This window comes from Bufo gargarizans, chromosome 9, assembly GCF_014858855.1.
Source record: "Bufo gargarizans isolate SCDJY-AF-19 chromosome 9, ASM1485885v1, whole genome shotgun sequence".
NCBI lineage: Eukaryota > Metazoa > Chordata > Amphibia > Anura > Bufonidae > Bufo > Bufo gargarizans.
In genome coordinates, this window is record NC_058088.1 from 60,815,818 (window position 1) to 60,959,996 (window position 144,179).

A 144,179-nucleotide genomic window follows, 5' to 3' on the forward strand; every position below is an offset into this window, starting at 1 on the left:
GTCCGCGCTACGGCCGTCCTGGTGCCGGAGGCTACGCATCGCTGCACGCTCATCATCAGTAGCGTGCAGCATCTATCTTCTGTCTAATTAATAAGATTTTTAACTTGTCACCAGGACTGATGTAAGGTATTGTACATTTCCCCAGTCAAATTTCTGATTATTCGGACATTAGGGTAGTGACTGAAGTTCTTTGCACGGGGCCAAGTACCAGGGGGCCTAAATAACTAAATAACCTAAATAAATGTGGACTTCATATGAGTACCAAGAGGTCCACGTAGTATTTCCCTACCCCCTGAAATAAAGGAAGCCTTATTTAACAGAACAGATACGGCATACAGGCTGCTGTTGTAGATGGCTATGAGGAGTTAAAGATATTATCATTTCTTTTATGTTCTTTCTTGGTTATGGTTTGTGAAACAAAGGGTAAAATAATATTTGCTTTGCATCATAAGGAAAGGTCTATCAGGTGCTATCATAGAAAAAAATCATGGCCAAGTACTGGAGAGGACCTTGCACTCTTCACATTACATGAGTCATACAGGAGGCTGTTGTTGGATCCTGCCCACGTGAACAATGATGGCGTAGGAAAGTTCAGTGACTATGACACAGTTCACCTGATGTTTGCTTTCTAAGTGTGCTTGACTAAGATCAGAACAACCATTGTATTCTTCCCTCAGGACGTAGAAGAGAAATAATAGACAGACCTTGCATATTCTTGTAGATAGCTGCTCCGTGTGGAGGCCTAACTTAAAGTCCCTGAGCCCCGGTGGAAGATATGTAATGGACAATGCTTGTCCATGCATAGAAAAAAAGGGAGTCAGTCAGCACATCCCAATGCGCAGGTGCACGTTGCTATGGCTGAAAACGCAAAGAAAAAATACAATGCAACAGCACTCTGCAAAGCAAATAAAGTACAAAAAAGTATTCTAATGCTAATGCTATGCTTATTAAGTAAATTTGAGATTCTTGGCAAATACATGTTGTACAAAATTATTTGAGCCCGTCTGCCACACGTCAAGGCGATCTCTGTAAGACGGGAACCTAACACTAAATTCTACCTGGTATGGATTATGACCATACCATAAAATTCAGGGAGTGTAGGTTCCACATGCATGCTGGGCCCACCTTAATTTTTGCTGCCAAAATGGCCTCCATTAAATCCAGGGAATGCAGGTACCAACATGCATGCCGAGCCCACTCCACACCTCTCCTGGTGCCAGATGGCCCCAACGAATGCAATGAGAGTCCACCCTATTCCTCTCCTGGTGCCAAAAGGCTTCCAGTGAGTGAGGGAGAGCAGGCTAAGCTCAAGGCTAGGTCTACACGACGACATGTGTCGCGCGACAGATAGGGCACAACTACACTGCAACATTTGTCACGCAACATTTTGTCGCACCAATGTTGCGCGACAATTTTTATAATGGTAGTCTATGGTGTCGCAAAGTGACATGTAACATGCTGCGACTGCGACGTGACAGTCGCAGAAAAATCCATCTCAAATGGATTTTTTGCAACAGTGCGACATCATTGACTATCATTAGAAAAATTGTCATGCGACTTTGGTGCGACAAAATGTACTATACTCACACTAATTAAAATTGGCCTATGGGACAGACAGGCTGGTCAGGAGTACATGACTAAAGAGTCAGCCACACCTCCGCTACAAACTGCAAAGAAAAAAAGGGGGTCAGTCAGCACATCCCAATGCGCAGGTGCATGTTGCTATGGCTGATAACACAAAGAAAAAAATACACTGCAACAGCACTCTGCAAACCAAATAAAGTACAAAAAAAAGTATTTTAATGCTAATGCTAAGCTTATTAACAAAATTTTAGATTCTTGGCAAATACATTTTGTACAAAATTATTTGGGCCCGTCTGCCACACGTCAAGGCGATCTCTGTAAGACGGGAACCTAACATTAAATTCTACCTGTTATGTGCCATGACGGCTACCATAAAATTCAGGGAGTGTAGGGTCCACAAGCATGCTGGACCCACCTTAATTTTTGTCATTTTTGCAGTTTGTACCGGAAGTGTGGCTGACTTCAGTCGTGCACTCCTGACCAGCCTGTCTGCCCCATAGGCTGAATTTAATTAGTGTAAGTATAAAGCTTAGCCTGCTCTCCCTCACTCACTGAAAGCCTTTTGGCACCAGGAGGGGTATAGGGTGGACTCTCATTGCATTTGTTAGGGCCATCTGGCACCAGGAGTGGTGTGGAGTGGGCCCGGCATTTTGGCACCAAAAATGAAAAAAATTAAGGTGGGCCCCAGCATGCATGTGGAACCTACACTCCCTGAATTTTATGGTAGCCGTCATGGCACACAACAGGTAGAATTTAGTGTTAGGTTCCCATCTTACAGAGATCGCCTTGACGTCTAGCAGACGGGCTTAAATCATTTTGTACAAAATGTATTTGCCAAGAATCTCAAATTTACTTAATAAGCATAGCATTAGCATTAAAATACTTTTTTTTGTACTTTATTTGGTTTGCAGAGTGCTGTTGCAGTGTATTTTTTTCTTTGTGTTATCAGCCATAGCAACATGCACCTGCGCATTGGGATGTGCTGACTGACCCCCTTTTTTTCTTTGCAGTTTGTAGCGGAGGTGTGGCTGACTCTTCAGTCATGTACTCCTGACCAGCCTGTCTGTCCTATAGGCTAATTTTAATTAGTGTGAGTATAGGCTAGGTCTACACGACGATATTTGTTGCGTGACATTTTGTCGCACGACAATTTTTATAATTATAGTCAATGGTGTCGCACAGCATTAAAATACTTTTTTTGTACTTTATTTGGTTTGCAGAGTGCTGTTGCATTGTATTTTTTTCTTTGTCCATGCATAGTCAAGCTCGGAAAGAGTAAGGCTTGGCCAATATGTTATCAGTCCAACTAAGTCACATGCTTCTGATAACGTTGTACAGAGGTGCCCCTTGGGGCTACTGTTGGATTTAGGTGGCCCCATTCCTCATGGGTGGTGTGAACTTGCACAGGGCTCTCCAAAAACAGATCAGTAATATCAGACATGGAAGGTAGAACGGACCCGTAGGAGGGGGTCTTCAGATAGGTTTTTGCTCTAATGCCCCTATCCAATGTGTATATCTACTTTTCACGTATGCAGTTGATAAGCCTAGGTTGTTCTCCATAGTATAGCAATCCAGAATAGGGCTGTGCAGTTTGTGTACTCTCCCAGGACCCTATGCCAGAAAGCTGCCTGACATGCTTCAGGTAAAAATTCAAGGACAAGATCTCTGAAGGCAATATATTTAACAGTAGTATGCTTTTTATGTTCGCACTTGTTGCATTGCTTAAATTCTTTATGCAATCAGTAAAATATACATAGTTACTGAATACTTATATATAGGGCGAGACAGCTTTCTGTACACAGCACCCAGCCCTGTGCTATAGGTTGTGTGTGCTGGACTGTAACATACCAGGACCAAGAGCAGAGCTGTCAATCATGATACAACTCCACCCACATTGAGCTGCACACATTATAAACGATGGGCACAGCACAGCAGTGGGCAGCACAGAATACGTTTTGGTGCAGCATTTCTCGCTCAGAAATGTTATTAAAGGTATTGTCTTTTTGTTTTTGTTTTTTGCAGTCCACAGGTTGTGTGTGATATTGCAGCTTCCACCCTTTCAGCCCAATGTCGCCGATTTGAAAGACCATACACAACCCATGGGTGAGGTGTGGCGCTGTTTCTGGAAGAAAGGAGCCATGTTTTTATATTCCTGGACGACCCCTTTAACCCATGTAATGAGACACAGGGGGAGCCACATGACAATCTTGACTTCAACACATGTCGCACGACCAAAGATCACTGTGTAGCAATGCAGCCATTGAACTGAATGGGAACACAGCCTGATTCACAAGTTGCCACGACCCCAGAAAAGCAAAAAAATAAGAAAAAAAAATAAAAAATCAAACATTTGAGTTGTGACCACATTCAGTTCAATTGCTGTATTGCTATGTAGCCATCTTTGGATGTGTAATGCTTTTTGTGGCCAAGATCACCATGTAGCCCCTTCCGAAATGATAATATGTTGGCCATGTAGGGGACAAAATGGTGTATCAACAGGATCAGACCGTAGTGGCCACGTTTAGAATTGCATGAAAAGATGGGACGCAGTTTAGACTAGCCCTAACCCTCTTTATGGGTTGTCTGACCCTTCAGATGGAATCCCTTTTTTCCCAATCACAATCAAGGGGGGTGACAGCTGTGTGTAATGGTGTCCATCTCTTCAACAAGATACGGGAGGAGGAGGAGGAGGAGTAGAAAGCTTCTGTCTTAGGATGGTGGGGTTTGATGGCATCAATCTGTACCAACAGGGGGTCCCAATGTTGTCTTTGCTATGGGGCATGGGTCACCTTGTGGCTGGAAGCACCTATTATGTTGATCTGTATGGCGCAGGCACATGGCCCTCCACATATGCTGTTCATGCTTGGGTCTGAGACCCTCAGGAGAGAAGACCTATATGCTATGTATAGCACGGCTTCTCAATTATATTATTATATGCCTGACACCACTTCCTAAACCCCCCGAGGCGCATGGTCTTCTGGAGAGGGTCCTCAGAGCTCTGTTTGCTCACTTCCCAGTGTCTGCAGGATGTTATTGTGATGGGGGCATGACCAAGGAAACTAGCAGAGACCCTGATGGTCCCCTGAAGGGGTCATCTTACAGACCCTCCTTTGATTAGCACTGATGTTTGTTGCCCTTCTGCTTCGGTCAGTGGGTTGTTCACGTGAACTCCTCCTGATGACCAGATCACACGCAGGTTCTCCTAACAATAGACATATCATGAGTTCTCTGGAACTTCCTGCATTGGTTAATGGAAAGAGCAGCGGGTCATTAAATGTGTGATCTCATCTCATTGCCACATACAGAGTTATTTTCATAAGCCTGTTCACCCTGCGCATGATGGGAGTTCTACGACTTCCAGTGTACTGTGTCGCCAGTCAGGCTAATGCTTACTTAAGCCAGTTCCTATTAGGTTAATGTATCACCAATGCAAAGAGCATGTCGTCATGTGTTGTCTGAAGCAGATTTCTGGAGAATTCAGCCTGGCCGGCCAATAGTGACGAGAAACATTAGTGTGTATGCCGAAAATAGGCAAAATATACTAAAAAAAACTACCCTAGGTTGTTCGCCCGACAACTCTCTGTCTCCTGAAACCTCCATACACATAGACATTCAGTTTGGCCGAGCGTGTATGTGTTTCCAGCGGGAGATAAATGCAACCCACGTGATCCTCCTCTCCCCTGACATCTTCCCAGTACACTAACATGTAGGGGTGTTGAGCCTCATTCAAGAATTCATACACCTTAGTTGGGTGACTCTAATTCTCCCCGACGCCCCTTTACACATGCACGCTTGCCGAGCATACATCTGGAGTAAAGGTGCTCATATACTTGAGCATTCGGCCGATAGCTATCTCTCCTGACTCCCCTATACAAATGCATACACAATTTGGCTGAGCGTGTATGTTTTTTTAAAGGTGAGAGAGGAGAAAGCTGCTGCCAGACACCTCTGGTGGCAGCCAAACTCCCGGGAGAACAAAAGGACCCCCTATCGTTCTCTCCCCGACATACATCTTATTAACCCAGGCTATGCATCCTGTGTCCTGGCTATAGTGCTTAGTAAAGGGCCCATTCCCTTTAACTCATATAGTTCCAAATCTCTCCCAGTCCAGAGACCAGTATAAGGGAATTGACTTTCTTTTTTTTTTGGCTCAGTCAAGTCACATCCCCCTCCACAGTAAGAGGACATAGGAAGAGGAACTTAGACCCTGAGATCAAGGGAGGTTATAGATGGAGTGGGTCAATGACATAGAGATGAACCCCGTTAAAATAAATGGTCTTTCTGTTCCAACAGGAAAAGCTTGCCTTTGAAAACACATGGAGAGTAGGTATGGAGCCAAGCTTCCTCCTTTACTTGGAGAATGGACGTGTTATGGGAAGGACTCATAAACGTGGGATCCGAAAAACCTCAGCTCAGGGTTCAAGTCTGGGAGAAACGAGGATCCAACAGGATGGGTTTTTCTGGCTGAAACTGATAGCTATTGGAAGAATGATAATTCATTGTACAATGTATATGGCCAACCAGAGGTTTCTGCTGATCACCCATCATTACCATCTCCACCGTAGAATCAAAACACACAAAGCAAACATCTGCTTGCAGTCTTGCAAGGAAAACATATGTCCATATCCTCCTAATGCCCACAGCTTGGCTCCATACCTGCTCTCCAGGCAAGCATTTTAGGAGTGACTAGTTACATCTGGCGGTGCATAGGCATGGTCACGTGCTCTGCTGAAGCCAATAACTGGCTTCAGCAGTGGTGGCCACAAGCAGCATGTCACTGCTGAAGCCAGTTATTGGCTGCAGCTGAGCATGTGACCATGCCCACACGCCACCAGATGTAAACACTCCGGGGACTGGAACATGGACGCAGCGGGGAGCCGGTAAGTATGAATCTTCTGTTTCAGGAGGCAGGCTGCGGGCATCAGATAAAATTTAATTATTAATGGAAAACACCTTTTGATGCAAAAAGATCAGTGGGAGAAGGTTCCTTCTGCAGCAAGCTGCCTCCAAGCCAGAGATTGATCTGATCTGTAAGGTGATCCTATGCTGATCCTATTTAATGTGTTGTCCACAGAATAGAGAACAGGTATCTGATTATGGGGTCCGACCATGTGGATCACGACCAATCACGTGAACAAGTTCTCAGAATGAATGGAATAACGCTTGCCTATCTCTGATGTTTCCATACAGAATACATGGTCAGTTCCCCAACGATCAGACACTTTACTGAAATCCTATAGATGGGGGGGGGGGACTGGGACTATTTTGAGATAATAAATGAAGGATCCCACATCTAACAGCAGCTACAGAATATTTCTCACCCCGAAGGACCCCTTCTAACCCCTATCTATAGGATTGCAGTTAAGTGTCTGATCGTTGGAGAACCAACCATGCATCTCTTACCCCCCAAAGGATGTCAGTGCTTTCTATGGGAGCTGCTCGATGCTTTACTTCCCCCACTGCACCGATATTGAACACTTGTTTTCAGGTTCCTCCACAGATTACATTGCCTTATAATTTTATGAAGGTCCTAGCAGCAGCTTATTGTATAGGGACCTTTAAAACAAGAAGGCACTGTCTGAAGCAGAGAACCTCTTTAAATCTAAGATCATTATGGGTAGAGCTCTCATTTACTTTTTGAGAATGCTTCACCCCATCCATGGTATACTAAGCATGAGCCATATAATACATGACCCCAGATCACTGTACCTGACTGTCATGTAGGACACATTTTTCGTGAAGTCAGCTGTGCTTATAGCATTCCATTTGTCCGTTTGGATGATTGATGATAATCCCTATATTGGGTTTTAGTGGCTGGACTGTGTTCAGACTTGTCATACCGCTAACTGTATAAATGCCATTTTTATACAGTGTACGGTTGTCTCTCACCGTCACTTGACTTGGCCTCAAACTTGCCTTACCGTTACTGCTATGCATATCGTTCAGGTCCTATACACACAGATGACAGTGAGTGAGACATCTAGTTGAAGTCAGTATTATAGGGTCTAAACGTCCCCATTGGCACGGCTCACAGATTTCTGTTATAGGGAATCTAACACAGCCTTCTTAGCACAGTACCATTGATCTTAAAGGGGTTCTCCAGGAATTAAGAAAATGAAAATACGTAAATATTACTTTATTATAAATATATTCCCAAATACCTTTTATTAGTTATAATGTCTCGTTTTGTCTAGGGAGCAATGATTAGGAGAAACAAAATGGCCGCCGTCCTATTAGCACACATAAAACCTGTCCTAATCACACAGCAGGACAAGTTACTTCACAACAGTGAGAGAAAGAGCTGTCTCCTCGTCCTCTCTGCTCTGACTGTCAGGGATTATGACCCTGACTACAGTTTAATATGATATTTAGCTGAATCTTTGTGGGAGTGGAGCTCATCAGGAGACATGAAGGACAGACTGTGGTAATGGAGACTGCATGCAAGTGCTGCTGCTTATTAGCCACGTCTGCTCATGAACTCCGTTCCTACAGAGATTCAGCTAAAGATCTTATCATCTGTATTCAGAATAATAACCCCTGAGAGGATGAGGCAGCTCTTTAGCTCAGTGTTGTGAAGTAACTCGTCCTGCTGTGTGATTAGGACAGGTTTTGTGTGTACTGATAGGACGGGGCCATTTTATTTCTTCTAATGACTGCTCCCTAGACAAAACGAGCCATTATAACAAATGTAAGGTATTTGGAAATATATTAATAATGAAGTAATATTTAAGTATTTTCATTTTTTTAATTCCCGGAGAACCCCTTTAATGGTCTTTTTCTTGCCATTTTTTAGTAAGAGAAAACGATGAGCGGTGACAGAGTTGTACGCACTTCCATTATGGAGATCAACCTTGGTTCCAGAGTTCCAGACTTCACAAATGCGGTTTTCTTCTTAAAAGGGTATTCTGCTTATGTGAAGTCATCCCCTATCCATGTAATAGATGATTACCATTAAATCAGCGTAGATTCACCCAATGTTACCCTTATCGATCATAAGAACTGGCTGAAGCTTGTATTCTCTTCCTTGTTCTCTGGCTGGTTATATGGGGTGGTATATTAGTCAGTTGCCTATGGACCTGTTTTTTATGAAGCTCTTAAAGGGGTTATTCCATGACTAATGTAAAAAATGAAAATCAGACCTCATATAGGACATGACAATCTCTTTCTAACAAAGCTAGAACCAGCCCTGTACCTCACATGGATCCAGAGATCTCCCCATTCATTGCTCTGCTAGATTTATATCAAGCTGGCAGCTCAGGGGAGTGTCCTCTCTCCTACAGCTCAGGGGGCGTGTCCATGCTCTCCCTATCACAGCTCAGGAGGCGTGTCTCAGCTCTCTCTATCACAGCTCAAGAGGCAGCTGAAGGATGAAACTGAGCATGTGCGACCTTCTCAGTGAACAGGTCAAAGAAATAAGAAAAAGACCAAAGAGTAGGTAACGACGCTATACAGATACATTTTATTGCATAACTCAGTGGCTATGCAAATTTTTTTATTATATGCAATTACAAAAGAATTCAGTTCCAGGAGCTGGTTTGAAAACAGCAGAATATTTTTTGGATGGGAACCTTTGGAGCAAACTATAACAGTCAGTATTATGTACTGTTAGCACTGCATCATGGTATTATTTTGGAATTGAGTAGTATGATTTGACACTATGTGGCAGTATTATGGCTTTTCCTTAAAGGAGTATTATTTAAGCACTGCATGTCATTTAAGCACTAATAGGGGGTATTATGTGGGTGGTATATGGCAGTATTTTATCTGTTATCACTTTATGGTCTATGAGGATTAGTTCTGTTATCAGGTGGCTTAGGCTGATGGCCTTTATTGCGATTTGTTGAAAGTCTGTTGTGTGTAATAAAATGCCGCCTTTATCTGATCTCTCCTTATTTCTCCTGATTATCTCCTGAGGCCTTCACCTTTCAGTATGTGATTGTCATGGCACTCTATTTACTGCAGTTACCTACGAAAAGCTGTAAGATTCATGAAATTGTTGTTATTTTCTATAAAGGAAGGTGTCGTTAACAATAGACTTTCATTTCCTAGGAAAAGTTTCTATTACTCATTAAACTGAAATTTGGGGTGCTTTTTGTTGGAACTGCTAGACCTAACAAACAGTTAGACATTCGTCGGATCTGGGTGCAGAATGTGACCTACAGCAATTCAAGCACCTGAGATGTTTCATATCTCTTCTCTATATGCCAACTTTTATTTTTCCGTTTAATTTCCCTTTAAGTGTTAAACTCGGCGCAGGGTAATGGAATAATAATAATTCAACTTGTTGTCACTTCTGTTTAGCAAAAAAAAGAGCGAGATGATTCCAGTAAATGTTCTCGCAGCTCACTTGGCAGGATGTATCCTCTGGCAGATAAGCGGCTGTTTTGCAGTGACCTCATGTAGTCCTGCAGTGGTCAGTGACTGGTGGAGAGAGCCGGGGACACATCTCCATTGTCTCTACTGACACGTTCTCCCAACCCCCTCAGGCAGAGATGTGCTGGCACACGACCGCTCCGGAGATTTAGGGATGGGTTGAGGATATGCGTCATAATATTTTATTTTCCAAGCACAGTATGTCACCCTGTTACCAGTCCTTGCATATCTTCCATAGGATCCCGTGATGAGACATGAGTATGGTATACAAATTCTGGAAAGAGTTGCTGATCTCATGGGTGAATACTTGCACTTATTTTTTTTACAAGATCAAGAAGACCAATGTGATGGTCATGATCTCATAGCTCTTTTTGACCATAGATGGGTACAAACCTCACCTACACAGATGGTGGGGAACCATGCACCCATCCTCAGATCTCGGCCTATTTGTCACCTAGTCAATGAAGAATTGCTCAGGTCATCCTCAGCGTTAGTTTCTTGGGCCCACCAGAGGAGATTATTCTGAGGGTACACCATCTGTCTGTACAGAATATGTCCATCATTGTAGACACAAAACATATCATCAAAAAGTTATTGTGTCAAAATGACAAGTGATTGGTTTCGAAATCTTCAGGTGGGATTGTCTTCTGCTGAAACTATGTTAGCCAATTGTATTTGGGGTCCATTGTAACACTTCAACATTGAAATTGCGAAAGTTGTGAAATTATGGAAGGATCAGAGGATCACTATTGATTGATTGATTTCCACAATGCTACACCACAAGGATCATTTTGAGGAACTTGAGTGTTTTGGTCAATCATTTTGGCCAGCTCTTTAACCTTCACCAATCATATCTCCTAATGTCTCCATGTTATTTCAGAAAATAAAGGAGGAGATTATGGTCACTACTGATGTTCTAAGGAGGTCACATTTTCTGGCGCATTACCTTGGTGCCATAAGGGTCTGACAGACGTCCTTTTACGTGATTTCTCTGTCGGGACGCCTTATGATGTTGGTACACAGTATGTATTGACAATAACCATAACGTTCTCTATAATACTGAATATCTAGATCTAGCGAACCTGGAACACTTTGTGTATCAATAAAGTACTTCAAGCCATGACATGAAGATCCAAACATCTGGACCTTTTCCCATTTGCTATGAAATTGACTGACGTCATATCAGCCTTGGAACATAATTCCAGTTTTACAAGATTGCATTCCATGCCGTTCAAGGTACAGAGGTCCAAATATCTGAAACTTAGCCAAAAGTCATAGCTAGGCCTTCTTTCACCCTGTGCAGATATTCAATTTACTTTCCTGGCCCTGTATTCAAGTATCCTGGCCAAGGAGATGTGGTATGCTGGTGTGACCCCCACCAGCACCCATCACCTCAGGCACATGTAACCCCAACAATGGCATAGCTACAGGGGGTGCCTTATTCACCCCTAAGGCCTCAAAAGCCCCTCTGCAAAATAAGAAGACACCAGTATTAGTATGTGGGCACCATGTTACAAATGTTGCATTAGGACCCAAAAACTTCAGGTTATAACTCTGCCTACTCCCCAGTTATACCCATGCATTGGCCTTCTAATGCAGCAAGCATTCAAATTTAGTGTCTATACTATATAGAATGAACCACGGCATTCACGAATTGATGAATTAGTGTATCTTTGCTTTAATAGTTATTCAAGCAGTATGCATAAGGTAAACACTAGTGTTTTGGTCCATCTCCGACCCTGGTCACGGCCAATAGGAACATATGTGTCATGGAGGGACCACTGGCACCAGGGATAGTCGAAAACACTAGTGTCGATTCGTAAAATTCATGGTTCAGTCTAAATGTGGATTCATTCCTAACACTAAGCACCTACTTACCAAAGTGCCAACCAGAACTTAGAATTAGTGTCTATATGCTATCTGTGAGGGCTGTGTGCAGAATCTCCAGTGTATCCTTTGAGATCCAGCTTCACACTGCTGTCCCCTGCCTCCTGCTTGTAAGACAGGGAAAATCCTATCATGAGCATGAGGTAGGGAAGACAGGCTGAAGCGGATGACAAAGACTCTGCAGTCTCAGTTAGGGAGAAGATCTATGTCACTCATCCATCACTTGCTGCCCTCAGAGCAGAGCAAGTGCAATGTGATGAGTGAGACTCCACCACTCTGCAAAGCCAGAGGCATCATGTGAAATTAAGGGAACCATATGAGAGGGGAAGAAGGAACCAAGATGGCAGAGAACCCATAAATCAACTGAAGCAGGCATACACAAGACATATACAACATCCTATATATTATTATTAATAAAAGTCTATATCGCAGGCAAAAAAAATGATGAATTGCATGGAGTTTGTATGTTCTCCCAGTGTTAGCGCTGGTTTTCTCTGAGTACTCTGATTTCCTCCAACCACATAACTATCCCTGCGCTTTGAGTCCCTGTGGAAAAAAACGCATTTCAAATGTATGTCATTGAGTGCTTAAAGGGGTTGTCTAACATCAGCAAATGGCATATAGACAAAGTTAATACAAGGCACTTACTAATGTATTGTGATTATCCATGTTGCTTTTTTCACTGGCTGGATTCATTTTTCAATCACATTATACACGGCTCGTTTCCATGGTTGCAACCACCCTGCAATCCAGCAGCGGTGGCTGTGCTTGCACACTATCGGAAAACATTCTGTCCTATGCGCACTCCCATGGTCCTACCTACAAGAGAGACTGACACTTTTCCCTATAGTGTGTAACCATGACAACAAGCAGCGTATAATGTGATGCAAAAATGAATCCAGCCAGCAAAGGAGGCAACCACAATACATTAGTAAGTATTAACTTTTTCTACATGATAAATGCTATTTACTGAAGTGAGACAATCCCTTTAAAGGGCTATCCAAATTCTAAAAGATCCCCCCTAATGCCCAGGACCCTGGTATGAATTATACTTACCTGCTCCCCAGCAACCGCGTTGCTCCGGATCCCTGCACGGACGCCACTGCATCTCCCAGTCGATGGGGGAGCACCCAGTAGCAGGCCACAATGTTGTGATCCGAGCGACTGGGAGATGCAGCGGTGGCTGCGCAGGGATCCGGTGCCGGGAAGCAGGTAAGTATAATCCACGGGCATTAGGGGGGATATTTTAGAATTCGGATAACCCCTTCAAGGCTAGTTTCAACCTTGCGTTTATTGGATCCGGCCTAGCTGGATACTGCTGTTCACCACCAGACCCTATTGGCTATAATGGCATCCATCCGTCAGCTGGACAAAAACCGCCAGATTCTAGTAAATGGTGTTCACCGGTGAACACTGGGTCGGATCCGCTAGTGAATGGCAGAATCCGGTGAACTCCGGCAGGTTGTTCTCTGCCAGAACAGCCTGCCTGATCCGATAAACACAGGTTTGAAACTAGCCTTAATAATGGAGCATGCCGTGTCCAGTTATCGCTTTATTAACCCAGTTCCGTATGAAATTACACTGAATATTCTTATACCGTCAATGCGTAAGGAGTTGTTAAAATTACTGGAAACAGCTGAGTGACCTTTGCCCAGAGATTTCTCGGGAAGTCCCTGGCTTTCTCCTTATCGCAGGCGGTTCTTTTTATTTTCAAAGTCGGCAATGAGTGGGGGAGGGGGAATATCAAGTTTCTCTTGTCAAACTTTATCAACTACGTCATCCTCTTATCTTATGCGATTCATAAAATAGTCTTGGCAGCAGACAGCAGTTTTTTTATTCCTGGGATTAGATAATACCCTGGTACTGACCAAACATTGATGCAATGCAGATGGACATCCCCTTTAAATGCCCCCCCTCAAGGGTGCACTTCCTTCTGCGCTGTAATTAAGAGATTTCTCAAGATCTAAGTTACTTGTCTAACGACAGCCTATGTTTCCTCCCATAGATGATGGCTTCCTGAGCTCCCCACTTTTTGTCTTCCTATAAATAGATCTACTAATTAAGAATTAGAGGAATACATTAACCCGCTGGCCTTTTATTAATGATGTCATGGTCCGTCTCCATGGTGCGGTGCCTAATCCTGGCAAGAAATACGTCCGAGCGGAGAGACGGCAATGCTATATATAGTCTTCTAAACAGTCAATTAACATTGCTTCATCAGGACAGGTAGAAGACAGACAATACTGTGCTAAGATACACTGCCAACACTGCTACATCATGGGTGGTCTAGTGCACATACAGCACTACTATGGCATTTATGTATGTACACACAGCACCTCACAGGCATTATACATATACAGCTCTACTATATCATTCATGTATACACGCCTCTAACCCTGCTACTCTATGAGATTTGGATTAATCCCCACATTAATCCCAACATTTGGTGTTGGATGCGGGAAAACGCAGTGAGGCTGGCCTGAAGGCCGAAAAGTTTTTGTTTTTCCCCGGGCGTATGACTTTTATCAAGCCGGCAAGGTTACGACCCGTATCCCCTGACAAAATGGAGGCGGTCGTGAAAGCCCTTGTGGAGGCTAACTTGCAGCAGCGGGAGGCAAACAAGCAGCAGCAGCAGGAAACTGACCAGCTGCTATTACAGCATGTGATAGCATTACAAGTGGCAGGAGCGTCCCAGAACGTCCACGATGCCCGGAAAGCTGTTTGTGCGGCGATCCCTAAGATGACCCAATCAGACGACGTTGAGAGGTGTTCGAAAAGGTGGCCGTGCGGGAGAAGTTACCCCGAGACCAATGGGTTGAGGTCATCGCTCCGTTCCTGGCATCTGGACCCCAGCAGGTGTTTTTCGACCTACCAGCTGACTGTAAAAGGTGAGATTCTGGCAAGACTGGGGGTGAATGTATTGGTACGGGCCCAGCGAGTGCGTCAATGGGAATTTAACCAGGCTGAACCTGCCAGACCGCAGTATTATGATCTGCTGCACCTGCTGCAGCCTGACGTACTGAGTCCCACTTCTATGCTGGACCGCCTGTTGGTGGATGTGTTCTGGAGAGCTTTGCCGTACCCTCTCCAGCACTGGATCGGCCAGGTGTCTCCTGGTAATGCCCTAGAGATGATTGACCTGGTGGAGCGCTATGAGGCCACCATAAATCTGCAGGGGCGTTATTTAGGGAGGGGGCCAGTCAAACCCCGGAAATCTCCACCCCAGGCCCAACGGCTGGTGCCAGCCAAGCCCGCCCGGGACGTACCCCCTGCAGACCCAGCCCCGGTTTTCTGCTGGCGGTGTCACGAGCCTGGACACATAAGGGCCGACTGTCCCCATCGGGGTGAACCCATGGACACTAACTTTGGCTACCGCCCCTCAATGTATGCCAGGAGGCTGTGTGCATCCAGTAACCCCGAGACAATAGTCACCTGTGCCAGGTGCAAGTGGGAGATAACCTGGCAGTGGCGCTGCTGAACTCAGGGAGCCTGGTGTCCCTGGTAAGAGCTGCCCTGGTGCGGCCTGTTGAGTATACTGGCTGAAAAGTAGGCGTAGTGTGCATCCATGGAGACTTAAAGGACTATCCTACCGCCCTGGTGTCACTATCCACGGTGGCCGGCATGTGGACTCATGAGGTGGCCGTCGCCACAAAGTTGCACTATGAACTAATAATTGGGAGAGACAGATGTGACCCTATCAGAGTGGCCCGGCTCAGGGGGGAGAGCAGAACCCTGGGAACCTGAGTCCGAAGGGCCAGCAGTAGGGGTGACGGCCGCTTCGTTGTAAGAGGGGAAGACAACCCCACTAAGTGTGATGGTGGGAGACGTGGAGGACTTGCCGCCGGGTCTGGAGTTGGCAGACCTCAACATCTCCGGAGATAACTTTGGCACAGCACCAGGACCCGACTCTATCTCGAGCCTGGGAAAATGTGGTAGTAGTTGAGGGTGAGCCGCAACAACCGGGGGCCGAGTCTATGTTCCCCTATTTTGTGGTTCAACAGGAGATGCCGTATCCGGTAAATCAACTTTGGGGTGAGCATATTGAACAGCTGGTAGTGCCCAAGGCGTATCGCAAGCTCGTGTTGGAGTTAGCCCACAAACATGTTCTTGGGGGACACCCGGGCCAGCAGAAAACACAGGACCGGATTCTACAGCGGTTCTACTGGCCCAGTGTGTTCAGAGAGGTGAAAGAGTATTGCAAGTCTTGCCCAACCTGCTAGATAACCAGCCCCCAGCCACATTTCCATAGTCCCCTGGTCCCTCTCCCGATTATTGAGGTTCCATTCGAGCGGATCGCTATGGATCTCATAGGCCCAGTACCAAAGTCCGCTAGAGGGCACCAACACATCTTAGTCGTCCTCGACTACGCCACTTGGTACCCGGAAGCGGTGCCGCTGCGTCATACATCAGCCAAACTCATAGCTAAGGAGTTAATTGAGATGTTTTCTCGAGTGGGTCTGCCTAAGGAGGTTCTGACTGACCAAGGGACCCCATTTATGTCCAAGATCATGAAGGGAACTCTGTAAATTGCTCCACATAAAACAGCTACGGACGTCTGTGTATCATCTGCATTGGATGGACTGGTAGAGAGGTTTAATCAAACACAAAAAAATATGTTAAAAAGAGTGGTGTCTAAGGATGGGAGGGACTGGGACCTTCTTCTGCCCTATCTCATGTTCGCAGTGCGAGAAGTGCCCCAGGCCATTACTGGGTTCTCGCCCTTCGAACTGCTATACGGCAGACACCCTCGCGGTCTGTTGGACGTCGCCAAAGAGGCGTGGGAACAACAACCCACACCACACAAAAGTGTTGTTGAGTATGTTACCCAGATGCAGGGACGGATGGAAACAGTGTTGCCTCTGGTTAGGGAGCATATGGAGGCCGCACAGTGAGCCCAGAGTATGGTCTATAATAGGCAGGCTCGGGTCCGGAACTTTAACCCAGATGATCGGGTGTTGGTTCTGGTATAGACCGTAGACAGTAAGTTAGGTGGCAGGGGCCCTACAAGGTTCTTGAAAAATTGGGGAAACCTGTACGGAAGACAGCCCACGTCCAGGGTTACTAGGGGAAGCGATTTCGGCCCCTCTGTCTGAAGCAAGGGAAGTGGCTCCCACAGTGAAAATTGCTGAAAGCCCCACCTCTAAACAGAGTTAGGAAGCCAGGGAGTTCATTAGTCGGAACACGCACGTCCATAATCCGGCATGACATTGTCACTGAGCCTCAGGCAAAAGTCCGGTTAAAACCATGCCGGGTACCCGAAGCTCGACGACAAGCCATCGCACTGGAAGTGCAGCTAATGCTCCAGCTAGATGTCATCGAGGAATCAAAAAGTGAATGGGCCAGTCCGATAGTCTTAATACCCAAGCCGGACGGGACATTGCAGTTCTGTAACGATTTCCGCAAACTGAATGAATTGTCGAAGTTTGATGCGTATCCCATGCCCCGAGTAGATGAGCTTATTGAGAAGTTAGGCCAAGCCCAGTATTTTTCTGTGTTGGACCTCACCAAAGGGTACTGGCAGGTACCCTTCACGGAGGCTGCAAAGGAAAAAACGGCTTTCATCACACTAGTGAGGCTGTATCAGTACAAGGTATTACCCTAATGAAGGTCAGCAGAACATGACTGTATGACTTATATCTCCCTGCCTGCTGCCGATCGCACTAAATAAAGACACTTATAATATGCAAATGAGTCTCTAGGTGCTAGTGGGGCGTTGCTGCTGCACCTAGAGGCTCCGTCCTCTCACCGTTTGGCACGCCCTTGTAAAGGTGATTGACATCCTCGGTCTCCTCTGTGCCCCACAAATCCCGCGCCTGCGCTGTTCATTTTAGTATTAGGCGCAGTGAGTGAAGGACGCTCGCCTGGTTCCATGCTTCACTCACCTAATACTAAAATGGACTGCGCGGGATTTATGGGGCACGGAGGAGACCGAGGATGTCAATCACTTTACATGGGCGTGCCAAATGGTGAGAGGACGGAGCCTCTAGGTGCTGCAGCGACGCCCCACTAGTACCTAGAGGCTCATTTGCATATTATAAAAGTCATTATTTAGAGCGATCGGCGGCAGGCAGAGAGATATAAGTCATACAGTCATGTTCTGCTGACATTAGCACATCGCTCATGTCAGCCAGCTACATAACGATTTTTATGATGACAGAAACCCTTTAAGGATGGGTGTGATAGGAAGACTCCAGTGGTTAGTAATACGACACAGTAGTAAGGTTATGGATGAGGTGGGTTTGGGTTAGGCTACTTTCACATTAGCGTTCGGGGCTCCGCTTGTGAGTTCCGTTTGAAGGCTCTCACAAGCGGCCCCGAACGCATCCGTCCTGCCCTAATGCATTCTGAGTGGACGCGGATCCGCTCAGAATGCATCAGTCTGGCACCGTTTTACCTCCGCTCAGCAGGCGGACACCCGAACGCTGCTTGCAGCGTTCGGGTGTCCGCCTGGCCGTGCGGAGGCAAACGGATCCGTCCAGACTTACAATGTAAGTCAATGGGGACGGATTCGTTTGAAGTTGACACACTATGGCTTAATTTTCAAACGTCTGAGCAACTTTCACACTTAGAATTTTTTCTATACTATAATGCAGACGGATCCATTCTGAACGGATCCCATCGTCTGCATTATAGGAGCGGATCCGTCTGTGCAGACACCAGACGGATCCGCTCCGAACGCAAGTGTGAAAAGTAGCCTTAAGCGCACAGGTGGTGAGGTGAGATCAATGGTGGTCAAGAGGTCGGTTTGGGGGAGAAGCAGTGGGCAGATGTGAGCAGGGGTTACAGGGACTATAGGTTCAGGTTTTTCTCTAATGTTTTTGATGTTGTTTTAGAAATACAGGTGAAACTCGAAACATTAGAATATCGTGCAACGTTCATTTATTTCAGTAATGCAACTTAAAGGTGAAACTAACATATGAGACTCATTACATGCAAAGTGAGATATTCCAAGCCTTTATTTGTTATAATTTGGATGATTATGGCTTACAGCTTATGAAACCCCAAAGTCACAATTTTGAGGCCCCTTTGCTCAGGGGGTATGGAGTAATTAGCTGACTAGAGTGTGACACTTTGAGCCTAGAATATTGAACCTTTTTCCGCAAAATTCTAATTTTAAGTTGCATTACTGAAATAAATGAACTTTTGCACGATATTAGAATTTTTTTGAGTTTCGCCTGTATGGGTGTCAAGGTCCTCAGCTGAGATGAGAGATATGGTTGGCATGTACATACAAACACTGGGAAGACAGAACACATACAACTACTCCATAATATACAGTATACACAAAGTCCTGACCTCGTACATACTGCACTGAGGAGACACACAACGCACAGCTACACCAAAAGGCTTTGTTCATATCATGTTTGATCTATACGTTGGGAATATTCCTCGACATATCCAGCATATGTTGGCCACACTGTGAAAAAAATGTCTACCACCTTTTATTTGTTAAGCCGTGGTCTACTGTCAGCTGCACTCTCCTATACGGTAAATAAGAAAAGGTATGCAGGAGCGCCGCACCGACAGAAGTCAAAGGAACCCTCTTTTGGTCTCTGTCAAATGAATGGGGGCCTGCGGTTACATTTGGTACATGTGCAGGAACTATCCCAGCTCATATGCCAAATGTGTAGGCCAGAACGTAGTATGCACATGGCCTAACACGTATAAACTTGACGTTCTTCCATGTGCAACCCACAGCATTCATAGCATACTAGGTTTGAACCAACGCTGTTATATGCAATCACGGCCTAGGACATGGGTGCTCTTGCACTTTTACCCCTCAGCGCACATGTTGTTCTATACGTTAAACTAAACAGAGTATTCTGCAGTTGTACTGCCGAGTCCCCATATGACTTTAAAGGGGTTTTACGAGATTTTTATACTGATGACCTGTCCACAGGATAGCTCCTCAGTATCTGATCGATGGGGTCCAACACCCGAGACCTCCGTCGATCAGCTGTTTGAGAAGGCACCGGGGCTTGCAGTATTGCTGTGGCCTTCTCTCAGCTCGCCGAACACAGCGCCGTACATTATATACTGGCTGTGCTTGGTATCGCAGCTCAGGCCCATTCATTTCTATTGAGCTAAGCTTCTCCTAGGCCACGTGACCGAAGAATGGGACGTCACATGGCCTAGGCAAAGTTGGGAGAAGGCCAAAACGATACTGCAAGCGCTGTGGCCTTCTCCAACAGCATCTCGGCGGGGATCCTGAGTGTTGGATCTCCACCGATCAGTATAAAAATCTCAGAAAACCCCTATAATATGTGACGGCCGTGCCCGTATTGCGGTCTGCAATATATACGAGCACCAGCCATGTGCACACCGTATCAGGGAGGCAGACCCATTCGCTTGAATGGGTCCGCAATCTGGAAGATATGGAGCGGAAGGCCACGGAAGCATTACGGAGCACTTTTGTGGCATTTCGGCCCTTGCCTCTGCACCCCAAAAAAATAAAACATGCTCTATTTTTTTGTGGTGCAGACGGATCTCGGACCCATTAAAGTCGAATGGGTCTGCATCCATCAGCGTCGGCCACACACAGATGCATTCCCCAATGCACGGCACCGGTGGCACACGTTCGTGTTCATGAGCCCATGTGTAGATTAGAATAGCCACTAGGGGTGCCGTTTAGTTTGAGTTGAGTCTTTAATTCCCCTCTTATAAAATGGTGGCATATTTCTACCATCTGATTGGTCTGGAGCCCTGCAGGGAAAGCTTAGAAGGTGGCACTGTGCTACATTTTTTATATCATTCAGGGTCCCAGAGGGACCTGCAATGATCATGAAGTGTTGGCCTATGCTAGCGATGGGGAGTACCCCTTTAACTTGGTAAATGTTGCAGTATTGAATATGAAAGGTTCTGCTGATTGGGTTATAAAATATCACATCTTTTAGGTCTTGGTTTAGTGCAATAAAGGAACATTAAACCTAAATTCGGTTCTGTCTCCATTTGTTGAAAGCAATCTGTTCTCTGTTATCAGCCACTTCAGGTTGACTGTGGAAATACCCCCCCGGGCACTGACCAGACCTTCCCGCATCCTCGATGGGATGGTGGACCTAGATCGTCTATGGTAATGAGTGAAGACCAGACAATGTACATAATAAAAAGTGATTTTATTTGCAAACAGAATCGCATGAAAAGAGATTCGACGTCCCAAACAAATGCTTGTAAAGCGTCATCACTGAGACCGATGCCAGACGAGTTATGGCTATGAGTGAGAGGCGTTTACTACAGGCTTGAGTAACTAGTGGCACCCAGATGTCCCGGAACTACAAGTCTCAGCATGGGGCCATGCAGTTAAGAGAACAGCTGGGAGCGTCGAGTTACACAAGGCCCCCGTTTGATGCCAGATGACATATTCCAGCGACTGTTAAATCTGCTGTTTGAAGAAGCAGTCCAGGTCATGGCTCACTCGCAGACACGGATGTCCATGCTAATACATAGTATTACAATGTCCATATGTTACACGCTTCTTAGAACAGAAGCTATATTCGGGTTTCAGCCACCACTGCGAGGCAGCAAATCAAAGCAATCATTATATTAAATTCGTTATAGGCACCATCCCGGTCACCGGTATTCATTCTGACACATTCCAGCCTGGAACCCTATCCAGTGTAAACATAGGTGCAAATTGGATGTATCCCTTTGAGAAGAGGTGTCAGAAAGTCGTTATGTAGGTTAATCTGCTGCCAAGGTACAATGTCTCCGAGGGGGGCCTTCTGATTCAACCCATACCAGGCCCCATTACAAGTCTTTGAACTCTGCGTGCACCTGGAATTTGGGCATGAGAGTCCGAAACCATAAACTTTCACAGTCACCTTTCACAGCAAGACGTCAAGCTCTTGCTCCGAGTGCAAGCTCTTTGGATAAGGCACTTGGCTTTACTTTTTGGTCCCACGTTACGAGGAAGAGTCTTAAACACACACATATTTTTTCCACCAAGCCTTAGAAAGAGTTTTCATCTTGCTAGCTGTGGCAGCCATTTTCCTCTCCCTCTGGTTTCGAAGGTCGGAGTATCGGAGGCCGGATAGGATGGCTGTGTCGAAGACTTCTTTCAGGTTCTTTTGAGTAAGGGCCGAGCATTCGACGTAGGCAACCGCCCCAATTTTTTCAGCGAGGGCCCTGGCGGAAGAAGGGGGCACAGGTTTCTCCCGATACCTTGCCAACTGGATTAAGACTTTGACATCCTCTCGAATGTCGCACTGTGTGCCCACCAGGACAAGAGGCACATTGGGGCAGTGAGTTTGTATCTCTGAGATCCATTTCTCCGATATGTTCTGAAAAGATGAGGGGCTCACAACGCTGAAGCACAGGATGACCACGTCGGTTTTGGGGTAGCAGAAGTGACGCAGCTTGTCAAATTCATCCTGGAGAGAGAAGGAAGATTGGCTTTTATTTGTATATCCAGAAGAAGTCAACATACAGAATGGTGGTGGTGGAGCTATGGGGCTTAGGGTCATGACTAAGATAGAGAAATATAAAAAACCATGCAAGATGAGAATGCTGTAGAATAACCCTAGTGGACACAAAGTCTGGTCCCAGGGTGTCTGACCCTACCAGTGCAAGGTGCTACAGGCAGAAAGTAGGTAACAGAGGGCATGGAATCTTCTGGGTGACCCAGACATAAGATATGGCGTCTCCACTTCCAGGGATATACTGTATATTTAGGACACAGAGGTGGAAGTCATGCAACATAAAGCCTGACATACAATCCAGCTGGGAACTTACCTGCCCTGCGGTGTCACAGAGCTGCAGCTTGACAGGCGTGTTTTCTACTTGCACCAAAGCTACAAAAAAAAAATATATATATACAGAATTAACCATTTGGACACCATCCAGTTATTTGCCCCAATTCTATATTTCTATGGGGTATATAGTGTGCAAGGTGGCAAGGACAGGACATGACCCTATTATCGTGAACCTTTGCAAGGAGACGTTGTAAAATGCAGAGTGACACAGAGCAAATACCAACAGTAAAATGTGACGTTATTCCGAGTTATATAAGATCTAGTGCAAACCAGTTACTGGGGAAAAAAAAAACTACCCTTGCAGACTTGTACATTCCTATATCAACTAACAAGAATCCCCCCCAGGGGTGTCTTATAATACCCTAATATTGGATCCCTTTCACGAATGCCCTGGAAACCCTGTGCAATCAGCTTTAACTTGACATGCAAGGAATACAAGAGGATCTGAACATAGGGAGACGTGAGGGAAAGAACCTTCTCGGTTGTCCTTTGAAATATACCGGTTAAAGATCATATATAAGAAAGGTCACCTACAACTGGATTTATTCTTGACTTATTCCTTATGCATCATTTTTAAAATGATAAAATTTGGATAAGTAAATCCTACCTGAGAAGTCATCGAAGGCGGTGGGAATATATCGCGTTGGGTAACCATTGGTGGTGTAGCTGACCAGAAGGCTGGTCTTCCCTACTGCCCCATCTCCTAGTAGGACGCATTTTAGGTTCCTTTCTTGACCTCCGGCAGATGGTAGAGGTTTAGGCTTGTGCGGTGGCACAGGGGGTGCAAAGTGTGACGTGTATTCCATGGACATTTCTTGAGGGGGCATTATCTTCTGGTCTCTCCCGGATGTCCACCTTGCCAGGTTTCTACAGGTATACTGATTCAGGAAAGGAGAATTGACTTTTTAAAATAGGTTTCCCCTCCCTCTTTGTGCGAGACATCCCCTTCACTCTTGGGAACTCTGCAGGCTGAGGGCTGGAACCAGGAGAGGGAGGAGTTGCAGACAGCCTGGGATAATCAATGTGGAGAGATGGGGAGGACTGAGGGATAGATGTGGTGGGGGAGGTGGAAAGATTGGGAGGAGGGAAAGCAGGGGGGGGAGATCTAAAGCTTCTTTGCAGAAGAGTTTTGCATAGAATTGAGAAGAGGAATTCTGCCCAGAAAAGTTCCCTCACCTTCAAGTAGCTTCTGCTCCCTCAAATCCAAGAAATCTGGGAAAAGGAAGAGTTAACATTTCTCCTTCATGAAATCTCCACCCTGAAGAGTTACAGTCCAGAACCTGGACTTTTCTGAGAAGTCCTTGTCTTAACCCTCTCTGCTTCCCAGACCTTGGAAGAGTAGAAAGCAATGAGTGTGGGATATCCTGCTCCTATCCTGAGCTTACCCTGTAATATACCTACGTAATACCATAATCCTACTTTGCAGAGCTTACATTCTTATACAGGGAGACTTAAGACGTATAATGTCTTCAAAGCGGCGCTGGAATCCTGTAGGTTCTCGAGCCACCATCGTGTTTTGGATCATTGTTATTGGGATAGAGATGAAACCATAAACTGAATTATTAGTGATGTTACTGAACACACAGCACACCCGCAGGGCTGTATGGGGAGAAGCCCACACTTGTCCAGCTGATCTACTTAAGTCACTGCAAGAGTTGTGTAGCCTCAGGGCGCGCTCTGCAGATGATGTCATGGCGTGCTCTATTACCAGCATCACCACTTTCAAATAAGCCAACATCAGAGGCGTAACTTGAAGATCTTGTTGGAAAGGCTTTACCTGGGCCTTTACCTAGCACCTAACTGGCATTGACATTAGAGATGAGCGAGTTTTACAATGCTCGTCTGAATGAGCTCCTAGATGTTATGCAGATAAACGTTTTGCTAATGTTGGGGAAAAAATAGACTGGAGATGTTGAATTTTAATGCCCGATCCATTTTCCTCAAGGGAGGGATAAGCTGCCAAAGGGTGACTGCCAGTGGCTTATTTCTCTCCCCTATTGAGAACACATGCACGCTTGACCCAACCGAGTGTGCATGTATACAGGGAGGTCAGGGGTGTTCAGCTGACGAAAATTGAAGAACCTGTCCCAATGTATTCCCCTATAATGACATCACTTTGGGCCATTTTGGTCAAGAAAACCCCATACCGATGCAACTTCTGCACCCTCTATGGCCATGCTACTGTTCATACAAATAAGGGTCCATTCACACGTCCGTTGTTTCTTTCCTGATCTGTTCCGTTTTTTGCGGAACAGATCTGGACCAGATCTGGACCCATTCATTTTCAATGGGTCCTGAAAAAAATTGGACAGCACAATGTCAGATTTTTTTTCAGGACCCATTGAAAATGAATGGGTACAGATCTGGTCCAGATCTGTTCCGCAAAAAACGGAACAGATCAGGAAAGAAACAACGGACGTGTGAATGGACCCTAAGGCTGTGTTCACATTATGTTTCTGTCCCATGTTTAAAATATATGGAGGCAGGATGCAAAAGCAGTGGTTTTTCACAGACCCAAAGACTTTAATGGGCGTGTTTGGATCACATTGTTTTTCCACTGACCCATTGATGTGTGAACAAACACATTAAAATCAATGGGTCCGTGAACTGTCCGCAGGGAACACGATAAGCACACTGTGTGAACAAGGCCTCAGACTCCTGTGGTTGCCTTGGGTTCCAGGATGGCAATCTGTGTCAATCAAATGTCACTGTCTATAAAGTTGGTAGAGATTTGCCCCTAGCAACTAATCAGATTCCACCTTTCATTTTTCAGAAGTCCTTTGGAAAATGAAAGGTGGAATCTGATTGGTTGCTGTGGTTTTCCTTTACACCAGTTTTGATAAATATCCCCAAACAGACTACAACTCCCAGAATACTCCATTTACTTCTATGGGAGTTACAAAAACAGCCCAGCTTGTATGCATGCTGGGAGTTGTAGTCTCAGAGAAGCTGGAGTGCTGACCCCTGCTCTAAAAGAGAACTGTCTTTGTTGCCCATAGCAACCAATCACAGCCCAGCTTTCATTTTTCAAAGGCAGCATATGAAATGAAATCTGGGCTCTGATTGGTTGCGGGTGGTTTTGATCAACGAGGCCTGAGGTTTCATAATGAATGGACTACGACCCTGTGATCGCCTTCTGCCTGTTCACAGCAATGGCCGACATGCGAAAGAGACATCAGGCCCCACTCTCTTTTATCTCTCAATGCAAATTGACACCATAGGTGTGAATAGTGGCGCTCTATCAGGGAGGCCTATTCCCCAAGGCCCTTGCATCTGTCCCCACTAGCTGCACAGAGCCAGCAGCTGTTTATCCCGGAGGAGCGGGAGCCCACCCAGCGTGTCCTTCTCCAAACACTCCTCCAAGCTCTTACACCAGAGATAGCGGCTCCCTGTTACTGTTTATATTAGGGGATTGTTGGATAATGTTTTATGGCGGTGGGGTGTACCATTCACCTGACGGCTTTTTTATTCCCTCCTAGAAAGCGCCATAGCCCAGCAGTCGTGCGCCATATGTTTACTGACATGTACGTTAAGCTGATTTCTTACAGTAAGGCTGCACTCACACGACCGGATCCATTTTGCGGATCCACAAAATACAGATGACGAGGTCCGTGTGAATCCCGCAAGTTTCGCAGACCCCATTTTAAAGACAAGAATAGGACAATCATTTCCGGAACGGACATACTGATGTGGACAGTACATGGATGACATCCATGTGCTGTCCACACTTTTTGAAGCCCCATAGAAATGAATGGGTCCGTGTGCGGATCGGTAAAAAATGCGGATCATACGCGGACGGACAATACAGTCGTGTGAATGTAGCCTAAATGTTTGGTCAGTGTTTGATCAGTGATTTCCATCAGTGACTGTGGCCCAAAACCAGAAGCAGAGCCTCCACAGGCAGGAGATATAATGGAAAGATTTGTTCCTGTTCTGGTTTCAGCTCACAACGACTGATGGAAATCACTGATCAAAACCTGACCAAACACTGACTGTGTGAGAGTGGCCTTATTAGGAATAATCTTGGCAATCAGGTAATGTCGTGCAATGCCTCCGAGCAGTTATAATCGCTGCTGTCCTTGTAGGGAACTGGTGCTTAGAGCCGGACTGTAAGACAAAGATCACAACGCCGTAAGGAATACGGAGATGAACCATAGAAGTCCATGAGTGCTGTGTTGTGGCGCCATACAATCTGGAGGCTGTCATGTATGAGGCCTAAGAGGGGATTCACATGCAGCAGATTTTTGGAAAAATTTTTGGCCACTGGAAATCAGTTCTGTTCATCTGAATGGGGCTTCCAAAACAATCCTGTTCACGTGAACTGAAATTTATGCAACAAATATGCCACGTATAAATCTGTTCTTCTCATTTCATGTCATACTTAAGAAACATTTCACTCTATATCTGCTGTGGAACTACTATTCCCAGAATGGATTGTTGAGCAGCAGGAGAACATGTAACTTGCCTAGCCTTGCCTGGCCATGCCAGAGCTTCAGTAAGTGAGATTTGGAAGAATCTGCTGCCACCTTGTGGCCACAGCCATGTAATACACCTCCATGTATAATGACTGACAATTTTACAGCAATTTTATTTTAAATAGTGTTGTTGTGTGTATATATATATATATATATACAGGGGAGCACCCAGGAAATTTGTCTAGGGGGGGTCCGAAAGGCAAAAAAATGTGGCATGTGTAGTGTGCTGTGCTAATTCAATTTTTCAAAGCCCCCTTTATATTTAAAACTGCAGGGACGGGGTGTAGCGTGTTGCGCTGATTCTTTTACTTGGCGATTCTAAAAGCTCTGCAGGAAAAGAACAATGCGGCGCAATTTTTTTTGGGCCCCGCCCATTATTAAAAGCCCCTCCTACATATAATAGGCCACTCCCAACAAACACTGTACAGCTGACATTCTATAGTTGCGGCCTGTCTCTACACATCATACGGAGAGGGGAGGTCTGTCCTGGCTGCACTGCCTGCTTCACATCATACAATAGACAGCAGGCTGCAGCCAGGAAGCTCCTCCGCTCTCCTCCCTCCCCCGATCCTGCTCAAGGCCTGTGGTTCCCCCCACCATCTGCCTGCTGCCCCCTTTGGCTGTCCTCACCCAGCTCTGAATCCTCCTTCTGCAAATGGCAGGGGAGGAGTCGGAGCATCTCCTCTCCTACATAGCGCCCCATACCTCTTACATCCAGTGATGTCACCTTTGTTGTAGACGTTCTCTTTCCTCATCTTCTCCACTCAGACCAGACCGCCATGATGATTTTTCAGCCATCTCCCATCTCTGCAGAAATTAACAAACAGACATTAGTTTCCCACATTTCCATCATCTTCACATCTTCTGAACCCCCTTTCCTGCCACCCCCAATACTGTGCCCGCTGTGCCCCCAATACTATACTGCTGAAACAGTCCCCCTGGAAATACTACTACCACACAGATAGCGCCCCAATACTGTGCCCGCTGTGCCCCTAATACTATACTGCAGAAACAGTCCCCCTGGAAATACTACTACCACACAGATAGTGCCCCCTTCAACAATTATATTGCCTACCATAATGTGCCAGTAAAAAAATGCCCCCTTAGTGCCACCAGATGCAATAATGCCCCCATAATGTGCCAATAAGAATAAAGGACCCTTTAGAGCCCCCACTTCCCCTTAGTGCCCCCAAATAATGCCTCTATAGTGCCACCAGATGCCCCATAGTGCCATTCTCTCCTATAGTGCCCCCCATAATGTGTAAAAAAAAAAGCCCCTTTAGAGCCCCCATAGTGCTCCCCTCCCCCATGGTGCCCCCCAAATAATGCCCCCATAGTGCCGTTCTCCCCTTTAGTGCCCCCATAGTGCCGTTCTCCCCTTTACTGCCCCCCATAGTGCCGTTCTCCCCTTTACTGCCCCCCATAGTGCCGTTCTCCCCTTTACTGCCCCCCATAGTGCTGTTCTCCCCTTTACTGCCCCCCATAGTGCCGTTCTCCCCTTTAGTGCCCCCATAGTGCAGTTTTCCCCTTTAGTGCCCCCATAGTGCAGTTCTCCCCTTTTTTTGTGCCCCCATAGTGCAGTTCTCCCCTTTTTTTGTGCCCCCATAGTGCAGTTCTCCCCTTTTTTTGTGCCCCCATAGTGCAGTTCTCCCCTTTTTTTGTGCCCCCATAGTGCAGTTCTCCCCTTTTTTTGTGCCCCCATAGTGCAGTTCTCCCCTTTTTTTGTGCCCCCATAGTGCAGTTCTCCCCTTTTTTTGTGCCCCCATAGTGCAGTTCTCCCCTTTTTTTTGTGCCCCCATAGTGCAGTTATCCCCTTTTTTAGTGCCCCCATAGTGCCAGCTTTCCCCCTCAAAAAAAATAATTAATACACCGATACTTACCAGCAGCGATGCGATGCAGCCTCTTCCGGCCCGTGTCCCTGCTGTGTGCTGCCCGGCTCAGGCGGCGCGATGATGACGTCATCGCGCCGCCAGAGCCGGCCTCTGATAGGCTGCAGGCATTAGTGCCTGCGGCCTATCAGAAGAACAGGGGAGGGACACACCTCTCCCTCCCCTGCCGCAGCACAGATATGGAGATGAGCGCTTCCACAATGGAAGCGCTCATCTCCTACTGCCCCCCCCCCCCCCCCCCCCACCGCCGCAGCTGCAATTACATCCAGGGCCGCGCCGCCTGTGGTGATCGGCGGTGCGGCCCTGAAGGATTAAAAAAAAAATATTTGCCTGGTTGTTCTAGGGGGGGTCCAGACCCGCTGGACCCCCCCTGTAGGTGCGCCACTGTATATATATATATATATATATATATATATATATATATTAGGAAAAATGGCGGCACTGGCACCACCTGGGTGAATAAAGGGTTCACTTGCTTTTACCTACCGGAGTGCCGCTCTTTTTTCTGGATCCATTAATTGGGGTAATAAGTCCATTCCCTTTTGGACGTGCACCCGTACCTCTTTCTTGGCACCACCTGGGTGAATAAAGGGTTCACTTGCTTTTACCTACCGGAGTGCCGCTCTTTTTTCTGGATCCATTAATTGGGGTAATAAGTCCATTCCCCTTTGGACGTGCACCCATACCTCTTTCTTGCACCACCTGGGTGAATAAAGGGTTCACTTGCTTTAACCTACCGGAGTGCCGCTCTTTTTTCTGGATCTCTCTCTCTCTATAATATATATATATATATATATATATATATATATATATTATATTGGCCAGCCATGTCTGTGATTGTAGTTGTGATCAGTAGTCTAGCAAGCGTGACATGAAGCTCCAAGACCCCACTGCAAAATCTGAAACAGGACCCCCCCTTGTACCATGTATAACACCATGTATAAGGCTACATTCACACGAACGTATTTTGTTTCCGTGTCCGTTGCGTCTTTTTTATTCATTTCAATGTGACCGCAAAAAATGCGGACAGCACACCATGTGCTATCCGCATCCGTATGTCCGTTCCGTAGCCCCGCAAAAAAAAAATAGAACGTGTTCTATTCTTGTCTGTTTTGCCGACAAGGATAGGCATTGTTACAATGGATCCGCAAAAAAAAGAGATGCCATACGGACATCATCAGTTTTTTTTGCGGACTGCAAAACACATGTGGTCGTGTGAATGTAGCCTAAGGCCTCTTGCACACGACCGTAAGTATTTTGCGGCCCGCAAAAAAACGTATCCGCAAAAAATATGGATGACATCCACGTGCATTCCATATTTTGCAGAACGGAACAGCTGGCCCCTAAGGGCTCATGCACACTAACGTTTTTTGCGTTCCGTATACGGGACGTATTTTAATTCCGTATACGGAACCATTCATTTCAATGTGTCTGCAAAAGATGCGGACAGCAATTTGTGTGCTGTCCGCATCCGTTGCTCCGTTCTGTGGCCCCGCAAAAATTATGAGGCATGTCCTATTCTTGTCTGTTTTGCGGACAAGAATAGGCATTTCTATAATGGGCCTCTTGTTCCGTTCAGCACATTGTGGAAGGCACACGAGCGGCATCCGCAAATTGCGGATCCGCAATAGACGTCACGGTTGTGTGCATGAGCCCTAATAGAACAGTCCTATTCTTGTCCGTGATGTGGACAATAATAGGACATATTCAATTTTTGGGCGGAATGGAAATACGGATATAGGGAAACCGAATGCACACGGAGTAACTTCCGGTTTTTTTTTTGCGGACCCATTGAAATTTTTTGTCTGCTCATAAAAATGATCTTTTGTCGGCAGCACACTGGTGTGTAAACAGGAGATGTGCTGCCAACATAATGCAAACTACATGGGGGACGCACATTCGTAGTACCGATCGCTCCTCCCGCATTTAGTTTGCATAAGACCATGTGGAAACGAGCACCTAGCAACTTGTATGTTGTGGATGAGTGCGTGTTCAGGGCTGAAATTGCCCCGTGTAAAACAGACCCTTAGGGGCTTATTATACAGAGTGATTATTGTTTGAATTTTTCGGATTATTGTTCAAACCTGAGAATTAATTATGTAATAACGCGCAGCGATCAAATGACAATCCTTCATTTTCCATGGATCAGACAAATCTTCCTGACTGAAAGATTATTGTTAGTCAACGCCAAATCCTTTAGTCTAATCAGAAATCTGCAGTGTATAAGGCCCGGTTCACATTTCCGTTTTTCACTGATGTGTGCTGTCCGCAGAAAATGCACACATACCATCGATTTCAATGTGTCTGCTCGCCCATCAGTAGTTTTTTTTACTGACTGTGGGTCATGGAGACATGCACTACTTTGGTCGCGTGATGCAGACCAAGCACTCCTATTGAAGTCGATGGGTCCATGAAAATCACGGACATAACAAGGATGGGAACCGTTTTGCGTCAGTTTTTCACTGATCGCTGGTAGGAGATGCTCTGGAAATACATTTTCAGCTGAGCAGTGTCCGTAGAATACGTGTTACACTCGGAGGGCAAAAAATAGACACACGGACCAAACACGGATCCGAATGTAACGCGGGCTGATTTTCTCATGGACGTGAAACGGACATGGAAATGTGAATGAGGCCTAAATGCTTTAGGGGCCAATGAGCTGTTTGCGCGGCTGGGCAACGGCTGTGTGCATGAGGCCTAACATGTCCTACTAGACAGGCAGATATTTTTTTTTATCACAAGCAACAAGTAATGATTTACAGAGTTTTATTTCGTTTATTTTCACAAAACAATAATTGCTAAATGTTTTTTCGCCGTTTGCTCGTTATTGCGATCATTGCTCGTTCGCTTCCAGACTGCTAAAACTGGCAGATTTCTGATTAGACGCAGGGATTAGGCGGCAGCTAACCCTTCTCTTTCAGTCAGGCAGATTTGTCCAGTTCATGGGCAGCAAGAAATTTATCTCTTGATCACTGCGCGCTATTATGTACAATGATAATTGCTCCGTCTAATAAGCCCCTGAGAGTCTCTTTAGTTAAACCTGCAAGTATAAAGTAAAAGAGTATTTACGCCATAAGGCCTCTTGCACACGAACGTTTCTTTTCCCGTTTACGTTCCGTTTCTTGCATTCCGTATACGGAACCATTAATTTCAATGGATCCGCAAAAAAAACAAGATACTCCGTATGCCTTCCGTTTTCGTATTTCCGTTTCTTCCGTTCAAAGATAGAACATGTCTTATTATTGTCCGCATAACAGACAAGGATTGTACTGTTCTATCAGGGGCCAGCTGTTCCGTTCCCATACATTGAAAGGGGCATTCCAATCATAAAAATTAGGCCTCTTGAACACGACAGTATGGCTTTTTCAGTATTTTGCGATCCGCAAAAAATACGGATGACGTCCGTGTGCATTCCGTTTTTTGCGGATCGCAAAATACTGAAAAAGCCATACTGTCGTGTGCAAGAGGCCTAATTTTTATGATTGGAATGCCCCTTTCAATGTATGGGCGTATCAGCTAATTAGCCTTAAAGGGGTTATCCGGGAAAAAGATATCGATGATCTATCCTGAGGGTGGGTCATCAATATTTTTTCCCGAATAACCCCTTTAATGTTTCAACCTGCACAGAATAAGAACATTACATTCTAAGCCCCACTAGGGACGGCTTCTAAGTATACCACAGTGGAAATAATAATGTCGTCACTGGTAATAAGGCATTAGTAACCGGGAGAACACAATGGAGGAGAAGAATGGGGGCGATCATGAGAAGATGACGCGATTATTATGTAGATGACACTGAACGCACATAATGTCATCAGTCCTTGTTCGCCCGGGATTGATATTGATAGTCTATCACCCAGAGCCTCCATTGTCTCTTTTTAGGCGGGTTCACAGGACCCTCGGAGCAGCCATTAACGCCCTGATTGACAATAGGATACGAGGTGCTTCTATTAGACCCTGGTAATGACATTATAATGAACTGGCGCTTAGCGCCTCAGTGTAAATGAGCCGGTAATTTCCTTTACAGTCAGAGTCTTAGCTGATGCTGACCCCATGTACAAGGGATGGGAGAGTGGGATTAGACAGTTCCCGGGGGAAAGAGGTTTTCTGGGACTAGAAAAGGGGGCCAGTCTCGCCCAGGGGTTGTGACTAGTATAATTGCTATTCAAGTGAATGGACGATCACTTAGCACCTGTGAATAGATGATAAATTGATATCTTGGGACAACCCTTTTAAAGAGGACCCGTCCCCAATCCTGATATGTCTGTTTTAGGCTACTTTCACACTAGCGTTCGATCGGATCCGTTCTGAACGGATCCGATCATAATAATGCAGACGGAGGCCCCGTTCAGAACGGATCCGTCTGCATTATTTTAGCATATAACTGCTAAGTGTGAAAATAGCCTCGTACGGATCCGTCCAGACTTTCAATGTAAAGTCAATGGGGGACGGATCCGCCTGAAGATTGAGCCATATTGTGGCATCTTCAAACGGATCCGTCCCCATTGACTTACATTGTAAGTCTGGACGGATCCGCACGCCTCCGCACGGCCAGGCGGACACCCGAACGCTGCAAGCAGCGTTCAGCTGTCCGCCTGTCCGTGCGGAGGCGAGCGGAGCGGAGGCTGAACGCCGCCAGACTGATGCAGTCTGAGCGGATCCGCTCCATTCAGACTGCATCAGGGCTGGACGGCTGCGTTCGGGTCCGCTCGTGAGCCCCTTCAAACGGAGCTCACGAGCGGACCGACGAACGCTAGTGTGAAAGTAGCCTTAGTAACTACTTGCATCCCCCATGTAATAACAATTCTGGAGCCTCTATTCTTATGACTCTGTGACGTGACACTCCTTTATAGTCCCTGCTAGAAGTTATGAATACATTCTAGAAGTTTGCACTGAAAGTCTAGCTGGGGGTCACCAGTTGGGGATGTGTCCCTGCACAGTCCAATTAGGGGTGGGCGATATAAACTATATAAGATATTATCGTCATAAATTCGGGCAACGATATAGATTTTAGCTATATCGCCATATCGCGATAGATGACCACAGAAGTGAATTGAAGAAGCTTCTCACTCACCGCTCCGTGGCCTCGACTCTGCACCGCGCTGCACTGGCCAGGGCCTTGCGTGGACACATAGTCAGCGCGCTGGCTGACGCTGTGTGTGACGTCAGGTCCCTCCCAGTGCATGCTGGGAAGAAGACGCGGTCCGTCTCCTGCGGACTCCATCAGCCAGCCGCGCACCCTGCAGGAAAGGTAAGTATATTAGCAGGGGCCCGAATCTACCGGGGGTGGATGGCTATGGCATGGGGCTGATGGCGCTGGCTGGGGGACAGGATGATAGTGGCAATGGCATGGGGCTGATGGCGCTGGCTGGGGGACAGGATGATAGTGGCAATGGCATGGGGCTGATGGCGCTGGCTGGGGGACAGGATGATAGTGGCAATGGCATGGGGCTGATGGCGCTGGCTGGGGGATACTTCATCTTTACATTGTTTGGAAAAAGATTTGTTACACAATACACATATTAAAAATTTCTTGAACAGTTTGGTAATTTGTACACACACAGAAGAAAATAATATATCACAATATATCGTTATATTGCACATGCTTTAAATTATATTGCGATATAGATTTTAGGTCATATCGCCCAGCCCTATATCCAATCATTGCTGCCAGTGTCAGAATGTGCAGGGACACAGCCTTTACTGGTAACTCCCATCTGGACCGTCATTGCAAACTGCTTGCAATTCATTAGTAACTTCTAGCAGGAATAATAAACGAATGGCACAACCTTGAGTCATAAGAATAGAGGCTCCAGAATTTATTACATGGGGAATGCAAGTAGTTACTATACCAGACATGTCAGGAGAGGGGAAATGTCCTCTTTAAAGCAAAGTCTGAAGGCGACTATACCCATTAGTGTATTGTCAGCGGAACCCACCGAGAACAGTCTGTGAGTTCACATCACCATTATTTTTCCATTCTTCTAATCCGTCAGAACAGAAAAATAAAGAAAAAAACAGAACCTGTAAAAAAAAACAGATTCTGTGCGTCAGTTAGGGCTCATGCACACGAACGTATGTATTTAGAGTTCTGCGCGACATCCGTATTGCATTCATTTTTTTTTTTTGCAGATCCATTGTGACAATGCCAATCCTTGCCCACAAAACAAACAAGAATAGGACATGCGGACATAACGAAACGGCATGCACACGGAGTCATTTCCATTTTTTTTGCGGACCCATTGAAGTTAATGGTCCTGCATATGGGCTGGAAAAAAAAACAGAACGGACAAGGAAAAAAACACCTTTGTGTGTATAAGTCTTTATGCACATTTGCCATCCGTTTGAGCCATTTCTTTCCGAGATCAGTTATTTTACAAAGTCCTGCATGCATATTCTCACGGGAAATAAACCACTTTCAGATTTTCTTCTGGAAGCGTCTTTCTCCCATCTCCCGATTCAATATACATAAGTATGAGGGAGTCGGGAGAGAAAGCGGTCTGAAAAAAAAACACTGAATGAATAGTGATCTAGTGTTTAATAACATTTTATCAATTTCTCACCTATTTATATATTACACCCCCCCCCCCCCCCACACACACACACACACCGACCGCTCACAGTACCGGTAAGATTGGCGATTAGCATAAGATAAATGCCAATTGTAAGTAGTTTCGGCTGGTAGTTATCAACTCTCGTCCGTCCATTAATATGCACATTTGGCTGGACTGTATGTTAATTCACACTGTAGAGGGTGGGAGAATGGCTGCTAGACTCTCTGGTGCCCCTTATCTTAGGGGGGAGACAATGGTTATGGATCAAACATGGCCGACCTAATTATTCCTCCTGAAGATCTGCCAGGCTATAATTATAATTAATATATGTTTATGTAGTTTGAATTAGCTTCACTTTAGGCTTTTTGCACTGATTTAGCTTACATTCCATAGGCGTATATACGTAGCTGTGCTGATGTGAAGGCATCTAAGACCTTCTTGTGATCTGTTGACCGGTGGAGTAGCTGTAGGGGGAGGTAGAAGTCGTACCCAAGCCCTGGTGTCTGAGGGAACCGCATAAAAGGGCACCAGTATCATGAGTAGCATACAGTAGATGGGAGCCCTGTTACCGATTGTGCATTGTGGCCCAGGAGCTTCAGGTTACATTTCTGCTGTTGACCATTTGGAGGACCACCCAACATAAAGTTGGTCATTCATTAGTAGATCAGAAGCTTTATTTTTAGAAATGGTGACTGAAGTAACTTCTCGGCTTCTATAAATTCTTCCTATGTATTGTTAATGTTATTATGATGTTTATTATAGGGGGTATCCAGGATTTTCATATTGATAGACTATCCTCAGGATAGGTGGAGGTCTGACTCCCACAGCTATATGAAGAGTCCGCGGCACTCGGTGAGTCCCAGTCCAGTGACGTCACGTTCACTGGTCACATGGCCTTCAAGTGAATGCGATACCAAGCACAGCGGCTATCCAATGGACGACACTGTCCTTGGTGAGCTACGAGGAGGCCGCGGTGCTCACCAGAACTCCGATGAGAGCTCCACTTTCTTCAAACAGCTGATCTTTGTGGGGTGGCGGGAGTCAAACCTCCTCCCATCTCCCATTGATGACCTGTCCTCAGGATGGCCCATCAATATAAAAAAAACAGAAAACCCCTTTAATAAGAAAAAACCCCACAAGTCTACAATGTAAACCTATTACATACAGGTAATATCTGAGTTCAGGTCCCCAGAGATATGTAGTGAAAATAATATCTTAAGGGCCCATTGAGATGGCCATAGTGCTTTGCGGATCTGCAAAACAAGGATACCGTCCTTGTGCTTTCCGTAATTTGTGGACCGCACATGGCCGCTACCATAATAGAAAATGCCTATTCTTGTTCACGAGTGCAGACAAGAATAGGACAAGCTCTATCTTTTCTACGAAGCAAATCTTTCTTGCGGGTCCGCGGAACAGAACCACGGATGCGGATAGCATCTTTTGCAAAATTGCGGAACGGACGCGGACTCATTCATACGGCCGTCTGAATGAGCCCTAATAATGAGTGTGAAATTGATAGGATACAGAATATTGTACTTTATGAAAATTAGCCAAGGATGACAGAAGGCACAACTTCTGAAGATTGTGACATACCCATAGGTCCCTTTTGCTGACTCTTGAAGCACGGGCCAACGATCAAGGTAATTATCGGGAACTGGGAATGATGCTTTCCCATAATTGCTCTGTGTGAATGTGCCTCCAATCACTATATCACAAGCAAACGCTGTGGGCACATTAAACCATCGCTTGCTGGCAGGCGGCAGCAGATTGTCCTGTGTAAATAAGCAATGATTCTGTAACGGGAAGAATGATCGCAGTAGCTATAATACTACACTATAATAATGAGGAAAGCAGCCTAAAGGCCCTTGGTATATGGCTGACTGACCAGGCGATTATCGGGAATGAACCGTTTGTTCCTGATAATTGCTTGTTCTTGAGTAGAGGTGAGAGCTACATTTCATGCAGCCATCACCTCCGCTGTATGGGGACGCCACTGCTATCACCATAGAGAATCATTGCTTGTTGGCACGAGCAATCTGCTGTCCAGAAACAGTGATTTTTGGTGATGCATCATCAATGAATGATCGGGTGATCGGTGGCACATTTACACTGGCCGATTATCAGGAACGAGAGTTTGTATGAATGTTCATTCCCAATGGTTGCCTTGTGTAAAAGGACCTGTAGTGTCCATACTTTGTGTCCGTGAGTATACGATTATTGGAGGTGCATAATATCCTTCCCCATATCTTGATGCTCTAAGGTACATTATATCTCACTCTAGCAGAAGGACCCGGCATCACACGGGTATATTTCATCTATTTCATTTCATGTTTGTGTGTACCGTTATAAGATATTGACAGTATCCCCTATAACAGTGACCACTACAGTACCCCTCCCCCTTAACAGTGACCTCCACAGCCCCCCACCCCTGAACACTGACCCCCCACAGTGCCCCGCCTATTATTGCCTATGCACAGGGCATGTGGCATATTCTGGGGCCATAAGGGTGAAGAACTGTTGCATTTTGGGGGGGCATAATAGGGGTTGGATAACCCTTTTAACCATTAAGATACCAGTTTTTTTCATTTTTTCATTTTTCTTCCCTATCTTCCTTGAGTCATAACTTTTTTATTTTTCCGTTCTATGAGGGCTTATTTTTTGCGTTACAAGTTGTACTTTAATATGGCATACAATGTAGTGGGAAGCAGGCAAAAAATTCCAAATGGGGTGGAATTTAAAAAAAAAAAAAAAAAAAAACCTCCACCGTTTTACGGGTTTTGTTCCCACGGTGTTCCCTTTGCAGCAAAACTGACCTGTGCCCTTCATTCTCTGGGTCAGTAGGAATACAAAGGAGGTGTGGTAGGGGAGGAGCCAGGACAGGTGGTGGGATGGGCCAGGGTGGGTAGTGGGTGGAGTTAGGGGTCCCAATTCAGATTCTTGCTATGGGGCCCAATGATTTCTATGTACGCCCCTGTGTGAAGGCATCTCTTTTCTACTGACTCTGTCCTCTTCTGAGCTGCCGATCCCCAGTTTATATAGGACATTGTGCCGTGAGGTTACAATAGGTTCTAGGACTTTAAAGTGTCTTCCAAGATATTTGAATCTGATTGGTAGGGGTCTGACACCCAGGACTCCCGCTGATCAGCTGTTAGAGAAGGCACTCACAGTAGAGCCGCGGCCTTCTCTCTGCTCACCAAGCACAGCGCCATCCATTTGATACTGGCTGGTCTTGGTATGGCAGCTCATCCCCATTCACTTCAATAGGGCTGAAGTGCGCCTAGGCCAGTGTGACCACTGAACATGACATTACATGGCCTAGAAAAAGCTGCGGCAAGGCAGTGTCGGTTGTGCCTTCTCAAACAGCTGATCAGCAGAAGTCCAGGTGTCGGCCCACCAACAATCAGATACAGTAAAAATATCTAGGAAAACCCCTTTAAGCGGATTTGTTATCTATGATCACACACCACATGATCTGCTCAGATATAGGAAGTCAACCTGATAGCACGTACTTGTGCACCTACCATGTCTGCCTCTTTCGGAGGACAGTTCCTAATTTTGATCCAAGCAAAGCACATAACTGTCACACTGCAATACCTGTCACAACCACTAACGGCGCTGTACATGGCAAAGGATGACCACATGAAGTGGTTCATGGAGCACCACAGGTCCAGATCAGTTGGATTGCTAGGAGTCTGACCCCATCCAATTTGAGATTGAGCCCTTCTCCCAAACATTTCCTACTGTTTTTTAGATTGCACGTATAGGACTGAGCTGATGAATTGGAGAGCGAGGGGCCCATATACTGTTCTTGCACAGGGCCTTGTGGTGTCTGTGTCCACCTGACATAGAAACAGAGCAGAGGACAATATACTCAGAATCTTGAACCCACCTGCTGCTGAGGGTCCCGGCTTTGGAGTAAGGCCCCATTTCAGGTTTTGCAAAAGGGCCGTGATGGGAAAAATACTAACGGTGCAAAATGGTGAGATGTTTATTAGAAAGCTAAAGAGACGAGCTGCATTAGGACACATGACGTATATGCATTGTACATAGCGCTGTGTACGCTGACCGAAAGCCGTAGCTATTAGATCCCGTGTTATTTCTCCATTGTGCCAATGGTATGTGGCGACACCGATGAGGCTGGAGACGTCAGTGACACATGAAATCCCATTGCTGAAATAGAAGAAACAGAATTTTATTAGTTATTTTACCCATAAATATAGTGTCTTCCCTCAGCGTCCCCAATGGGGTCACAATCTAAATTCCAACTTAACCTATCAGTATGGTTTTGGAGAAAACTGGTGTACACAGAGGAAACCCACCCGAACTTGGAGAGGACATACAATGTCCATCCTAGGACCCCAGTGCTGAAAGACAACAGTGCTAACCACAGAGCTGGGTAGAGACCCCCCCCACACAAACACACATACTCTTTATGGCTCATGCACACAAATGTGTGCCGTCCATGCCGTGGGGACAGCAAATTGTGGCCCCTAATGCATGGGCGCCGTCCGTGTGGTCTGTGCTGACGGATGCAGACCCATTCAACTTGACCACCAAAAAATAGAGCGTTCCGCTCCGTATCTTACGGATTGTGGACCTATTCAAGAGAATGGGTCCGCATCTGTGATACGGTGCGCACATGGGCCAGTGCCCGTATATATCACACCCGTCTGCATGAGCCCTTAAAGCGAACCTTTCACCTCATTTTCACTTTATAAACTAGCAACAGTACCTTATAGATTATCTTGAGTGTGTTGTTATCCATGTTAGTGCCGCTTTCCTGCGCTGTTTATTCATAAAAATATCGTCTTATAAAGTTCAAATTTCGTGCTCCAACAGTCAAGCAACAAGTCAAGGGGGTAAGCCCTTCCCTCTCCTCTGGCCGTACCTCCCCTGCCCTAACGCCGCCTCTATGCGCTGTAATTGACAGCCGGCACAGTCGCCGGGACCGCGCTTGTGAATCCTGCGCATGCGCCGTCCTCCTCCTCCGCTTGATCCAGTCTTTCTTTCAGACACAAGCGCGATCCTGTAACAGAATCGCGCATGCGCCGTCCGCAATCCCTGCCTGTCTGCTCTCCTGTCTGCGCAGGCGGCATTAGGGCAGGGGAGGTACGGCCAGAGGAGAGGGAAGGGCTTACCCCCTTGACTTGTTGCTTGACTGTTGGAGCACGAAATTTGAACTTTATAAGACGATATTTTTATGAATAAACAGCGCAGGAAAGCGGCACTAACATGGATAACAACACACTCAAGATAATCTATAAGGTACTGTTGCTAGTTTATAAAGTGAAAATGAGGTGAAAGGTTCGCTTTAAACTGATAACCTGTACTAATCCCTAGGGAAGAAAGGATTGTGGACTCATGGCACTTTGGGCAACTGCAGCAAGAGGATCGGGCTGCCTGATCTGGCACATGTGCCGGGTGGACCAAAAACCGTTGCATGGAGTGTTTTTTGTCCAGACAAAACCCGGCATTTATGGATCCCTAAATGTCTGATCCCTATAATAAATCTGTAGAATCCGGCAATACCGGATATGGTGAACTCCGACAGGTTGCTGGAAACGTTCACCGGAGATGTGACCGTGGCCTTAGCAAGCCTGTTAGATTGCTGGGGGTCCCATGTCCCCCATTTGAATGGAGCTTTGGTTGAGCATAAGCACCACCGCTCCTGTTGGTGTACTAGTCTTCCAAAGATGGCGAAGCGCAGTCCCATAGAGATAAATGGAGTGGCAGCGTTCATGCTCGACCTGTTGCTACACTCATATGGTGGGATGGGTCCCCTGTTCTCAAGATCAGTGGGGGACCAAAACCGATCTAAGAGTTATCCCTTATTTAGTCCTATCTAACAAAATACAATGCTAAAAAAAGCTAAAGGGATAGCCCACTCCCCAGATTCCCAAACCCCTTCCATGTAGAGCTCACAGGGCATAGGCTCATATACACACCACCCTTAACAATTTTTGTCCCATTGACATGTCTTAGTTTGCTGCCCGACCCCTGTATCCAAATACCTTGGCCATGGTACAGTGGATTGTTGGCGATGTCTCTGACACCTGGGGTACACACTACTCCCTGGAGTCTCTATGTCTCCAACCTCTGCACCCCCTAAGACCATGCACCATGCCACCGAGGACAATGTAATACTACCAGTGGGGTAACTAGAACTGACTGGGCCCCACAGCAAATTTTTTAACAAAGTCCCTCTACAGGGAGTGCAGAATTATTAGGCAAATGAGTATTTTGACCACATCATCCTCTTTATGCATGTTGTCTTACTCCAAGCTGTATGGGCTCGAAAGCCTACTACCAATTAAGCATATTAGGTGATGTGCATCTCTGTAATGAGAAGGGGTGTGGTCTAATGACATCAACACCCTATATCAGGTGTGCATAATTATTAGGCAACTTCCTTTCCTTTGGCAAAATGGGTCAAAAGAAGGACTTGACAGGCTCAGAAAAGTCAAAAATAGTGAGATATCTTGCAGAGGGATGCAGCACTCTTAAAATTGCAAAGCTTCTGAAGCGTGATCATCGAACAATCAAGCGTTTCATTCAAAATAGTCAACAAGGTCGCAAGAAGCGTGTGGGAAAACCAAGGCGCAAAATAACTGCCCATGAACTGAGAAAAGTCAAGCGTGCAGCTGCCAAGATGCCACTTGCCACCAGTTTGGCCATATTTCAGAGCTGCAACATCACTGGAGTGCCCAAAAGCACAAGGTGTGCAATACTGAGAGACATGGCCAAGGTAAGAAAGGCTGAAAGACGACCACCACTGAACAAGACACACAAGCTGAAACGTCAAGACTGGGCCAAGAAATATCTCAAGACTGATTTTTCTAAGGTTTTATGGACTGATGAAATGAGAGTGAGTCTTGATGGGCCAGATGGATGGGCCCGTGGCTGGATTGGTAAAGGGCAGAGAGCTCCAGTCCGACTCAGACGCCAGCAAGGTGGAGGTGGAGTACTGGTTTGGGCTGGTATCATCAAAGATGAGCTTGTGGCGCCTTTTCGGGTTGAGGATGGAGTCAAGCTCAACTCCCAGTCCTACTGCCAGTTTCTGGAAGACACCTTCTTCAAGCAGTGGTACAGGAAGAAGTCTGCATCCTTCAAGAAAAACATGATTTTTATGCAGGACAATGCTCCATCACACGCGTCCAAGTACTCCACAGAGTGGCTGGCAAGAAAGGGTATAAAAGAAGAAAATCTAATGACATGGCCTCCTTGTTCACCTGATCTGAACCCCATTGAGAACCTGTGGTCCATCATCAAATGTGAGATTTACAAGGAGGGAAAACAGTACACCTCTCTGAACAGTGTCTGGGAGGCTGTGGTTGCTGCTGCACGCAATGTTGATGGTGAACAGATCAAAACACTGACAGAATCCATGGATGGCAGGCTTTTGAGTGTCCTTGCAAAGAAAGGTGGCTATATTGGTCACTGATTTGTTTTTGTTTTGTTTTTGAATGTCAGAAATGTATATTTGTGAATGTTGAGATGTTATATTGGTTTCACTGGTAAAAATAAATAATTGAAATGGGTATATATTTGTTTTTTGTTAAGTTGCCTAATAATTATGCACAGTAATAGTCACCTGCACACACAGATATCCCCCTAAAATAGCTAAAACTAAAAACTACTTCCAAAAATATTCAGCTTTGATATTAATGAGTTTTTTGGGTTAATTGAGAACATGGTTGTTGTTCAATAATAAAATTAATCCTCAAAAATACAACTTGCCTAATAATTCTGCACTCCCTGTAGATCCCCTTAATACAGACTTTAGGCCGGACAAAAAAAAATTACTCACCTCTCCTCCTGCGGGCGTCTCCGCTCTTCATGTCTAGGCATGCACTACCCTGTGTCCTGATGTCGCACAGGGTCATGTCACAGTGCGCTCCTATGCACCCTACGTCCTGTCCTGAAGCTGTGCCAGGACTTAGTGCAGAGCAGGCGCCCGGAGAAGAAGGCAAGAGAGTGGTGAGTAATACCAGTGCTAGGACTAGGAGCATCACTCACCACTCCCTGGGCCCTGAAAATAAATCCTACTTGTGCTACTAGCTATATAATATAGATCACTACTGCTATTGTATATTACTTATGGTTGCCTTTGGGGCGTTATAATACGGGTTTTATAATTGGGCTACACACCATGCAGCAATGTCTTCTTACACAATGTACTTACGTTTGTTTTCACCTCCACTTTTCCGGGCATTAAATAGTGTTCTTCTTGAACAATTGAACTTGGAAAGTACCCCAACTTTGCTGTGTACTCCCCATATTCATCTCCTTGCACCTATTGAGTAACAGAGCGTAGCACATCATGTATTATCCGGAATTTAACCGTGTTACACAATTGCATTAGTACTTACACTTCCGAGCCAAAACAGCCGCCCACGGCCCTTCAACTTGGAGAAAACATACAGGGTCTGTCCACGTCTGATGGGGATGAAACGGCAGTCAGGGGGGGTGTAGTCTGAGAGCGCCACGGCTATAGAGATGGGATCTGCCGAGAGGAGAAGAGCGTAAAACCATCTGGTACTCTGTTTACATACAGTTACAAGAAAAAGTATGTGAACCCTTTGGAATTATATGGATTTCTGCACAAATTGGTCATAAAATGTGATCTGATCTTCATCTAAGGGTACTTTCACACTAGCGTTTTTCTTTTCCGGCATAGAGTTCCGTCACAGGGGCTCTATACCGGGAAAGAACTGATCAGGCATATCCCTATGCATTCTGAATGGAGAGTAATTCGTTCAGTTTGCATCAGGATGTCTTCAGTTCAGTCGTTTTGACTGATCAGGCAAAAGAGAAAACCGTAGCATGTTACGGTTTTTTCTCCGGCGAAAAAAACTGAAGACATGCCTGAACGCCGGATCCGGCATTTTTTCCATTAGGAATGTATTAGCGCCGGATCCGGCATTCAGAATATCCGTCGTTCCGGCATGCGCATGCGCAGATCGGTAAAAATGCGAAAAATGTACAAGACGGATCCGTCGGTCCGCATGACAAGCGGAGAGACGGATCCGTCCTTGCAATGCATTTGTGAGACGGATCCGCATCCGGATCCGTCTCACAAATGCTTTCAGGCAGCAGCAGATCGGCGGATCCGGCGGCCAGTTCCAACGACGGAACTGCCCGCCGGATCACACTGCCGCAAGTGTGAAAGTAGCCTTAGTCACAGCAATAGACAATCACAGTCTGCTTAAACTAATAACACACAAAGAGTTAAATGTTACCATGTTTTTATTGAACACACCATGTAAACAGTCACAGTGCAGGTGGAAAAAGTATGTGAACCCTTGGATTTAATAACTGGTTGAACCTCCTTTTGCAGCAATAACTTCAACCAAACGTTTCCTGTAGTTGCAGATCAGACGTGCACAACGGTCAGGAGTAATTCTTGACCATTCCTCTTTACAGAACGGTTTCAGTTCAGCAATATTCTTGGGATGTCTGGTGTGAATCGCTTTCTTGAGGTCATGCCACAGCATCTCAATCAGGTTGAGGTCAGGACTCTGACTGGGCCACTCCAGAAGGCGTGTTATCTTCTGTTTAAGCCATTCTGTTGTTGATTTACTTCTATGCTTTGGGTCGTTGTCCGGTTGCAACTCCCATCTTCTGTTGAGCTTCAGCTGGTGGACAGATGGCCTGAAGTTCTCCGGCAAAATGTCTTGATAAACTTGGGAATTCATTTTTCCTTCGATGATAGCAATCCGTCCAGGCCCTGACACAGCAAAGCAGCCCCAAACCATGATGCCCCCACCACCATACTTCACAGTTGGGATGAGGTTTTGATGTTGGTGTGCTGTGCCTCTTTCTCCACACATAGTGTTGTGTGTTTCTTCCAAACAACTCAACTTTGGTTTCATCTGTCCACAGAATATTTTGCCAGTACTGCTGTGGAACATCCAGGTGCTCTTGTACAAACTGTAAACGTGCAGCAATGTTTTTTTTGGACAGCAGTGGCTTCCTCTGTGGTATCCTCCCATGAAATCCATTCTTGTTTAGTGTTTTACATATCATAGATTCACTAACAGGGATGTTAGCATATGCCAGAGACTTTTGTTAGTCTTTAGCTGACACTCTAGGATTCTTCTTCGCCTCATTGAGCAGTCTGCACTGTGCTCTTGCAGTCATCTTTACAGGACGGCCACTCCTAGGGAGAGTAGCAGCAGTGCTGAACCTTCTCCATTTATAGACAATTTGTCTTACCGTGGACTGATGAACAGCAAGGCTTTTGGAGATACTTTTATAACCCTTTCCAGCTTTATGCAAGTCAACAATTCTTAATCGTAGGTCTTCTGAGAAACCCAGAACTGGTGTGTGTTTTTTATAGGGCAGGGCAGCTGTAACCAACACCTCCAATCTCATCTCATTGATTGGACTCCAGTTGGCTGACACCTCACTCCAATTAGCTCTTGGAGATGTCATTAGTCTAGGGGTTCACATACTTTTTCCACCTGCACTGTGACTGTTTACATGGTGTGTTCAATAAAAACATGGTAACATTTAATTCTTTGTGTGTTATTAGTTTAAGCAGACTGTGATTGTCTATTGTTGTGACTTAGATGAAGATCAGATCACATTTTATGACCAATGTGTGCAGAAATCCAGGGATTCTCTTTGTGTTCTTTGAATGCTCCGCCCCCTCGGGCCCTATACTTGGCACAACACAGTGTATTTTTCTTTTCCCATGTTATACCCACATAATGGCGGCTAGTGCTCCCTTTAACTGTAGTCATACTGTGCCTTAATAGACAGTGCCTAAAGAGTGCCACTCGTAAATCATACTGCCAGCAGAGTAACCCCTCAGAAGCAGTACCAGAAGTGAACCCCATAAACAGGGCCGTTTCTAGGGACGGGCGGCCACCCGGGGCGCTGTCAGAAGCAGGGGGCGCCCGTTGAGGTAAAAAAAAAAAATTATAATTGGGTTATGAAAGTAAAGGATCGGGCGGTCGGCCGGCGGCGCCCCTCATGCTGAGCCTCCTGAGCGGCCGGCTCAGTGCTGCGCAGCCTGCCTGCGCTGCAGACTGAGTTGTTAGTGTAGCGTGGCCGAGCTCTGTTCGGTCCGGCCCGGGGGTACAGGAGCATTTGTTTCCTGTACCCGGCCGGACTGAAAGGAAGTGCACACTAAGTGAGCACTTCCTGTCAGCCGGGTACAGGAAACAAAAGCTCCTGTACCGCGGAGCGAACAGAGCTCGGCCACGCTACATTAGAAGTGACACTGACAAGGGGGAGGAAATGTGAGTGACAAGGGGGTGGGGGGTGTAGATAGAATGAGAGTGACAAGGGGGGTGGGGGAGTAGTAGACTGAGAGTGACAAGGGGGGGGGAGTAGTAGACTGAGAGTGACAAGGGGGGGAGTAGTAGACTGAGAGTGACAAGGGGGGGGGGGGGAGAGTAGTAGACTGAGAGTGACAAGGGGGGGGGGGGAGTAGTAGACTGAGAGTGACAAGGGGGGTGGGGGGAGTAGACTGAGAGTGACAAGGGGGGGGAGTAGTAGACTGAGAGTGACAAGGGGGGGGGGAGAGTAGTAGACTGAGAGTGACAAGGGGGGGGAGTAGTAGACTGAGAGTGACAAGGGGGGGGGGAGTAGTAGACTGAGAGTGACAAGGGGGGGGGGAGAGTAGTAGACTGAGAGTGACAAGGGGGGGGAGTAGTAGACTGAGAGTGACAAGGGGGGTGGGGGGGAGTAGACTGAGAGTGACAAGGGGGGGAGTAGTAGACTGAGAGTGACAAGGGAGGGGGGGGGAGAAGAGAGTGACAAGGGAGGGGGGGGAGAAGAGAGTGACAAGGGAGGGGGGAGAAGAGAGTGACAAGGGAGGGGGGGGGGAGAAGAGAGTGACAAGGGAGGGGGGGAGAAGAGAGTGACAAGGAGGGGGGGGAGAAGAGAGTGACAAGGGAGGGGGGGGAGAGAAGAGAGTGACAAGGGGGGTGGGGGGGAGTAGACTGAGAGTGACAAGGGGGGTGGGGGGGAGTAGACTGAGAGTGACAAGGGGGGGAGTAGTAGACTGAGAGTGACAAGGGAGGGGGGGGAGAAGAGAGTGACAAGGGAGGGGGGGGAGAAGAGAGTGACAAGGGAGGGGGGGAGAAGAGAGTGACAAGGGAGGGGGGGGGGAGAAGAGAGTGACAAGGGAGGGGGGGGAGAAGAGAGTGACAAGGGAGGGAGGGGAGAAGAGAGTGACAAGGGAGGGGGGGAGAAGAGAGTGACAAGGGAGGGGGGGAGAAGAGTGACAAGGGAGGGGGGGGGAAGAGAGTGACAAGGGAGGGGGGGGAAGAGAGTGACAAGGGAGGGGGGGGGGAGAAGAGAGTGACAAGGGAGGGGGGGAGAAGAGAGTGACAAGGGAGTCCGCAGAGCCAGACCAAGAGCCAGACTGCAGCCAGAGACCAGATCATCTAATTGTCCTGGCGGTAAGTAGACAATGCAATATGTTTATTATTTAATTGTTTAGTTATTAATACTACATTTTGCGGACCGCACATTGCCGGCACTAAGAGAATATGCCTATTCTTGTCCGTTATTGGGGACAAGAATAGGACATGTACTATTTTTTTTAAGGATCGGAATTGCGGATCCGGGTCCGCAATTCCGGATCTGATAAGGGGGGGGGGGGGGCGGGGGTGCCAATTTTTATCTTGCCTAGGGCGGCAAAAATCCTTGCACCGGCCCTGGTCAGACTTACTGACGTCACGCGCCTGATCCTCCCACTAGGCGGCGCAGGCGCGTGACATACAGTGACTGAGTGAGCGCCGCACTGCCTGCCTGTTACCGCCCGCCCTGAGCCCCTGAGCAGTGCTGATGCCTGCTGTGAGGCGAGTGATGGTCTGGGGGGGCATTAATTACAATGGGGGGATGGGGGTTATTACAATGGGGGGGGGGGGGCATTAATTACAATGGGGGGAATTAATTACAATGGGGGGGCCACTGTGGGAGACATGAAAATGGGGGCCACTGTCACTGTGGGGGACATTAAGTTTAATAAGGATCACTATGGACATTATTTAGAATGGAGGCTGCTGTTGGTGTCATTACTCATTATAACTGTATAATGTCTGATAGGCCTAGTCCTGAGCTGAGTTATATTACCCTGCCCATGCCCTGTATAATAATGTACCCATCCCTGATACCCCTTAGTTATATTACCCCGCTGGAGTAATATAACTAAGGGGTATCAGGGTACATTATTATACAGGGCAGGGTAATATAACTCAGGACTAGGCCTATCAGACACTATACAGTTATAATGACATCCACAGCAGCCTCCATTCTAAATAATGTCCATAGTGATCCTTATTAAAAATAATGTCCCCCCACAGGCAGGCAGTGCGGGCGGCGGCGCTCACTCACTGTACCTCACGCACTGCGTGACGTACAGTGAGTGAGGTGAGCACCGCCGCCCGCACTGCCTGCCTGCCTGTTACCGCCCGCCCGGAGCAGTGCTGAGAAAGAAGCCTGCTGTGAGTGAGAGCCTGAGTCTGTGGGACAGTGGGTCACTGGGTGCGTCACTGTGACCGTCCGTGCAATGTGGTTCCACATTTTTTACAATGGGGAGACACTTATTTCATCGAGCAGTTGTGAGGGGAGGGGGGGGGGGGGGAGTTTTTTTGACTCTCGCCCTGAGAGAAATTTTACCTAGAAACTGCACTGCCCATAAATAATACTGCCCGCAAAATAATCCCTCAGAAGCAGTACCAGAAGTGAACCCCATAAATAATACTGCCAGCAGAATAACCCCTCAGAAGCAGTACCAGAAGTGAACCCTATAAATAATACTGCCAGCAGAGTAACACCTCAGAAGCAGTACCAGAAGTGAACTCCATAAATAATACTGCCAGCAGAGTAACACCTCAGAAGCAGTACCAGAAGTGAACTCCATAAATAATACTGCCAGCAGAGTAACCCCTCAGAAGCAGTACCAGAAGAGAACCCCATACATAATACTGCCAGCAGAATAACCCCTCAGAAGCAGTACCAGAAGAGTGCCCTTGTAAATAATACTACCAGCAGAGTAACCCCTTATAAGCAGTACCAGAAGAGAACCCCATAAATAATACTGCCAGCACAGGAACCCCTCAGAAGCAGTACCAGAAGAGACCATAAATAATACTGCCAGCAGAGTAACCCCTCAGAAGCAGTACCAGAAGAGAACACCATAAATAATACTGCCAGCAGTATAACCCCTCAGAAGCAGTACCAGAAGAGTGTCCTCGTATATAATACTGCCAGCAGAGTAACCCCTTATAAGCAGTACCAGAAGAGAACCCCATAAATAATACTGCCAGCAGAGTAACCCCTCAGAAGCAGTACCAGAAGAGAACCCCATAAATAATACTGCCAGCAGAATAACCCCTCAGAAGCAGTACCAGAAGAGTGCCCTTGTAAATAATACTACCAGCAGAGTAACCCCTTATAAGCAGTACCAGAAGAGAACCCCATAAATAATACTGCCAGCAGAGTAACCCCTCAGAAGCAGTACCTCCATCTCCATAAACTGTGACAGATTGCCTCCCATTGTAAATAATGCTACCAGCAACGTGCGCCTAAAGACAACTAACATACAGCTCTAGATCTTGGTCTGCTTACAACCGCCCGCCACTAGGGGATGCTCACAGTATATTGTTTTTACAGTTTCCATTGACATCAATGAGGTCAGTAGAAATATGTACCGCCACTTCCCCTGCAGCATGTCTGTCCTCGAGAGGTGGCACAGGAACGGCTACCATAACACCAACTAACCAGTTTTATAACATCATTAACCCTTCGGTGCTAGAAATCCCCTTCAAATGTAACGTATGTCATTTTGTATGAACGCGTCCATGGCAACGTGTGAAATATTTGTCACCCAACTGACATGAAGGGGTGGAGTCTGACACATATTTGCTTTTGTGGGGGTAAAATATGTGTTGGGGGGATGGGAGCCTTGAGCTGCTACAATGTAGAAACCATACTGTAACAGCAAATGCAAGAAACACAAAACCGTCATGGTTTTTATTAATAAAGATAGTACAGGTGACGTGACCGCTGCAGACAGTGCTGGGTATTTATCTCGTCAGTCCTCTCACTGGCATATCCATCTCCCTTGTTATACAGTCGCCTTTTCTTCCCGATCCTTCATTTATTACATCACCTTTTATCAGTGCCAGTCTTCTTTGGGTTTTCTTTGTATTTAGTTCATGAACCAGCATGCTCAGGATGAACAGTGCTATAGATAACTCACAGATGTGTATGATATATGCAGGGTCGGAGTCACATGCCTCAACGGAGCTTGAAATATTTCACATTGTACTGAGTACATACCAGGACCTGCCCTTTAGATTAATGCCTCATGCACATGACGGTATCCACAAAACACGGATCCCGGCCGTGTGCATGCTGCCATTTTCTTTTTTACTTCAATAGAAGTGTCATATCCTTTTCCGCAAAATTGGACAAGAATAGGACCTGTTCTCTCTTTTTTGCTGGGTCACGGAACGGATATACAGATGCGGACAGTATACCGCGGTGCTGTCCGCATCTTTTGTGGCACCATTGAAATTAATGGGTCCGCATCTGAAAAAAAATGCACACCAAACATACAGTCGTGTGCATAAGCCCTAAAAGGTTTTCCAGACTCCTGATATTAATATCCGATTAGTGGGGGCTCGACACCCCCCCACCCTCTACCGATCAGCTGTTCCCCGCAACCTCCAGTACCAGCACTGTGAATGGAACAAGCAGCGCAGCTCCGTTCAACGTGTAGTGGCCGTGCTGGGTTACTGCAGCTCGGCTTCTATTCATTCCAATGGGAGCTGAGCTGCAGTAACATAGCGCGGCCACTACACTTTGAACGGAGCTGTACCATTCGCTGTGCTAGTTCTAGTGCTCCAGGGAACAGCTGATCGGTGGGGGTGGGGAGGTGTCGGAACCTCACAGATCAAATATCAATGACCTATTCTGATAATAGATCATCAATATCAGGAGCCTTAAAAAAAAACACTTTAATGGAAGTCAGAAGACTAACAATCCCTCTAACTGGAAGGATTATTTTAGTGACCCTTGAATATCAAAATTGCACTTGTACTTCCTCGTAAAGTGCAACTGATCCTAGAGATGCCAGATGTGAATGAGGCCTAGTCATAATTTCCATGGGCCGTACTGTTTTATGGGCCAACACGATATAGGGTATCCGGGAAGAGTTCTGGTCCTAGTGATAGGGGTCCTCTTGTTTTTTTTTGTTTTTTTTAGCATCCTGGGTGGAATATACACGACCATATCAGTTTTGCAGGCCACAAATCGCGGATCCGCAAAAGGAGGAAGCAGTCTATGTCACATTAGTATTTTTTGCAGACCCATTGTTTTCAATGGGTACGCAGTCCGCATTTTGCATAGGACATGTTCTACAGTTTTGCAGAATGGATGTGGATGCGGAAAGCACATGGACAATCCGTGTTTTCTGCCTCCATATGTCCATTAAGCAAAAAGATTGACTATGTCTACATAATGTAGAAATGGGTCTGCAAATAAAATCCAGACAACACATGGACCGCATCCGTAATTTTGTGGATCCGAGATTTGCGTACCGCAAAATGGAAAAGGTCCTGTGCATGGGGCCTTTGATTAATTTACGCTCTAAGACCTCATGCACATGGCTATATTAACAGCTCCCATGGAAAGATACGAGGGATCTTGGGCAACATCCCTTTCCAACTAAGGCTCGGTTCAGATCCTCACCGCGCGTTTCGCCAGGAGACTCCAGGTAGATTCTCCTCCAGGAGTCTACTGGACCTTGAACCATCTTTTGCGCTAGAGCTAAAATTTCTGGCCGAATATATCAACGCCCACAATAGCGCTTTGTCTGAATGTGGGTGACTCCATCCATGCCTCCACCAGAGCATGGTGACCTGAAGGTGTCACCTACAAGCCACCACCTTAGTAATGGCTCACCCATATCTCGGAGGCTAAGCAGATCCAAATAATTACTCAATAGAAAGACTTGGTCACCACCAGGTGAAGGACGTCTTTTAGTTTAGATTTTCACTTTTTGTCATAAACATACATATTGCATGCGCAAGTAAGGGACAGTTCACATCACCGTTATTTTTCTGTTCTTCTGATCCATCAGAACAGAAAAAGAAAGAAAAAAAGGATCCTGTAAAAAAAAACAAAAAAAACAAAAAAACTATTCTGTGCATCAGTTATGCACATCAGAGATCTGTTTTGTACAAGTGGTTCCTCACGTTACAATATTAATTGGTTCCAGGACGACCACTGTATGTGGAAACCATTGTATCCTGAGGGATCACTGTATTGCATGTAGGGCTTTTTTCTGTCTAAAAAACGGATACCAAATGTGCATAACTGACGCTCAGAATCCGTTTTTTTCTTCTGATGGATCAGAACGGAAAAACAACAGTGATGTGAACTCTCCACTATTACAACCCTCATCAGTTCGGGACTACTTACGGCTACATTCCTCATCGGCGCAGAGCTTCCTCTCCGCAAGTTTGGGCATCTTCCGGTTGCCACCAACCAGGCCAAGCAACAAGCAGAAGACGAGCCCCAGAAGTGACGGATGCATGGCTCCGCTGCTCTGCGGACGGCAGACTCTGAACATCCAGAGCTCAGTAACCTGCTTCACGTCACCTCCCCACCTTTTTCCATTTCAATTAGTTGCGGTGGGGGTCGGGGCATTCCTTACACTCCTTCCTGCCGGCTTCCTATAAATTTGTGTCACTTGTGAGAGTGAGGGATTATTATTTGCACACAGGACAAAAAAGCCAAAAATTACCACAAAAGCAAATAGTTGCCAGTTTATTTTTTTTTAATCAATTTTGATAAATAAAGCCCACAAGATTGCAATCTTTGCCTTTAAATGGGATATTCTGGTTACTAAAAGTTATCCCCCATTTATTGGATAGGACAGAAGCCCCATCCTGATGAAGCGTCAGGTCCAGCATGTACTCTGCTGCTCCATTCATCCCTCAGCTATTGCAAAACTACTAGTCCCAGCATGCCCTGATAGTGCATGGATGTCAAACTACAGCTAAGGGCTACTTTTCTGGGACCAGCGAGTGTCCCAGCGGTTGGACACCCAGTTATCTCCATTTCAGTGGAGAAGGATGTTTAAAGGGGTTGGGTCCTCTCCTACATTGGGCTATGGCTCCAACATCATAAATCCCAGCCTGACTCTTAAAATGCGTCCATGTTACGTCAGTCTGAAGGAGGCCTGATGTAATTATGAGGTGTAATGAACAGTTCTCCAACTTTCTAACAAACTTTGGGGATCATTTATTAAGACCAGGACAGGATTAGTGCAGTCTATAAAAGTCCCTTCTTGGCACGGTGTGGACCACTGCTGCTTGGCGCTGCGGAGGGTGTCAGCTTACGCCTTAGCTCCACGGCATCCAAAGTGAACCACCGTGGCAGAAACCTCATTGGATTTTGAAAGCATCAGAATATACCGTGTGAACGTACCCTTACATTTCTCCCAGCTGATAGTTTTCTACAATTATAGGGGTTGTATCATCCCATACACTGGGGGCATAGAAATGAATGGCGGGCTGTTGCGCCTGTGCGGTGCGCCCTCCTTCACTTTGCAGGCTCCGTACCAGACACCAAAGGTGGGACCCGCACCCGCATTAAGCCTCATGCAGACGTCCGTGAGATACCAGACTGGCATTGCAGGGGTGCACGGTGGCATAGCAACCATTGACGCCATGCGCACCTGCAATGCCACGGACGTCTGCATGAGGCTTTAGACACACAAGCGTGACAGATTAGGTCCGGGTGCGTTCAGGTAAACTCGCACCATTTTGTAAGCAAGTTCAGTCAGTTTTGTCTGTGAATGCATTCAGTTGTTTCCACGCAAGTGCAATGCGTTTTTTCACGTGTGTGATAAAAAAAAACTAAAAGGTTTACAAACAAACATCTCTTAGCAACCATCAGTGAAAAACGCATCGCACCCGCTTGCGTTTTTGACTGAAGCCCCATTCACTTCTATGGGGCCAGGGCCGCGTGAAAAACACAGAAAATAGAACATGCTGCGTTTTTCACACAACACAGGACTGACGCGTGAAGAAAAGCGCTCATGTACACAGATGCATTGAAATGAATGGGTCAGGATTCAGTGCGGGTGCTGTGCGTTCACGTCACGCATTGCACCTGTGCGAAAACTCGCTTGTGTGAAAGGGGCCTTATGGATGCTAAAAAACATTCATAATGTGGCCGTCTGAATGAGGCTTAAAAGGGGATGGCCCATCCCATACATTGGTGGCAGAACAGGTATGTGTGGGTCCCACACCTTTCTCTAGCATGGGGGCCCCCCCCCAAAGTAATGGAGAGCTCACTGCGCAATTGCAGCCACCTCTATATTCACTTCAATGAGAGTTCCACATATAGCAGAGTGCGCTTGGCTATTTTCGATACTCTCATATAAATGAATGGAGGGAGGGTGGTCACACTTGTGCCCACCTTCGCTTTTGTGGGGCCCCGTGCTAGAATTAGTTGCAGGCCCCAGCTCTGGGACCTGCCCCTATTTGCCATTACCTAGCGATTCTCCACCACTGTGTGAGATGGGCCAACCCCTTTACTACTGGACAGCGTCTTTAAAGACGTTTGTATTACATTAGAAAAACATGGCTACTTTCTTTTACAAACTGCACCACTCATGTACATGGCTTGTGTCCGGTATTGGACACTTGCGTTGTTAATTCCGGTAGTGAGATTCGGCAGCGGATCTCGATACCAGAATTAAAACGGACCCGCTTTGATTTTGCACATCAGGATGCAATTGTGCGACATCAAAAAGGAAACAAAAAACGGATCTGTCACTAAATACATTGAAAGTCAACGGGTGACGGATCCGCCTTTTTTAGGCTCCACTATTGACTTACATTGTTTTCAGTGCCGGATCCATTTTTACGACCGGTCACAAAACAGAATGCTGCTGGAACGGAAGACTTCCCGATGCATCCTGAACGGATCTCTTTCCATTCAGAATACATAAGGACTAAACGGAAACGTTTTTTCCCCCCAGTATTGAAATCCTCTGCCGTCTCTCAATACCGGAAAACAATAACGCAAGTGTGACAGTAGCCTTATTGAAGTGGTTCTCAATCAGCTGCAATACCACACACCGCCATATGGACACTAGTGGCGCTGCTTCTAGAAGGCAACCCCTTTATGACAATACAGAATTTTCTCATGGTGAACGGAGCCCATCTTGGTCTGTTTACACTATTCTTTCATCTCCTGCTGACTTATTTGCCAGATAGTCTCCGTCACTTCTCGTCTCATGCTGATGCTAGCGCAAAAAAACAAATCTCTGCTGTATTTTGATGATCATGTGAACTTGTCACAATGAGTCAGCCGCCTCCTCCGCATGACGTTGGGTTACGGTAGTGATGGATCTTGTGCTTATCATGCGGTATCCTTTATAAACACGTATCTGCGGTGGTCCTGCAGAGTTCTTCCCAGAACTGGACCCCCCCAGATTGTTTATAACACAAGCAAATTGCACTAGTATTGCTCAATACGTTACATATCAGGGATGGAGGAGGAAGCTGGGTGAAGACATTTCAAGAAAGCCCGTCACCAAGAGAAGACCCCTTTAATTTACGGCCAATAGTCTTTTGACGTATCACGTATGGCAGGGGTCAGCAACCTCCGTCACTCCAGCTGTTGTGTAACTACAACGGCTAGCATTCAGAACAGCCAAGTAAGTGTGCATGCTGGGAGTCATAGTTATGCCAGACCTGGAGTGCCAAAAGGCTGCTGATCGCCGACGTAAGGGATGGAAAATGAGGCTGTCTGATAAGCCCTTCTTGCGTAAGAGGCAGCAGGGTCAGAACACACGTGCCCATGGGCCCAATGCCTTACGCCACAGTCAAACAGCCGGGAACGAAGGTTGGCTGACTAATATATATGAGATAAGGATTGAGGAAACTGAATAGTATTTTCACCAATACTACTTCTCCCCCTTATCCACAGGGGACATTTCCTAAGAGGAAGGAAGCGGCTATTTTCATAGAGTGAGCAATATATCAATGAACCAGTATCCAGCGAGACGACTTGGCTGTAAACAGGATTCCTCTCCTGCAGGCCACGCTCTGCAACCTGCCGCCTCCGCACAGACCTGGCGCACTGTGTGCATCCCTGTGAATACACAAAGTGACCACTGTAGCGCTCCATCAATGAAGGACTTGTGTAGCCCGAGAACGTCCTGGATCTTGTGTGTCACATCCAACATCAGCCGGTATACTGGGTGGTAGGGCTTTTTTGGTTAGTACCATGTACAGTTTATATACGGAGTGTAAATATGGACATAAATGATGGGCCTCCTTCACACGGCCCGATGAACAGCCCAGGTAAAAGCAGCATAATGCACAGTACATACAACTGAGGCAGTTGCCAGTTTTTGAAAGGCAATTACAGGGATGTATAAATTTGACCATATATTACCTATAACTTGTATGTCTGACGTGGCTTTTCATCTTGTTTGCAATGTGGCCATCTTGAATACTGGTGCCCACAGGGGGTGTCATTTTATTGCACAAGGGGAGCTTTATCATCCCCCTACGCCAGCAACTTTCGGCACTCCAGCTATTGTGAAACTACTATTCCCAGCAGGCTCCATTCATTTCTATGAGATTTCTTCGAAGAGCAGAGCAAGTATGCATGCTGGGAGTTGTAGTTTCACAACAGCTGGAGTGCAGGAGGCTGCCTACCCCTGCCCCACGTCTTGCTTTTGGCATTAAAAAGTTGCACTTTTTAAATGCCAGTGTAACTAGATAGTCGCAGATACCATTTTTACACCGCTCTTGCCATTTTCCATAAAGGGGGCGTGGTGAGGGAGGGGCCAGCAGCCCCGAAACATTTATGACCATTTACGCCTGCGACGAGCTGGATCACAGACTGCCAGTAATTTAGGACTAGGCCTGCGCCTATTCATAAATTAAACACCTACACGACCAGCATAGCACGCTGGTGATCGATCAGGGCCACAGAGTTTTGTACATGGGGTAAGGTAATTAAGTATATACTTTATGGTAATATATTGTGACAATTCATCATGTATTTTACTTTTAAACGTTTTGCACTGCAATAAACTCAACACATGACAGAAGGCTCATAGGAAAACACATTTATTCACAAGCGCCAGGTACCATGTCTGGAATCAGACTCTGGGTGCAATGCTTTCAACAGATGCATGAACATAAAAAAATAGAAAACCATGCCATACTCACCAACATAATACGCTGGATGAGCGCTCGGCACTGAATAATTGCTAGAATTTAAATTAAAAAGAGTCCAATCAGTATCTGCTAAGAACCAACTGCAGAACAAGCCCAGTGGTTTTGCCGAGAGACTGAAGCCTGACAATCCCCTGTACCCAGTGCACCGTTATTTCTTAGCAAATGAAATCTTCATGGAGTTGCTCTGGGTGATCTTGAATCCTTGTAGAGACTCTCGGGCAGCAGCCGCCTGGACTTCATTGTCAAATTCCACAAAGGCTATATCATGACGTCCAGGGACTAGACGGACTTCTTTGAAGCCAGGGAATCTAGATAAAAGACATTTACAAGTTAAGTGCTGCAGAAAACAAGCGACAGGCATCTCAGAGCAGCGTCAGAACCCCTCTGATCAGTCATCTTGTAGTACATGGTGGTAACTCCCAACGACACCAGCAGAGGGCGACAGATACTCACTGGTTGAACAGCATGGACAGCATCAGCTCATTGGTTTCTTCTGGGAGGTTGGTCAAGAACAGAATATGGTTGGGTGGATTTTCAGATAACTGAGAAAGAAGGTATAAGGCAGGTTAGTCCTTGTTGTATTGAGAAAAGCTCCATGATCAGAGGACCACACAAAACAGACAGGGGGAGGGGAGGTGGCGGTATTACAATGTCTTAGCACCATTTGCATATTCCTATTACGCAAAAAAAAAAAGAAAAAAAAAAAAAAAAAAAAAAAGGTTGCTACCACAAATGTTCATTATATAAGCTGCCAATTGTCTTTTATGCTGCATGAAAAATGCAATCAGCCGACAGGGAATTGCTCGTTTGTCAGCTTATCTGTACAGCTGGGGTGCCCATCCATGAAGGGCATGCCGATCAGAGTTAGGGCTCATTCACACAACCATAGTGCGCTGCCACCATCATAGAAAATGCCTATTCTTGGCCACAATTGGTGTGCAGTCCGCATCGTTTGCGGCTCCGTTGAAATGAATGGGTCCACGCCAGTTCCACAAAATTGCACCTGAACACGCTACTCTCTCAAAAAGCATGCGGATTTCCTTGTTGGACCCAATTGTGCACGGGCTTCTTGGTCCTTATACCTGGCTACTAGGTCGGACTGTGTAATCGCTCCTTAACCACTAGCCATCACCACTACACGGGAAAGGTCAGTCTCTCTGTTCTGGCTCAGAAGGTCCCGAAATGGTTTCCCTACCATAGTAATCGATGGTATATATGCAGGATGCGACATCACTTACTAATCAGTTTGGGCCCGACTGCTGGGTCACCTACCGATTATGAAAAGGCAGTCAGCAGATTTGTACCTGTGAAATATTTTAATCTATGCAAATGAGCCTCTAGGAGCAACGGGGGCGTTGCCATTACACCTAGAGGCTCTGCTCTCTGCACTTAAATGGACAGGGCCAGACAGTGAAATGATCATCACACCCGGCCCTGTCAAAGTGCAGAGGGCGCAGCAGTTGCAGACAAAGCGGAGACTCTAGGTGTAATGGCAACGCCCCTGTTGCTCCTAGAGGCTCATTTGCATATATTAAAGCATAATTTTTCTAAGCAACACGGGCACATATGAACATGGGACCAACACAGATGCCTTTAGCTGCCAAGTGCACATGTAACAGGTCAGCCAGTTTCATAGGTACAAATCTGCTGACAGATGCCCTTTAAAATCGATGGGGCAGTTGCAATGTTCTTCACTTGAATGTGGGTCATGTTGTAGTGCCCTGCATAGTGGGAGACCAAAACACCACTATGGAGAAAAGCCAGTCCTTTGCTGTTAAAGGGATATTCCCCATTACATACAATGGGGGCATATCGCTGGGACCCGCACCTGCAACGAGAACGGAGAGAGCTGTGGCTGGAGGACCCCAGATTTCCTGGGGCCCGTCCACCACCAAGTGCTGCTCCCATAGAAGTGAATAGGAGCGCACTGTGCATGCACGGCCCCTGTTCCCATTAATTTCTATGGGGCAGACTGAAATAAATGGACGACCACCAAGCGATATGCCCCCATTGTCTGAGATGGCCAAACCCCTTTAAGCTCCTGAGTGTTGCAGGTCTGACTTTACCAGACAGAATGTTCTGCCATACCACCCCATGATGGAAATACACCTGTAATATGGTAGATTCAGTACCACCACAACTAATGCACATGCCAGTCTTCTTACAGTAATATACAGGCAGGTCTTAGTCTACTAACCTGTTGCATAGGTGCCATTTGTCCAGGCATCATCTGTCCATGAGGCATGCCACCAGGAGGCATCTGTCCTGGAGCAATTCCTGGTGGTGGCATCATGCCAGGATGGTGCATGTATGGATTCTGTCCAGCCATATGCATCATACGGGGAGCCTGGTTCATTCCAGGGATGTTCTGCATTCCCTAAAGAGAAAAGAACATTTGTAAGAAGCTCGAGGACAGAAGCAGCAACAACTTGAGATCAGGAAGATACAACTCACAGGAATTTGCCCTGGTAAGCCTGGCACCATAGGAGCGCCTGGAACAATCTTCTTGGCAGCGGCAGCAGCAGCAGCATCTTGTGCTTTGACTTTCCTCTTCTCCTGCCTCTTTCGGTCTTGATCCACGAAGGTTCCTTTCATTTTGGATATGATGTCAGAGTCACTCTTTGCATACTGGATTCTCTGAAGGAAAAAGGATGAAGTTCCATTGACTCGCTTAATGCAAATTAAAACAAGTCAGTAAAATGTAGCTGGGCTTCAGGTCTAAGTGGCCATAACAGACATGGCCTACGAGTGAGAGTGGGCCAATTGCTGGCAGAAAACATACAACCCTTTTAATAAACGTAATACCAACCATTGGCTTATCATAAAAGGGGAATCCTTGCATTGACCGCAGGGCATTTGTTGCACTGTTAACTTCCTTAAAGATGACAAACGCCTGTCCTCTCATCTTCAGACTGCGAGACACCAAGATGTCAAGGATCTGACCAAACTGGGAGAAGATGGCATACAGAGACTTCTTCAGCTCTACAGGAAAGATTAAAGAATTGTAAGGTTAGACTAAGCAGCAAAAAGTGTCATGAAGCTTATAATCCATAATTCAACTGGGAACCTGTATATAAGTGACTCCCTGACTCCCATCAATGTCCGAGAGGAGACAACCCCTTTAATGATAGAATATCAGTAATTAGTCTTACCGGTAATTGTATTTCCAGGAGTCCAACATGACAGCACATGGGAGGATGTCCATCCCCATCTCTGTAGGGACTGGAAGTGAGACATTTAAATGTCCCCACCCCCGATATCCAGTGTTTTCTAAATTACTACACCAGATAGATGCAACTCATTTTTATTGATTTTTTGTCACACCCCATACAATGTTAACTTCAGACTGAGTAACAATAATAAAGGGAGGGTAATAGGAGTGCTGTCATGTTGGACTCCTGGAAAAACAAGTTACCGGTAAGACCAATTACTGACTTCCAGGACGTCCATGACAGCACATGGGAGAATTACCAAGTTAATTTCTCAGGGAGGGACCACAGCTTGAAGGACCTGCCGACCAAAGGTCAGTAGGTCCAACCTGTAGTGTCTGCAAAAGGTGTTCTAAAACTAGATCAAGTTGCTGCCTGGAAAATTTGGTCTACTGTAGCGCATGCTCTCTGCCCAGGAGATGGCTACCGCCCTGGTAGAATGAGCCCTAATAGAAACTGGACAGGGCTTGTTTTGAAGACGATAGGACTCCTGAATGGTCTGTGTGATCCATCTGGTTAATGTCCTTTTGGTGATTTTCTCCCCTTTACATGTTTCGCCAAACTGGACAAAAAGGTTTGAGTCTTTCCTTTCCGATTCGGTCTCCTGTAAATATCCTAGGACGTCTAAGCAGTGAAAACACGCCTCTTGTGGGTTTCTAGGAGAAGCACAAAGAGGGCAGGATTATTTCTTGTTCTCTGTGAAAAGAGGTTACCACCTTGGGCAGAAAGCCTGGATCCAATTTTAGAATTAATCTGTCTTCCAAGATTCTTAAATAAGGTTCTTTTATAGATAGGGCCTGCATCACCAGTGAAAGATCCCAGGGTGGAACGGTTTGTCTCAAGGTGGGTCTTAATCTGCTTATAGCTTTTTATAAATCTCTTAATCCACCGATGTTTAGCTAAAGGATAGTCCCCCAAAAAAAAAAAAAAAAAAAAAAAAAAAAAGATAAAGCAGAAATCTGCACTTTCAATGTACTAGGTCTTAGTCCTAGATCAAATCCTTCTGTAAAAAAATATCCAATTTGTGCTACAGTAAGGTAAGTACAATCTGGGTGTACTACTGATAACCAGGTAGCCATTTTTTTTGTATATTGCCAATGTTATCAGCTTACGGCTCTTCTGTAGGGTGGAAATAACAGTGTCAGATAAACCCTGCCTTTTTAACATCTGCTGCTCAGGATCCAAGCTTTGAGGTTCAACTTCTTCAGGTCTGGATGAAGTAGAGGTCTCTGGGACAGTAGGTTCGGTATCAACGGTAGAGATATTGGCTCTTCTAGTGCCATCTTTTTTAGAAGTGAATACCAACAACTTTTTGGCCAAGCTGGTCCTATGAACATGAGAGAAGCGGAATCGGTGAAAGGACATACGCAGGGTTCATATTCCATCTCTGCGAAATAGCATCCACTTCTAGGGGGTCTAGAGAAATAATTGAGTATTTTCCCTGGAGGCGAAGAGATCGACCTGAGTCGATCCCCATTTGTGGAAAAGTTCCTGAAACACCTCCTGGATAGAATTTTTTCATGTTTAGGAAATCTGCCGTAATGTTCTCCACCCCTCTTAAATTTAAGGCCGTAATTGACAGAACATGGTTTTGGGTCCAGAGGAAAATTTGATCCGCAATCCTCTGAAGTTTCGGGTGCCGAGTTCCCCCTTGGTGTCTGAGGCAGCAGACTGTGGTCATATTGTCTAATAAGATTTTTAAACGTTTTCCCCTCAGACTCTGGCTTGCGATCTTTAAGGTTTTCAGAACGGCCGCCAGCTCTCTTGCATTTGAAGATCTTTAACCTCTCCATTGCCAACCAATATCCCTGAAAAAACGGGTTCTCTACTTGGGCGCCCCAGCCCTTCAGGCTGGCATCAGTAGTTACTACCGTGAATGGACTTTTGTTCCAGAATACTCCTTTTTGAAGATTAACTGGGTCTATCCACCAGTCTAGAGTATTTTTTATTCTGGTTGGTATTAAAACGTTCCTGACCAAGGTATTCTGGTTTGTTACAGCTGGAGAGGATCAGGTTTTGCAGAGGTCTGGAATGAATTTGAGCCCAAGGAACCATGTGGATACAAGAAGTCATTATGCCCAACACATGCATTGCTTCCCAAAGTCTTCTTTTATGGAAGGAAGATATTTCTTTTATAAAACCTTTGCGTTTGGGTGTTGGAAGGAAGGAGACTTGTCTTCTTGAATCCAGGAGTGTTTGCAAAAATACTTTCCTGTAATCCATCTGGAGATCTGACTTTTAGGTTGTAAAATAGATTCAGAGTTGTCTGAAGATGCATTTTCAGGAGTTCCTGTGATTCTGCTGTCAAAAGAAAATAGTCTAGATATGGTACAAATATATCCTGCCGTCTCAGATAGTAGTAGAGATCATGGCCCATCTTAGTAAATACGCGAGGGGCAGATGAAATCCCAAAGGGTAGACACTGAAACTAACACACTAACACGTCTATTTTTATTGCAAACCTGAGATATTGATGGTGGTCCAGATGTATGGGAACATGGTAATACCCATCCGTAAGGTCGATTGTGCACATTAATGCCCCTAATGTGATGAGAGGGGTTGCTGTCTGGACTGATTCCATCTTGAATTTGTAATAACTGATCCACTTGTTTAGGAACTTCAGGTTTATGATAGTCCGGAATGAGCCATCTGTTTTTTTTTTTTACCAGAAACTGTTTTGAGTAGTGGCCTCTAAGTTGTTGAGACTTTGGAACCGGTATTACGGCCTTCATGTTGCATAATTTCTGTATGTCCTGCACCATATGACATTTCAAGGAGGTTGTTAGACAGAACTTCTAAAAGGGAGGAAGGGATCTCAATTCTATTTTGTAGCCCTTTTGGATCGTCTGGAGTATCCAAGGGTTCTGTGTAATCCGAGTCCATTTGTGACTGAAGAACCACAGCCTTCCACCTACTGGTCTGGCGTCATTGTTTTCCAGTATTGCTGGTGGTATTCGGATTGAGTAAGAAACCCCTGCCTTTCCCACCTTTAGGCTGGGTTCACACCTGAGCGTTTTACAGCGCGTTCCTACGCGCTGTAAAACGCTCAGCAAGGAGAAACCAATGATTCCCTATGGGAATGGTTCACACCTGGGCGTTTTACAGCGCGTACGATCGCGCTGTAAAACGCCCGACGCTCAAAAAAGTACATGAGCGACTTTGGGGCGTTTTGACGCGCGTTTGTGGCCATAGGACACTGTAGTCAATCACACAAACGCGCGTTTACTATTACCAAAAACGTGCATAAAAATGCGCGACAAAAACGCGCGTAAAACGCGCGTTTGCGCAACGCTCAGGTGTGAACCCAGCCTAAGGGTAGCTCCACCAACCGGTCTTACCCTTCCCTGATCCAGAAAATGTTGTGTCTGTCTGGTTCTCCGAAAGGACTGGGTTTTCTTAGGCTTTTCTCCTGGGAACCCTTTTTTCCTCTCGGCCGCTTCCTCTAGAATTGTGTCCAACACCGGCCCGAAAACATAAGAACCCGAAAAGGGAATGGAGCATAACTTGTTTTTATTGGCCAAGTCACCAGACCAGTTTTTTTTTAGCTATAAAGCTCTTCTGGAAGTATTGGCTAGTGTGCCATTTTTTTCAGCAAAACGGACAGACGCGGTTAAAGCATCTGCCAAGAAGGCTGTAGCCATTTTTAAGAGGGAAACAGAATTTAAAATATCTTATCTGGATGTTTTAAGTTTAAGGTGGTTCTCCAACAGATTCAACCAGAGCCCCATCGCTCTGGATACAGACGTCACCGCAATATCGGTATTAAAGCCGACGAGGATTCCCAGGCTGTTTTATGTTTTCCTATCCATAGGATCCTTCAAATGTGAAGAGTCCTTAAAGGGAATAGATGTTTTTCTTGCCACTTCTGGCACCTGCACATCTATTTTGGGATGTCGTCCCACAATTTCGTATCTACTGGATTAAACACTAGACGATTTTTGAAATCTTGGGATATTTAACTTTCTCTCTGTCTCCTCCCATTCCTCTAAAATTATTTCTTTTAAATAACAGGAGAATTAACAGGAAGTCATTTTCTTTTTCTGGCTCTGAAGCCGCCAAACATCTCATCCTGTATGGATCTAGATGGCTGCACGTCCTCTACTTCCATAGTCTCCCTTACTGCACAAAGTAAGGCGTGTACTTGTTTGTATCGTCTGAAGTAACTAGGGGCGGACATGTGTCATCTTCTATCTCGCCTTGAAAATAAAATAGACTTTCCATCTGTTCCCCTGAATCGGATTCTACATGCATTCACATTCTTTTTGGAGCAGGAGAGGTGATTGGAGGAAGAGGCTTGCACCTCTTCCCAAATTATTCCTTTAGTAGTCTGGCCATACAGTCAGAACATAGTTGTTTTTGTATGCCTTCTGCAATTTCTTCCCACAGGTTTCACACTTCTTCGATCTTTTCCTAGGTTCAGGCAGGTATTTTAGACCTGCCTCTTCCCCCCCCCAAATATGTCACATTTTTTAGTTAAAAACGCAACAACCGTGTAACCAAAGTATGAAGGGGAAGGTAACACTTACATGCCCCTGGGCAAAGGTGTCAGAGACTGGTTCAGTCTTGGACAACATCAGGGCCTCCATAGTAGGAATCACAGACCTAACCTGGATTGGTTTCTCTGCTTTTATGGGGCTTACCTTACATGCCCTCCCTCTACAGCAGCTTCTTTGTTTTCAGGGTAGTCAACCCCATATGCGCATCTGCCGGGTCTCAAGTGTACCAGCAGGGAGTCGCCATCTTGGATCCACTGACGCCAGAAGTGACGTCAGACGCTCCATCACGTGTGCCGCCTGGTTGAAGGAGGAAGCGTTCTGCCGAGCCATGAGCCCCGAGGAAGCGGCATCCACATCTCATCCACCGCGGCCCAACAGGCGAGATGAGAGATGCTAGAGAACCCCCAGAGGGGTAGCTAGGAGGGCTATTGATCTGAGCTGTGAGGGGAAACCAGGGATCCCCGGCCAGCGCTAGCCCCAAAAAGGTCCCCCCGGAGGGGTAGTTTCCCCATCTTCTTTCTTTGTCCCCCTTCTATCAGAGCTCACTCACTATCCCTGTAGGGACAGGAAGACACTGGAGATTGAGGGTGGGGGAACTTTTAAACGTCTCTCACTTCCTGTCCCTACAGAGATGGGGATGGACATCCTCATGTGCTGTCATGGGGGACGTCCTGGAAAAAGCCGGAATTAGACTTACCGGTAATTCAATTTCCACGAGATCACCACGACGGCTACAAGGAGATTGACCCCTGACCTCTGTAGGGGCAGGAACAGAGAGAGGGTTTAAATCCCCCCCTCCCACCACCAACACCAGTGTGTCCAAAATTACAGAGACAGAAAAAAAGTGGTGAGAACAAAAACATACTAAACCGAGGGTATTACTTCATAACCTCCCAGGTAAGGTTTAAGGAAGGGTAGGGAATATATGTGCCGTCGTGGTGATCTCGTGGAAATTGAATTACCGGTAAGTCTAATTCCGGCTTTCCACTTCATCACCACGACGGCTACAAGGAGATATAAAAAATTATAGCTTAGGGGGGGGACGACCGCCTGAAGGACTTTCCGTCCAAAAGACAAGTCTGAGCTGGATAGGTCTAACCTATAGTGTTTTGTAAAGGTGTGGATGTTAGACCACGTAGCGGCTTTACAAATGTCTTCAAGGGAAGCTCCGGCCCGTTCTGCCTGGGAGGAGGACATGGCCCGGGTAGAGTGAGCTCTCAAATTTGAGGGGCAAGACAGGTCTTGGGACCCGTAAGAAATGGAAATGGAGTCTTTTATCCACCGTGCTAGAGAGGATCTGGAGGCTTTCAGACCCTTATTCTTGCCCGAGAAGAGGACAAACAGGTTATTAGATCTACGGAAACCCTTTGACACTTCAAGATACCGTAAGACAGAGCGTCTTACGTCTAGAGAGTGGAAGTCCGATTCCCTATCGTTAGAGGGATTATTGCAAAAGGAGGGTAAGACTATCTCCTGGTTTCGGTGGAAATCCGATACAACTTTAGGCAGGAACCCCGGATCCAATTTAAGAATAATCCTATCATCGGTGATACGGAGATAGGGTTCCTGTATCGATAATGCTTGGATCTCGCCTATCCTTCTTGCGGACGTGATGGCCACCAAGAAAGCGGTTTTAAATGATAGATGTTTGATGGAACAATCAGATAGGGGTTCGAATGGAGCGCGAGTTAGGCCGGTGAGTACCACGTTAAGGTCCCAGTTGGGGATCCTAGATTTTAGAGAGGGACGTAGACAGGAGGCAGCTTTCATGAATCTCCTGATCCAGTGATGACTGGCTATATCGCGATCAAAGAAGCAGGCTAGTGCCGAGACCTGTACCTTTAGGGTAGAGGGTCTGAGACCTAGTTCAAGTCCCTGCTGGAGGAAGTCCAAGATCTTCAAGAAATTGGGCGGCTCTAAGTTTGGGGCTGGGTTCCCCATCCATGTACAGAATCTCTTCCAAATTTTTAGATAGATTGAGAAGGTAACCTTCTTCCTACTAGCTTTAAGGGTAGTTATCACTTGGTCCGAGAGCCCCTGTGACCTCAACTTCTGGACCTCAGGATCCAAGCTGACAATTTGAGGAAGCTTGGGTCTGGATGTAGTATTGGGCCTTGGTGAAGCAGGTCCCTCCTGGCAGGAAGAGGCCATGGGTCCTCTACTGACAGATTCCTTAGAGCAGGAAACCAGCTCCTCTTCGGCCAATAGGGAGCTATCAGGATTAGTGTCGTATCTTCTAGGTAGAGTTTCTGGATTACTCTGGGAAGTAGAGGCAATGGTGGGAACGCATAACTGAGATCCCAGTCCCAACGAATTGTGAGCGCATCCAACGCCCAGGGATTGTCCCGTGGGTTTAATGAACAGAACGTCGGTACCTTTGCGTTTCTTTTGGATGCGAATAGATCCACCTGTGGAGTGCCCCATCTTCCTGCCAGCAGCTGGAACACTTCTGGATTCAAGGACCACTCTGTCTGGTCTATCGACTGGCGACTGAGATAGTCCGCTTCTACGTTCAGTATCCCTTTTAAGTGGATTGCGGAGATGGAATTCACGTGGGATTCTGCCCAGTTGAAGATCTTCTTTGTAATAGACATCAGTTTCTCCGATCTCGTGCCTCCCTGGTGAGATAGGTACGCCACCGTCGTCGTGTTGTCTGAGAGAATCTTTACATGTTGACCCCTCAGAAGTATCTCTGCGGTTTTCAGGGCTTTCCAGACCGCTTCTAGTTCCCTGAAATTGGAGGACTGAGAGCGGATAGTTGGGGTCCAGGAACCTTGAAACCAACGGTCTCCCACTGTCGCTCCCCATCCTTTCTCGCTTGCGTCTGTAAGCACCTGAATGTAGGGGGATTTTCTCCCAAACGACCCCCAAGGACAGATTGCTTGTGTTCTTCCACCAATCTAGGGAGGTTTTTACTGCCGGAGGGATCATGACCTTCTGATCCAAGGAGGCCTGCTGTCTGTTCCAAGCTCTCAGGATCCACGACTGGAGGGATCTGAAGTGGGACTGGCTCCATGGGACGGATGTGATGCAGGACGAGAGGAGACCCAGGAGACTCATAGCTTCTCTTATAGGACAGGACCTCCTGTGCTGGAATCGTCGGACCTTTAATTGAAGGTTTCTGACCTTGTCTGGCGGAAGGAAGGTACGTTGTGTTTGAGAATCCAGGATAACGCCCAGGAACTGGATAGTGCTGGAGGGCACTAGGTTTGATTTCTTCAAGTTCACCAACCAACCCAGATCCTGGACGAGGGACAGAAAGGACTGCAGGTCTGTTCTGAGTTCTTCCTCTGAGTTGCCCACTAGGAGGAAATCGTCCAGGTACGGTATGATCACCAGTCCCTTGTGTCTCAAGAAGGCCATCATCTCCACTACCAGCTTTGTAAACACTCTGGGTGCAGATGATATCCCAAAGGGAAGGGCCGTAAACTGGTAGTGACGGATTACCCTCTTGTGGTCCTGGATGGCGAACCTCAAGAACCTTTGTGACTCTGGATGAATTGGGACGTGATAGTATGCGTCCTGGAGGTCTACTGAGCACATCAGGGCATTCCTTTTTATCAATGGAATCAGGGATTTCAGGGATTCCATCCTGAACTTCCGATAGATGACAAATTTGTTCAGGGCTTTCAGATTTATGATCGTACGGAACGAGCCTTCTTTTTTCTCTACCAAAAACAGGTTTGAGTAGAAACCTTGTTTTTGCTGTGTTGGCGGGACCTGTATTATTACGTCCGTTGCCAGAAGGCTTTGGATTCCTTCCAATATCTTTCCGCGTACTTTGGGGGAATGTAGGTTGGTAACAATGAAGCGGTTTGGGGGAGATGAAGAGAGTTCGATCCGGTACCCGGATCTTATGATGTCCCGGACCCAAGGGTTCGGAGTAATGAACTCCCAAGGAGTCAGGAAGTTCTTCAATCTCCCCCCCACTCTGACGTCATTGTTTATCCGAGGGTTTACTCTGGGAGGAGGAGGGGGTATTCCTACCCCTGCCCCCTTTAGGGTAACTCCAGCGTCCTGACTTCCCTTTACCCTTAAAGGGATTGCTCTGGCTAGTGGGGGCCCGAAAGGGATATTTCCTTTTGTAGGGTCTCTCTTCTGGGAATCCCTTTTTCTTGTCCGCCGCTTTCTCCAGGATACGGTCTAGGACGGGCCCAAAGACGTATTCCCCTGAGAACGGGATGGAGCAAAGCTTCATCTTTGATGTGTTGTCGCCCGACCAGCTTTTCATCCATAGGGCGCGACGGGCCGCATTAGAGAGTCCCGCGTCCTTTGCGGCGAATCTGACCGATTCCGCTGAGGTGTCAGCCATAAATGCTGTGGCGGATTTTAACAGGGGGAGGGATCTCAAGATCTCATCCCTAGGAGTATTATCTGTGATACGAGATTCCAGTTCCTCTAGCCACAGTTTCATGGATCTTGCCCCTGAGGTAGCAGCGATGTTTGTTTTTAAGACAAGCATCGCTGCTTCCCAATATTTTTTTAAGAGGCTATCTGCTTTCCTGTCCATGGGATCACGCAGTTGAGAGGTGTCTTCAAAGGGCAAGGCAGTCTTTTTATTGACCTTTGCGACCTGAATATCAATTTTTGGTGTTTCGCTGAAGATTTTAACTTCGTCCGTGTCAAACAACAGCCGGTTTCTAAAGGACCTGGATACCCCCAACCTTTTTTCTGGGTTGGACCACTCGTCCAGCACCATATCCCGTATGTTCTCATTGATTGGGAATACCCGGGTTTTTTTAACCCTGAGCCTCCCAAACATCTCATCCTGGACTGAGTGTGCTTTAGGGGTTTCTTCGACCCCCATAGTGGCCCGGACTGCCCTTAATAGGTCAGGCATCTCGTCCAAGGAGAAGCAGAATCTTTGTTCTGATTCTGGAGTCTCAAGATCAGAGAAGACCACCTCGTCCTCCCGTGTTCTGGAGGACGAGGCCTCCTCCTCTATAATCTCTGGATCAGATAGTGAAGGGGATGGGCCCCTATGTCTTTTTGAAGGGGGTTCATCCCTGGGTAAAGGTATCTGAGATAAGGAGGTTTTGACTTCCTCATGGATCATGGACCTTAGATCTTTAAGGAAAGAAGGCTGTTCCTCGGCAATCACATTAGATATGCAGTCCTTACAGAGTTTTTTACGATAGTCGTCCGGTAGCCGTTTGAGGCAGGACACACATTTGGACTGTTTTTTGATCTTTCTCTGAGCCTCCTTAGTGACCTGGGGAGAACAACCCTAATTAGCTATGGTAAGTACACATGCTAACAGCAGGATATAGCCCCAAGCCAGAGATGTGGAGGAGGAGGAACAAGTAACCTGGTACAGTGTAAAGACAAGTACAGGGTAAGGAAAAAAGCGCTTCCCCACAGGGGACTTACTACAGGCGGCACAGAAGGGTCTCCAGGGGAGCGGGGTTCAGCCGACATGACTGCACACTGGCTCCGGTACACTGACAATCGGCGCTGCTGCGCGCGAAAATTTGAACTCGGAGACGCCTCTGAATGACGTCACTTCCTTTCGGCACCCGGAAGTGACGACGGCCGTTATCCTGAAGCGCTTAGGCGCGCACCCGGCGATAGCCAAACAGGCCCGGCGGGAGATCGCGACCGGGAGCAGGCTCACATATAATAATGGAGCGAGGCCTCCCTCCTTCGCCCCTGCCCAGCGTTAGTACGGAGACCGCAGGAGGGCAGGGGGAACACCCGGTAGGTGTCAGGAAGTTCTGCTACATCTTCATCTCCCCGCAGGGAGACTCTCTCTGCCCCTGTCCTCTGTAGGGACAGGAAACACTGGTGTTGGTGGTGGGAGGGGGGGATTTAAACCCTCTCTCTGTTCCTGCCCCTACAGAGGTCAGGGGTCAATCTCCTTGTAGCCGTCGTGGTGATGAAGTGGAAACATTTTTTTTTAAAGTTCTGCAGCTTCCTAATATACTTTGAGGGTGAATTAAACTAGCAACAAATTCAGTTCCGTTTTTTTGTCCAAAGGTCTGTAGACATTTACATGCACTGACACATTGTAACAAAGTATCTGTACAGTAGAAACATTACTTGTAACAGGAAGGTGTCAAGATGCATTTACACGGTCGGAATATCGGGCAGATTATTGGGAACGAACATTCCAGCAGAAGCTCGTTCCCGACAATCTGCCTGTGTAAATGTGCCGCTAATCACCCAATGAACCAGCAAAACACTGGTTCATCGGGTGATCCTGTCGTTCATGCAGGCACCACCGATCATAGTTTCTGGGCAGCAGATTGTGCGGTCTAAACAGCGATCTGCTGCCGAGAAACAACTAAGCTGTATGAGAACAAGCTATCGCAATATCCATATCTGTCCTCATACTGTGGAGGAGATCGCTGCATGTAAATGCACATCTCCTTCACTGAGCGAGCAGCCGACTGTCAGGAAGGAACGCTTCCCTCCAAACAATCGTCTGTAACATCGTGCAGTGTAAACCCGCCTTTAGACTGGATGTCTGTAGCAGGTAGTGCTGATTTGTAAGGGTCGGCAGTCAGAAAGTGACACTTGCTGGGCATTGCTACTCTCAGAGACACTCACCATCCTTCTTTATCTTCTCGTTGAGGTTGTTGATGTAGATAGTGTTGTTGGGTCTGGTCTCCTGGACGGCCATGGCACAAGAGGCTAAATGACAAAACATGAAGTCAAACATGAGGCGCTACTAGAGACTTTCCGACTTAAAACAAGTGACCTTAATGAACAAGGGTCATCGAAGTACTGATCATGGGTGTCTTATCTGACCTCATACTAACCCCATGTCAGATAAGACACCCAAATCCTCAGACTCCCAAAAAAAGCCCCCCCCCCCCCCCAGTGCTCACATCAGATACCATAAATCAGACAGTCCATGCTCACATCTCCCCTATGTCAAATCACCCCCCCCCCCCCCCAATGATCTCAGAATGGGGGGTGGGGCGGTCATCTGAGCATGTACACGTCAGGTCACTGGAGAGCACCCCTGTCCTACAGAGCAGCACAGGGGCACGGATTAGTAGACGCAAGATTTTATTTTTTTATCCGTTTTTTTATTGAAGTACTGATCATGGGGGTCTTAACTGACATGGGGGGTAGTATGAACTAGGGATCGACTGATTATCGGTTTTACCGATGTTATCGGCCGATATTCAGGATTTTGAAAGTTATCGGCATCTATTTTGCCGATATTCCGTCAGCGCGATCCTGTTCCCTCAGCAGCACAGGGGAGAAGGATGCAGTGTCTCCCTCCCCACTGCGCTGCTGCCACCAATGAGGGGGGGAGGGGCTGCAGAATCACATAGCCGGCTCCTGACCTATGAGCGGTAGCTGCGATCAGCGGCAGTTAACCCCTCAGGTGCGGCACCTGAGGGGTTAACTGCCGCTGATCGCAGCTACCGCTCATAGAGGTCAGGAGCCGGCTATGCGATTCTGCTGCTGGCACCTGCCTCCTGTATTAGGTGTTAAAGACAAACTTATATGGGTCCGGACTTTAAGAGAAGGTTACACAGAGCTGCTCCATTCGCCCCATTACTGTCTCCTGCTCCATATGCTAAATACTATAGGAGAAATGGGGAGGAGACATCAGCTTCTCTAGTGGGCGTTCCTTCTCCCTGGCTGTAGCGCTGTACAATCGCAGCGCAAGGAGAAGGAACGCCCAGGAGAGAAGCTGGTGTCTCCTCCCCATTGCTCCGATAGTAATTAGCAAATGGAGCAGGAGACAGTAATGGGGCAGAGCGGACGAACGGAGCGGCGCCCAGGAATAATAGTAAGTACAGGGACATCTCTGGGCGCCGCTCTGTGTAGCCTTCTCTTAAAGTCCGGACCCATCAAAGGTCCCATCATTGGTGGCGACTGCTTCCTTCTCCCCTGTGCTGCTGAGAGAACATGAGCGCGCCGCGCCGACAGCAGCGCGCTCATGTTCTGGGATACTAGACTGCGCATGGAAATACGACAAAAGTATCGATTGGGTATCGAAATTTCGATACCCGCAACAACCCTAATATGAAGATGAACACAGAACATTTCTACCGGAGTGGGAGGATTTGTATTTTTTCATTGAGGGGAAATGTTCACTCTTGCATCCCATCAACTGGAACAAACATACAATGAAGGGGAATTTGTGAAAAGTTGTCCCTAGTGACGCCATTGCAATCTTATCTCCAGAAGATGAACATTTGAAACTAATGGTATCGGACCTCCAACTGTCACCACATACAGTCGAACACCATATCGGACATTAACAGTGCAGTTAAACACATTTGAAAATTAAAGAAGGAAGTACGACTGGTTTTGGGTAAAGTACTATTTCAAGCCAGACTTCTTATACTTAGGAAATGGATAAAAGAAGAGCCGCCTACAGTGAGACAGTGGCGTGTAGCAGTAGAAAATCGTATTAAAATCCAACGGGTTTCTGGGTGCTATACTAAAAATTCAGCGGGATTTGATGAGATTTGGAACAAATGGCCATACTAGGTGGAGCGCTCCAATTTTTATTTTTTTTTGCCTCCTCTCTCCCCTGGGGTGGTAGGTGGGTGCTGAGGGATAACCTAAAACATTTGTTGTAGTAGCAATATAGAATATGTTGCATTATGTTATGGATGTGATGAAAGATTATATGTTTTAAAAAATAAAAGAATAAAGTAAAAAAAAAAACAAAAAAAAAACAGCTGTACTGACAGGATTTCGGTACGGCCCTGGATGAGTCTACTGATACACAAGACAAGCCTCAGCTGGCAATTTTTGTACGGTCTGCATCAGACGACTGTACAATAAAAGAGCTGCTTGATATTGTCCCATTAGACAGAACTTGTGACATCGATATGAAAGACCCCGATGACTGGAGTTGAAAAGGCAAATTTGCCAATATCCAAGCTCACAGATGGGGCGCCGCTATGATGGGATCTGTGGATGGCCTTGTCTGGCTATGGAAATGTGATGACTGATTTCCAGAATTTTGGACGTTTCATAGCATCAGGAGCAGCTGGTGTCTAAAAAGCTAAATTCAGACCACGTCATGGCGCCGTTCTGGAAATTGACAATTTTATTCGCACTCATGCGCTTAATCACGGACAGTTCAGAAATCTGATTGCAAGCCTCGATGAGAACCTGCCCAGTGATTTGTCACTTCACTGTTCTGTAAGGCGGCTTTCACACTGGCGTTTTGGCTTTCCGTTTGCGAGATCCGTTCAGGGCTCTCACAAGCGGTCCAAAACTGATCAGTTTTGCCCTAATGCATTCTGAATGGAAAAGGATCCGCTCAAAATACACCAGTTTGCATCCGTTCAGTCTCCATTACGCTCTGGAGGCCGACACCAAAACACTGCCTGCAGCATTTTTCTGTCCGTTCTGGGATGCGGAGCGAGGCGGATCCGTCCTGACACACAATGTAAGTCAATGGGGACGGATCAGTTTTCTCTGACAATAGAAAACGGATCCGGTTGTATTATGTCTTCTATGGCCATGACGGATCTGTTTTCTATTGTCAGAGAAAACAGATCCGTCCCCATTGACTTACATTGTGTGTCAGAATGGACCCGTCTCGCTGCGCATCCCAGGACGGACAGAAAAAATGCGTTCAAGACAGATGCATGCGGTTGTATTATTGTAAAGGAAGCGTTTTTGCAGATCCATGACAGATCCGCAAAAAACGCTAGTGTGAAAGTAGCCAAAGGCGGTTTAAATACACTTTTAAATGTTTGAAAGCTGAGTTGCAGTAATCCTGTCGTGTGCTCACATATTTGTGTAAGTGTGCAGCTTGCAGTCTGTAAGGTGGGCCACCCCTGATCAGTTTCCCTCTGGCCCAGTGACTTCACAACTAGTATCACTGACCTGGGCGCGGCTAGGCTCCATGCCTGGAGCCACACAGGCTTCTCAAACAGCCGATCAGCGGTGGTCCCGGGTGTGGGACCCTCGCCTGATGATCTATCCAGAGGCCGGAGCATCCGTTAAAAAGAACTGCAAAACCCCTTTAACTCTCTACATGATAAATCCCATTTGTTAAAGGGAGAGAACCTTAAGCCACCTGACAACCCCCCTTCCAGTCCTGTTCCTACACGGCTTGTGGTGCGATTACTACACTTCACAGAATGCAAGTCGCCAAGCACTGGGCAGTCACAAGCCAACATGAAATGCTTGATGCCTGCAGAACTGTGAATGCAGCTCTGGAGTATACAACAGTCTGTACTGCATTATATCGGTTAGTGATAGATATATGGACACCAGCGATTATGATTATAAACACCTCATAAATATAGGATTATATGGGTGCGCTCCATCCGCTCAGGCCGGGGGGAGGGGTGTCTGCCGCCTCATAAGGACTTGCACGACCCCATAATGGAGGCATGAGGCCGTCCGCACGCTCACACTGCCTCCCGATAAGCCTACTAAATGTCGGCCACACCTTACCTATACACAAACGACTCCGGAAGGCTCGGGTCCCGCGACTGCAAGCTCCACGCGCTGACCTACAACGAAAACGCCGCGAAAAACCCGCACAATGAAGCCAGGCCGCAGAGCAGGCCTTAACTACTATAGCACCCAGCAACGTAGCCGCGCCCACAGCGTTACGTCAGAACGCTTCCGATTGGTCAGCGGCACACGCCTCCTACGTGTACGCGTCGGCTACGTACGTCACGTGATGGAACTACGCCAATGAAACGCCAGGAAGAGCGAACTGCCAATCACACTCGGTAAGCCGCCGCCGACCCGTTCTAAAAACGTGACTGTCGTTTCATGTGTTCTTTTTATTGGTTTTCGGAGCGGTTGCTATTAGAAGCTGCTCGGAGTGTGCACTGGTCTTACACAAGCCCCTGTTGGGCTACAGCCCTGTGTTATGCAGACCAGTCGTTTTATTGTTTCCTTAGGCAATGGGGGAAGTTTGTCAAACTGGTGTCCACAGCAACCAATCAGATTGCAGCTATCATTTTAAAAAGGACTTGAGAAATGAGAGCTGGAAGTGGATTGGTTGCTATGGGTAACCTTTTTTTTTCCTTATATTTTTAATCTCAGCTATCATTGATGTCTACCATCTTAGTATATATGTGTATCTGGTATTATCTGCCTGTTCATGTGTAGGGGGGGCCAAAAATGAGCCCCATACTGCGGGGGGACGAAAGGAGCAGCCATCTTCTGACATTTCATTGAATTGTGAGAATTTAAAGGGTTTCTACCACTTTGATTTCACATAATTAGGTGTCAGACACTAGCGATCCGCTAGTGTCTGCTCTGCCAAACAATCCTGCTATAATAGCTTTTGGGGCAGCCGTTTACCTAAAATAACTTATATCGATATGCTAATGACCCTCTAGGTGCTATGGGGGCGTCATTAGCACCTAGAGGAACGGTCTACCTTCACAAGATGCCGCCGCCCAGCGCGTCCCTCCAGCCCGCCCATCTCCTCCGGAATGCGATCAAACGGACGACTTCACGCGCATGCGCCGTGCGCGGCTGTATTCGGCGCATGCGCAGTGAATGTCCGACCGCTTCCCTGCTCAGACATCTCCACTGCGCCGATGACGTCATAGTGATCCATCGGCGCAGGCGCAGATACGTGAAGTTGTCCGTTTGATCGCATTCCGGAGGAGATGGGCGGGCTGGAGGGACGCGCTGGGCGGCGGCATCTTGTGAAGGTAGACCGTTCCTCTAGGTGCTAATGACGCCCCCATAGCACCTAGAGGGTCATTAGCATATCGATATAAGTTATTTTAGGTAAACGGCTGCCCCAAAAGCTATTATAGCAGGATTGTTTGGCAGAGCAGACACTAGCGGATCGCTAGTGTCTGACACCTAATTATGTGAAATCAAAGTGGTAGAAACCCTTTAAGTAAATCACTTTCTCATATGTTGTATTTGTGCATGCTGAGTCCGCAGCGAGGGACACCCCTCTATGTGCCATCCCCCTACCAAGCAACGACAAGTCGGCCATGTATTAGGCCTCTGTCACATGTCAGTGAATGGCTGACGTGTGCTGTGCGTGGTCTCCATAGACCGCTCATGTGTCCATTGACTTTAATGTGGGCTTTTACACATCAGTGGTGACACCATGGAAACATGACCTCCTTTTGTCCTTGATTATGGATCCTTTACGCACGGTCCATGAAGACCACAAAGACAACGCAGATGCCATCCGTGTTTGGTCTGTGGTTTTCACCATTGGTAGGAGACGCTCTGGAAATGAAATTTCAGCCTAGCGGTGTCCATGGAATACAGATGACACGTGGACCAAACGTGGATCCTTCATGGACTTCTGCACGGATGAACCACTGACCTTGGACGTGTGAATGTGGCCTTACATGGACAACCTTTCATCTGGTTGCGGTGAGTATCTCCGCCTGGCTCCGTCAACATCAACCTTCAGCTGGGATCCCAAGAACCAGACCCACAGAGAAACACTTATCACAGCAACTCCTATATGAAAGGGGAGACAATCCTCATAAAACCAGAGCTACACTTAAAGGGGTTGTCTCATCTAGCTGTTACTAAGGCGACATGAGACACAGTTCCGACCACCTCCCGCTCCGGCACTCTGCTCTTTTAGTAGTTCTCATTGGTGTGCATTAGAGCTACGGAAACAGCTTAGCACAGCAAGCTAAGGCTACTTTCGCGTTTTGGGCGGATCCGCCATGCATCTGCAAAAACGCATCCGTCACAACAATACAACCGCATGCATCCGTCATGAACGGATCAGTTTGTATTAGGCTACTTTCACACTTGCGTTCAGAGCGGATCCGTCTGCATTATATTGTAAAATAAATTCTAAGTGTGAAAGTAGCCGCAGACGGATCCGTCCAGACTTTACATTGAAAGTCAATGGGGGACGGATCCGTTTGCAATTGCACCATATTGTGTCAACGTCAAACGGATCTGCCCCCATGACTTACATTGTAAGTCTGGACGGATCCGTTTGCCTCCTCACGGCCAGGCGGACACCCGAACGCTGCAAAAAGCGTTCAGGTGTCCGCCTGCTGAGCGGAGCGGATCCCAAACGCTGCCAGACTGATGCATTCTGAGCGGATCCGCATCCACTCAGAATGCATTAGGGCTGTACGGATCCGTTCGGGGCCGCTTGTGAGAGCCTTCAAACGGAACTCAGAAGCGGAGCCCCGAACGCAAATGTGAAAGTAGCCTTATCTGTATCATAGCCAAGACGGATCCGTCATGAACTCCATTGAAAGTCAGTGGAGGACGGATCCGTCTTCTATTGTGCCAGATTGTGTCAGAGAAAACGGATCCGTCCCCATTGACTTACATTGTGTGTCAGGACGGATCCGTTTGGCTCAGTTTCATCAAGCGGACAGCCTCCAAAGCGCAATGGAGACTGATCAGAGGTAAACTGATGCATTCTGAGCGGATCCTTTTCCATTCAGAATGCATTAGGGCAAAACTGATCCGTTGTGGACCGCTTGTGAGAGCCCTGAACAGGTCTCACAAACGGAAAGCCAAAACGCCAGTGTGAAAGTAGCCTAAGGCTCTTCCCTAACTAGGAAACAGTATAGCTTGTTGTGCTACGCCGTTTCAGTAGCTCATGCACGGCAATAAGAGCTACTGAAACAGCAGAGCGCTCTGCTGTTTCCCAGGTGGGAGGTGGTCGGAACAGCGAGATGAGACAACCCCTTTAAGGGCTTTTTTTTTTTTTTTTTTGCAGCCTGTATGCGGAACCATTCACTTCAGTGGAAATGACTCCGTGTGCATTCCGTGTCCGTATGTCTGGCATGGCAGACTCACAAAAAAATAGAACATGTCCTATTATTGTCCGCATTATGGACAGAGATAGTCTCCATCTCCGTGGAGATGTCTGAGCAGGCAGCGGTCAGACATTCACTGCGCCGATTACAGACGCGCACGGCGCAGGCGCGAGATTTCGTACGGCTGGAACAGAGGGAGGATCGGATTCCATCAGAGATGGGCGTGCTGGAGGGACGCGCTGGGCGGCATTATGTGAAGGTAGACGGAGCCTCTAGGTGCTGAAAAGACGCCCGCATAGCACCTAGAGGCTCATTAGCATATCCATAAAAGTAGTTTTTTTTAGCAAAACGGCTGGACAAAAAACTGTTAGATTAGGATTGTTTGGTACAGCAGACACTAGCGGATCACTAGTGTCTGAAAGCTAAATAGGGGCAAACGAAGTGGTAGAAACCCTTGAACCATTAATTTTAATGGTTCAGCAAAAAAAAACTGAAGTGTCTCCGTGTGCATTCCGTTTCAGTATTTCCGTACCGTGTAAAGATAGAACATGTCCGCAAATCATGGTGCTTGGCTCCATTCAAGTCAATGGGTCCGCAAAAAAAACTGAACACATACAGAAATGCATCCGTATGTCTTCTGTATCCGTTCAGTTTTTGCGGAACCATCTATTGAAAATGTTATGCCCAGCCCAATTTTTTCTATGTAATTACTCTATACTCTATATGGCATACGGAAACACAGCGGAAACAAAAAACGGAACAACAGATCCGTAAAAAACGGACCGCAAAACACTGAAAAAGCCATACGGTCGTGTGCATGAGCCCTTAGGCTCAATTCACATGTCCGCAATTTCGTTCCACATTTTGCAGAACGGAATTGCGGACCCATTCATTTCTATGAGGCAGCACATCATGCTGCCCGGGGACACACTTCCGGACCCACACTTCCGTTCCGCAAAAAAATTGCGGACAAGAACAGGCATATTCTATTGGTGCCGGCAATGTGCGGTCCGCAAAATGCAGAACGCACATTGGCGCTGTCCGTGTTTTGCGGATCCGTGGATCCGCAAAACACGTTGCGGACGTGTGAATGGAGCCTTAGTCTGCAATCATTTCAGTGAAGGCGGTGTATGCAGTCAAATTAAACCAAAATCGTTTTCCTAATTATCTCATGTTCTATTCACGGTATCTATTTAGCACCCATGCCGGAGGAGGATGAAGCAAATAACATTCACGGACCTCCGCCACCACTGCCACCTCCACCACCGCCACCAGTGCTCTGCCCTCCTCCTCAATTTCAGGTGAAAAGCAAGTTCTTTAAGAAGGTAGCAGAGAACAGTGACCCCTCTGTCGGAGGATGCGAAGAGTTAAAAAGGGTGATCAGGAATCAACAGGAACGGTGAGTCAGTGGTCTCTGGTGAACATTTGCTTCTAGTCGTTGCAACGAGTGACATCAAATAGTTAAAGGGATATTCCCATCTTATAAAGTGATGCCATTTTCCAAGAATATAATTGTCAGGGTCCAACTTCTGGGACCCCCACTGATTCAGAGAATAAAGGCGCTGTAGCACTGAGCCATACCCGCCGCGGCCACCCCCTCCCCCCCCCCCCTTAGTATAAATGTCTATGTTCAGCCAAAGCATATTTTTTGCTGTAGCGTGAGGAGGCCGATATAGTTGCATTGTGCATCTTAAAGGCATACGTGCTGAATTTCGGCAGCTTCAGATGAAGGAAATTATGGCAGATCATCCATCATAATGTGCCTTATAGGAGCTCCCTCAGTTGTGCCATCACTGGCTTGTCTGTACTGGGAGTCCTAGTATAGATATTACTATCCAGGGGTGGACTGGCCAGTAGTAATTAAAGGGGTTAATTTGGTTCTGCTGGGGCGGTATTTTGTGCTGCGCTAAGGTAGTGCTGGTCCCGCCTACTTGTGCTGCCCTGCCTTCCGTCAGCTTGGTCCCACCTACAAGAATGGGTTTATCCTCCCCTGCCATCATCTCAGGAGGACAGGGGCAACTAAGGTGGTAAGAGCAGGAGGATATTTAAAGGTACTAACTCTGCATATGCTACGAGGTGATGCAGAGCGTTAACCCTGTGAAGGGTAAGAATGCTGTCATGTTAAAGGGGTTGTGTGGGCACACTCTGGATGTGGAGAAACACAGCTACACGCTGGGCGAGGCAATTGCTCAGCGGGCGTTGTACTTGGGTCCTATTCTAATGAATGGGATCTGTGCACACTACCCGCTGGGCATCACACAGTTGCCTTGCCCAGCGGGTAGTTGCATCTCTTCACTCCTGATATCAGATTGGGCGGGAGAGTATACCTGGACAAGGAGGTCATACACAGTGTGGGCTGAGTGGTCTCTGAGGAGTTGGATGGGTATGATGTATGTCTAGCTTTAGTTTGTTATTTGTGTTTATTATATTGTTCTTTTTCAGATTCGGCAGACATTTAAAATGGCTCCTGTATAACCAGCACATCCCATCCCTCATACAGGAGGGGCCTCAGTAAGTGCAAGAAAGTCACGCTGAAGTGACGGGAGAGCAAACAGGTCATATCCTGTTTTATGTAAATAAATTGCAATTATTCTATAATGAAAAGTTCTGCAATATTTTAATACATTTTTAAGGCTACTTTCACACTTGCGTTTTTCTTTTCCGGCGCTGAGTTCCGTCCTAGGGGCTCAAATCCGGAAAAGAACTGATCAGTTTTATCCTAAGGCTACTTTCACATTAGGCCTCTTTCACACTTGCGTTGTCCGGATCCGGCGTGTACTCCACTTGCCGGAATTACACGCCGGATCCGGAAAAACGCAAGTGTACTGAAAGCATTTGAAGACGGATCCGTCTTCAAAATGCTTTCAGTGTTACTATGGCACCCAGGACGCTATTAAAGTCCTGGGTGCCATAGTAGTAGTGGGGAGCGGGGGAGCAGCATACTTACCATCCGTGCGGCTCCCGGGGCGCTCCAGAATGACGTCAGAGCGCCCCATGCGCATGGATCATGTGATCCATGCGATCACGTCATCCATGCGCCTGGGGCGCCCTGACGTCACTCTGGAGCGCCCCGGGAGCCGCACGGATGGTAAGTATGCTGCTCCCCGCTCCCCACTACAGTTTACCATGGCTGCCAGGACTTTAGCGTCCCGGCAGCCATGGTAACCATTGAGAAAAAGCTAAACGTCGCATCCGGCAATGCGCCAAAACGACGTTTAGCTTAAGGCCGGATCCGGATCAATGCCTTTCAATGGGCATTCATTCCGGATCCGGCCTTGCGGCAAGTGTTCCGGATTTTTGGCCGGAGCAAAAAGCGCAGCATGCTGCGCTATTTGCTGCGGCCAAAAAACGTTCCGTTCCGGAACGGAAGACATCCTGATGCATCCTGAAGGACGGACTGTCCATTCAGAATGCATTAGGAAAATCCTGATCAGTATTCTTCCGGCATAGAGCCCCGACGACGGAACTCTATGCCGGAAGACTATAACGCAGGTGTGAAAGGGCCCTTAGCGTTTTTCTTTTCCGGCATAGAGTTCCGTCACAGGGGCTCTATACCGGAAAAGAACTGATCAGACATATCCCCATGCATTCTGAATGGAGAGTAATCCGTTCAGGATGCATCAGGATGTCTTCAGTTCAGTCATTTTGACTGATCAGGCAAAAGAGAAAACCGTAGCATGCTACGGTTTTATCTCCGGCGAAAAAAACTGAAGACTTGCCTGAATGCCGGATCCGATTTTTTTTTCCATAGGAATGTATTAGTGCCGGATCAGTCTGTCACAACCAGACAGCTGAGAAGCTCTGACAGAGGCCTTTCAGAACCTCCCCCTTGAGTTCTGTGTTGTGGTATTCAGCTCCTCCTCTCATTAGCGTCTCTCAGCTGTCATGTGTTGGACTAATTGCTTCCCTTTAAATTCTTCCCCAGAAGGCTTTTCTGGGCGGCTTATATTTCTTCCTGGAGTGTGTGTGCATGCCCATCTGGTTCTCCTCTCCTCTACAAAGTTAAGTGTTAATCTGTTATCTGTTATTTTCTGTTTGCTGGATCCCAGGTGACCCTGACTCCCTCCGTGTCTGGTGTAGGGAGCCGGTGGTCGTGTCCCCTCACTATTGTAGGGTGCTCAGGGGTTATATAGTCAAGGTACGTGGATATGCATACCTCCACCATTCGGATCTATGTATAGGCTAAGCAGCCAGGGAAAGTGCCAGGTCTTCTACAGGGGTCTCCCTTTTGTTCCTTAGCTGTTGGATCCAGCGAGTCATTTATGCATGTTGTTTTGCCTTGTTACCTGTACACATTCCGTGACATTATAAGCCGCCAAAACCGTCTTAAGCATGGATCCGGTTTTACTTTTGGCTGAACCCCTCCAGGGTCTTTCATTGGAGGTAGCTGACCTCCGTAAGACTTTTTCTCAGCTTCAAGTGACCGGTTCAGCTTGCGTTCATGGAGCTTGTTCTGAGCCTAAGATCTCGCTCCCGGATACCTTCTCCGGGGGTAGTGAGAATTTTGTGCGTTTTAGAGAGGCTTGCAAACTCCATTTTCGCCTTCTTCCCCTTTCCTCTGGAGATGAGGAACGGAGGGTGGGGATCATTATATCGCTGCTCAGAGGTAACGCTCAGTCCTGGGCCTTTTCACTGCCGGAGGGGGCACGGCCTCTCCGTTCAGTGGATGAATTCTTTTTAGCCCTGGGTCAGATATATGATGATCCGGATCGTATTGCTCTGGCGGAGTCTAGACTACGTCTATTATGCCAGGGTAAACAATCCGCAGAAATATACTGCTCAGAATTTCGGAGATGGGCAGCTGATACTGGTTGGAATGATGCTGCACTCTGAAGTCAATTTTGCCATGGTCTTTCAGAGGGATTGAAAGATGCATTTGCCTTTCATGAAAGGCCTATTTCTTTGGACTCTGCTATGTCTCAGGCCGTTCGTATTGACAGGCGTCTTAGAGAGAGAGGAGAGATCTCTCCTTCCTGTCATACTCGGTCCCAGGACTGTGCAGCGGTCCCATTCTGTGCGCAGGGGTCTCAGTCGCTGTCAGCCCCTTCTGAGCAGGAGCCCATGCAGCTGGGGTTGATTGCTTCTGACAATAGAAGATTCAGCCCGCATGGGACGGTTTGTTTTTGTTGTGGAGGTATTAATCATTTGGCAAATATTTGTCCCTCTAGGAGATTCAGGCAGTTCTCTGGGTATAATAAAGAAACAAAGAGGAAAAAATCTTTGAAAAATGTTCCGTCTGTTACTATTGGCAGGGTTGAGGCGGAAATTGAAGGTTTTCCGTTTGCTTGTAGTTCCCGTTTTGTCCTGCCGGCTAGGGTGGCGCTAGAGAGCAAGAACATTTTTTGTGAGATTTTTGTGGATAGTGGAGCAGCGGTCAATCTCATTGATAATCAATTTGCGATAACTCATGGTTTCCAGGTGTGCGCTTTGAGAAAGGATATTCCTGTTTTTGCTATCGATTCCGCTCCACTTTCTCAGAAATCATTAAAGGGCATAGTTCACAATATCCGTTTGATTGTGAGTGATGCTCATGTTGAGGATGTGTCATGTTTCGTCCTTAGCGGTTTGCCCACCCCTCTGGTGTTGGGGCTGCCCTGGCTCACTAAGCATAACCCCACCATTGATTGGCAAGCGAAGCAAATAAATGGTTGGAGTGACTTTTGCAGAGAGAATTGCCTCACGACATCTGTTTCTGAGGTTGCTACTAAGACTATACCATCTTTTCTCTCTGAATTTTCGGATGTCTTCTCTGAGAGTGGAGTTCAGGATTTGCCCCCGCACAGGGAGTACGATTGCCCTATTAATCTCATCCCAGACGCCAAGCTGCCTAAATCTCGTTTATACAATCTTTCCCAACCTGAGAGGATCGCTATGCGTGCTTATATCTCTGAGAGTCTGAGAAAAGGACACATACGACCCTCGAAGTCACCTGTTGCCGCTGGTTTTTTCTTTGTTAAGAAAAAAGATGGTTCTTTAAGACCTTGTCTGGATTTCAGGGAGCTGAACAGTATCACAATCCGTGACCCTTATCCGCTTCCTCTGATCCCGGACCTGTTTAACCAGGTTGTTGGGGCTAAAGTCTTTTCCAAATTAGATTTAAGAGGGGCATACAACCTGGTCAGGGTCAGAGAAGGGGACGAATGGAAGACGGCCTTCAATACCCCTGAGGGCCATTTTGAAAACTTGGTTATGCCTTTTGGTTTGATGAATGCCCCAGCCGTTTTTCAGCATTTCGTGAACAGCATTTTTTATCATTTGATGGGAAAATTTGTATTGGTGTATTTGGATGACATTTTGATTTTTTCTCCCGATTTCAAAACTCATAAGGAACATTTACGTCAGGTCTTGCTCATCCTGCGGGAGAATAAATTATATGCGAAACTGGAAAAATGTGTGTTTGCGGTTCCAGAAATTCAATTTCTGGGGTTTCTTCTCTCCGCTTCTGGTTTTCGCATGGACCCCGAGAAGGTCCGCGCTGTGCTTGAGTGGGAGCTTCCTGAGAATCAAAAGGCGCTGATGCGTTTTTTGGGCTTTGCCAATTATTACAGGAAGTTCATTTTGAATTATTCTTCTATTGTTAAACCACTCACTGATATGACCAGAAAGGGGGTAGATTTTTCTTCTTGGTCAGTAGAGGCGCGTAAGGCTTTTTCTGATATCAAGGAGAGTTTTGCTTCCGCTCCCATCTTGGTGCAACCTGATGTTTCGTTACCCTTCATAGTTGAGGTTGATGCTTCTGAGGTGGGTGTGGGGGCGGTCTTGTCTCAGGGTTCCTCTCCTGCCAATTGGCGACCGTGTGCCTTTTTCTCAAGAAAACTCTCCTCCGCAGAGAGAAATTACGATGTGGGAGATAGGGAATTGTTGGCCATCAAGTTGGCTTTTGAGGAATGGCGCCATTGGCTAGAGGGAGCCAGACACCCTATTACTGTATTTACTGACCATAAAAATCTGGCCTACTTGGAGTCAGCCAAGCGTCTGAACCCGAGACAGGCCAGATGGTCGTTGTTCTTTTCTAGGTTTAATTTTGTTGTCACGTTCCGCCCTGGAGTTAAGAATGTGAAGGCAGATGCCCTGTCACGTTGTTTTCCGGGAGGCGGGAATTTTGAAGACCCGGGTCCCATTTTGGCTGAAGGTGTGGTGGTCTCTGCTCTTTTTCCTGAATTGGAGGCAGAGGTGCAGGCAGCCCAGTTAGAGGCTCCTGATCTTTGTCCTCCTGGGAGGTTGTTTGTGCCTCTCGCTTTAAGACACAAGATTTTTAAAGAACACCACGATACGGTCCTTGCTGGGCACCCGGGGGTAAGAGCCACACTGGATCTCATCGCTCGGAGATTCTGGTGGCCTGCGCTTCGTAAGTCGGTTGAGGGTTTTGTGGCAGCCTGCGAGACTTGCGCTCGTGCCAAAGTCCCTCATTCACGGCCATCAGGTCCTCTCCTTCCCTTACCCATTCCTTCCCGTCCTTGGACACATCTGTCCATGGACTTCATAACGGACCTGCCTCGTTCCTCGGGGAAGACTGTGATTCTGGTGGTGGTGGACCGTTTTAGCAAAATGGTGCATTTCATCCCTTTTCCTGGTTTGCCCAATGCTAAGACGCTGGCGCAGGCATTTGTTGATCACATTGTCAAATTGCACGGTATTCCTTCAGACATAGTCTCTGATAGGGGCACGCAGTTTGTTTCCAGATTCTGGAAGGCTTTCTGTTCTCGCTTGGGGGTTCGGTTGTCATTCTCTTCTGCTTTCCACCCGCAGTCGAATGGTCAGACAGAGCGCGTCAATCAGAATCTGGAGACATATCTGCGTTGTTTTGTGGCGGAGAATCAAGAGGATTGGTGTTCTTTTTTGTCCCTTGCTGAGTTTGCTTTAAATAACCGTCGTCAGGAGTCCTCTGATAAGTCACCATTTTTTGGTGCATATGGGTTTCATCCACAGTTTGGGACTTTCTCGGGAGAGGGGTCTTCTGGTTTACCTGATGAGGACAGATTCTCCTCGTCTTTGTCATCTATTTGGCAAAAGATTCAAGATAATCTAAAGAGCATGAGTGAGAGATATAAGCGTGTGGCTGATAAGAGACGTGTGCTTGGTCCGGACCTGAATGTTGGTGATCTGGTGTGGTTGTCTACCAAGAATATCAAATTGAAGGTTCCCTCCTGGAAGTTGGGTCCTAGGTTTATTGGGCCTTACAAAATCCTGTCTGTCATCAATCCTGTTGCATACCGTCTTGATCTTCCTCAGACTTGGAAGATCCATAATGTTTTTCATAAGTCCTTATTGAAACCTTATGTTCAACCCATTGTACCCTCGCCTTTGCCTCCTCCTCCGATTATGGTTGATGGGAATCTTGAATTTCAGGTCTCTGGGATTGTGGATTCTCGTCTTGTCCGCGGTTCTCTTCAGTACCTTGTTCACTGGGAGGGGTATGGTCCTGAGGAGAGGATGTGGGTCCCAGTGACGGACATTAAAGCCTCTCGTCTCATCAGGGCTTTCCATAGGTCCCATCCTGAGAAGGTGGGTTCTGAGTGTCCGGAGTCCACTCGTAGAGGGAGGGGTACTGTCACAACCAGACAGCTGAGAAGCTCTGACAGAGGCCTTTCAGAACCTCCTCTTTGAGTTTCTGTGTTGTGGTATTCAGCTCCTCCTCTCCTTAGCCTCTCTCAGCTGTCATGTGTTGGACTAATTGCTTCCCTTTAAATTCTTCCCCAGAAGGCTTTTCTGGGCGGCTTATATTTCTTCCTGGAGTGTGTGTGCATGCCCATCTGGTTCTCCTCTCCTCTACAAAGTTAAGTGTTAATCTGTTATCTGTTATTTTCTGTTTGCTGGATCCCAGGTGACCCTGACTCCCTCCGTGTCTGGTGTAGGGAGCCGGTGGTCGTGTCCCCTCACTATTGTAGGGTGCTCAGGGGTTATATAGTCAAGGTACGTGGATATGCATACCTCCACCATTCGGATCTATGCATAGGCTAAGCAGCCAGGGAAAGTGCCAGGTCTTCTACAGGGGTCTCCCTTTTGTTCCTTAGCTGTTGGATCCAGCGAGTCATTTATGCATGTTGTTTTGCCTTGTTACCTGTACACATTCCGTGACACCGTCCTTCCCGTCTGCGCATGCGCAGACCTTTGAAAATGAGAAGAAGAAAAAAATTGATCTGTTTTGCCTGATGACACCGGAAAAACGGATCCGGTATTGCAATGCATTTTTCAGACTGATCAGGCATTTTTCAGACTGATCAGGATCCTGATCAGTCTGAAAAATGCCTGATCAGTCAGAAAAAATTACATGCGTTTGCATACAGTTTGCCTGATCAGGCAGTCAGTTCAGGCAACGGAACTGCCTGCCGGAATCAAACAACCCAAGTGTGAAAGTACCCTAAGGGCCCTTTTCACACTTGCGTTGTCCGGATCCGGCATAGAGTTCCGTCGTCGGGGCTCTATGCCGGAAGAATCCTGATCAGGATTATCCTAATGCATTCTGAATGGAGAGAAATCCGTTCAGGATGTCTTCAGTTCCGGAACGGAACGTTTTTTGGCCGGAGAAAATACCGCAGCATGCTGCGCTTTTTGCTCCGGCCAAAAATCCTGAACACTTGCCGCAAGGCCGGATCCGGAATTAATGCCCATTGAAAGGCATTGATCCGGATCCGGCCTTAAGCTAAACGTCGTTTTGGCGCATTGCCGGACCCGACGTTTAGCTTTTTCTGAATGGTTACCATGGCTGCAAGGACGCTAAAGTCCTGGCAGCCATGGTAAAGTGTAGCGGGGAGCAGTATACTTACCATCCGTGCGGCTCCCGGGGCGCTCCAGAGTGACGTCAGGGCGCCCCAAGCGCATGGATCACGTGATCACATGGAACACGTCATCCATGCGCATGGGGCGCTCTGACATAATTCTGGAGCGCCCCGGGAGCCGCACGGACAGTAAGTATACTGCTCCCCCGCTCCCCGCTCCTACTATGGCAACCACGACTTTAATAGCGTCCTGGGTGCCATAGTAACACTGAACGCATTTTGAAGACGGATCCGTCTTTAAATGCTTTCAGTACACTTGCGTTTTTCCGGATCCGGCGTGTAATTCCGGCAAGTGGAGTACACGCCGGAATTGGACAACGCAAGTGTGAAAGTACCCTAATGCATTCTGCATGGAGAGCAATCCGTTCAGGATGCATCAGGATGTCTTCAGTTCAGTCTTTTTGACTGATCAGGCTTTTCAGAAAACCGTAGCATGTTGTATTTTTACCTCCGGCCAATGATCCTGAACACTTTGACTAAACGTCGGATCCGGCCTTTTTCCCATTGACTTGCATTAACGCCGGATCCGGCTCCGTGTGTTCCGTCAAAACGGATCCGGCTTTTGCATGTTAAACCCGAAAAATGTGGAAAAAAAAGTTAGTCCATAAATGGCGGATCCGTTTTTTCCAATGCATTTTTTCATTGTGATCAAAATCCTGATCAGGATTCAAATGTAATCAGCTTTCACACGTTTTTCCGGATCCGGCAGGCAGTTCCGTTGACGGAATTGAACGCCGGATTCAAACAACGCTAGTGTGAAAGTAGCCTAACTGTGGATATATTCCTTGCTATTTTCAAAAGTCTCTGCCTGATATCAATGGAAACATTCACCGGCTCCCAGCACACCCGGCAATCAGCCGTTGGAAAGGGATCACACCGCTTGGCTAAGCGCCACCGTCTCTTCCTTGGCCTGGGATGTCACATCCATCGGTTACATGGCCTTTGTGCTTCTCAGTTCCATTCAAGTGAGTGGGATTCAGCTGCAATACCAAGCACAGCCACTAGAAAAGCAAGGCGCTGTTCTTGGTATACAGTGAAGAGGCCACAGCACTTGTCCGAGCGTTTCGGCCCCATCAAACAGCCAATCATCAGGGGTGCCGGGAGTCGGACCACCACCAGTCAGATACTGATGACTTATCCTGAGGATAGGCCATCAATATTTAACTCCATAAAAAACCCTTAACCAGACTGATCGCTTAGATTGAGAAATGCTATGATCTGGTTGGCTGCACAATTTGCACATATATACAGTATATATAGTGTTCCTCTACTTGGAGTAGACATTACTTTATGTTGTAAATGAGATATTTGCACTCATGACACTAAAACCGCTCCACCCAGGAAACGCTCGCAAACACGCATACGCTTCTCAATGTAACAGCTCCTATGTTAATAAAATGTACATCTCTCCAATCCAATGTCCTCGCAGGTGCGGTCTTGTTGCCTTGTGGATGGCAGGGGGCATACTGAGCAATGACCATGAGGTGACACTTGACTACATTGTACAAGTGGCAACTTTAAGGGGCTACACCATCCATGGGGAAATGTTCTCAGGTGAGTGCTGTCTTTGTATATGCAGTTCTGTGTGAAAATCTTAGGCAGGTGCGAGGACATCGCTGCTATTACATGCAGCAATGTCCTCCGTGGCATGGGGAAGAGCAATCGCTATGCCATCGCTTGTCCCCATGCAGGGCCGCTGGCCACATTGTGATTTTTAAAGGGAGTCTGTCACCTACTTTGAGCGTTTTAGACCGTTCATATCACGTTATAGCACAGTTGCCCAACAGCAAAATAGTACCTGTATTGTCTCTGTCCTACATCCAAAAGCTGAAAAAATAACTCTTTATAACGTGCCCAGGCCCCTCTCTGATGTGCCAGCATAACCGCTCCCCTTCGAGTCCTCTGGCCCGCCCTCCTCTCCTAATTCATCCTCCTCCTCTGGCTTAGATCTCGTGCAAGCGCCGATCACCGCTGGGCCCACGCATGCGCACTGTTCAGATCAGTGCCTCTGGCCATAGTGGGCAGAGCAGTGCGCGGGCCCGGCGGTGACCGCCGCTCGAATGAGATCTAACCCAGAGGAGGAGGGCGGGTCAGAGGACTCGAAGAGGAGCGGTTATGCTGGCACATCAGAGAGAGGCCTAGGCACTTGTCGGACCTAATCTGCATTTCTTTATAAAGAGTTTTTTTCAGCTTGTGGACGGACAGACACAGGTACTATTTTTCTGTTGGGCAACTGTGCTATAATGTGATATGAGTGGTCAAAGACGCTCAACGTAGGGGACAGACTCCCTTTAAACATGATTAAAAATCAGAATTGCTCGATTAACGGGCATTTGGAGGCAGTATTAGACCGCCAGATGATCACTAACAAGCATTCACAAGAACGGCCGTTAGCGATCATCTGCCAGAGATACTGGCAGTCTAATACACCCTTAAGAACGCTTTCAAGCCTAGACGTGTTAAGAGTCAATGAATAAAATACAAAGTGAATGAACAAAATAGAAAGCTAAATCCAATCAGTATTCGGTGTGACCAGACTTTGCCTTCAAAAAAGCATCAGTTCTGCTGAGAAATACAAGCAGATACTTATCCATCGTGGAGGCGTCTGATTGGCTTCAAATTATTCTGTAGCGGGATAATGACCCCAAACATACAGCCAATGTCATTAAGAACAAGGAGTCCTGGAAATGATGATATGACCCCCACAGAGTCATAATCTCATCATTATCCAGCCTGGCTGGGATTACATGAAGAGATAGGAGGATTTCAGCAAGCCTACCTCCACAGAAGATCTGTGGTTGGGTCTCCAAGATGTTTGGAACAACCTGTGTGTAAGTGTACCTGGAGGAACTAATGCTGGTCACACCAAATATTGATTGGATTTAGATTTCTCCTTTGATTCTTACTTTGCAGAGTTTTTTCTACCTTGCACAGTACTGTAGTAACAAAGTTTATGCCTTCTGGGATCTAAACAATAAGGTATATTAGAGAATTTCTTAAAGGGAGTCTGTCACCACATTTGGACATTATAGACTGCTTACATAGCGTTCTGGCATAACTTTAGATGAATCAAATGGTACCTTTGTTGCGTTCTTCTGCGGTTCACCTGCGGCAAAAACTGGCTTTTATTCATATGTAAATGAGGGCTCGCAAGAGCCCAGGGGCGGCGTTAACTTCTTTGGAGCCCAGGCTGATCATCCTCTTTTGTTAAAATCCCCGCCCCAGCCTCTGCCTCTGTCCGCCCTTCTCTTCCCTTGCGTCCTCCTCCTCTCACAGTGAAATCTCGCGCCTACGCTCTGCCTCGCTTGGCCGGGGCATCGATGCCCACTGTGGGCACGGCATCGCTGTAGCTACTGCGCATGCTTCAGCCAAGCCGTGCCCACATTGGGCATCGCAGTGCGCATGCCCAGTCAAGCGAGGCATAGCGTAGGCGCGGGATTTCACTTACTGTAGTGCAGCGGCGGCATGAAGCGCACAGCGTCATAGCAACCAATGACGCCGTGCGCTCCTGCTCTGAACAGGAATCCAGCCTGGCATACCACGGACCGCTCTCGGCCACGGAACACGGCCGTGTGCATTCGGCCTAAGGCCTTAAATGAGTGTTTATGATGTAAGGAGATCAGAGATAAGGCTTCACATGAGCAGTCAGCTAACGGGACAGAGAAATGATACCCTGCAAATGGACTGATTTTTATTTTATTTTTTTACCCCTTGTATCTCAAAAACAGCTGAACATTTTTAATAAAGACCATTTGAAAAAATTATTTTTAGTGCAAAATGAGTAAAATGCAATCATAAAAAATTTGCCCTGAAGGTGTTCATAGCCTTTAACTAACTATTTCCTAATATCAATGTTTTACTGGAATCTGTCTGTTTAGTTTTCATACAGAGCTGCAGGGAACTCCATGTTCTCCTCTGCTGGCCTGACAACCTGTTGGCTGTCATCCTATACATGGTCTAATATCCATATATGTAATCCTATACATGGTCTTATATCCCTATGTGTCATCTTATACATGGTCTTATATCCATATGTGTCATCTTATATCCATATGTGTCATCCTATACATGGTCTTATATCCATATGTGTCATCTTATACATTGTGTTATATCCATATGTGTCATCCTATACATGGTCTTATATCCATATGTGTCATCCTATACATGGTCTAATATCTATATGTGTCATCCTATACATGGTCTAATATCTATATGTGTCATCCTATACATGGTCTAATATCCATGTGTCATCCTATACATGGTCTTATATCTATATGTGTCATCCTATACATGGTCTTATATCCATATGTGTCATCTTATACATTGTGTTATATCCATATGTGTCATCCTATACATGGTCTTATATCCATATGTGTCATCTTATACATTGTGTTATATCCATATGTGTCATCCTATACATGGTCTTATATCCATATGTGTCATCTTATACATTGTGTTATATCCATGTGTCATCCTATACATGGTCTTATATCCATATGTGTCATCCTATACATGGTCTTATATCTATATGTGTCATCCTATACATGGTCTAATATCCATATGTGTCATCCTATACATGGTCTTATATCCATATGGTCTTTTTGATTACCCGGCCTGGAATATCTCTATATAAACCCCTCAAATCTCTCTCCAAAGTCACAAATGAAAATAAGCGGGCACCATTCCCTGTTGTTCTAGGCAATGACGCTGTGGGTGTGCTGCCGGACACATTGAGAATAGTGGATAAAACATTTATTTTCTATACTAGCGGATAACATGTCCTGCCTCGCAGAGAATGTTTTTGGCTGTCACTGTGAAATCCTGACAGGAGGAATGGAAGGCGGGAACAGAGAGAGAATCTTGGCTCACCTGCTAGCCGGGCTCCCTGTTCTCATCCCGTATCCTTTACCATATGAACACTTTACAGTCCCCCAGTGTCCTCTGGGAAATCTCACTTTGGTAATGCGTTATATAAATGATTTCTATCCTGCTGTGTACAGGTTACTTGTCCTCTACCAAAATTTACTTTTCAACACTTTCAACAAAATCAAAATTGAAAATTAGCTTTATATCATAGATTGCTTTCTGCTCGATGACCACTAGGTGGCAACAACATTGCATACAGTAGCATTGAAGCAGGCACAGACTTCAGATCATGGCCGCGGATTTGCATTCTATTTGCTTTTGATATAAAATTTTATCAGCAATATATGTGTATTTAACAACTGGTGCAGATATGATGAAGACTTCAATCATGAGCCGTGCCAGAGAGATGGACACCGGGCACACTGGGCAGTGATTTCAGGTAAGGACACTCAGACAGTGTAGTCCTAGGATGTCATAAACTACTGATTAGGAGGGTTTGACCACCATGACCCAAATACTAGTACTACAAAGGGGCCACAGCACTGTGTTCCCTTAAGATTAAAGGGGTTTTCTGAGATTTAAGTACTGATGACCTATACTCTGGATAGGTCATCAGTATCTGATCGGTGGTTTGAGAAGGCACTGGTGCTTCTGTGAGTGCCGTGGCCTTCTCTCTGCTTTTCCTAGGCCGAGTGATGACACGTTCATGTGTCACGTGGCTTAAGAGCAGCTCAGCTTTCTCAAACAGTTGATCGACGGGAGTCCCGGATGTTGGACCCCCACTGATCAGATACCGATGACCTAGCCTGAGGAATAAGGGGCAGACGCACTCCATTCCAACATATATATGTACTTTTTGGTATAATACATGTCTGGTGCCCACAACAGTGTCTTTCTACCTAGGGATTCTTCTTGGAATGCAGAATTGCTCTTTTGATCCTGACCCTGAAACACCTAGGCTATTCCACCCACCACCCAGGCCATGTGCCCTCAACACGGATGACATAGAACAAATCTACCTCGTCGCCAAGCAGGGCAAGAGTCTCAGATACCAGCTGTGGGAATACGAGTCTCTGAGCCACAGTAATAGCCAGCTACTTCACCTAGACCCCAAGAGAACCTGCGACGGTAATGTCTATGTGGTGCCTGAAGGGGGCGTAAAAGCTGGGCTCTGTGGCAAAATTCTGCTCCTGAAACACTTGGCACATTGACAGCACAAAGACACTGAAAGCTCAAGTGATAAGTTATTATGTTTAAAAAGCCCATAACGTATTGAGTGTATAATTATGCAATGAGAGATGTCAAATGTCAGTAAAGTCTAAAACTCTAAGACCTCTTTCACACGGGTGAGATTTCCACACGGGTGCAATGCGTGAGGTGAACGCATTGCACCCGCACTGAATCCGGACCTATTCATTTCTATGGGGCTGTGCACATAAGCAGTGATTTTTACGCATCACTTGTGCGTTCCGTGAAAATCGCAGCATGCTCTATTTTGTGCGTTTTTCACACAACGCAGGCCCCATAGAAATGAATGGGGCTGCGTGAAAATCGCAAGCATCCACAAGCAAGTGCAGATGTGGTGCGATTTTCATGCATGGTTACTAGGAGATGATCGGGATGGGGACCCGATAATTATTATTTTCTCTTATAACATGGTTATAAGGGAAAATAATAGCATTCTTAATACAGAATGCTTAGTAAAATAGGGATGAAGGGGTTAAAATAATAATAATTTAACTCACCTTAATCCACTTGTTCGCGCAGCCCGGCTTCTCTTATGTCTTCTTTCTTCAGGACCCCGGGTAAAGGACCTGTGGTGACATCACTGCGCTCATCACATGATCCATCACCATGGTGATGGATCATGTGACGGACCATGCGATGAGTGCAGTGACGTCACCACAGGTCCTTTACCCGGGGTCCTGAAGAAAGAAGACATAAGAGAAGCCGGGCTGAGCGAACAAGTGGATGAGGTGAGTTAAATTATTATTTATTTATTTTTTAACCCCTCCATCCCTATTTTACTAAGCATTCTGTATTCAGAATGCTATTATTTTCCCTTATAACCATGTTATAAGGGAAAATAATACAATCTACACAACATCTAACCCAAACTTCTGTGAAAAAATTGCGCATTTTCCCGCGACAGCCCCGCATCTTATCCGGCCCAAATCCATGACGCCCGTGTAAAAGAGGCCTAAATATTTCATTCTTTTCAGGCAAAAAATAAATAAAAATGGTATATACATTGGGGCAGATTTCCAAAGTCTGTAGATTGCACGAACCTAGATGTGCCAGACGGACCCAAAATCTAGGTGCATGCACATTAGTAAATGTGGGCCATTGTGTGCTCCATCATCAGTGCAGGTAAAACGTATGAAACAAAATAAAATCTATCTTCCTGACGTAGGTCACTGTATTTATATATTTTTTTCCCCCTTTCACAGTAGAATTAAAGGGAATCTGTCACCAGTGACCTCCCTACCAAGCTGTTTGCATAGACACATGGCTGTGGTTCATCTGATCCAAAGCTCTGTTCCTGACTTACAATACTTTCCTCATATGCAGTTTAGGCCTTTGGTGCAGTGAGGGTGTCACCGTTGCTCTTATTGCACCTAAGCTCCACTCCCTTCTATGTCTACCCCCTTCCTGACTGCTTTGACACTGCTTGGCCCTGTTAATCGAAGCAGTCAGGGAGGGGCTGGCCATAGAAGGGAGTGGAGCTTAGGTGCAACAAGAGCAACAGTGACACCCTCACTGCACCAAAGGCCTAATTTGCATATAAAGAAAAATCATAACTCGGAATCGGAATCTCAGATCAATAAAAGAAAAATAACTCTCTAACCCCTTCCTGACCGGCCAGGACTTGCACATGCAGCGGGCACCAAAGCCACTGGGTGCCTGTTCATACAGCAGACACCCGCAGCTAAAGTCCACAACTGGTAGTAATGTTGATCGTGGACTTTTAACCCTTCGGATGCCATGGTCAAAAGTGACCACAGCATTTGAATGTGCTAAAACCCGGAAGCGCGCGCTTCTGGGTGTGCTCTGGCTCTGGAGTGCACATGGCCAGTGCCCGTGTATTGCAGACCCGCTTCTTGCAGGCCGCAGTACAGCCACGGCCAGGTGCATGAGCCCTAAGGGTATGTAACACCAGTGAAAAAACCCATGGCAAAATTCGCAGGAGTAAGGGATAGTAGCATATTTCACCCCAAAGATTTGCAAAAAGAGAAATCACCTGTGAACGCCCACAAGATAAACAGATATGCCGAGGACTTCAAGGGTCCGCAAAACACATACGGTCGTCTGAATGCACCCTTAAAAAGATCAACATATGATATGAATACAAAATCAAAAACATTGGATATTTCACGAAAACTTAAACGTGATCATCGCACTAGTAAAAGATTCAGAGCACAGACGGTTTCGTGCAGATATAGGCACATTGAAGAAGATTTCTGCAAGATCCATGCATCGGATCAAGAGAGCAGCTGCTAAAATACCATTACATAGCAGCAAACAGATATTCGAAGCTGCTGGTGCCTCTGGAGTCCCACGGACATCAAGGTGTAGAGTCCTCCAGAGTCTTGCCACTGTGCATAAACCTTCTTTCTCTTGAATGCATTGGGGGACACAGCACCATGGGTATATGCCCACCTGACACTAGGAGGCTGCCACTAGAAGTAAAAAGTGTTGGCTCCTCCTATCTGGGCTATACCCACTGCACATGCAGGAGCAAACCAGTTTTTTTCTAGTGTCTTTAGGAGGCAGACACAACCTGCTTTTTTCCTGCAGGTCTTGCTGCTATTTTGTTTTATTTTTTATCTTTATTGCGGGTTTTTCTCCTGCTGCAGGGGGTGCTCCATAGTGGGCTTCCACTTTAGTTGCACCCTCTGCGGGCGCGTACTTTGGTACCGCTGGTCACCCGGTCCCCATTACTGCCGCCTCAGTGGATTGCCAGCATTCCCACGGGCTCCGTGTCGAGTCTGCTGATGGGGTGACCCTGCTGTGCCTGAAGACGTCAGAGGGTAAGTACTGGTTTTCCCCTCTCCCCCCTCTGGACCACTGATCTTCTGGTCCCTTGGCCAGGGCGTTTGCTTTACACCCTAAGGAGCCATCCTTAATGGGGGGCCGCTTCTCAGGGGCGCTATAGGCTTTGCCATATTTCCCCTCATAGGGAGCCTTTGCTTGGGAAGACTGTTAATTCAGGGGGGCATACTGTTCCGCTATCTCACGGCTTATTTATTCCTGCTGGGCCCTCTTATCTGTGTCTGAGGGAGTAGCGCTTCCCCCCTTCCTCCAAGTTACCTCTGCGGCCGCCAGGCTCCGGTCCGGCCGTTTTTTCTACTTTAGTACCCGTCTACTTTTCCTCTGCAACCTAACTCGCTCTGCGCGCAGTGCGTTGCTCCCATGCCCCCTTCTGACGCCCTGGCCCCCCCTGCGGTAGCGGTTTCTCCTGATTGGGCCGCCTCACTGTCCCAGGCCATAGTCGACCTTGCCAGCCTGTCCCGGTCCATGGTGCAGTCGCTGAACCGTTTGCCTGCTCAAATTGCGGCAGTCTCTGCCCCTCTCAGGGACCATGCTGCTGAAGGGGCTTGCCCTCGCTCTGACACCAGGTACCGTAAAAGACCTCGAGTGATCTCAGCCGCGTCCCGCTCCTCCTCAGCGTCCTCGGGTCACTCCCTGGATAAGTCTGAGACAGGCGAAGTCTCGTCTTCCGCCGCTTTTGGGGACACCTCTGACTCAGATTCTGTATCAGAGCAGAGTTCTACTTCATCTGTGGCCATGCAGGACCTCATTAAGGCGGTTAGAGACACCCTCAATGTGCAGGAGGGTACTCCCTCCTCTTCTCAGGACCCCGTGTCCTTCCGCCGTTCCAGGCTTTCCGTGTTGGTCTTTCCTAACCACCTGGACCTTGATGCACTCCTGGCCCCAATAATGGAGTCAGCCTAATAAGCGCCTGCAGATGTCTAAAGGTTCGGACGCTCCGTTTCCTTTCAGTGCAGAATCAGTGAACCTATTGGTCAGTCCCACCTCTGGTTGATCCTCAGGTTGCCCGTTTGGCCAAGGCCACCACCCTTCCCTTGGCTGATGCGGCTTCCTTGTCGGATCCCGCTGACAAGAATATTGATTCCTTGGCTAAGGCCATTTTTGTAGCGGCAGGCTCCGCTGTTCAGCCTGTTTTTGCCGCCTCCTGGGTTGCCATAGCCTACGTGGTCTGGGCGAAACAGCTCATCTGTTTGCTGCCGGATTCTTCTCCGGGTGAGGCCTCCATTCTTGCCCCTCAGCTTCTCCAGGCTTCCCAGTACCTATGTGATGTCTCCCTGGAATCGGCTTGCCATTCTAGCAGGGCAGCTGCTAACTCTGTGGTCTGGCGCCGTTCATGGGAGGCAGATGTAGCTTCAAAAAAGGCTCTAATCTCTCTCCCCTTTCAGGGTGAAAATCTGTATGGGAAACACCTGGTGGAGCTTATTTAAGAGGCCACGGGGGGGAAGCTCCCTCCTCCCCCAGAACCGCCCTCATCGCCGTCGCCCTCCATTGGCGACTTTGAGGTCCAAAGATTTTCGTTTCTTTCGGGATTTCACACGTGGGGGGCCGCTTGCTCGACCCCCAGGAGTCGTGGCGCGCAAGCGTGGACGACGCATGGGTTCTGGAGATCATTTCCTGCGGTTACAGAATAGAGTTTTCCATTTTTCATGTCACGCCCCCCCAAGTCTCCCGTAAAGGCGGCACATTTTTTCCGGGCCATTCATTCCCTTCAGTCCCTCGGAGTGATCGTTCCTGTCCCCGAGTCAGAACGCTTCCAGGGATTTTATTAAAACCTTTTTACGGTCCCCAAAAAGGACGGCTCCCTCCATCCTATCCTCTATTTGAAGGCGCTCAACCGCCTGGTTCGGACCCAACACTTCCGCAGGGAGTCGCTCAGGTCGGCGATTGCCTCCCTGTAGGGCGGCAAATTTTTGTCGTCCATAGACATACAGGACGCATACCTCCATATTGCCGTGGCCCATCAGCAGTTCCTTCGCTTCGCAGTGGGTTTTCTGCATTTCCAATTTGTGGCTCTGCCCTTCGGCTTAGCGACTGCCCCAAGGGTCTTCATGAAGGTCCTGGCCCCTCTAATCGCTCTCCTCCGCACTCGGGGGGTGGCAGTGATTCCCTACCTGGACGACCTGTTGGTGAAGGCTCCATCTCTGGAGGACAACCTGGCTAGCCTCCGTATCACCCTGTCTGTCCTGTCTCAGTTTGGGTGGTTGATAAACTTCAAGTCACAGCCGGGCCTCGACTGTCTGGTTCGTCTTCCCCGTCTTGTCTGCAAGGAGTTGTGCTGGTGGCTTCTACCTCGCACCCTATCTCTGGGCAAGTTCTTTCTTCCCCCTTGTTGGCAGTTGATCTCCACGGACGCCAGCCTGACAGATTGTCCCTAACTGCTCAGGGCCTGTGGTCAGCGGTGGAATCCTCCCTGCACATCAATATTCTGGAACTCAGGGCGATCTTTCTGGCTCTCTTTCATTGGACACACCTTCTCTCCGGTCTTCCTGTCAGTGTCCAGACGGACAACTCCACTGCGGTGGCGTACCTGAATCATCAGGGGGGCACCAGGAGCATGAGGCTCATGGAGGAGGCATCTTGCATACTTCGGTGGGCGGAGCCATTCGTTCTGATCCTCTCCGCAGTCCACATTCCCGGGGTCGACAATTGGGCGGCGGACTCTGTCGTCAAAGCCCCGACCCAGGCAAGTGGTCTCTTCACCCAGAGGTGTTTCTTTGTCAGCGTTGGGGCACGCCGGACATAGACCTTTTCGCCTCCCAACCACAAGGTCCAGTGTTCTTTCGCGAGGTCCCGGGACCCTCAAGCTCTGGCCTCGGATGCTCTGGTCCTTCCTTGGTCTCAGTTCGGTCTTGTTTACCTCTTTCCTTCCATTCCGCTCCTTCCCAGGGTTCTCAAGCGCCTGAAGTAGGCCCGGGTTCCGGCGATTCTGGTGGCCCCGGACTGCCCTCGCCGAGCATGGTACACTGATCTTCTGTTCCTACTTGCAGACGCGCCGTGGCGCATCCAGACCTCCTTTCCCAAGGTCCGTTACCCCCCCCCCCCCCGAATTTACGTCAGCTGCGTTTAACGGCGTGGCTGTTGAGGCTGAGGTTCTGCGGTCTCTCGGAGTGTGTTATTCAGATTATGCTTCATGCACGCAAGCCCCAGTCTTCCAGAAACTATCATCGTACTTAGGAGACTTATTTTTCCTTGTGTGAGGCTGCTCAGTTTCACCCTCTCTACCTGTCCATTCCCAGGGTCTTATCCTTCCTCCAGTCGGGCTTTGACAAAGGTCTTCGTTTGGCCTCTCTCAAGGGTCAGATTTCGGCCCTTTCTGTTCTTTTCCAGAAACCCCTGGCTTCTCGCCGTCAAGTAAGAACTTTTCTGCAGCGGGTCGCTCACCGCGTTCCGCCTTTTTGTCCTCCTGTGGAACCGTGGAACTTGAACATTGTCTTGGACGCTCTTCAGGCCTCTCCCTTTGAGCCGTTACAGGATATTTCTCTTTCCTTTGTTTCGTTTAAGGTCGCCTTTCTTGTGGCGATTACTTCTATTCGCAGAGTTTCTGAACTTGCTGCGCTTTCTTGCAGATCCCGTTTTTGGTGTCTCATCAGGATAAGGGCGTTCTGCGTCCGGTGCCTTCCTTTCTCCCTAAGGTGGTGTCCTCATTCCACATTAACAAAGATTGTCCTGCTGTCCTAACCCCTCTCATCCTAGGGAGCGTTCATTTCACTGTTTGGATGTCGTTAGGGTGCTTCGCCTCTATCTTCAGTTTTCTGAGCCCTTTCGTCGGTCGGACTCCCTCTTTGTGATCCCTGAATGTTCTTGCAAGGGCCTGCAGGCTTCCAAGGCCACAATTTCCCGTTGTATTAGGTCGGCAGTTAAGGAGGCCTATGCTGCCAAGGGTCATGTTCCTCCCTTTCGTTTGACCGCTCATTCCACTCGGGGCTTCTTGGGCGGTTAGACATCAGGCCTCAGCTTCCCAGGTCTGCAAGGCCGCCACCTGGGCCTCTGTTCATACGTTTTCAAAATTTTAATCACATCCACTCCTTGGCTTCTGCTGATGCCAGTTTGGGTCGCAGGGTTCTGCAAGCAGCCGTGAGTTAGTTGTGTTGCATGGCTATTTTATTGCTGCCCTCCCTTGTGGACTGCTTTAGGACGTCCCATGGTGCTGTGTCCTCCAATGCATTAAAGAGAAAACTGGATTTTGGTACTCACCGTAAAATCCTTTTCTCGTAGGATGCATTGGGGGACACAGATCCCACCCTTTGTGGCTACGTTTTCTGTTGGTCCATTCTGTTTTAGGACTTGTTGGCTTACAGTTTTTTCTCCTACTGCTTTTATACCTACTGGTTTGCTCCTGCATCTGCAGTGGGTATATCCCAGGTAGGAGGAGCCAACACTTTTTACTTCTAGTGTCAGCTGGGCATATACCCATGATGCTGTGTCCCCCAATGCATCCTACGAGAAATGGATTTTACGGCGAGTACAAAAATCCAGTTATTCGGTCACCACTAACCAATGCTCACAAGCAGAAACAGCTACATTGGGCAGAAAAATACATAAAGACTCATTTTCGAACAGTCCTGTTCACTGATGAGTGCAGTGCAACCCTGGACAGTCCAGATGGATGAGTAGTGGATGGTTGGTGAACAGCCACTCTGTTCCAACACTGCTGCGACGTCAGCAAGGTGGTGGTGGAGTCATGTTTTGGGCCGGAATCATGGGAAGAGAGCTGGTCGGCCCCTTTAGGGTCCCTGAAGGTGTAAAGATGACCTCTGCAAAGTATGTGGAGTTCCTGACTGACCACTTTCTTCCGTCGTACAGAAGGAAGAACTATGCTTTCCGTAATAAAATCATCTTAATGCATGACAATGCATCATCTCATGCTGCAAATAATACCTCTGCATCAATGGCTGCTATGGGAATAAAAGGAGAGAAAGCCTCCATCCTCCCCTGACCTCAATCCTATTGAGAACCTTTGAAACATCCTCAAGCAAAAGATCTGAGGGTGGGAGGCAGTTAACATCCAAACAGCAGCTCCGGGAGGCTATTGTGACATCTTCAAACAAATTCACGCAGAAACTGTCCAAAAACTCACAAGTTCAATGGATGCAATACTTGTGAAGCTGCTATCAAAAGGGGGTCCTATGTTAAAATGTAATGTGACCTGTTAAAATGTTGTTAAAAGTTTGATTGAAATAGCTTTTGATTTCAGTAAATATGCTGCAAACACAACAAATGACAATTTTCAGTTCTTCACAACCTGTAAACAGTTTTGAAACTTATTGTGCATAATAATTTGGAACAGGGTGTATTATAAATGTAAATGATAAATTAATAAAGCTCTTAGTTGGTAGTCATTTTATAATATACTAGTGCCAAATGCCAATTTCCACACCACCCCCCCTACCCCTCCTCACTGACTTTATTAACCCCCATCAGACCTCAGATCAGCCCTTTATTAACCCCTATTAGAACTCAGATCAGCCCTTTATTAACCCCTATCAGACCTCAGATGAATAAAATACAAAACTTCTCCTCTCCTGTGCCACGGCTCCTCTTCATCTCCGGGTCCGGCATCTCGCTCCCCTGTCTTCTCCAGCCCGCGCTGCAGCATCAGGTCATAGTGCGCGCACTACATCCTGACGCTGTATGGGGTTAGGACAGTGCAGTGCAGGCTTCATCAAAGAAGACCAGGGAGGGTGAGTATCGGAAGCGCTCCCGGCACCCGATGCATACTAGTACGCGCTTCCATAATGGAAGCGCTCACTAGTATTCCCTTTATACGCATTATCGGCATATCAGTAAGGTTAGATGCCAATAATGTACATAATCCTGAATATCGTCCAATAATATCAGTACTTCCGATAATCGGTCAATCCCTAATTTGCACCAAATTCAGGAACTAACTTTGCATAGAAGCCTTTGTAAATGTGGGCGATGTTCAGAAGCAGGGGAAGCTATTTTGGATTGTACTTTTCACTTCCTGTTTAGTTTTCTAATTGTTCCACGCCATAGACCGTGCCGCCACTTCCTCCGTTATTTACGAGGTTCTGTATCATAGAACAATCATTACATAACATTAGTAAACCAGATCCGCGTCCTTTTTAAAGGTCTTTATTATAAAAACCATATGCCAAATATTGTACAGGAATAGTGTAAAAATAAGTCATTTGGGCTAAAAAGGAACAAAAAAAATATTTTTTCACTAGTCGACCCGGGAGCCCAATTGTTACGTTTCACTCTGCATCATGAATATGAATAGATAGATGTGTAATACTTAGAAGATGCCATAGTGGTATACAGCTCTTGGCTTAGACTGCTGTGGACCTGGTAGTCACAGAATCCTACCATACACTTTTGTGAGCTATGTATTAAAAACCGGAACAGGTTCCATCATTAAGGCTGGGTTTACATTACGTTTTTCCCATCCGTTTAACGTATACTTTTTTTTGTTTATGTTAACCAGATGGGAAAAACGTGATGTGAACCCAGCCTTAATGATGGAACCTGTTCCGGTTTTTAATACATAGCCTCAGACTGATGACCTACAGTGGCATCCGTTCACCATGGAGGATACAAAATCGCAGCACACCACGTTCTTGTATTCTGGAAGACCTGCAGAATATAAGAACGTGGTGTGCTGCGATTTAGTATCTTTTTTTTCTTCTGGCGTATATATCAAACAGAGGCATAAAACGAAATGTGAACCCACCCTAAGGGTCCATTCACACGTCCGTAAGTGTTTTGCGGATCCACTAAACACGGACACCAGCAATATGTGTTCCGCATTTTGCGGACCGCACATCGCCAGCACTATAATAGAAAATGCAATTGCGGACAAGAATAGGACATGTTCTATTCTTTTCGGGAACGGAATTGCGGACCCGGAAGTGCGGGTCCGCAATTCCGGATCCGGGCATCGCATCGTGCGGCCCCATAGAAATCAATAGGTGCGCAATTCCGTTCCGCAAAATGCGGAACAGAATTGCGGACGTGTGAATGGAGCCTAAGAAGTAGGAAAAAGCACACATATGAAACCTGCACGGCCCAAGAATACGGTTCCTTCCTGTACACTGTGGAAGCCTTGGATTAAACCAGAGTTCCCCCAACAGATTGCCCTCTAGCTGTTCTTAAACTACAACTTCCATCATACCTTGACAACCTGCAGCTGCCAGGTCATGATGAGAGTTGTAGTACTGCAACAGGTGAAGAGCCATAGGTTGTGGAAATCTATATTGGACATACAGATATGATCCAACACCCCTTGGTTATCCCAGGATTCCCTGGATAGAAACGCAGGTCACACTATAAGCTTGTGTAAACCTTGAAACGCCACATGCCGGGAGAGGAAGATCTCATAGTCGGGGCAGTGGGAAATGGCTTACATATTGTCCATATTGGCCCATCGTCTGCACACCATTTGGTTGACGTTTTGTTAACCATATTAGACCTATGACCAAATTTGCAGGCAGCAAATTATAGAGCGATATATAGTCTAGTGTAAAAACCTTCAGGATAACTTGTATTTCATTCATTTAAATCCCTGCTCTTTCTGGACTTAGGAGTCTAGTGGGTGGAGTGAATCAATGTCTGATCTGTCAATCACTGATAGGACCGGCCACTGGACTCCTAAGCATAGAATGAGCAGGGATATAAATGAATGAAATACAAGTTATTCGTATCTTTTCCCATGAAAGGATATATCAAGCTGCTCATCTCCTCCTGCTCTATAACATGCTGCCTGCAGATAATACAGGTGACAGAATCCCTTTAAGTGACAGCATTACTACCCACCTAACAGTTAAATAAAGGAGCTTCAATTACTGCTAAATATCTTGCGGGTTTGTCTCTTTCAAAAAGGTTTTAGTTGCAGTAACTAATTTCAAACACTGCTTTTTAGACGCTGTACTACTGGGATGTCCAACCTGCAGCCCTCCAGCTGTTGCAAAACTACAACTCCCAGCATGCCTCGATAGCTGTAGGCTGTCCAGGCATGATGAAAGTTGTAGTTTTGCAACAGCTGGAGGGCCGCAGGTTGTGCATCCCTGCTCTACTATGTAAAATATAAGGATCTCCCCTATATGATATCCGCTCTGTCCGTGCAAACTTTTTCTTTTTATACTAGATCCTTTTAAAAGGAGGCTCCATTGATGTCCGTAGCAACTGCAGGGCCATTTTTCAAGTAGCCAAAGAAAAAAAATAGTTGCATAGACTTCAAATCTCGTAAAGTGATGGTCCCACCTCTGGGACCTCCACTGCACGGCCCCGTGGCTGGTGCTGTATCTCCTATGTTTTTCCTGCACATTGGCTGTCCAGGGGACTTCACTTGAATGGGGCTGCACTACAGTTCTCCGTACATTGGCTCCTCAGCCCAACCAATGAAGGGAACCTAGTGCTACACCAGCCCTGCAGACCAAGCCCTTATGTCTAGTGATCGCTCCTGCAAACTGGGGCCTTCATTCTAATGATCCCAGGGGATTCCCATGGTTAGACTCCTACAATCATAAAGTGATGGCATATCCTAGGATATGCCATCACTTTGCAAGATGGAAATGACTCTTTAAAAAGGCTTTGCTTCCCCCCCCCAGACACAGCACCACTTGCACCTATGGTCTCTAGTACTGCAGGTCAGCCCCATTAAAGAAAATCTCAAGCAACAAAGCAGAGTGCAACTACAACGGGGCAAATCAGTGCGGCTCACCCGACGCGGGGTATAATGAATGTGGCCTGTGTGTAGGCAATCATTGCTTTGGCTCAATCTTGCCAACCTGTATCAGAACCAAGGATACTACCTCGAATTAAAGTGAACATTTAAAAAAATAAAATATAGAATAAAATCAGTTTGTAAAGAAGTAATAAAATATACATATATATACAAATTATAAAAGAAATGAGCTGAACGCTTCTCCCAGCTTTAAACTGTACAGTTTCCAGTGTTATGTCTCTAAGAGGCTACAAAAAGCATAAATAAAATACAATTATAGTACATCATAAAGTCCAATAGAGATGAGTTTGGGAATCCAAGGTTCCTTCTTATCACTGTAAGAGTCCAAAATGTTGCCACAACTTTTTTTTTTGTGTCAGTCTCAAGTCTTAGTCCTGCACCATGTCAGAGAATATGTTTATGAGGTTGTCGAGCCCCCACAAGTAACCATCTTCCCGGTTACCCTCTACCCAAGGCACCCGGTGATTTAGTGTCTGCTTGTTTGGCAACCGAACAGTTTTTCCAAAGTCAATCATCCAAACCTTGGCCAGTTCTGAGGAGTCGTGGACAAAGAGCAAGGAGCTGCCAACCACCTAAAGGAAAAACATTGACAAGTTAGGTCAGGTTCCTGCCATGCCTATAGGCTCTTGTACATTCCTCATCGCATGCGAAACACCCTAAGGAAATCAGATCAAGACTAAAGCTGACCACCAGCTATTCCTCCCGACCCTCTCCAAACATGTTTGGCTTAGCCAAGTGTGCATGTGTTCTCAATAGGGAGAAGGGAATAAGCTGCTGCCAGACTCCTTTGGCGGTGACTTACCTGCCTTGAGCTTGTTGGAATCTATCCTCATGTGCATCTATGCCCCTTTTGGCTCACCTCTTGGTCTTATTTGCTTTGGCAGCAGCTGCCTGACATTGGTTGCTACAGTTAAGTTTACCGTCAACTAAGCTTCCCATTTATTTTTAAGTCCATTTTACCCAATGTTTCCCCATTCATTACACAAAGAAATAACCTTTATTTTCTGAAACAGTGGCTGGCTACTCCAGTGGAGATGGACCCTACTCATGTGTCTTGCGGCTAACCTTCATGTCTATGTGAGCAAAACAGAGATAGATACCTCATGGTGCTTGAAAAACTCAGATTTTTCCAGTTCAACGCGAAGCTCTTTCAATCTTGTTAGGTAATTTTTCTGCAATTAAAAATGAGAGAAGGCAAGATGGTCAGATATCTTTTCAGATGTCTACTGGTGATAGTCTGAACTGCTTCCCCAGGTGGTGGCCCATATTGTAGAAAGTGGCTTGCAGGCAATGTGTCCTTGGAATGTGTCATTTGTTAAAAATGTAAGGTCCACGGTGACAACACACCTGACTTTACTTGCAGATACTCACCAGAATGTTCATATTGCCATCAACAAAGTCTTCCAGTGCCCTCATCACCTGCTCCCGATGTTTGGTCTTCTTGAAGTTTGTGTTGCACGTCCCATCAGCTCTCTGATAAGAAATAAACCCGTGACATCAGTTCACTAGTTCCTTCACATTATAGTCCTAAATTGCAAGCTGGTAAAATTAAATCTCAAGAATGTTTGTTTCATCTGCAATCTCTAAGGTTTGGAGAAAAAAAACCTCTGCATATGTCAGTACTTCTGAACAATACGGGTTTAGTGTTGCTCACCTTGATTCCCTCTATCCTAAAGCCCAAAGTTGCGGTGGAACTAAGGGTCTCCCGCCACTGCATGTATCTGGGCTTCAGGACCGCCCCTTGTCTGTGCTCCTCTTCAGTGGGTGCGTTGGGGTCTACAGTGATCATTTTATCATACATGTCCTTTCTGAGCTTGGGCTTCTCTCGAGCCTTGACCAGTTCCTCTTCTAGATATGTTCTGAAGAAGGAGAGCTTTAGTTAGATGGTGTCATGACATCTGACCGTAGCAACTAGAAATGATCACAGATATTCGCTGTATTTCAGAGATGCATTAACCATGAAACCCATCTATTTCGAATGACCATCTTATCCATAATGGATAACTATTACATCGGTGGGCCTCCCACCTCTGACACTCCCACTGATCATAAGAACAGGGACCGTGAACCCCTTGGGGCCCCCTGAAATGCATGAAGTGGCAGGCTAGGCATGTGCACTGCCGTTCATCTCTACAGGAGTTCCGGAGGCACACGTACAATGATCGGCTATTTCAGGAACTTCCATAGAGATGAATGGAGTAGCTGTGAACATGCCCAACCTGACGCTCCATTCATTAAGGGGAAGGGGGGTATGGGGCTCCTGTTCTTGTTAACAGTGGGGGGCCCAACAGTAGATCTAAGTTAGGCTAGGTCTACACGCAACCGTTGCAGAAAAATCCATCTCGACACCATAGATTACAGATTATAAAAATTGTTGGGCGACATTCGTGCGACAAATGACGTCGTGTAGACCTAGCCTGTGGGTAGGGGATAACTTGTCAGATTCTGGAATACCCCTTGCAGTAAATTAGCCTCCCTTTTCTTTATGCTATAAAAAGTTTAATATTGGACAAATATATTACATACAAGTATCCTTATACAAGGTTAACAGAGATGTGCATGTTCGGGGGGGGTTCGCAAACCCCCCTCCTGGGCTGACCTGCAAAGGTAAGCATACTTACCTGCTTCCTGACACACACTGGCTCACACGCTCTCAGGCCTCCGCTACCCCACTTAGGGCTGGATGTACATTTCCGGATTGACGCCACTACAGCCAAAATCTGGCTGCAGTGGTGACCTGCTCCTTTTGCATCACATGGCCATTTGTCGTGACGCAAGGGGAGCAGGTCACCCTTGCGTCCAGTGATGGACTGCAGCGACGTCAAACTAGAAGTTTACATCCAGGGACCGAGCGGAGGCCCGGGAGAGCAGGAGTCGGGAAGCAGGTAAGTAGGATTCTCTACTGTAATTGTGGCCATGCTTCACTCACCGAACACCCATTTTACAGTCCATGATGGAAGGAGACTCAAACTCGGACAGAAGATCCTCCATTTGGTTGTAGATCTCTCCTTCCTTTTCGATCACACCGTAATAACCAGGGACAAATGGCTGTAAGGAGTCTCGATTCAACCATTCCAAACACTGCTGCTCGCACTGACAGAACTTCTTCAGGATTTTCCCATATTCTCCAGCCTTGAAGTTACCTACAGAAAAACAAAAGTGAATAGTTACTGTAGACCCCTATACATGTCTGAGTGCTCCTCACTCTCCGAATGCTGATAGACAATATAGGAATCAACAAGTGGTCGTTCACAGAAGGAACGATCATTCTAGTATTCATTTATCCAAGCCTCTCCTCATTGGGTATTGTGCTGCTGAGGAATTGTATGCCTAGGTTGATCATTTGTCAGTGATCAGAAATTAACATTCATCTGGCCTATCATCGACCCGTGTAAAGGGGCCATTAGAAATGGTTTCCTGTGAGGACAGAGTTAAACAACACACACACACACTATGTGCGGTTGCACAGTCCTGGCCACCAGAGAGGCCGGCGCTTTTTCCTAAAGTGTGCAAGCACGACCACCACTGATTGCAAGGTGGACGTAACCATGGACCAGAGCAGTGTATAATGTGATGGAAAAATGAATCCAGCTAGCAAAGGAAGCAATTTGGACAATCGCAATACATTAGTAAGTGGCTTGTATTAACTTCCTCTACATGATAAATTCTATTTGCTGAAGGGAGACAGCCCCTTTAATTTACCGCTCACCAGGTGTGTTTGTATAACTAGGGCGAAACTACAGAGCAGATCAACTTCTTTATAATTTACAGAGGAAAATCTGGTTTAAATAAACACTTCTCAGAATCCAATGGTAAAATACTACACAGACTCAATCTGAGATGCATCTATAGTATAAACTAGCAAGTAGACCATTAGAAACCTCATTTCCTGAGGCTCAGGTTTACAAGAAGATTTCTTCAAGAATGAGCGCCCGAGAAGTCATGCTTTCTTACCTGCATGTCCTGCCAGCTGGACCCATGGATAGTGCTTTTTGAAGGACACCACAAACGGTGACCAGTGGACCATGTTCTTCAGCTTCCTCCAGGATGTACTCTGCAAAAGAAGAACCAAGAAGACAGTGAGCTCAGCAAATTCCTGGAGGAACGGTCATATGCAACCACAAGTTTATCTTGGGAACCAGAAACACGCATGTTTTGTTAAGCCACCATCCAGCAATCTGGTTATAGTTCCAGAACGATCGCCCCGACACCTGGAGGAGATTCTGGCTCAGCGAGGAACAAGAGACAGTTTACAGAGGAAACATTCTGAACATCTGAAATGTTATGGACTCCATGGTGACCTCAGAACATCAATAAAAAGAAGCAAGCTGCTTCCTCTGTTCCTCTTTGCACTTAACAGTACTAAACCAACGGAGTTGTAGCTGACAACCTAGAAGTCATCTAATTACTTTGTGACCTGTGGCTTTGCAATGTTTGGCAGGGGAGGAAATGGTTGCAAGTTGCTATTATACATATCGGCAAATATATTAAACTGCTGGACAGACTCCAAGGAGAAAGAAACAATAGTGTGTTTGGCCGATCCTCAAGCTCTCGCCGGAGGTATGAACACGCTGGGTCAGGCATCTGTGGCTTGTTGACACTTAAAGCAAAGAAGGCGATCAATATTCACTGCATGTCACAAGGCGCTTGCCACCACAAACACCACATTCCCTCAAACTGGAATAGAAAACGGGTACACAACGCTCCATGAGAGATTGCGACCCAGCTAACAATGCAGAGGTCAGGAAATGAGGATGCATTTCTCAAGAAGGTTCATATATGAGAGTGAACTCAAGAAGGTCCAGGTATGAGGGTACATTACTTAAGAAGGTTCAGATATAGGGGTGAACTCCTCAAGAAGCTCCAGGTATGAGGGTACATTACTGAAGAAGGTCCGAGTATGAGGGTGAACTCCTCAAGAAGGTCAGAGTATGAGGGTGCATTACTAAAAAGCTGTAGGCATGAGTCTCATAATCAACTCAAAGGACATTCAATAGCTGCTGGGCGACAGCTTGTCCCTCAACCCTACTATAACATGCATGCTCAGTTTGGGCGTCCATGTGTTCTTAATGGGGAGAGGAGAATAAGCCGCTACCTCCGACGTCAGGGTATCTCCCTTGAGAACTAAAGATTTGGGCATGTTGAATTTCAACACGTCCAATCCTGTTGTCACTCACATCTGCCGAACAACTAACATTAATTGGATGGTTCGCAGGTCCCAAAGAAAAAGCGACAGGTTCAGCTTGGCCATCAATCATCCGCTGGTCCGTAGACCCCTTAATTAAAGTTCCCCACTTGATAAAACATCTAGGATCCACAAGCGTCTTCTAATAATGTCACAAAACCTCTGTATGTAATATCCAGCAATGCTAACACAATTCCTTTACATAGCTCATTTCTTGACCGATTATTAGAGGATGTTTAAAATATCAACTGTGGACCACCATGACTATAATTGACCCAGTCTACGAGTAGACAGAGGGTGCTCCATCTCCATCTATTAGCCACAGTGTCTACAAGTAGTGACTTACTTGGTCATTGGCTGATTTAAACGTGCACCATGTAATGCGCCATGTCCCCACTGGTGGCGCTGCAAGTTGCATTGAACACTATCTGATGAATGCCCCATGGAAATTGTGAGGATCCCCAGCGGCAAATAATCCACTTATCAATAGGGTATCAAGCGGTCAAGCCCAACACTGCAATATGCTCTAGTGAGAGTTTTCTGGATCTGGGTCCAACAAAAAGCATGGAGATCCCAATGAACATGGAAGCCAGATACTGACCTCTGAAGACATAACCCTCCTGAAAACAAACTAGGAAACCAGCCGTGTACGAGACGATATTACCTCATCACTAGACACGTCCATCAGCAGGACACCCACATAAGTTCAGATCCTGGAGATTCAGGTCGGTCACAGTCAGAGGCGGCTGGTGTATGCGTATATGTGTAAACTATACTGAAAGTACGAATTCTCCCAAGTCTTACACGGCATGGGGACAAAGTCCCATCTCCAGTGCCGGGCCTGCTGGATGTGCGAGGGGAAGAGCCCCGGCACAGATCAAACCTGATATACAAATCACTTGGGAGAATAGATACGTAAATATAATACAAGAAAATAAAAATTGTACAAAATGCCAAATACATGCTCTTCTAAGCAAAGTAATCCGAAATCAGGGGCATTAACAGCTGTTTGGGGCCATTATACAGATTCCTAGATCAGTCATGTGACTACACCTCGACTCTCGACAGCTGAAGTGACTGTACGAAGTCCAAACCTGAACGCTCCGGACGTAAAACAGAAAGACCTTCCCCGTGTCGGCTCTGGCAGAGGAGCTCCTGGCCCCCAGTGCAAAAACTGTAACAGAGCAACCACCCACCATGTGCCACTCAAAATAATGGTATCTTTTGCTGTGCCCCCTCAGGCATTAAAGGGGTTCTCCAGTCTTTTAATATTGATGACCTATCCTCATCAATATGGGGGTACGACACCCCGCCGATCAGCTGTATGAAGAGAAGGCACTTGCCGTGTGTGCGTGCCATCTCCTGTCTCTCTTCCTGCTCGCTGCTGCCATGTCTATGGCAAGCAGGAAGAGAGACAGAAGGCTGGGTGCACCCCCAATCTTAATAAATGATCCCCTATATGTAAAGCTGGCTGTACATATTAGATGTGTATCGACCGAAGCCGCAGATTTCAGCTGACTAACAAGGCTACTTTCCGTTTGCGAGATCCGTTCAGGGCTCTCCCAAGCGGTCCAAAAGGGATCAGTTTTGCCCTAATGCATCCTGAATGGAAAAGGATCCGATCAGAATGCATTAGTTCAGTCTCCATTCTGCTTTGGAGACGGACACCAAAACGCTGCTTGCAGCGTTTTGGTGTCCGTCTGATGAAACTGAGCCACAATGACACACAATGTAAGTCAAAGGGGACGGATCCGTTTTCTATGACACAATCTGGCGCAATAGAAAACGGATCTGTCCCCCATTGACTTTCAATGGTGTTCAAGACGGATCCGTCTTGGCTATGTTAAAGATAATACAAACGGATCCGTTCTGAACTGATACATGCGGTTGTATTATCTGAACAGATCAGTCTGTGCAGATCCATGATGGATCCGCACCAAACGCGAGTGTGAAAGTAGCCTTATTGTGTGTGTGTGTGTGTGTGTGTGTGTGTGTGTGTGTGTGTGTGTGTGTGTGTGTGTGTGTGTCCTCCCGACTCTTCTGCCGCCCTCCCCCCCAACAGCTGATATCGGGGGAGATAAGGATCAGGCACGTGTGATTCAATTGCCCGATCTTTTTTTTCCCTGCAGGAAGTTCAGCTGCTGTCCGACACCCACCTCCACCTGGTCAGCTTAACAGTTTCTACAGGTTTCTCAGACTTGGAGATAAGCAACATAAAAGGAGTTATCATGGGGGGTAGGGATTTCCCACTGACAATCATTATCTCTCCGGCATACAATGGGTGATAACGGAATAATGGAGAGCACTCAGATGGGATACACGAGATGGGCTTCAACTAGTCAGAACCCATCGCTTTAGGTAGAAATAATTCAAGGTTTTTCCGGGATTACTATGGTCTTTAATAGAAATGCTCATGTTATTGGTCTCCTCATGTAACATCATTACCATGCTTTTCTTTTTTTAATTTGGACTCTCCTGACCCATTTTCGCCATGTGAACCAATCCCTCTGGTTTGTTTCCATCCTGTATGTAGCACTTCCTGTTCCTGTATCCAACCAAACCCATGATGCACTTCTCCTTCCTCTGCCACACCTCCAGCACCGCCAAGCTAGTTTATAGCTCCTCCCACCCAGCTAGTTATAGAGACCTTCCCCTATCACTGCCCCGCCCATGGACATATCATATATATCACAAAATTACAGCTACCGTCAAATTATAATTTTAAAGGATGTTGATGCAAACAGGAAAACCCCTTTAAGCTGTATTGTGACTGCTTATCATTTGTGCATGGCACGCCGTTTGATTTGGTGAATTTTTGTGAAATTTTACAAGACTGTTAGAAAATGTCATGAAAAAAAATGACACCTGTGAAAAATGACTCTGGAAAATGACTCCAACAGATGGCCACTTGACACAGATAGGCATGATTGTTTTTCCACAGTATGGAGCGGTCATCTGAAATGCATTACTTCCTCGCAAGATTAGAGAATACTAAAATTAAACTGCACCTTAAGAATTGTAAAAAGTCATCATTTCCTCATCATTTCATGGAGACTGGAATTTCTAGATCCATCCCTTCTGAGGAAAATCATATCATGTGTGACCACCTAGACACTAGCCAATTTGCCCCCCAAACCAGCGTTCTAACGTCTTCCATCCTCGCCCCAGGACGGGGGTTCTTAAAAGGGTTGTGCCACAAAAAAATATTCTACAATTTTCAAACCAGCATCTGGATCTTAATACTTTTGTAATTGCATGTAATTAAAAATTTAGTACAGCCACCAAGCTATTCAATGAAATCTATCTGCCTAGCGCCACCTGCTGTTTGTTGATTTCCTTATTTTTTGTCCACCTCACTGAGAAGGTCGCACGCGCTCAGTTTAAATCTTCAACTGCCACCTGCCCTAAATTCTGTTAGAAGCCGTGTCAGTTACAGGAAAAGAGCTGCAGCAGAAAGAATAAGCCCCGCGAGAAAGGACACACCCTCTGAGCTGCGTAATCCTCTGTTCTGGACTTGCAGGAGCGCACTGCATTATACTGATTTATAATGCCGTGTGCCTCTGTCTGACCTTACTGCTACAGGATCACAGTGACATAAAGCTGTCAGTATGATCCTGTGGGTCCAAGGTTGAGCAGTGGTACATAGCATTATTAATCATGACAACGCCATCCGCTCCTCCACAACGGAGGAGGACGCTCACACAGGGGGAGCGATTCCCACAATGGACTCGCTCATGTGAAACTGCTCTAACTGGAGCAATGAATGGGGAGATGTCTGGACCCATGTGAGGTACAGGGCTGGTTCTAGATTTGTTAGAAAGATTGTCATTTACTATATGAGGTCTGATTTAAAAAAAATTTACATCAATTATGTCATAACCCCTTTAACTGGAATAATGTCAAAATAGGCTTCTACAAAACAAAAAGGAAAAAAAAATAAAAAAATACAGTACAAAGTAGGCAAATTCCAATGTAATGGCGCTAGTCTCTGCCCCATTGGACTTTGGCTCGCTATTTGCATAGAGTAAAAAAAAAAAAAAAAAAAAAAAAAGGTATTGGGGGCCAGAACTATGAACGTGGGAAGTTTAAAAAAAAAAAAAAGCGCAATGATCGATGGCAATCATGGTTAGGTGAAACTAAGCCATTTAGATTCCCAAAACTCATGACAGGTCCTCTTTGATGACCTATTCTGGTCGTGTTTTGATTGTGCAAACAGGCTCCATATAACTCCACGTTTTACAAAAAGTTTTAAAGGAAATGAGTCATCGGAAAATGACCTAATGTTTAAATCACAATTATTTTTATATTTAACATATTTTTAAAGAATTTTTGATGATTTTTTTTTTTTACATTTTCCATGTCAATATCTATATTTAAACAAAATGCATAAAATCCAGCAGTTTTCTCAATAGGCACCACTTCTTGGTCTGTACAGATCACTTTACAGCAGTTACCTGCTTATCTGTCATTCTATTCCTGCCTGTAGTGATATCACCTCTGTGTAGAGATAAGATCCACCATTCACAATAGGCGACTGTCAGAGCTCATCTATTCTTTCCTTGTACAATGACTTCTACACAGAGCATGCCTAGAAAACTCTCCCATAGAAGTCAATGCGGTTCCCCTCCTGACCATTGTATCTATTGCCCATGGGGCTGCCATAAAGCACTTTTCTTAATACTGTTAAGAACAACTCAGGCAAGATGGCCGCCCCATAATCATGTTCAGAAATCTGAAAATAAAGAGATTAGAAAATAAGGAGATGTGTTTTAACTGACATAACATTTTTAGGGACGTATTTCCTTTAATACGCGCCCCCCCCCCCCAAATAGCAAATATTGGGGTTCTAATATACCTAGAGTTACCGTATTTTTGTTTTCGTACAGTTTTTTTTCCCTGCGATATGAAAGTGTGGGTGACATATTACAGAGAATAGAAAGTAAACTATAAAAAAAAAAAAGTTTAAAAAATAAATCACATTTCTAAGGCTACTTTCACACTCACGTTCTGGGCGGATCAGTCATGGATCTGCAAAAAGGGATCCGTTACAATAATACAACCACATACATCCGTCATGAACTGATCCGTTTGTATTATCTGTAACATTGCCAAGACGGATCCATCATGAACTCCATTGAAAGTCAATGGGAGGCGGATCCGTTTTCTATTGTGCCTGTAGCCTTTTGCTGTCCGCTTGACGAAACTGAGCCATTTCGCTCAGTTTCGTCAAGCGGACAGCAAAACTCTGCAAGCAGCGCTTTGGTGTCCACCTCCAGAGCGGAATGGTGATGTATTCTGAGCGGATCCATTCAGAATGCATTAGGGCAAAACTGATCCGTTTTGGACGCTTGTGAGAGCCCTGAACGGATCTCACAAACGGAAACCAAAACGCCAGTGTGAAAGTAGCCCAAGTACCTATAAATATAAGAAGATTCTTTTGGGTAGAATATGGTTTCTGGCTAGACTCCCAATTACTCGGGCCTGGTTCTCACGATATGTCCCAGAGCTGAATACATGGATAAGCTTGGTTAATAAAAGAAAAAATAAAATAATGAAAATATTCTTTAGAAGCAAAGAAACGTTCAGGAGAAGTGGACGAAGATATGGGAGGCTTAGAGGCGTTAAACCTCCTCCCCTAATTTCTGTGTTTGACTTTCCCTGACTTTACTCTTCTTTTTCTTCTCTGCACTTTATTTTTATGTGTGGGGGGGGGGGGGGGGTATAATCATTTTCAATTGTAATTTTGTAGTAAAAATGGACTGTATATGTTTTATTCTAATAAAGATTTGGAAAAAAACTAAAAAATAATCACAACATTAACAAAGAAAAAAAAAAAAGAAGAAAACTTGAAGATGCCAGGAAAGAAACAACGTGCCACCCCAGGGGCAGCATTAGAGGAAAGACCACAAGTCTTCAGGGTAGTGGAGCACATCGCTCCAGGAATCCTGGAATTAAGCTAGTGTATAATTTTGGGGACAATCGCATGTGGAGCGGCTCCAGCCAAGACCATTTCTGACTTCCTGAGTGTATCCGGAGTCCAAAGGCCAATGCCGTGACAAATGGCTGCTTACAGAAGGCTTCGGAGTCTAATAACTGCACTTTTCCTGTCAGGATGACTAAATTTGTATTCGAAGAAAAAAAAAAGAAAAATATGTGACCGTTGCGTTTCGAAGCCGCTGTTTACAGGAGCTCCGTTCGGTGGAGGCTGCAGCTGTTGGAACAAAGCATCATTTACCCAAACAGTGGAAACGAGAAATAGGAAAAATGTAAATTCCCGACCATCTGTCAGGCAAATGTAGCAGGGAGCTGGAAAATGGAGCCCAGGAACAGATTCTCATGACATGCCTGAGGTAAAAACGAACAAACGCTTGCCGGCAAGACCAGGGAAATTCGAGAGAAAGTGTCGAAAGAGCCGTAGAAAGCATTGCTGGTGATCGAACAACGACCCCCATCCCCCCCCCTCATCTTCTATGACGGGACGAGCATGGTGACCCGACACTATTCAAAAACTATGCGGAAATTGTAGAAAACAAGGAGTCACAGATCCAGAAATTCTTTTCAGCACAGTCAGCTGATTCTAGTTTCCCCCAAGCACGTACCTGCGTACACAAAACGAGCCGTCTCTCGCACTCACTGGGGAAAAACCAGCGGCAAGAATCTGTGTAAAGCTCAGGAATTCCAGTACGTCTTTCCCCGTAGGAGCCATAAGTTGTACTTTCCCACCGTAGGAAATCTTCTGTTACCAGAAGTAATACCACATCACACCAGATTTCTGAGGAGAAATGACCCAGGAGGTCTGTTGATCTTACAGGACACAGGGCACTCCAGCAAGCACAGTACAATTAAGTTATTTTCGTCCTTGTGTGAACCATCAGATTTTCCTCGCACACCCAAATTATTTCATAAATCACGCAATTATGAGAGGCCTCATTGGCAAATGGCGGCATTTTCCACTAGAGACACATTTATAAAGGAAGGATTCTGAGGACATGACTAACAGCTAAGAGGGAATGTGTATGACATTGTGCTATAATTACTCAAATTAAAATGGGCACGCAAAAATAAATATGGACGTTATGGGCAACATTCAATTACGGCTGTTCGAACGGCTCTTTCTGTAACAAACATACGTCAATGGAGAGGGCCACATGCAAGCTTGCCCACCTCTCCACTTGGAGGGCTTGTCTCATCTGAGGCATATCGCTATGGGACGAGCACCCATCCCCAGAACGGGAGTCCCAAAGTGAGCGGAGAGCAACCACACATACAAGGCTGCCCTCTATTCATTTCTATGAGACTGCCGTAAATAGCCAAGCGCTGACTCGGCTATCTCCAGCAGTCCCATAGAAACGAATGGGACTGTGGCCGCGCTCCTCCATTTTCTGAAATACCATAGAAATTAATGGAGAGAATGCCACGTATGCACGGTGCTTGCCTTAACATTCGAGGACCCGTAACTATCTGACATTGGTGAAAGAGAGAAATAAAAAAACACGGCGCTCCATGGTGAAGTACGCAAGACCTAGGACAGCAGGTAGGTAATGAGGCTCACCAAAATAGAGTTGTGCAAATGCAGGCACAACTCTGAGAAGCACATGGACCTTACAAGGGAAGGAATGAAGCTAACCACAGCACGGCAGGCTGGTAATCCAGAGGGATAGGGTACGAAGGAATCGCTTTATACATTAACTCGTTTCGAAAAGCATGCCGTCTGATGAAGAAATCGGCAAACTTTCGAAACGCGTTACATGAATAAAGCGATTCCTTGGTACCCCGAGTTCCTCAGCCTGCTTCTTTTGGACGTTTTTCTGCTATCTGACACTGGTGGCATATCCTAGTGATAATGCCACCAATGTCTCAGATGAGACAACCCTTTTAAATGCATGCTAAATGCAGTGGATGGGAATGGGCAAACAAGCGGTCTTGAGACTCCGTTTTCCCCAGTAGGTGAAGAGGTCGATCCTGTGAATATGGAGATATATGAAAATCTGCAGTGATCATAGGACAGATACTTTTTTTGAACTTGATACCAGTAATCTAACCGAACAATACTATAAAGATCGGCCATACACATTAGTCTAAAACTGCCCAAACCGATCGTTCATTGGGTGAAAACAACTGGTTTAGCTGACAATGACAGGCCACTTTCATCTGAAACGAAGCCGGCCATGTTTGAAACTTTCATCCATTGGTTGAAGGAAAGATCTCTTTGAAAGAGTGTTCCCAGACTTTCATTCATCGCACAGATATATTGAACAACTCTACCAGCCAACGTGGAGCAAAATGTGTCTGGCATGTCTGCGAAAGCAGAGGGTCGTATGTTCAACTGCTGTCCAATTATCAACCAACATCTATTTGTATGGCCACCTTAATCCTCCAGGCAACAATAGAGGACATTCAACTCTACTCCAGATGTAGATAACCACCAGAACAAGTCAGGCAGGATGCTCCTGCAGACCTTCAACGTCTCGCATGAAAGTGTTGGCCAATGTTGCCTCCTCTTAGCCCATCTATAAATGGGAGAGGACAGAGGGCACTTAGCGTTGACCTCAAATGACCTGATACATCTAAACCCCCAGAGGGAATAGTTAAAGAACTATTAAAAGAAACCCAATTTTGTCAAGAAATTGACTCTTTAGACCGCCCAGCCATGACTCAACCACTTCAGCTTTATCCAAACACAGGGTTTTCTTTGTCCTGCTCAGGTCAGCTCTAGGCTGTGACACAGTCACACAAGCATGAACATTGTTGGAGAGGAAAGATATACAAAAGTATGGTATAAAAAAATCCATGAGTAAACAAGGCTACAGAAATAGCCAGACCGCTGCGCCGCTCCGTTGTTTGTTCTTCAGGAGAAGTGTTTACCAAGAACTTCATACAAAGACGTGCAGGTTTTGTGTGCAAGTTATAGACAACGGTCACAGGAGACCATGTATTAACAAGGCCGTTATATAACGGGCTCCTAAACAACTACGGTATACACAATGGCTTTTTTTATTTAGTTTTACTACAGCACTTTGTTTCAATATGTTGGCAGGAAGTAGTCATGCATCTCGTCTATTCTTTTTGTTTTTTTAATGAACACTATGCCAAAGCAATTATAGGTTATATCTCTCTATATTCGTAATGTTGGCCATATACCTTAGATACCTGTTGTTCAACTGGTCGGGCATGCTGAAATCCAACATGCCTTCAACATTAGAAGATGTCAAGAGAGAGTCGGGCGTCAACCCACCTCCATACACAAGAGCTAGTCCCACCAAAATTGTTGAGTTTTGTTGACATTCATCTAAAATGTATGGCCACCTAAACACCATCACGAATGTTAACCGATCCTTCGTTAAGATACCGGGCGAGCAGACATTTTTTTGGGGAAAAAAAAAAGCATTCCTTTCCAGCAATTGCTTGCTCATCATTGGAGGTCCTCATACAAAATTCATTGTTTATGGGCAGCATATCCCTGCTCACAAAGCACTGCTGCCAAGAAGTGATGCCCGAGGTGTCCACACCAAAGATCACTTACCCAATCAATGAGTAAAACGCTTGATCATTGGGTGATCTGCGGCACCTTTACATGGGCCTATTATTGGGAACAAGCATTCATATGAAACACTCATTAAACATGGAAATGTCACTCACACTATGTATGATTTCAATGTGGGCAGTTTTTTTTCTTAGAAGTGGATTACAGGAGATCACACTTCAGGGACCCCAGTACTCAATGAGCTGTAATGTGTGGGGGACTCTGACAGCAAGTGTTCAATTCCCTAGCACTGCCTCCGCAGGGGAAGTGAGGAATTACATGGTGCCTACTGAAATGAATTGTCTGCTAGTGTATTAATCAGACAGGTTGGGTCCTCCAAAAAAGTTCTCTCTAGAGGCCTACTCAAACTCAGAATGACTTCATAGGGTCTTTACTGTTTTGGATACCTAGTTTCAGAGGGCCCCTGCGGTTAATATGGAAAAAAAAAAAAATATTGTGAAAAGGGGCATTACCCAACTGAACAATTTAGACTGTCTCCACACTAAACAGGTAATGTTTGACCATTGGCATAACCAGGGAAGAAAGATCCAGGAGCTCCAGAATCATGGCCAGATTCTCTTCAGTGGATTCTCATAGTAATCAATTGACCAGATATTTCCCATCTTACCAACTAAAAATCTGATGAATTGTTAAGGGGGGGGGGGGTATGAATTTTTTATTTTCTGCAACCAAGACATGTAACCATAGGGGGAGGGGGGGGGGGAGATGACAATCGGCACGCAACTGGAGCCCGGTAGCAGTTCAGGTGAGATGAGTTAGGTTTTTCTGCCCCTCTACATCCAACCTTTCAATTTTTTTTGTTAGAACTCATCATAATAAACTTAAAAAAGAAACTGAATACGGAAAAGGGGAAAAGGCACTTCTTCAGTCTGCTTGACGTTTAGTAGAAAAGACAAGAACATTCCTCACTTGATTTAGATACAGAGAATTGAACACAAATCCATATGTGATCCTTTGCCTCAACTTGTAAATTTAAGACAGCGGCCTTGGAAAACTTCTGTATCTCTGATAATTTCATTAATTATGGAGTGTCACATTGATTTAAGCGCTCACTGACTCATTAACCAGCAAGTCTGAACTTCCACACACTATTTATAGCAGCTGGTTAATGGGTTTAATTGAAGCTAAGACTAAACAAACACTCTTTCGGCAGCCTTATTTTCTCAGTTATAAAGGCTGTATTGTTTGGGCCTGGGGGTTTGCGCCTTTGTCTCATTTTAGTAGATTCACCTGACATGCATGCAGTTTACAAAATGCCTCACAACCTAGAACGTTTCCATCATGGCAGCTCAGGAACAAGACAGCTGGAACTCAACTCTAAAGGGAATCTATTCTTTCCAGCAAAGGGTAGGGCAACCAGCTCATCGACCACCATTGATGCCAACTCGTCAGAAGTTTGCAAAATCACCCTCTTGATAAGAAAGATAGCACCCAAATATTCATGCATTTCCATGAAGAATAAATTCTGAGGAAAAAGAGCTCAAGAACGTGTATGCCTGAAGAACACAACCGACAACATACAATACTACAGACATATTGGGAGAGCTGACCACTCTTTTGTTAAGGGTGATTGTAATACATTCAATGGGTCGTCTTCAATTATAATCTGACTTTCCACCCAAAAATAAAAAATCTAAAAATTATTGCCAGGAATCTGTTACATAAATAAAAAAACGCTCACATTTTGAAAGACCTTTCATCAACGTGACCACGGACGAAACAGATTCCTAGCAGGCAGTAATTTTTGGGAGGAGGGCTCAGACAACGTCTTTAGGACAGGTCTATCACTGGGTGTCCAGGAGAGGAGACCTTCAGAGATTTCTTGGACAATGGAGCACTGTAATGGGCTAGACCATTTTGCTCTGAACCTTCAGGTGCACATTTCAGGAAACAAAAATTAAAGGGATTTTCCAGTATAAGTCAGAAGGGGTAAAACAAAAAAAAATACTAATTACTCACCTTCACAAATTCCCTGTTGCTGTCATTCCAATGCTGCTCCAGCCCGCACTGCTCTTGACTACCTAGTCTTATCTCGACAAACCAGAAACGCCAGCTCAGCCAAAGGATGGTGAAGTTTAGGTGACTCAGCTTATGTAAATTACACTAAAGGGGAACCGTATGGAATAAAATAGGGTGATGTATGGAAAAAACACTGAAAAGAAAACAAAAAACACCACAACCACACCTCAGTTTGCACCAAGGTCTCTTCAAACACTCCCTGATGGGCACCTTGCCACCCAGTTCTGTAACTTCAGCCAAGCCTGTCTCACTGAAGCACAGACAATTCAGTGTAGGTTTCATCTTCACGTTTACACAACAAACCATAGGAAAGAAGTTAGTTGCCATTAGTACATTTCTAGGTGTACTCGCTACTGTTTCAAAGAGAATGTCCACTTCTGCCACTATGCGAGGTCCAGGTTCAATGTAAATCAAGATTTTTGTAGGCGTCAGAGCGCCATTTTTCTTCCTGTCTCCAGAGGCCACCGGAGGGAGTTTAGTAGCAGAATGCATACGGTGATATTACTGAGGTCAGTGTGTGCACTGTCTGCACAGCTCCACCTGGTGGTGGCAGTGGGTAGGTCGATTTTTTTCATTTAACCAACTCTTTAGAGATCCACAAGCATCTATTAATACAAATGAAGGTTGGGGGGTGCCAAGTACATCTGGCACCAATTATTCTGAAGGAAATTGACTGAATTAAATTTTGCCTAAAATTATTGGAGATGATCTGCTTTACCAAACAACGGTGCCCTTTAAAATAGGTGGTAAAGGCGTGGCACTAGAGAGGGTGAGGAGGTATGGGATGTCTGCAGCCTGTCCCTGCCATGGCGAGCAGATCCACGTTATGTAACACCATGTCACCTCTTATCTTACTGCACGCATCGTTTAGCAAATGTTGACAAACAGACGGCTGTGTTTGCTGACTGAAAGAAAGAAAAAGAGAAATCTGACGCCAATGTTCGGGTGATTGTTCGGATACAAATTCAATATTTGCAGGTTACGCAGATAAGAAAGATGGTGAGAGCAGAAGTGATCAGTAATGAGGGGGCTGCTCTGCAGAAGTGAAGGCCCTCTAACAAAACCGTCCTTCATGACCTGGTTCTATGCCTTCTTCAAAAACACTTGCTGATGGCATGACCATAGAAACCAAGAGATCTGTTTGCAGTCAAGTCCTTGTCCCATCGCATGGTCTTGGTGGACATCTCTTGATGGTTAGATGGAGATCACTCGTACAGCAGATATATACAGCGACATTGCGCTAACATCTTATTGCTGGAAAATAATTTGTAGCCTGGGGAGAACACCCCATCCATGTGAACCCTTGCTTGGGTGTAGTCCAAGTCTTACGTGCCTAATGGAGAGGATCACTTCTCGATTCCCAAAGATGCAGACTTGTTGGAAAGCTCAATCTTTCTAGGTTCCCACCCATCTCCTGTCTCAGCTTTTTTACATTCCCATCATGGCTGTCCTGATCAGTGGTGCTTAACTTTTCACCACAATCCCAAGCGCTTTCCAGCCATGGATCTCAAAAAGAGGTGGCTCCCTACACACTGACTATGTGAGTCTAAGGCCTCTTTCACACGGGCGTCATATTTTTAGCCCGGAAAAGAGGCGGGTGCGTTGCGGGAACACGCGCGAATTTCTGCGCGAGTGCAAAACATTGTATTGCGTTTTTTACTCGCGTGAAAAAAAATCGCGCATGTTTGGTACCCAAACCTGAACTTCTTCACAGTAATTTGCGGAACGGATCAACCTGCCCCTAATAGAACAGTCCTATCATTGTCTGTAATGCGGACAATGATAGGACATGTTCTATTTTAATTTTTGCAGAACAGACAAACGGAAATGGAATGCACGTGGAGTAACTTCCGTTTCTTTTGCGGACCAATTGAAATGAATTGTTCCTTATACGGCAAAAAAAGACGGAAAGAAAATACGTTCATGTGCATGAGCCCATAGTTAGTTGGCTGGTGCTGGAGAAAATGGCAGGTTTGACTGACATTCATCTAAGGGCTCAAGCACACAAACATATTTTCTGTCCGTGTCCGTTCCGTTTTTGTGCGATCCGTATGTGGAACCCATTCACTTCAATGGGGCCACAAAAAAAATGCTGAAATGCCTCTGCGTGCATTGCGTTTGTGTATGTCCAGCCGCTCCTCAAAAAAAATAAAAATAGAACATGTCCTATTATTGTCCGCAGTACGGACAAGGATAAGGCTCCATTCACACGTCCGCAAATGGGTCTGCATCCGTTCCGCAATTTTGCAAAACGAGTGCGGAACCAGTCATTTTCTATGGGGACGGAATGGATGCGGACAGCACACAGTGTGCTGTCCGCATACGCATTTGCAGGGTGCGGCCCTGATCTTCGGGGCCGCAGCTCCGCAAAAGATAGAACAGGTCTTATTTCTTGTCCGCAGCTTGCGGACAAGAATAGGCATTTTTATAGGGGTGCCGGGCGGGTGTGTTGCGGATCCGCAACACACCACGGACGTGTGAATGGAGCCTAAGACTGTTCTATGAAGGGCCAGCACATAACCAGAATCAGTCTTCTGCAGATCCGCAATTCACGGACCGCAAACCATCCAACAGTCGCGTGTATGAGGCCTGGTTTATCTCCCCAAGAACAAGGGATCGGACGTATTGAAATCCAACATGTCCAAACCTTCTTCCTCCCCCCGCCCTGACATGCGCCATCAGGAAAGATGGTGGCTGGTTCTGTGGAAAACCAGGCGCTCAACGAACTTTCCCCTAACGTGTCTGGCCACGTTCACACCGCAGCATGTCGGAGCACAACGTCTTGTCTCAGCCTGCCTGCAGTACCGAGACAGGGAAGGGAGTTGCACAATAGTTCAGGTCACAGATTTTGTAATTTCTTTTTTTTTTTTTTTTACAGTCAACGTCAGGCATTAATAATCATCACCAATATAACACGGCATGTACATTCAGAGCACACAAACAATTCATGAAAGATCAGATAACCTGCAGTGACAGGTGATCGGGCTCCACCTGGCTTACGTGTGATGACAGACTGTTTCCACTGCGGCCTGCTTGTGGTTAGAGGTTAGCGAGATGATCAGAGGAGTCTGTGTAACGTGATGTACGCTGGATCCCTGCACACCTCTACACAGCAGCATGGCCGCGCCAGAGCCATCAAGCATCCCTCAGGCAGGACCTTCAGGCCTAAAAGAATGAAACGCGTGCGCGCAGCGTACAGAATAACCCTTAATGCACACACATGTACCATTCATACACCACCCATAGGATAGGAGGATGGACGGCAATTCACAGATCTCTGCAAGGTCCCCAGGGTCCTGTGGTTACGATACGCCTCAAGGAAACCTGAACTTTGCATCTTATGCTTGAATGAGCCTCGTGCAAGTCATACGTTCTCTGACAGACGTACAAGTCACGACGCGAGTCAGGGCGAAAAGCGAAGGGGAAGACCTTTATAGTATTTGGGATACTAGTTATAAATCACAGGAGGTCAGTACGGGGATAGGCTCCCCAATAAAGCTGGCCATAGGCTGTTCTATAGAGGCCCTACAGACTGGCGACGCTTATCTCCGCATTCTCTACTAAAACAGCATCCAAGTGAACATGTAAAGGGGGCATGGAGACAGACAGACTTATCCCATATAACCATGGCCTGCTCAAGTGGGAGCTAGACGTGGCCCTAAGGCCCTCCCTAATGGAAGTCTTAATCATTTGCTTTAATGCTCTTCCAGATATAATACCTTCATATACCCTTTTAGGGAACACCGAGTTATCAGTAGGGGGGACTCCTCCGTTAACATTGAAGTGTGGGTGCAGCTCCTCCGAGTAAACAGCGATCTGCTGCCCAGAAACAATGCAGCTGTATGAGGACGAGCGATCATACCGTGGAGGAGATTCTTCACCCGCACTGAATGAGCAGAACGCTTCCTTCCCGATAATCGGCTACTCCTCGGGCCGTGTAAACCCCCCCCCCCCCCCCCATTATCCAGGGTGGGGACTGGTTACAAGAGCGTCTCTCTCTCTCTGGAGGACCCGTCTTGTTCTGCATTACACAGACGGAATGGACATGACGTAATGCGGATTTTCACCAGCGGTGGGTGCTGCAGGGAAAATGAAGACTTGTGGCTAGGTTTCATCATAGACTGCAGCTGGTCGCAGGGGGTCTCATCAGTTTACCGTCAAGAAAGAAAATGGGGACCCCTTTAAAGTTGATACAGTCAGCTAAGGGTGATGAGGGAGGTTGACAGATACCAGTCACTTGTAGAGTAGTACCAAGCTGAAATATATTTTATTGATTAAAATATAAGTAATAAACCCAATTTGGCCCCCAGGTATTAATGAGCCATTTTCCTAGGACCACCCATGAAGCATTTTCTAATAATACGCGGGCACAGGATCGGTGCCAATCCTACGTCCTCTTCTCAGAATCAGTAACCCCCGCGACGGTGTACACCGCGTTTAATAACGAGGGCAATGAGTGCATAATGAAAAGTCACACACCCTGCGCTCATGTCATTCAGGTGGTGCTTCCCGATGCTGGCACCAGAGATGTGGAATTCTTGCCAGGCGGTGAAAACTTGTTTAAAGAGGCCGGTTGCTCGCTAGTCACAAATACCAGATCCCCGTGATGTCTAGAGGCTGATGAAGAATGGCAGCCTACCTAGATGCCTGGTGAAGAGCCGATACCCCCGCCTAGAGGTAGGCCCACACCACCAGAGCTTCTAAAGAGCATTTGGGGAAATTCTCCACTCCTTAGGCCTTCTTAACATCTCCGTTTGTGGATCCGGCGGGCTGTTCCGGCACAGAGTGGCATGCCGGATGTCACAGATCCGTCATTGTTGGATCCTCTACTTGACTGCCATGGAGGGTCCAGTGGTAATCGGGTGGAAGAAAACAGATCCATGCAGCAGTTTACGTCCAGCTGAAACCCAGCATTTTTTACGGAAATCGGCCAGATCACTGTCAGACCTCATGGTGGTCAATGGGGATCCGGCGGTGAAGTAGAGGACCCGGCAGGCTGCTCTGTGCTGGAACAGCCTGCCGGATCCACAAACGGAGATGTGAACTCGACCTTAGTTACTGGTCATGACAAGGATTCAGGTCTCTATTAATGGACCACCCGCCACCCACATGCGACAAAAATTCTGATCGCTTTAAGCAAGATGGTTTTGAGAGCCGGAACAGCCGCACTATGACCGAAGCGAGTGCTGATCCACTTTTGCCGTTCCCTTCTATGGGAATGTATCTGAAGCGGGGAGGTCATAATTTGGGTCAACGTTCACCCCTTGTACCAGTCGTCTAAAGCCGAAAACTGACAAACATGGGAGCGTCGATAATTTACGTATAGGGCGTCACAGGACAACACATCTCCTTCCAAGAGCTTTCCATAGGAGGACTTTACTCATCACACTCCTACATGACAGACGGAAGCAACTTGCACAATGCTATATTACCATAGTCACAACCCTAGCCCCGTGACTGTAGGCACCCACATGGCCCACGGCATACCATAGGCTAAAAATATATCCCAGATAGACCCAAAACGCGCTGGTTCAATGAAAACCACACACTACAAAAAAGGCCAAAGCGCTCTGCCCCATTATCTTCTGCCAAGTAAAGAAATGCCTACTAGGAACCATCAGAGGAGACATATAACCTTCCTTAACCCGCAGCTCTCCAGCTGTTGCGAGGACACAACTCCCAAGTCTGCGTCAATCTGAGAATGCTAGGGGTTGTGGTTTCACCACAGCTGGAGACCCACAGGTTGCAGACCACAGGTGACTCACTGCCAAAAGACGTGTCCTAGGAAGCGTTTCCCTCGTGAATGATGCAGGAAGGTGTGCAGAGGGTACATTACCAGGACCTACACCGGTCTCCACTACAGCGTGCTCTCTGAAAACACAATCGTCGCTGGCAGAGGGGAGGGGTTGGTGCTGACGTTGGAAAGTTGCTCAGTAACTGCAACCCCCAGGAGAATTTTTCCATGACAGAGGATAAAAAAAAAAAAAAAAAAAAAAGTGTCGGTGTAACTGGTTAACCCCTGACCTCCTGTAGACCTGCTAGTCCAGGTACGTGACCTGTGGACCTGCAATCAGGGTATGGAGAAAGGAGGACTGCAAGCCAACACAGGTCAAGGGTTGGAGAACACAGGAGGTCAATGCAAGCACTCTCAATATAAAAAAAATATTTTTATTTTTTTTGAGGATTTCGTCCACAGTTCCGTTTCCACAGAGTGAACATACACTAAGGGTTCGGCCACAGACAAAACCCACCAAAGGGTGAAATGCACAGCAAAAGGGCCAATTCACACGACCATGTACGGTCCATGTGTTGGCGGCATCTCCTGCCCCGACCGTGGCTTCACTGACCCCAACTGACTGCGTGAAATAATTTAGGATACAGTCATAAAACACTATGATGCCGTCGGTCCGGGTCAGGGGAGCCGCGGTCGGCCCGGGAGATGCCGCCAACACATAGCCTGTCCATGGTCGTGTGAATCAGCCCTTAAGGCTTTAGCCACATGTCTGTACTTCGGTCTGGAAAAGAGATACTGCGCTTAAAACCTGCGGCAGTTCACAACATAACACGTGGACGGGGTTTTAAAAATACCGTCCACATGTCGAAGAAAACTAAAATGTGTGGAATTGAGGGCACGGTGCGGATCTTCTTACGCCTAAGGATGCCTGCCTTAGGATTAGATGCGGTTTCAGTGCAGATTTTCTTGCCGAAAAAAAAAAAAACGCAGTGTAATATAGTAGCAGCAGATTGTATTAAAAAAAAAAAAAAAAAAAAACATAAAAAAGCACCTAAACGACAATAAATAGTGCAGATTTGTGTGCCGATTTTATGCAGATTGTCGGCCACCCTTAGAAACCCTTGCAATGCATACGATGAAATCTACATGTAACACTGTATGTTAGGGCTCATGCACACGACCGTATGCATTTTGCGGTACTTAAAACACGGATCCGCAAAAAAAACTAAAAAAACACACGGGTGACATCCGTGTTGCATTTGTTTTGTTTGCGGGTCAGAATAGTACATGTTCTATTTTTTTATTTTTTTTGCGGAACGGACACGCGGACACTAAATATACACACAGTCATTTCCGTTTCTTTTCGAGCCCCATTGAAGTGAATGGTTACGCATACGGACCTGTTAAAAAAAACTGAACAAAAAAATAAAAAATCCTGCAGCGTGTGGGATCAGTTATTGAACGGAGACCTGCAAAACCTTCCGGGATTACAGATTGGGCTTGGCTGGGTTTGCTCAAAGTGTGAACGAAGCCTAAACTAAAGGGGTTGTTAGACCTGTTCATACGGTCCTCAAAATCAAAGACCCGCAGACTGTACGACCATAGACCAGCAATCCCGGGAAGTCACGTTAAACCTCAGACAATGTTCAGAAACTTAGAGGGTCCCTTTAAATCCGGCCGGGGATAAGTAAAGCAGTAAGATCTCCCTGGAGGCCAAGTATATAAAGAAATAAGTTGTCACCTGGTAAGTCAGCAGTGCAAGCCGGCGGCGGAGTCCACATGCATGAGAATGAGCCGATTACCTCCTCCCAGGGAGACAGATAATGCTTTGCATAAGGCTTAACATCTGCACCACTGCTCCAGAGGCATCTTGAGACAAAGCTGGATTATACGGGAGGACGCTAGAGCCGGGTCTACAAGGAGCATACAGCACAGGGTGAGCAAAATCAGAGAGGAGGGCGCTAGAGCCGGGTCTACAGGGTGTATACAGCACAGGGTGAGCAAAATCAGAGAGGAGGACGCTAGAGCCGGGTCTACAGGGTGTATACAGCACAGGGTGAGCCAAATCAGAGAGGAGGACGCTAGAGCCGGGTCTACAGGGAGTATACAGCATAGGGTGAGCAAAATCAGAGAGGAGGACGCTAGAGTCGGATCTACAAGGAGTATACAGCATAGGGTGACCAAAATCAGAGACGAGGATACTAAAGCCGGGTCTACAGGTAGTATACAGCATAGGGTGAGCAAAATCAGAGCTGAGGATGCTAGAGTCGGATCTACAAGTATACAGCACAGGGTGAGCAAAATCAGAGCTGAGGATGCTAGAGTCGGGTCTACAGTACAGGGTGTTCAGTGTCCGAAATCAGAGAAAACAATGATAACGCAGGGTCTACAGGGTATACACAGCACAGGGCGACCAAAATCAGAAAAGAGGATTCTAGAGCAGGGTCTACAGTACAGCGTGTCCGGAATCAGAGACAAGGGTGCTACAGCAGGGTCTACAGGGAGGACACAGCACAGGGGGACAAATTAACAGAAATTTTCACACCCAATTAACCGGATTTTGAGGTAGAGAAGCCACAGATCACAGCCGTCTGCAACCTCAACCACAAATCCCGGCGGACAGAGCATACTGGGGGCTGTCGTTTTATAACAGCTGGAAAAGTTGCAGCCAAGGCTCCACGACACAGATCAGTCACAAGTAGCAGGAAAATGTACTACTCAGTGACAGCAAAGCCCAAAAGCTGCGCTGACCATTCTGAAGGCTTCAGAGCTGAAATCTCACAAAGTGTCTTTGCAGGGCTATTCTATGGGACTGGCAGAGAACAGTACAAGCACTCGGCGATCTCTGGTGGCCCCATAGAGCGTCAACACATGTGTCACCACTACTCCATTCAAACTGGGGGAGCAGGGGCCCACAGTCTCATGATCGAAGAGGGCCCCAGCGGACTGACCTCTTCCAGTCAGACAGATCCCCTCTCCTGTGGATCGGGGATAAGTGGTCTTAATGGGACAACCCCTTTAATACAGGTTGAATATTATATCTATAGATTAAGGGTGTACTCCCAACATCCTATGTATATGCCCTAAATGCGAGTCCCAGAGTTGGCCACATCATGTGGCGAAATGTATGGCGGGGTGGCCACGTGCATGCACAGCCACCTCTCCATTCATCTGGGGAGCCCCCCATTCTCCACCTCTAGGACCAGTGTTAGGAATTTTTGGCAGGTGGGATGGCGGACCCCAATTGGGTTTGGTTTACTGGGACCCCCATTCTGCACATAAGTGTGTGTGTCCCGGAGGACGAAAGAGAAGAACCAAGGATCTCCAGGCGCCGCTTATCCAAAATCAAACCCTTAGGATCTTCAGGGGAGCATCAAGACACACTCCCGATGTAAGGCGAAATGGTTTCCTTGGACCCTTTGGCCAGTGAAGGGTTAAGCCGGAGGTCTTCTGCTAGACCTGGAGAACCAGCTGCTGGAGGATCAGTCGCCTCCCCTGAAGGTGGGGAGATCACACCCCGCTGTTTGTTCAGCAAGACAGGAATTTCTGACAGAGAACTTAGGAATTCCTGCCAAGTCCATTCAAAAGAGACCAAACTCGTTCCCATCTGTATACCGCCGCCTGGTATCAGGTCTATATACCCCGTCACAGGGGGTTCAGACCTGAGCGTTCTGAAACGAGCGCTCTGTATGCGCGATTGTACGGGCATTTACAATCGCGCATACAGAGACAGGGGTGCACACATTGTCGCGCGTTCCCGAATATCTATGTGCGGGAACGCGCGACAAAAGCCCCAAAAAAAGCTCAAGTACTTGATTATGCGTCGGGCGTTTTACAGCGCGATCGTACGCGCTGTAAAATGCCCAGGTGAGAACCATTCCCATAGGGAAGCATTGGTTTTCATGTGTTGAGCGTTTTACAGCGCGTTTGAATGCGCTGTAAAACGCTCAGGTGTGAACTTAGGGTCAGACCCCGATCTATGCATGCCAGTGTTACGGGGAATACTGGGAGGGGTATCGGCGCAGGTACAAATGGGTATCGCCCAGTTTTCCTAGAGGCAGAAATAACCAATAAATAGCTGAATTCTATTAACCGGGGCGTCCAGGCTTTTAAAAATTGATGGCCGACGGTCAATATTAGATGGGTGGGGGTCGGACTCTCACCGATCAGTAGCGGGGGCAAAAGCTGCCATCTCTTCGTTGTTCATATTGTGAATGCCATGTTTTTATTGGCAGCTGTTCTGACTTCAAGTGAATAAAGCAGAGCTGCAATACCAGACACGGTCTATGCACATGAGTGGCGCTGTTCATGGAAATTGGAAATTAAAAAATAAAATAAATAATACATTTAAAATGCCACTTTTTTCTAGTCCTGGACAACCTGGGAGCATTTCACCTAAAAATGGGTAACTATAAAATCAGATACGAAAAACAAAGGAAAAACGTCTCAGTAACAGGCGCCTCGTAAATTCAAGGGCAGCAGAGAGACAAAACAATTGTAACACTGGGCCTCACACAATCAGTAAGATAAATTACTGACGGAAGGGACGCATTCTTCTAAAATAACTCAAAACAAACCAAGGAACGCTCCCTCCCACGAGATAGGGACGTGGTACAATACGGTGGTCAACCAGACTAGGAAACCTCAAGCCCACACAGGGTTACAGCCAGGGCCCTGGACACGTTCCTGTCACCAGCAGCATACAGGCCGGCCAAACTACATGTAAAAGAATAGCGCTCAGGCTGAAAAACAGCGCCACACTTGTCCACAGGTCGGGTGTGGTATTGCATCCTACTGTAACTCCGCAGATATCCTGTATTCCTCAATAGTCTTGTACCACTGTGTAATACGTAACCCACGGTACGACAATATTAGTACGTGTGTGCTGAGGCCACCTTTCGGATATATTGGCCCAGATTTATTAAGCTTTTGGAGTAAATTATCCCAAATGACGGCAACAAATTTGACGAGGGACCAGAAAACTGGGCACTGGATGTAGATTTTGTCAGATTTCTTAAGAAAGGCCGGTAATGCTTTTATTGATGAGATAGAACATTTACTATTCGCTGCTGCAGCCTCTGCGTCTGTCTCTCTCACTTCAGCTCACTCCTCCCCCTCCATAGACTTCTACGGGCAACTATAATTTGATCAGTCAGTGAGGAGACAGTCCGTCTTGGTCTCACAAGACTGATTTAAACACAGAATTCAGAGAGAATAGAAGTTCAGAAAAACCAAGGGGAGGAAGAGAAGAACGGATAACCAGAGAACAAGGCATTTTTCTCTGATAAGATATATTACAAAGTTTCTTGTATTCACCTTTACTATTAATTTTTGAAAAGTTAGCGACCATTTAAGTTGTCTCATCACAGAAAGCCACTTTAAAGCGGTTTTCCGGGACTTTTATAACAAACATCGGATCGGCAGGGGTCCGACTCCTGGCACCCCCACTGATCACCTGTAGCTCTGGAACCACAAAGCTCCTTCCACTTGAACAGGAGCATCGCTGCAGTAACCAGAGGTGCTTCTAAACTGCTGATCGGAGAGGATGGTGGGGTCGGATCCCCGCCAAGCTGACACTGATGAATATAGAAGTCCCAGAAAATCCAATCGATCCCCCAGTAAGATCTCTGGTGATCAGGTTATTGCTGCTGTAGCAATAACCTGATCCCCACGGATCGGACTGCCGTAACCTCTAATAGATTACTTTGGCGGAGAAGCTGCAGATCAGACAAATGCGGCATTACGTGGATGGCCCAAGTCTACCGAGCGAGAGCCGCTGCCTGTTATTCCAGCTCAGAACAGAGGGTCCCAAGTAGGGGGTTTGTCTTGTTGGGACGCCCCTTTTATATTGTAACAAACTTATAATTATCTACGAAGTGTCACACATTTACCAAAACTACGGTCTCCATTTCAGTATATGGCTGGTTCTGTCCGAAATGGTGTTGGAAGGATTGGGGGGGGGTGGCTAAGAGTATTAAAGGGGCCACTTCCCAGAAATCACAAGATGCCCCGTCTTGGAAATAAAAGCACAGCAGAAAAAAACAACAAGCGGAAAACATAAATGAGAGCAGAAGCTGACAGGAAACTGGGGAAAGTGACAATAAACCAGTTCCCGTGTAGGTAGAAGAGACCGGGTGATGCATCGGCTGCTCAAAGCTTTACAAGATACTATATGCTCCCCGCTACAGAGGGACAAGACGAGTACAACTACTACTCCCAACCGGAAAACGAATCCAGAATCAAATGGCAGATTCCTGCTGCCACTTGTTGAAATGGACGACAAAGGGGAACTTCAGTTAAAGGAGTCACAGATGGACGTGAGAAGGTCAGAGGAAGGTCTGTATGGTGGCACCAGGATCCCACGTGGCTCCGAACCACAGGGACTCCATGTACCCCCCACACCATGTGCTGCTGGCTGCCATATTTCCAGAGCTATAATGTTGAGATTCAAATGATCACAGCCCTCATCTATCACTGGTTTTCACAGGGTCTAGATTGGTCCCCAACTCCACCTCAGGAACTATTACATCCATATATATACAAATTGACAGCAGTCCAGAGTTAAAGGTGAAGTAATTAATGATTTTAATCAGCCGGACATAATTTTAGGCAACGTTTCGGGCTATAATGCAGCCCTTCATCAGGCCCAGTGAGGGGGGCATCAGCGTGGCAGCCGACCTCATGCCAGCTTCCACGCTGATGCCCCCCTCTCTGGGCCTGATGAAGGGCTGCATATAGCCCGAAACGTTGCCTAAAATTATGTCCGGCTGATTAAAATCATTAATTACTTCACCTTCAACTCTGAAGTGCTGTCAATTTGTATATATAAGGATATTTCCAGAGCTATGTCATGTGGATCCCACCTGTAGGACCCCTACCTATATCAGAAATGGGGGTCCCTCTACCCTGCCTGGTCGCCGAATCCAGGAAAAAAGGGTGGCTGCGCAGGTGTGCGTTCTCCCCACTCGCTTGCTCAGCGAGCTCCCATAGAACTGAATGGAAAGCGACCACCTCTCCAGTCCTTCTCCACCTGGATGTAGGGATCAGTGGCCGCCTCTCCAGACAAGAGGAGGTCTGGGGACCACTGTTCTGGAGACCAATACAGGTCCCAGAGGTGGGACACGCATCCATTAGACGTTTACGGTATATCCTGCAGAGATGCCATAAATGTCCAAGATCTGCAATCTAATTGGTCGATATGGGCAATGCCGAACGCTAAGGGCCACGCTATCTCTTAGTTGACGGGGGACCTACATAAACGTAAAAAGTACCGATAAATGCTGAGGAACTGAAACACAAATAGAAAAAAGTTAGGATTTCTGCCTGTTGTCAGTGAATAGAAACAGACTGAAAACCCATCCTGCACTGACATACCGTAACTTCTAGAGGAAGGATTTGCCGCTCCCCCCATGCATCATAAGCAATCAATGGACTTTTTGGAACTTAATGACAAGATTTTTATTCATCACAAAGGTGGAGAATTCCTTTAAATAGCCCTGGATACAGACTGCACCATTTGATAACTACCCGGTGAGTGGAAGGACTCACGTGTCAGAGGATTAGGGTGCCACCGGGAGGCGCTCTCTGATTCACACATCCTCACCCGATCTTTAAGAACAGGTTTTTCCAAGTAACTCTGAAAATAGCGTCCAAGGTGAGGGCCGAGCGTTTCCGGGGGTTATATTTAGAAGCCTGTAAATAGCTGGAGACAATATAACCCAGCAGCCAAGGAGACCTACTCTCATCCTCCCACACAGCACGCTCAGCCCAATGTCACATGCATGCTGAGCGGGCGCATCCCCGACACACGACACCGGCAGAGGATGCTGCTCGATGACATCTGGAGACCCTCCTGGAGCTGTGACCACCACTCCTCACAGCCGGAAACCTGGACATGGAGATTAGATAGTTGTTGAGCCAGACTCTTATTAAAGGGATTGTCCACATTCGGAGGTCTTTTGGCCCGACACCTGTCCCTCCCTGCCACTGGGTTCTGGCTCCTTCAGTCCCCATCTGCCGCTACTGTGACTGGCAGCAGCAGCGTGTTCCCCCCCCCCCCATGTGTCACGTGACCCACATCAAACCAGAAGTCGTCATGCAGAACCACAGCGCATAAGTGGCATTGAGGGACCGTTCAGGGAAATGCTTGGGCCACATAACCAGGTGTCCTCCGACATCGGCCTTCATACAAGGGTCTACGATCCCTTTAAAGGGGCATTCCGGGTCCAGATATTGATGACCTGTTCACAGAACATCAGATCGGAGGGGTCTAATACCTCACACTCCCACCAATCACTCGTTCACCAAAGCCGCATAAGCTGAAACTAGTATTTGAATGGTAGCTGAGCCGCAGTACCTGGTCCGGCCACTACGCTTTGAATGGCGCTGTCTGCTTCTGGCTTTGTGGTAGGTCCAGCTTCGGAGGCTGCAGCTGATCGTGGTCATCAATATCTGGAGCACGGAGGACCCCTTTGAAGGGACTGTCCCATCGGGGCAACCTGTTTACCCATGCACTATTGGGGCACATGGATGTTGGCAGTCCTATTAGTCGGAAGGTAAAACCATGTTATAATACATTTCCCCTGCAGGATTAAGACCCCCACCCCTATCCCGAGGGGTCACGTGCCTGCTTTGTCTTACTGACCCCACTGTCTGCAGGTTATGCCGGTCGTACACTTTCAATAGCTTGTGATGCTGAGGAACTTCAATAAGAACATCACATGTAGAGAAGGAGGTCACGCAACTGCAATTATCTAATATATCTAGTTTTCTTTTTTTTACACATTAGAGGGGACCATTGAGCAGGCGGCATGTTATAGAGCAGGAGGAGCTGAGCAGATCGATATCTACTTTTATGGGAAAATATTCAGGAAAACGTGTAATTCATTCATATAAATCTCTGCTCTTTCTGGGCTTAGGAGTCCGGTGGGCGGTCCCAACAGTGACTGACAACCCTCCTTGTATCTGTGCATAGAGATAGCTGTCAGTCACTAAGGCCTCTTTCACACGGGCGAGATTTCCGCGCGGGTGCAATTCGTGAGGTGAACGCATTGTGCCCGCACCGAATCAGGACCCATTCATTTCTTTGGGGCTGTGCACATGAGCGGTGATTTTCGCGCATCACTTGTGCGTTGCGTGAAAATTGCAGCATGCTCTATTTTGTGCGTTTTTCACGCCCCATAAAAGTGAATGGGGCTGCGTGAAAATCACAAGCATCCGCAAGCAAGCGCGGATGCGGTGCGATTTTCACGCACGGTTGCTAGGAGATGATCGGGATGGGGATCCGATTATTATTATTTTCTCTTATAACATGGTTATAAGGGAAAATAATAACATTCTTAATACAGAATGCATAGTACAATAGGGCTGGAGGGGTTAAAAAATAAATAAATTCAACTCACCTCATCCACTTGTTCGTGCAGCCGAAATCTCTTCTGTCTTCTTTGCTGTGCAGGAGGAAAAGGACCTGTGGTGACGTCACTGCGCTCATCACATGGTCCATCACCATGGTGATGGACCATGTGATGAGCGCAGTGATGTCATTAAAAGGTCCTTTACCCAGGTCCTGAAGAAAGAAGACAGAAGAGATGCCGGCTGCGCTAACAAGTGGATGAGATGAGTTAAAAAAACTTTTTTTTAACCCCTCCAGCGCTATTTTACTAAGCATTCTGTATTCAGAATGCTATTATTTTCCCTTATAACTATGTTATAAGGGAAAATAATTACATCTACACAACACAGATCCCAAACCTGAACTTCAGTGAAGAAGTCCAGGTTCGTGTCTGGGTACCACATGCTCTATAACAGGGGTCCTCCAGCTGTTGCAAAACTACAACTCCCAGCGTGCCATAATACCTATAGGCTGCCCAGACATGCTGGGAGTTGTAGTTTTGCAACAGCCGGAGGACCCCAGGTTGCGCAGCCTTGCTCTATAGCATGCTGTGAGGTGAGAGGCTCCCTGTAAAGTCCTTCCAGATAATGACACCCATGACAGAAGATCATTGCCGTCTGTTCAGTGAAACATCAACCAAGGACTAACCACACTTGGGAGGACATCCCTAGAGCTACTGGAGTATCACTGGTGGTCAAGAACACCTAGAGAACGTACGTGGCCCTCAGTTCCTGTAGGACAGGTGAAGGTATCAACGTGTGGACCTATGGGAACCAAAAGCACCGCCATACCAATAGCACCGAACCACCACTGGAGTCATCCTCTTTGGTTTGTCAACTGAAAAATACTTCGGAAAAAGTTCTGAAAATTCTTGGGATTGCCATGCAACTTTTCACAGTCACCAAGGAGACCTCACCTTAAACGTTCCTTTCACACAGTCAGTGTTTGATCAGTGATTGTGAGCCAAAACAAGGAGTGGAGGCTACACACCTATAGGGTATAAAGGAAAGATTTGCTCCTGTTCTGTGTTTTTGACCCAAGCTCACAATCACACAAAAAATTAAAAATAAATAAATCACTGATCAAACACTCCAATCCGAGCAACGTAAGATATCTGAGCATTCTCTACAGCAGCGGTCTACAACCTGTGGCTCTCCGACTGTTTGGAAGCTACAACTTCCAGCATGCCCCGACAGGAGCAGGCTGTCAGGGCACGTTGGGAGTTGTAGTTTGCCTGCAGCTGGAGAGCCACAGGTCACATACCATTATTTCACGGGATAACTGGTTCCAATCACCCAGGTCATAAAGTCTCCCCGTACACTCTACTTACCGAGGCTCCCAGCTCATCAGGACCGCACACCATTAACCCACTGGGCTCCAAGTCGCTGCTGATGAAGTCATCTTCAGATTCCTCAAAGGACGAAGCAGACGAGAGGCCAGAGGAACTGGACAACTTGCGTAGGAAGAGGGAAGGCACCGGGGACCCACCGCAGCCGCTATCCGAGCAGGGCGACTCGGCCTCACACGAGATGGGAACATCCAGGCTGAAGCCCGTTTCATGGAACTGCGGAGACAATGACGGTGGGAAGCAGCGCTTGGGGCTGACATCTTGGGTGACAATAAGTCGGGGTATTGCATAGGTGTGGGTGTCGGAGTTCATAAGCAGTGGGGGCCCCCTTCGGTTCAGCAGCGAGTCACCACTTCGCGCTGTTTTGGGGGCACAGTCTGTCTCCGGAGGAGTAACGGTTAATCTAAGGCCACCGATTCCAGAGTCGCTCGTCCACAGTTCCTCAATGGGACAATGATGAGCATGATTGTTCGATCCCATTTTCTCGTCAGTCCTGGACTGGGGGGCAAATGAGATGGTGACGCGAGATACGCAACCCGCAGATACCTCTTCATGCCTCTCAGCCGCCTTGGTGGGTCTTTTGGTTGTTTCTTCTCCAGCACATAACCCGCCGTGGTGGTTCATCGAGCAATGACATCTGTTCTCCTTCCTCCAGTTACCAACCGCATGGTCCAAAGCCTCCGAGAGGTCACCCATACCAGCAACCACCTCCACCCTCTGCCCGGCGCCCTCTAAGCCGTCTTCGGCATCACCCAAAATCTTCCTGAGATCTTCATTGGGCGACCCCAAGATGTTCTTCCCGCTCTCTTCCAACCAGACCCTCTCTTTCCCAGTAATCGTACCGGGCTTGGCGGCATCGCACTTGGACATATCCCTTCTGAGCCGCCCTCCCTGCCCATCCAGTCTCATGTCAGGGGCTGCCGCGGTTGGTGTACTCGGCGCTGTACCTTGGCAAGTAGACGATGGTCTCTGGTCGCCAGGGGTTAAGTCCAATGATCCAGAATCTGGTCTAGGTCTTGGATCTGCTCCTGTACTGGATCTCAGGGGACAGGGCTGCTGTACACTCGGCACTGTACTGGATCTCAGGGCACAGGGCTGCTGTACACTCGGCACTGTACTGGATCTCAGGGCACAGGGCTGCTGTACACTCGGCACTGTACTGGATCTCAGGGGACAGGGCTGCTGTACACTCGGCACTGTACTACAGCCTGCATCAGACCTGCGATCGCTCTCTCCTGTGAAACTTGCCGACGGTCTCCTCTCTAATCCAGGCTGCCGTATAGTAAGAGGAGGCTGCCTTCTACCCTCCTCCCCAGCCGGGCCTTTGTCCTCCCTTCTCCGCCTCCTCCGGACTCTGAGGCGCTTCTTCCACTCTCCGGCAGTGGAGAACCCTACCGCAGCCTGCGCTGCGCGATCAGAATAGTTTTGTCCCATGGCAGCCACCGTTACCCACAGGTTCCCTCCCTCCCGTGGGAGACGTCACTGGGTAACGCTCCAATCAGAGGAGAGTGGGCGCTGTCCGGCTCCAGGCAACGCATTCAGCGCAGCGTATCAATGCGCATCGAAAACTTCACTTTTTGTTTCCAAAAGTATTCCTCCGCATCATAGTGGCTTTAAAAAATAAATAAAAAAAAGAGTCCGCGAGGTTCAATCAGTTAGGCGACCACCAAGTCTGACTTCTAGGTCCTAGGGACCACCTCCTCACGTCAGGGACACTGGTCAAAGCCTCACCTGTAGAGATACAAAAAGAGTAGCCAGTGTAAATCATTGACAGCAGTAGAATAATATAAGAATTACAGGAATTCATTCAGCTCAGCTTCATTTCTTTTTGGGGGGGTCAGTCACCTGATGCCAGCAGGTCACAAACTGCCCACCTACCCCAGAGACCTTCGCCCTGCTAGGGTTGCCACTTGCCAGTCACCTTCCCCAACAAAATATACCCGCCAGGGGTGAAAAGGCATAATGCGGGGTGTTATTTTACACTATTTGATCATATTTTGACTTTTGCACCTTTAAAAAAAAAAAATTAAACTTATTTTTTTTCCTTTTGTATGTAATATAAAATGCTGCCTCACGTTTCAGTTTTTTACTGACGTGTGCTGTCCGCGTTTTCCCCGGACAGCACACGTGCCCCTTTATTTTAATGCGTCTGTTCACACATCAGTGTTTTTTTTACTCACCATGAGCCAGTAAAAAAAATTACGTAGACATGATGGAGACCAAATACGCCCATTGAAGTCTATGGTTCCGTGAAAATCGTCCGTTTTTCACTGACCACTGATCGGAAATGCTCTAGAAATTAATTTTCAGCTGAGCAGCATCCGTGAACTACGGGTGACACACGGAGGGTAAAAAACGGACCAAACACGGATCCTTCACAGACATCTTCATGGATGTAACACAGATTTTTCATGGACGTGAAATGGACACGGAAATGTGAATGAGGTCTCGCTCTTATGGAGAAGCAAATGATCACAAAGCCGGGAACATCCCTCCCCTCCACCTATTTCACTGCTGCCCCTGAACCGTGCGGCCTCATTCAGGAGCCCAGTTTGCCCTGGTTTATCATACTGGTTTGTTCTGTAAGGATGCCTTCAAACGACCGTATGTATTTAGCGGTCCGCAAAAAATACAGATGACGTCTGTGTGGCATCAATTTATATATTTTTTTGCGGATCCATTGTAACAATGCCTAGTCTTGTCCGCAAAACAGACAAGAATAGGATATGGTTCTTGCGGGACTACGGAACGGACATACGGATGCGGGCAGCACACGGAGTGTTTCTTAAAGGGGTTGTCTCACTTCAGGACATGGTGGGAGTTGTAGTTTTACAACAGCTGGAGGGCTGCAGGTTGGGCATCCCTGCCCTAGACCAAATGTGAGCTCAGTTTGCGGTACGTGTTCCCCCTAAAGGGTACATTCCATGTCTCTAGTGCATGGTTTCCCAAAAAAATTCTACTGGGGCTTAACCAGCCGGAATCAGATGATACCTGGTACTCGCCATTGCTCGTAGTCAGTGCCAAAATTTAGAAAAATAACCGCACTTACTAATGTATTGTGATTCTCCATATCGCCTCCTTTGCTGGCTTGATGCATTTTTCAATCACATTATACACTGCTCATTTCCATGGTTACGACCACCCTGCAATCCAGCAGAGGTGGTCATGGTCCCGGCCACCAGAGAGGTCAGTGCTTTTTCCTATAGTGTGCAAGCACGGCCACCACTGCTGGATTGCAGGGTGGATGTAACCATGGAAACGGGCGGTGTATAATGTGATGGAAAAATGAATCCAGCCAGCTAAGGAGACAATATGGACAATCACAATACATTAGTAAGTGCCTTGTATTAAAGGGGCGTTCGGGTGATGTTCGGGTGTCCGTTCGGGTGTCCGCCTGCTGAGCGGAGGACAAACTGTGCCAGACTGATGCATTCTGAGCGGATCCACATCCACTCAGAATGCATTAGGGCAGTACGGATGTGTTCGGGGCCGCTTGTGAGAGCCTTCAAACGGAGCTCACAAGCGGAGCCCCGAACGCTAGTGTGAAAGTAGCCTAACCTGTGATTTACTAGTCTGGGGGCATCGTGCCACTGAGGGTGGAAAGCCCTACAAGAAGCCATGTCCTCGGCTTCCTGCGGAGAGAGAACAGTGACGAGACAGCTACAAGTGATAAGGTGAACCTGATGGGAAGGTAAGCTGCTCGCCCGGCTGAGTGCACACGACACGTGCATGACTCCTCGGCTCCACACAATAGGCACAAACCGGTCCCGGTGACACAGTCCCAGCTGTGGACTTGTTGTGGATGCTGCAATGTGACTGGTGTGTGACGCCGACATGACTGTCATGTTTGTCAGCAGCTTCAATGTGACTCACACAAATATTCAGCGGCCAGGAATAGGCTCCGTACCGCTGCCCGCCCCGGGGCCGATACTACACCAGCAATCATGATACTTCATTACTAAACTACAGGATGTCCGAGCCCCATAAAAAGTATTGGTTTTTTTTTATTGCACTTTTTACTGACTTTATGGGGAGGGGTTACACTATTTTTGGGGCATTTATACCAGCACCAGATTTTAGCTGAAAGTCTATGGATTCTGAAAAGCAAGACCACAAGAGGTTTTACTATTTGCATTTTTGGTGGCTTTTTTTTGTGTCTATGTTTTTTTTTTTTTTTTGTTTTGTTAATGCAGCAGGTTGAAGCAAAGGTGTCTTCAAATTTATTAAAGGGCATCTGTCAGCAGTTTTGTACCTATGACACTGGCTGACCTGTTACATGTGCGCTTGGCAGCTGAAGGCATCTGTGTTGGTCCCATGTTCATATGTGCCCGCACTGCTGAGAAACATGATGTTTTAATATATGCAAATGAGCCTCTAGGAGCAACGGGGGCGTTACCATTACACCTAGAGGCTCTGCTCTCTCTGCAGCTGCTGTG

At 46.7% G+C, this 144,179-nt stretch overlaps 5 protein-coding genes across 7 annotated transcripts; 1 reads left to right on the forward strand and 4 right to left on the reverse strand.

Annotated features, from left to right (window-relative positions):
* Positions 1-20,938: 20,938 nt before the first annotated feature.
* LOC122946134 (rho-related GTP-binding protein RhoU-like) lies at positions 20,939-23,552 on the reverse strand. The gene is made up of 3 exons (XM_044305515.1): positions 23,200-23,552; positions 22,573-22,631; positions 20,939-22,211 (listed from the first exon to the last, which is right to left on the reverse strand). Exons 1-3 carry the CDS (start codon positions 23,417-23,419, stop codon positions 21,759-21,761), a joined length of 732 nt encoding a protein of 243 aa, XP_044161450.1. The 5' UTR covers positions 23,420-23,552; the 3' UTR covers positions 20,939-21,758.
* A 15,932-nt stretch (positions 23,553-39,484) lies between these two features.
* Positions 39,485-53,135, reverse strand: MIA (MIA SH3 domain containing). Its single transcript, XM_044268686.1, has 4 exons — positions 52,956-53,135; positions 43,880-44,013; positions 43,693-43,803; positions 39,485-39,680 (listed from the first exon to the last, which is right to left on the reverse strand). Exons 1-4 carry the CDS (start codon positions 53,104-53,106, stop codon positions 39,657-39,659), a joined length of 420 nt encoding a protein of 139 aa, XP_044124621.1. The 5' UTR covers positions 53,107-53,135; the 3' UTR covers positions 39,485-39,656.
* Positions 53,136-57,618: 4,483 nt separating this feature from the next.
* On the reverse strand, positions 57,619-75,989 carry SNRPA (small nuclear ribonucleoprotein polypeptide A). The gene is made up of 7 exons (XM_044305429.1): positions 75,840-75,989; positions 72,000-72,083; positions 60,555-60,727; positions 60,200-60,382; positions 59,943-60,122; positions 58,199-58,287; positions 57,619-58,053 (listed from the first exon to the last, which is right to left on the reverse strand). The coding sequence occupies exons 2-7, from the start codon at positions 72,070-72,072 to the stop codon at positions 57,894-57,896; spliced, it is 858 nt and encodes a 285-aa protein (XP_044161364.1). The 5' UTR covers positions 72,073-72,083; positions 75,840-75,989; the 3' UTR covers positions 57,619-57,893.
* A 28-nt stretch (positions 75,990-76,017) lies between these two features.
* On the forward strand, positions 76,018-95,205 carry C9H19orf54 (chromosome 9 C19orf54 homolog). Of its 2 annotated transcripts, none has more exons than XM_044305428.1 (7): positions 76,018-76,123; positions 80,315-80,516; positions 81,560-81,628; positions 90,326-90,450; positions 93,665-93,794; positions 94,131-94,201; positions 94,666-95,205. In XM_044305428.1, exons 2-7 carry the CDS (start codon positions 80,320-80,322, stop codon positions 94,971-94,973), a joined length of 900 nt encoding a protein of 299 aa, XP_044161363.1. In that variant the 5' UTR covers positions 76,018-76,123; positions 80,315-80,319; the 3' UTR covers positions 94,974-95,205. The 2 variants fall into 2 exon arrangements, with proteins under 2 accessions (XP_044161363.1, XP_044161362.1); XM_044305427.1 differs by lacking the exon at positions 76,018-76,123 and adding an exon at positions 77,527-77,750.
* A 10,779-nt stretch (positions 95,206-105,984) lies between these two features.
* Positions 105,985-141,415, reverse strand: ITPKC (inositol-trisphosphate 3-kinase C). 2 transcript variants are annotated; one of them, XM_044306533.1, is made up of 8 exons: positions 140,837-141,415; positions 139,726-140,794; positions 110,477-110,576; positions 109,452-109,665; positions 108,177-108,381; positions 107,894-107,995; positions 107,623-107,694; positions 105,985-107,094 (listed from the first exon to the last, which is right to left on the reverse strand). In XM_044306533.1, exons 1-8 carry the CDS (start codon positions 141,175-141,177, stop codon positions 106,891-106,893), a joined length of 2,307 nt encoding a protein of 768 aa, XP_044162468.1. In that variant the 5' UTR covers positions 141,178-141,415; the 3' UTR covers positions 105,985-106,890. The 2 variants fall into 2 exon arrangements, with proteins under 2 accessions (XP_044162468.1, XP_044162467.1); XM_044306532.1 differs by having other exon boundaries at positions 139,726-141,415.
* Positions 141,416-144,179: the final 2,764 nt, after the last annotated feature.

What these genes read in the sequence shown, in the direction of transcription:
- LOC122946134 (XM_044305515.1), bottom strand. Translation starts at nt 23,419, where the DNA reads ATGCCCCCTCAAGAAATGTCCATGGAATACACGTCACACTTTGCACCC. An exon ending in CGCCTTCGATGACTTCTCAG is followed by an intron (nt 22,632 to 23,199) that starts GTAGGATTTACT and finishes TTTTTTTTGTAG; the next exon opens with CTTTGGTGCAAGTAGAAAAC. An exon ending in TCTGTGACACCGCAGGGCAG is followed by an intron (nt 22,212 to 22,572) that starts GTAAGTTCCCAG and finishes TTCTCTCTCCAG; the next exon opens with GATGAATTTGACAAGCTGCG.
- MIA (XM_044268686.1), bottom strand. Translation starts at nt 53,106, where the DNA reads ATGTTCAGAGTCTGCCGTCCGCAGAGCAGCGGAGCCATGCATCCGTCA. An exon ending in GGCTGTTTTGGCTCGGAAGT is followed by an intron (nt 43,804 to 43,879) that starts GTAAGTACTAAT and finishes GTTACTCAATAG; the next exon opens with GTGCAAGGAGATGAATATGG. An exon ending in AAGTGGAGGTGAAAACAAAC is followed by an intron (nt 39,681 to 43,692) that starts GTAAGTACATTG and finishes CTTCTATTTCAG; the next exon opens with CAATGGGATTTCATGTGTCA.
- SNRPA (XM_044305429.1), bottom strand. Translation starts at nt 72,072, where the DNA reads ATGGCCGTCCAGGAGACCAGACCCAACAACACTATCTACATCAACAAC. An exon ending in AAATGGCACCTATGCAACAG is followed by an intron (nt 58,288 to 59,942) that starts GTTAGTAGACTA and finishes CTTCTTTCTCAG; the next exon opens with TTATCTGAAAATCCACCCAA. An exon ending in CTGTCCATGCTGTTCAACCA is followed by an intron (nt 58,054 to 58,198) that starts GTGAGTATCTGT and finishes TCTTTTATCTAG; the next exon opens with ATTCCCTGGCTTCAAAGAAG.
- C9H19orf54 (XM_044305427.1), top strand. Translation starts at nt 77,714, where the DNA reads ATGTGGCCTTACATGGACAACCTTTCATCTGGTTGCG. An exon ending in CCATGGGGAAATGTTCTCAG is followed by an intron (nt 90,451 to 93,664) that starts GTGAGTGCTGTC and finishes TTTCTATACTAG; the next exon opens with CGGATAACATGTCCTGCCTC. An exon ending in ACACTGGGCAGTGATTTCAG is followed by an intron (nt 94,202 to 94,665) that starts GTAAGGACACTC and finishes CTTTCTACCTAG; the next exon opens with GGATTCTTCTTGGAATGCAG.
- ITPKC (XM_044306532.1), bottom strand. Translation starts at nt 141,177, where the DNA reads ATGGGACAAAACTATTCTGATCGCGCAGCGCAGGCTGCGGTAGGGTTC. An exon ending in TTAGGATAGAGGGAATCAAG is followed by an intron (nt 107,996 to 108,176) that starts GTGAGCAACACT and finishes ATTTCTTATCAG; the next exon opens with AGAGCTGATGGGACGTGCAA. An exon ending in AGTTTTTCAAGCACCATGAG is followed by an intron (nt 107,095 to 107,622) that starts GTATCTATCTCT and finishes TTTTTCCTTTAG; the next exon opens with GTGGTTGGCAGCTCCTTGCT.